General features: G+C 42.5%; 1 protein-coding gene and 1 long non-coding RNA gene across 5 annotated transcripts; one reads left to right on the top strand and one right to left on the bottom strand.

The window, feature by feature from the left end:
• Positions 1-2822: 2822 nt before the first annotated feature.
• Positions 2823-121285, bottom strand: LEF1 (lymphoid enhancer binding factor 1). Of its 4 annotated transcripts, XM_067735370.1 has the most exons (12): positions 119821-121274; positions 117319-117385; positions 115742-115875; positions 42221-42353; positions 35535-35625; positions 33834-33917; positions 31624-31746; positions 30450-30612; positions 24807-24914; positions 18720-18768; positions 18019-18059; positions 2823-4016 (listed from the first exon to the last, which is right to left on the bottom strand). In XM_067735370.1, the coding sequence occupies exons 1-11, from the start codon at positions 120031-120033 to the stop codon at positions 18025-18027; spliced, it is 1200 nt and encodes a 399-aa protein (XP_067591471.1). In that variant the 5' UTR covers positions 120034-121274; the 3' UTR covers positions 2823-4016; positions 18019-18024. The 4 variants fall into 4 exon arrangements, with proteins under 4 accessions (XP_067591471.1, XP_067591470.1, XP_067591473.1 ...); XM_067735369.1 differs by lacking the exon at positions 18019-18059 and having other exon boundaries at positions 119821-121285; XM_067735372.1 differs by lacking the exon at positions 33834-33917 and having other exon boundaries at positions 119821-121257.
• Positions 12530-19628, top strand: LOC137223508 (uncharacterized). The gene is made up of 3 exons (XR_010942902.1): positions 12530-14722; positions 15488-15648; positions 17051-19628. It is a non-coding gene; the product is annotated as an uncharacterized lncRNA (long non-coding RNA).
• Positions 121286-121896: the final 611 nt, after the last annotated feature.

Raw genomic sequence — 121896 nt, 5'->3', positions numbered from 1 at the left:
CTCGCCGTATGTTCGCGGAGGTCAGTGAGATCTTCTTCAGCCCGCGAGGGGGTGTGCGCAGAGGGATGAAGCACACAGCTCCTGGCAGCGGGCGCGGCAGACACTGTCCGGCTCCGTGCAACAAACCTGGGCTTTCCCCACCGTGTACCTCCTTCCATTATAAGCAACTGATTTTTAAAGTTTAAATTACTATTCAGGGAGAAGGATGCCTGTATATTATAACAAATGCAGGTGGTGAACAAGCTTACAAACAGCAGAAACATTTTCCTAGTGGACAGTTATTTCGGCAGAGCCCATGGGCAGGTGCTCACTCAGTAAATAGGTATTGAATGAGTGCATTGACCAATTCTGTTTAACGCCGCCTTACTGGCCTGCAGCACTGCCGACGGTAAACAAGGGGAGCATTTTTCTTCAGCTAGGCAAGTTCTAATTTAGGTTGATTCATGCTCGTGACGTTTATGTTAACTGGCTGTCTCAGTATACCCGATACATTCTCCAGTCTCCCTCAAAACCACTCCTAGCTGCAGAGTAAGACAATGTAGGTTTTCCGCATTTGAGAGCTGGAGAAGTTTTGGAGGTTTGCAGCTGCCAAGATGGTATCCACTAAGTAATAGCCAACAAAACCAGTCATCTTATTTTTTCCCGTAATACATACGTAGGCATTTAGAATCCCATTCTTCTATTCCTATTAAGATGCTTAACTTCAGACTATTCAGTGTCTGTTAAAAAGCGGTTCAGATTTTGTGCGCGTATACATGTACGTATCCCTGGAGGTCAGGCTTCACAGGGCAGCTCTTAAAATTTCTGCGTATGAAAGATAACATCCTGTGGCAGATGTAGCAACCTGTACAACTAGTACGTCGTGCGGAATTTAAGTTTCTCCTTTCTGTCGGGACCATGCGTCGCTCCCTCGTGACTTTGCTCCTTTAAAAAGAAAGCCACGCAGACATCTTGTTCTTGCTCGCGGGCCCCTGACCAGAAGTTTCCGTATTGTTTCAACCTTCTAGAGGAAAAGACATAGTTTCCTAACGTATAGAGGAAAAAATGGTTGTATTTAGGACAGCCATAGTTGTGAAGGTGTTCCAAGGCTCCTTCCAGCCGAACAGGTAGTTGCCAGCAACCAAACACACTAAAGCCACAAGGAAAGCGCCCCTTGCTTGGTAACGACCGGCGCATCCACTGTGACCTCCGAGAGAGGCTGGCCGTCCTCCTCTAGCAACACGCCCCAGCCTCGAGCTCGCCGCGGGGAAGGAAGCCGAAGCCGCTCTTCTGCAAGAGCAAACAGAAGCAGTGGCCGGAGGGGAGTCCCTCTGCCCCGTCGCCCCAGGAGACTGTGTCCCTTGGTCTGTGTGTGCCTCTCGGGACTCTTGGACTCTCCTTGCACCAAAACTGCTGCCTGCAGAAAGCAGGATTTGGGAAGAATGGGCCAGGAGTGAGCACCGTGCCACGACATCCAGGTTATCTAGGAAGAGTTATTCTGGAGGAAATATGAATAGAAAACTAGGAGGGACCAAGTTGTGGCCCGGAGGATTCAAACAACCCATTTCTTTCAATGTTGTTTACCCATTTTTTGCGTCATAAAAGCGTAGAGGAGGAGGAACCCAGGGAGAGGAGACTTGAGAAGGCTTTGGCTGAGGTGCAAGTCTCACAACTATCCTTGCTCTGTTCACTTGACGGACAGACTTTTATCACTAATCAGTTTCTTTCTGAGACTCAGAAGAACCAATGTGTTGCTATGACCTGTTTTTCCCCCCAAAAGTAACACCCTAGATTTTTCCTACACTTCCTTGGATCTTATAGTTAACTTCTGGAGAGAGCACGGTGGCAGCTTTAAACAGTTATAACTTCTTGGTTCATGTATGTTAAGAAAACAGAGAGAGAGAGAGAGAGTTTCAAATGAATAGGAAACCTTTAACAAGTAGGTCCCCTGAACGTAATAGACATTTTTCCCTGCTTCAAGTTTAGGACTAAATGAAGAGGAATTGGAGAGGTTCCAGAGGATACTAATGAAAATGATTAAAGGACCACTGATGAAAGGTTCAAGGAATTGGGATTACTTAGCCTGGAGAAGAGAAATTTGAGGGGTGATTTAATGGCAATCTTCAAGTACAGTATGTGGAGGGTTATTACAAGTATGGTAGCCAGCTGTTCTCCAGCTGTAGTGAAGGTTGTAAAAAGGAAACAGAACTAGAATTTCAGCAAGACATTGAAATGAGATCAGTGGTGTCGGTGGTTTGCAGACTAGCTCAATGGACTGTGGAAGCTTTGTCGAAGGCCATGAAATGCTGATGTTTTAAACTTAAAATATGGAGGTTCTAGTAAATCCGATACCAACCTATATATAGTATAACAAACGCTTAAGGGAGAATTATGGAGTTCAAACTCAGAATTGGGAAAATGTCGACTTTGGGAGATGAATGGGAGTTAAAGCACGGGGATACCTTGATTTGGGGAGCCCAGTTTTGAGAACCCATGGGCTCTGACCACGGGCTGCACCAGCACAACCTGCAGTGGTGCCGGCTGGAGCCCGTGAGGATGTCTGGGTTCTCAGGAAGGGAGAGAATCATTCCCATCTGAATCCTGTTGCCCGGATTTCCACCTACCCATGGGAGAGGAGGAGGTGGAGTTCCAGGCTGCAGGAGGACCCCTACGGACTGCATGGCCTGGAGACGGGGGGAGGGTGTGGGCCTGTCCCCGAGGCAGCCTCACGGGCAGCGCCCCCATCATGCGGACACACCAGCTCTGGCCTGGCCTATGGATTTAGGTCACCATTACACAACTGCAGGTTATCAGGAACTTCACTCTTTAAAAAAAAAAAAGACTTGTTTTTAAATGTTTTATTACAAAGCTTTTTTAAAAAATTGCTCAGCACGTTAACTCAAACTGGAATGACAAACGTTAGATGACAGTTTGGGGCAAAGGCTGTGCCTTGCTATTTAAAAAAAAAATGGGTACATCAATGCTCATTTTAACAACTGGCTTAAAATTCCACTAATTGGCTAATAAAAACAGATACAAATACAGAACATTTAAAGTAATAACAATTCAAGTGCTGGGCTTTTTACAACAAGGGGGTGAGAAGGAAAGAAATGAAAATTCACTGCAAACTGGTCTGCTGAAAGTATCTGTTAAGGTTTACCATTTAAAAAAAAGAGAAGAGATCATAAGAAAAATAAAATGAAAGAGGACTGCCAACTGCTACCCACAGAGTGGACTGGCTGTTACAGTTTACTTAGCTCTATCGGACACCTTACAAAGACAGGCTACTATTATTACAGGTAATTCACCGAGAAGCCCCTTAGCGGACAAGATATCCCTCAAAAGAAGAGGGCTTCTTTTCATTTCGTTTTTATTTCAAACTCTTCCAGATCTTTCGATTTTACTTAAAAAGCTCATCGCTAGCAAGATATACAAGAAGATTAAAACTAAAAAGTGTAAATTAAAAAAATTCAAGTTTAAAAAAAAAAGAAGCAAACAAGATTGATCCTTTTGCACTGTTAAATAAAAGCTTGAGGAAAAGAGAAACAAACATGAAGCCAGAAACAAAGAGGGAACTCTTCCACAAGTTCCCTCCGGGATGCTGACGGCTGTGCTGCGGCCGCTCCCAGGGCTCGGGGCAGGCAAAAGCAGCCAAGTTACTGTCCTTGCCAGGAGGTTACAGGTATGGAGGCGGGATGCTCTGGGAAGTGCACGGCGGAGACGGGGGAGGAAAGCTGCTCAGCTGACCCAGGGCCTGCTAGCATGCTCATGTGCTTTTTTTCTTTTGAAAAACCTTGTATGCTTTTTATTGTGGAACATGGCTCTCGCAGTAGATGAAAGGGGGTTTGGCAGTGATTGTCTTTATGGATCAGCGTCTCTAGCAGTGACCTCAGGGTGAAGTTGGTGTCATTTCTCCTTTGGGGTCGACTGGGCAAGCCGTGGAGACAGTCTGGGTGTTCAACAAGCTTCCATCTCCAGGAGAGGTCCCGGGGTCGCTGCCTTGGCTTTGCACGTGGGGAATGAGCTTCGTTTTCCACCTCAAGAAGGAACAAATAAAGTACTGTGAATGTGAATGTGCCACAGACCTTTACAGATTGTAACCTCCGTTTCATACAGCACATGTCTTAAGATCTCTGCATTTAATTAATCCACGTTGTTGATCTGGTGATGGCTAAAAGAGGTTGCCCTATGGTAGCCCTAAATCCTCAGACTATGTTAGAGAATAAGTGTACTTTACTGAAATGTTTACCCTGGTTCCATGTATATGTACATAAATGCACAGGGTTACGATGTGAAATACACATAATACTTTAGATCATGGTTAAAAAAAAAAAAATCTGTTGGAAAAACATCAGGAGGGAATGGCCAAACATGAATCGTAATGGCAGGCAATGGCCAAATCAGGGAAGACTTGTCATTCTAAAGTGTTTGGTCTTTTTAGTCCACTGTGGGGAGCCAGTGTAGGATTTTACATGAGACTAAACCACACGCAAGTTAGTCAGTGCCCCTCACACTCCTACAACAAGCCCCCTTGTGACCAGGATGGTCTATGTCCGCTCATATTCAGTCTTGAGGTGCATACGCTTCTCCAATCTTCGACTTTTCAATTCTCAAGAATTTTTTCCTTCCTAACAACCAGGATCTCTAACGTTAGCCTTGGAATGTACACTCAACAAGTATTTAAAGATACTGCTGATAAGAGCATTCAGAAAGGAGAATCCCTACATCCCAAAAGCTTTAATAATCTGAGTTTTAAAAAGTGATTAAAAATAAAATATAACATTGCAACAAGATGACACAAAGACAGAAGGAAAGTGAAAGCATCTCCAAGGTCAACTCCTTTCTGGAGAGCATCCGCCTCCCCTGCTTCACACCAGCTGCAGGGAAGCACCTACTCTACCTGGGTCTTTGGCACCTCAGACGCATCTCAACTCTGTGCTTGCAGTGTCCTTGTTATTAGCAGACATTTCCTTTAAAAAAAATTAATTCTAAAAAGTGGAGTGCATTCCCTTTAGGCTTCTTATTTGAGTGGAAAGACATCTTAGAGGAGAAATAAAAGGAAGCTTTGAGATAGTTTAATAATGAAAACTCAACTCAACTCTGGGTAGCCAGTTATAGTCTACACCGCGCTGTTCAGAGAAGATGGATCTGTAGCCCGGGAGCCGTGAGGACGGGCTCTGCCAATGCCTCTAAGGGGCTCAGAGAGTGCGGGGCGCAGAGTGAGCCCTGCCATTAGGGCTCTTACCAGCCACGTGTTAGCATCGTCAGAATCACGGCAACCACCACCGCTGCTGTCCCTCAAAATGACTTACCAGAGCTGAGAAGAAACTGTTTACCCGGGTGGCTAGTGAACAAACAAAACAAGCAAAAGCAAACTGGGAGGAAATCAGCCACAGAATGTTGCCTTCAACAGAATGAGGTCTTCAATGACAGTTTCAATTCCTATTCTCCTGCTTCCCCCATTTAACAGGAAAACCACACTACAGCTTTGTGGTTTTTAAACTTGACGCAGAGTAGAGATGCTTCACACAGGAAGATGGAAGAGCTGCGAAGGGCCCTGGCTTTCCAAGGAGACAGAAGCAGAGCCCGGGCGGGGGTGAAGGCAGCGCCCGCAGACTCCTATCCACACCGTGCTCGGGCTCACTGACTCTCAAAGGCCCGGTCCCGGTTGCTCTTGCTGGTGAGGAATGGCGAGCGGCCCCGGGCTGCTGGAGACCAGTGCTGTGGTTCAGGACAGACTGGAGACCAGTGCTGTGGTTCAGGACAGACTGGCCTCAGCCACCAGGAGCGCCTGTCTGCTCACGGAGACAAACTGTCCCTCTGCTGGGACCCGTGCCCACCCCAGCCTCAGGCTGACTCCGAAGTCAGACGGTCGGCGGCCTGCGTGGCCCTGCGGCGGCCTCCACTCTCCTGCACTGACCACTCGTTGAGTCGCCCTCTCTCCTCACGGCACCCAGAGTGCCTCCTCCTCCCACTTCTTGAGAGCATAACAACGTAATTACTAACCCGATCCTGGCTGGCCAGAGTGGCCATTTATCCCAAGGATGATACGCGCTTCCCTGGGAAGAATTTCAACATCTCCTAATAAAGCCAGTGCTTTTTACAGTCTCACGTTTCCCCACTGTTGTTTCATTATCTTAGTATCCTCTTATAAATCCTCCTGAAAAGCTGGTTTCAGAGGTGCTTGTACAACTGCCAACCAAAAAGCGACTCGTCCCCACCTGGGATGCTCTCCTTATAGTGTAGCTAGTATTTAAATAGGTGTGCAAGGAAACTGCCTATCAAATAAGCCGCCTTATTTGAACCTGGTTGCTCCTTTAAAATATCGGGTCACCAGGGCAGACCAGTCTTACCCCCAGATGGGAGAAATGGGGGTAAAAGGCCTTGCAGTGTTGCTTTACAGACATAAAACAGGTCAAATCAAGATTCTTTTCAAGAAACCACAGGCATGAGGCTCGGGAGACTGGCGACTTCCCACATCTAAGTCTTCACGGGGGGATGCAGCTGAAGCTGGGCTGGCCAGGCGAGCCCCGCGCAGCCCAGCCCGGCGGTGGAGTCGGTGTAATCAAAGCCGCAATTACCGCGCCCGCTTCAAAGGGAGCTCGGAGCCCGTCCTACCCGTCAGGCTTGGGCTCCCTCCACCAGCACTCACCACGCATGGGCCATTTGCTGAGTGGGTGTGAAGGAAGCACAGGAAAACACCCTCCCCCCACCGTCCCTCTGAAGCTCCTCTTCTGGACCAGACTCCAATCTGGACAAAACATCCCACTAACCAAATGGAAGCAGGAACCCAAACAGGCGGAGTCGCTTAGGAAGAGCCCAAGCCCATCCCAAGATTTCAAGAGGGACCTGCGTCTGGAAGACGACCAGCACTGACCGAGGCATTAGGGCCTTCTAGGCCTTGGCTCAAAAGATGTGATGAGAGGGAGAGGGGAAATTCCTTCTTCTTACGTGCAAACGTAAGCCTCCACTGGGAGCCAAGCGTGGGGTCAGCCCATATCCTTGAGGTCCTGCGGCCCAGCCCCCTTCCCAGGCTGTCCCCACAGCAGGAGGGGCTGCGGAAACAAGCCCATTAGAGGCCGAGGTGGGGGCGGGAGGAGGGGCGACGCGTGACCAGGACCCACCGGCTCAGCTGGAGCCGTGCCTGTAAGCTCACTTCCCCGTCCAGAAATGGTGAGTAACCCGAAAGGAAGCTGGTTGGAGTAAGAGCTCCTCCCTCTCCCTCCCCCTCCCACATGTTACTAGCAAGGAGTGGGAAACTTTCAAGTGTTTTTAGTTATGATGTGAAATTTGAGGGGAGAGTATCAGAGATCAGTCTGTGAGAGATGAAGAGAGGCGGGGGCTTTGCAAAGATTGCCCTCCTCACAGCAGCACACTCCTCCTCACAGCAGCACACTCCGCCTCACGCCTACTGCCTAAGTTCTTCTGCCCCACCTCGGGGCAATCGGACGCAAGCCTGCCATTTCAGGGCGTGAACTCTCGCGCTGCACAAAGCCGCCTGTGGACGCAGAGAGCAGACTTCCAGAGCAGGAAGCGAGTGCGACAGAGCTGGTCTGGCCCTGCTGTCCTAGAGGGAACTGAGGCATCTGGTTGTCAGCGGCTGGTGTGAGGGGCCCCTAGAGATTCCCCAGGCCTCCTGGTTCCCCATGGGTCACAGGAGCTGGTGAGGAGGAAGGAAGAAGAACAACATGCGCCGAGCGCTGCTGTGCCAGGCGCTGGGACACGACGTCATGCGATCACAACAGCTCCGCTGACTTCAGCGCGTTTACACACAAGGATCCCGCTGCAGGAGGGGCGAAAGGCCTTGCCTAAGGTCACCCAACCTACAGGTGGCAGGATTAGCTTTTGAGCCTTAAACCTACGTTCTCTCCAGCACACGTCGGGGCTAAATTTTCACTCATTTGCTGCTCCTTGCCTACCTGCCTGCCGTGCCCATCACTAGTGAGCATCACTGCGGAGGTGGAGGTGGTCTCCATCTGGACCACTGCCCACCCCAAGAGGCTATGCTCTGTTTGAAAGCAGGGTGAGAGAACAAAGGGCCTAAGAAAGTAACTTTGAAAATTAAATCTCTAAGATTGAAAGTATAACCTACAAAGGCCACCTTCAGGTCTTTGAAAGTAAGTACTACCCAGTATTTGAGAAAAAGAAGAGATGATAACGCGTGGTTAGGAAGGTTAGTGCTGACTCTTTCTGCAGCTGAGCTAGTCCTGAAGTCCCAGCATCAAGCCAGTCAGTCCCCCAGTCGCCAGCCACAGCTCTGACACCAGATGATTCCCAGAACGTGGAGGAGGGAGGGAGGGGTCAGCGAGACAAGGGGTCACTGGCCCCGGGCTTGGATCCAGGTTATACAGACCGAGGCAGGGTCACTGAATCTATGCGGTTCCTTTCCGTGCGGTTATTCAAAGCGTAACTGTGACCAGTGAAAGCAGACTTCTTCGGCAATGCCAAGATGACGCTGAGGCAGGCCTGGAACTATTGATAAATTGCTCGAGGGGGAAATTCTGGTTTCCGTCTGCAGCTGATGGTTTCTCTTCCTGATCAGCCCTTGGTGTCTCCCTGTGAGGACGTACACCACCATCGGTTGGCTGGGCCTCCCAGTGTAGGTCTCACCCACTAGACCTTCACCTCCGCTGGGAATACTACCGAAACATTCTCGAGGAAAGTTTTTAATAAGAGACCCTCAAAACCCATTTTAATTCTGTATATTAAAGTGCTTCAGGAGGACAGTAACTACGGAGACCCATCTACCCACCTCCAAATTCTTTATCCAGTTCACCTTTCTCTCTACAAGTTCTCCTGCACTAAAAATGCTAACTTCACCTTCTAAAAATGAGGCAACAGAGTGAGCACACACTTCTGTGTGTTTTTCCTTTCCGCCGTCATGTAGTACGAGTCTACGTGTCTAAGTATATGGGGCCTAGGGAGGTGACAATGTGTTGTGGGTTCTGAGCATGAGCTCTGAAGACAGAGCTATCCTGAGCAAGTTACTTGAACATGCCACGCCGGTTTCCTCGTCTGTGAAATGGAAATAGTTAAGTCGCGCTACCTCATAACGTGTGTTGAGGGGATGAAAGGAGATAATACACATGACAGGCTTGGTAAGTACCTGGCATCTGAAAGGGCACAATGAATGTTGGTTACTGCAGTGGGTGGAGACTTGAGTTAGAGAGAGACAGAGCCAGGTGTGAACCTGTCCCTGCTGCACACCAGCCACGTACGTGGCCCTGGACAAGTTACTGACGTCTTCTCATCCCTCAAACAGGGCAGAGATCCCTCCCCACACGGGGCTGCCTCGAGGACGGGAATGGAGAGGCTTCTGTTAGAGCACCCAGGACAGGATACGTGGTCCAGAAACGTTAGTTCCATTTCTGTTGTTCCGATCTCACACAGCATGTTCGGGGGTAAAAGCAAGATTTATACTACTTACAGAACTTCCGGTGGAAAATTACGACCAATAGAGAATTCTGGAAAATCTCTCATGAAATATTACAAAATATCTTATCAAATAGGATGTCTGCAGAAACACACCGATAGCTGGGAAAAGGAATCCCAAGAGGGCAGCAAAAAATTTGTCATTATATTTACAGAGACTGTATCTAAAAATTTAGAAAACTTCGGGTTAGATTTGACTTAGGACTTAAGCAGAAAAGCGGGCACTACTGGTTTGAGGTGCTTTCATTTTTTTTTCTCCTCGTTCTGTCAAATAGAATAGAGTGACTTTGCTAAGGCTCACAGACAGTTCTAGGCAGGATCACCCCACTCCTCTGGATCTGCTGACTGGCAGCTTCAGACCCAAAGGACACAGCTGAGGAAAAGGAAGTGAAAAGGCCTCAGGGCCTCACTGTAGTTATCAAGAAATTCAAGCAAAAAAAAAAAAAAAAAAAGCATATTTATCCTTCCTAATAAGAGCACCCTCCATGCGCCAACTCAGGCCCCATTTACTTTTAATGTATATATTATTCAAATAAGCTTTGTTTTCTGGTTCCCAAATCTACAAAATGGATCAGAAGGAAAATTACTTTAGGGGAGGGGTACACAGTCCTAGACAGAACAAGAAGACACAATAAATAGAGCAGATATTAAAAAAAAAAAACATTATTTGGGGTCATCTAGAAGGGTCAAATGGCATCAATTCCTTGTTACCATTTACCATATGGTACATTACACTGTAGAATAATGGCATGAGTATTAAGAAATATTTAATTGTCACATACTCTGGTGAAGAAAGAGATGCACTCACAAAAGTGAAAATTAAAAATTACATGTTTTGATACTTAAAGAGGTCAACCTAGAGTTCTCTGGGAAACTCCGTTATCCAGAAGGATGATTTCCCTCAAGTATCTGGATGGCTCAGTGAGAAAACATTCTATCAAACTCCATTTGTCCAAAATAATTTTTTTATTCTATGAAGTCTTAGAATAATAGCATGGATCTTCCTTTCATAGGGCTTTCACGAACAATACTAAATATTGCGTGTCTCGAGAGGGTTGGAATAATGAGCTTCATCCTTCTCTCCGTCTACTATTATTTTTTCATGGCACGTGATCACTCTTGCTAGCCCAGGGTCCAGTTTCCTGTTTGTTTCCCAAGGCAACTTAAACACAATTCTAGCTCTTCTGACCATTAAAGAAAGAGGGGGAAAGACTTGATGGGAAGAGCACTGTAGCACAACAGAGATTTTAAAAGCTTTCACCATACGTACGATCCTCTACCAGTTCCTTCACGAATGCACAGTTGCCTAGATAAAATCACCCTGTCTGCTGACCTAACAGGCCCAGCCACCAGCTTATTCGTGAGCTGTGGTGGACGTCTGCTGGGTTGCAGCCTGCCTCCCTCTTGATGATCCCAATGCCAACACAGCCCCGGTGGGAGCGGTGAGCCCCCGACAGCTGTCTTGTACTGTGTGGCCATCTGCTGTGGCCACAGTTGACTGCAGATGGGGGTAGGAGTTTGACCCAAGCTGGGCTAGCCAGAGTCCCTTCTCTGGAATTTGACTTTGTATTGGTTTATTTTTTGGCCACGCGGCACGTGGGATCTTAGTTCCCCGACCAGGGATCAAAAGCCTGTGTCCCCTGCAGTGGAAGCGCAGAGTCCTAACCACGGGACTGCCAGGGAAGCCCCCCTTCTCTGGAATTTCAAAGAGTTTTCTCTTTTGGAGACTGGTACTGTAAGAATATGTGAGCTCGAGGGGTTCTGGACACGTGGATCAAAGAACTGAGGAGGCCAATCTGCAGAAGGGGAGGATGTGATTTGGGGGAGGGGAAGATATAAGAGACAGCAGAAGCGTCTGGACAGTTTTCCAAGCCCACCTTCTAGTGCTCTCCTCGGCCTCCGCACGATGCTCCTGCACCCTTAAATAGAGGCGCTCAGCCTCGCGGGGGCTGTTTCTGCTCCTCGTGATGAAAAGGCTCGCGTCACATGAGCGCGCGTAAGGCACTCTGGAGAATGATTAGAACGTGAAGACCTGCGGTCCACGCACAGCTTGGTCTAGCCACATGGTGCCGTGAGGCAGCCACCTCCGTTTCAGACCGCGTGCCCAAGGCTGCCCTTGCTATCAGTGTCTGCATTTTCCTGCTGAACGGTCTTACTAGGGAGTCCCTAGTAAGAACACTGCAGTCCAGTGTCATTGCTGTGTGAATTCTCTGCAAGTGTTCCGCTAGCTCACGACACGTCTCGCAGGGGTTTGCAGCCAGACCTTAGAGGAGGGGAACGCGGGTAGGCTACCACCCCAGGCAGGGACAGACCTCCGTGTCCTAGGCACAGCACACCTGCGATCCTGACAAGACAAATGACGCGCCTGCGGTCGTTTCCATCAGGATCCAGACGCTTGGCCAACTGGCGGGCGAGGTCCTGCACTGGCTGGGCCACCACTCAGAGGGCGCTCAGGAGGAGCTTGGGGACAGCACTGAGCAGGGTGCAGGCGGCCGTGCTGGTCTCCCACCTCCGGATGTGAGGCTCCCTTCCCAAGAGCTCCTAACTCTGCCGTATCCTGTGTGGTTAGTGGCAATTCTAGGCTAAGTGCCTGACACGCTTAGTGCCTCATCGCGTGACAAAAAGACGAAGGATGGAAAACAGGGCATAGTTTTTTCACTTTCTCATTATCAAAGCCTTAATTTTTACTCTGAGACTTTGGACAAGCCTTACCGTTTCTCTAGCTGCTTCCAACTTTACTACTTTGTAAGCACTTGGCTTTGCTTTCTAAGTAGACATGCCAACCTAGGAACAAGTACCCAGAGGCTCACTGATACTTAATGGGGGTGACGACATACGTACTTAGGGAACAGAGTTCAGAGCAAAGATTAGGCAAAAGCATCAAGTTCCCCAGGGTGAGCTTCAAAAACTATACGAAATAAATGTTTTTCTCAAGGAGACCGCTGAAAATATTTAGACCTCTCCCCGACTCTTAAGAGGACAGGGCTAAGTCCCGAGCTTCAGACAACGCTCCTAGAAGACCTTCAGGGTCACAGTCCTCTCGCTAGTCCTGCACATGACTCCAGTCTATAATGGAAAGCTAGAGACAATTTTTTTTTTTTTTTTTTTTGTTGCGGTACGGGGGCCTCTCACTGTTGTGGCCTCTCCCGCTGCGGAGCACAGGCTCCGGACGCGCAGGCTCAGCGGCCATGGCTCACGGGCCCAGCCGCTCCGCGGCATGTGGGATCTTCCCGGACCGGGGCACGAACCCGTGTCCCCTGCATCGGCAGGTGGACTCTCAACCACTGTGCCACCAGGGAAGCCCTAGAGACAATTTTTTTAAAGATGTAAATCCAAGCACTGCACAATTAACTATTGCATTCTATACTGTACTAGAAATTACTTCTCCCACACACCTCTTGGTGCCAGGGAAATAAAGGCGAATGTTTTTATTTAGTAAAAAATATATACTAATTTCTCAGTTCAGCAAGTATACAAGCTGAAGATTATGCCAAGGCTAAAATCATAGTGTACAGAAGAAGTAGGTCTGTATGTGAGTGCCCGTATGTATCTCTGGGTGCGTTTAACCAGAGATTTTTTGCTTTTTAAAAAAAAGATAACTTGTTTCTACTTTTAAACTAGACCTTTGACGTTATATAATCAAATGAAATACACTGAAATATCATATGAATATCTTTTCCATCTATATAACTTTAAGATAGTGGACTTTTTATGTTTTGCTAAAGTAAATATTAGTAAACCAACCTGTAAAGTTAAGTTTTTAAGTTAGTAAACTCAGAATGATAATTCTCTCCAGCTTCTCAAAAATTCTAATTCTCTGCTTCTTTAATTCTTTATGAATCTTGATTAAGTCAGGAAGAAAGGGAAGTTCAGTATTTGATGATAATCTCTGACTTCTGACAAACTCTTGACGTTACATATTCCAAATGAAACGTGCACCAAAATACTGGAAACTCAAAGAAAGCAACTCGATCATTGTTCTGTCAAACTCAAGAATTCCCCCATGACTGGGCACGCAAGTGTTACCTACTGCAGGAGGCCTTCCTTGAGCTCGCTCTGATTTCCGTCACCTTTGTTTTTACACACTGCACTGTATGCACTTCCTTGGTAGCATAAAACGTATTATTTTATAATTATCCATTTGTACGTCTGCATCCTCTTAAACTGGGAGTGCCTCTGGTAACGGACAGGGTCCGTTTGGCAAGTAACCCCACTGCCTAGAGCAGTTCTTGCTTGCCGGAGCAGGCCTCACTGGATGTTGGCAGAATGAATAAACGAACAATTGGCATTTTATGATATTGGCCTGCACAGGAGAACGTGTGTAAGTCTCACTGCCTGAGGCCCTGGGCTCCCAGCTCCCACAAGCGGCAAGTTAGTTAAAAAAAGCTAAGGATGAATCTGGATTTCCTGAATGATCCCACAGCTTGGGGATCACCTCCAAGTTGGAGGAATGTCTTTTAAGGATCCCGTTTCCAATAATCCTAAAGTCTGCTGCAAGGTGTTAAGACTGGGTTAATGCTCATTTTTTTGTTTCAACTTGATTTCACCAGAGTGAATATTCTTATAGAATACACAAAAGTAGAAACTCACAGGGAGATGGGGACACAGCTGGGTGTATGAAGCAACTGCAATGGCATTTCCCACCATTGGGAAATGAGAAAGTATTAAGTGAAACTCATGTCTTTCAAGGAACAGAAACAAGTTTTCAGAGGGCTTTTGTGTTCACAGAGGAGTCTTTTCCTGATGGGTGGGGTCTTTTCCTTATAGTCCGCTGCCCCACTCTAGTTCAGGGTACTGAGAGTTCCCTAGCATTTGAGCTACACCATGGATTGTCTAAGCTCAGTGATCTAATAGGAATTTCCTTTAAGGGCAGCAGGCTAATGTTAAGTTTCGCTGTGCAGAAAGAAACCCTCTCAAAAGTCTCTTCACGTTGGAGTCAACGGCATCCTCCCTGTCTGGGCACTGCGCTCCGTTAGCTTTACCTTCCTGCAGGGAGGGCCGTGACTTTAGAACTTCCCTTCAGAACTGAAGGCAAGTCCTGCGCGCTTTCACAGACACTATGTGCAGGAGCAAGTCTAATCAAACATTTCATCTGTCTTCGGCTTTTTTATAAGGTGGAGCCAGCACTGGCGGGACTGAAGTCTGGCAAACAAGGAGCCACGTGACGGCATCCGTGGAGAAGCAAAGCCCCAGACTAGAGGCAGTGCTTCTGGGCACTCATCCTGTGGAGGGGGAGGGGAGGCAGGAAGCGATCTATACAGGAATTGAAGAGCAAGCACATCGTGGACAAGGCGTTTTCAAGATCATACAGGTGCCTTATAGTTATACAGAGCCACTCAGACCTAGAATGAGGACGACAAATTAGTAAACAAAAAAGAGACCCGAGTCCCTTGACTAACACTGGGAGGCAGTGCAGCCCGCGGAAGCACAAAGCAGACCAGGACGTTGGGACCTGATGCGGCCGGGAGCGTAGAGGCCAGCAAAGCACCCCTTTCACTTGTGCGGAGGAACCAGTCTCCAGCTTAAACCTACTGCCCCGGGCCATACAGCACAGGGAGGGCTAATGTGAGAGCCCAGTGTGGCCTCACTCCTAGTCTAGTCTAAGCTCTTTCTACAACAGGGTGCTCTGTTGGCCTGGTCTTTCATTTAGAACAATACACACAATACCCTCCAGGGAAAACAGCTGGTTATTACTGAGTGTCACTTCTCAGAAGGGCCTTTCATGATCGATCTTCAAGCCAAAGCCGACCCTCAAGTCACTCCCTGTCTTCTTTTTATTATAGCACTTACACTTTCCTGTTTGCTTTAAATCAGCTGCTCTCCCCGAGACGTAAGCAGTACAGAGCGGGGACCTTCTGAGCCTTGTTCGATACTGTATTTCCGGTATTATGGAGCTAACTGGCATTTATAAAGTGCTCAATAAATGCGGAATAATGACTAAACAAGTCAACGACTACACAGATAGAAGTTTCTGAATTCCTAAAACAAAGAAGGGGATGGGGAAACGGTAGGGATAGTATCATTCCTAATTTGCGGAAATCTTTATGAATGCAAATCTGACCTTCTCTCTGCTTAGTAATTCTTATCAGATGACTGCCAGTGCCGCTCTCTACAACAGGATAGTGGGGAGGACAGAACTTCAAAGGCTGCATGACTGATCCAGCAACGAGAGGGGAGAGGAAGACTGGAGACCCTGATTAAGTGCAGCCCAGCCGACGGGAGCCTCACTGGTTGCTGGTGAAAATATTTTTCTTGGGGGGAGGGGGGGAGACTTTGTTGTGTTTTTCTGGGACAGGGCAGAGGGGACACCCCTTGACCTTTAGAAAAACAAGTTAAGTGACAAGAAAACACCATGATCACTGTAACATTATTTTAAAAAGAGATATTTGGGATACATTCTAGGACAAAAATGCATTCAGCCTAATCGTCTAGTTTAAAATACTACATAAGGTTAATCATTAAGGATGCAAAACTAAATATCAAAGTATGAAGCAGAGAAATACATTTTTGCATGATTTTTAATAGAAATAGCATTAAAGATTTTGGTGCAAACAGAGGACACAGTAAAATCAGCGGATGTTGGTCCTTAGCACGGTATGCTTATCAGGGTTTTCTGTTTCGAGGCAGAGCATAAAAAGGGCTGCTGTCCATACCTAAGTGTTTGTTTAGTCATTAAAAGGACAATATTCTTCTAAAAAAATGCAAAGAAGAAGTACAAGAGCCTGTGCTTGCTACTAAAATTACTTCTGAACTATGATGCCATGAGCACCTGGGGGGCAGAGCCTGTGCTCCTATAACCAAGCTGGGGGGCCAGCTCAGAAGAGGTCCTCAATTAATAGCCGTTAAGTTGAATTAAATATGAACATCATCTGTGATATTATTTTTCTGATACCTTGTTTGGTCACCTGTATGAAGGGCTGATCTTCTTTTCAGCTGGAGAAAAGCCTACCACTCAGCGCTAGTTCAGAAGACTTTTGATATCATAAAACAATGATGACATTTTGAAGAACCTGGGGAACGTGAATAAACATGAGGAAAGTTTCACAGAGGAGAAGGCAGCTGCATTAGGTCTTTGGGGTGGCGTCTAGGGAGGGAGGGAGGCCACATACGATAAACAAAGAACCCTAGCGGGCGGCGGTTACTGTTCCCATTTTACAGCGGAGGAAAATGAAGATTAAAAAGCTCACGCAGATTGCCGGGGCAAACAGCTGATGTGAAATTCATACCTATTTGGTACCCAATCTCTGCAGATTCCCCTGGGAAAGTCCGCTGAAATTTGAGCACCAAAATTAAGTTCTGAAAGATTAAGCGGTCATCTGGTTCTAGTCAAGAATGAAGTGACCCGCAGGCTAATGCTCTTCTCCTAAGAAACACCACCCTCAGGCAGAGGAAACGGGCTTTCCAAGCACAGGGACAGCCCGTGCAGCGGCCTCCACCTGTCTCAGGGACGGCAAATAATTTTGTTTGGACTGAGCCCAAGACGCATGGTTGGAGGTGAGGCGGGTCAGAGAGTGGAACCCCCCAGGACAGGGGAGACGCAGATCCACCCTGACGTGGTCTGCACTGCGTCCCTCAGACAGTGGGGAGCACTGAGCGTTTTTAAGTCGGGAAGTGACACAATCCGTTTGTGTTTCAGCAGATCCCTCTGGGAGCAACACAGAGGATGAACTGGCAGAAAGGAAGTCTGGAAGCAGGAAAATTATCCAAAGGCTTATTACAATAATCCAGATGGGAAGTCTGAGCACCTGATCCGGGGCTGTGAAACTGCTGAGTGTGAGAGGAAAGACTCGAGACAGACCCAAACGATAGAGCTGACGGGACTGGGATGTGGGTTCCTAGAGAGAACAGAATCAAAGGGAGCGCCTCTGAGAAGAACTTTCACAGTGTAGACACACCGTGAACTCAAAGCCTAGCAAAGACTGAGGCAATTTACAAAGCCAGGTTCCCGCCAGGGATGGTGGTCAAGTGGTCAAAAGTCAAATAACTGCAATAAAAAGAAATGAGATAAATATCACCTATAAAGATGAGAGTGAGATCTAGCAATGGTTACCAATAAAGAACTTGATAGAATACAGTTAGTAAGTCCCCATGCCATATTTTTAAATAACAGATAAAACGAAGCATCCCTCTCTTTCTCACTGGAAACAAATACATTACTTTTTAAGCCTCTGTATATCATCTCAACTGAGAAAAAGTCTCTATACCACAAAACCTTCCAGGTCCTGGGCCAGCCTGAGCTCCTCCAACGCAGCCCTGGGTTTGCAGAGTAAGATGGCATTTTGCCGGGTTTCGTTACTTGTTTGTTTCTGAAGCAGGCAGATTTGCCACTGGTCAGTAAGGAATGGCTGACAAGAGTTAGGGGAAAGAGAACAGAGAAAGATTAAAGGGGCAAAAAGGGGAAGAAGAGAAGAGAGAGACACATACTATATTGCAAATCCACAGCCGGTATAAAAACCATCAGATGTTTTAAAGCACTGATTTGATTTTGGTGGCCTTTCCTCTTTAAAGGAGCAATGCTGAATGGCATCAGTACAAGCAAGAAGATTCACAAGCAAGTGCCTCTGTTTATAACTAATGTCAGCAGTAGGACCAGAGAGTCGTTCTTACCATGTTTCAGATGTAGGCAGCTGTCATTCTTGGACCTGTACCTGCAGAAAATTGTGTCTTTAACAAATTTTTACTGAAGAGGTTTTTGTACATTCCCAATACGTAGTAGCTACAATATAATGTGGACCTGTTTGCTTTATTTTTTATGGTTCTTATGCCAGCCAGTCTTATTTGTGCCGTACAAGTAGAGGCCTTATCTTTTATGAAAGAAAAGGGGAAATAAACTGGACCTCACTGATGGATGCCTTGAATTAACGTACACGAAAGATAAACCCTATCATCATGTTTTATATTTTTAAATAACCCCAAACCATAGAAAGGATTCTCAAGGGGATATAAGGTAGCATATCAGAGAGTCATCATAAAAAACTGTATTGTAAGGAGTTTTGCAAATAGAAGAACAGAAGTGTTAGAGAACACAGACAACAAAAGCAAAAACAAAACCTTAAAAACAACCACAGTTAGCAACCAGGAATCCAGGTGACAGGGTTTGCAAGAGCTTTTTAGGTGTACCTTCACACAGTCACATTTAAAAGAAAGGTCTTTCAAACATTTTGAAAGCATCTCAGGAAGAAAAGCAGAGTTCAAGGATCATATGTTATAGCTGAAGAAGAAAGCAGCGTGTAGAAAGATGCAGACTACTCTTTAAAAGGTGCTTGTCAGAAGCACGAGAATTGGCTGGAAAGTCACATGGTGCCTACCTGATGTAGATTCCTGTAGTTTCTCTCTCTTCCTCTTCTTTTTCTTACCCTGGAAGAAGACAGGCACATGTTCATGTTATAGACTGTACTGTGAACACACGGATGAACGTGATACAAAAGGACCAGCAGGTGGTCAACCAAGAGATCAAGATGCCTCATTTTCTCTCTCTCTTTACCATCTGTGCCTAGAAACAGGGCAAGAGAAAGAAATTCTCATCTGTGACCTCTGTCTCTATAGCTTCGCATTTAATGTCATCAGGACTGTACTGACGTAAGCAGTGGTCATACACACACACACACACACACACACACACACACAGAGGAGGATGATGTCCTAGGGCTGTGGCCACAGACCCCTTCGCCCCCCGCCCACCTTCAAGGAACGCCCGCTTAATAAGGAGACCCTCCTTTCACTGCTAAGCACCACACTTAGGACCCACTTCTGGTAGTGTCGATGACAAATCTTCCTCACTGTGAATTCCACCATCTAATTAAAAATCCACAATGTTAACTGAGGCCCCCTCAGCTCCCACGGCACAGACAAGATGTAACTGAAGACAGTAGTAGAAGGGTAAGATAGAACCTGAGAAAACTTAGAAGGTAATTTTAAAGACTGATTTATGGCAGTTAAGGACCCTGCTTCCTAAAACAAACACAATAACGTGAATATGCTTGCAATTTAAAATACATTTCAAAATCATCTTAATCACAAATTTATAACTTTAGGTCCCTCTGATAGTAGTTTAATTTTCTATTTTTCTTCATAATTACTTTCCCCTCAAAAAATAATTTTAATAGGGCATAGACACAGCATATATTTGATTTCTATGAATAGTAAATGACCAACCTAGATTAGGATGGTCTTTTCAAATAAGTGTCATAGGACACATATCACATCCAGTATCTCTATCTTATGTCTGCTGTAATAATCACATTCACAAAAAATAAAACCATAAGATTATATTGAGTATATTGTGTGAATATATAAAAGTCTCTACTTTTATGCACCTCAAGATAGTTTTTCTTCATGTCACATGACCTGACCACTGAGGCTTTATATCTTTGGAAAGCTGACTGAAACTATCCTCACAAACACTAAGGCAAACAACAGATATTAGTGACCTGGGGAAATGGTATATCAAAAATAATGGAGTCTTCTTTCAGAAGATTAAGGTGCTCCAGGAGGAGGGGCATCTGCTATCTCCCTTTCAAATGCAACGACTGTGGTTTCCAGAAGGTGCAATAAGGTCGTTTCCTGTGTCTGGAGCCTTCTTCCTCACCGTCTCCTAGCTCCCATTTGCCCTTTAAGACTCACCTCAGGTGTCATCTTGTCCAGGACCCTTCTCTCCCCCCCACCGCCCCCCGACGTCAGCCCCAGGCAGAGCTCACCACCATAACGTAACTCCGCACAGGTGTCATAAGGGGCTGTGGCCCTGGACCCCTCAGCCACATGGCTATCGGCTCACACGAGCACCGCCCGAGTCTCAGCACATCTCTGCCACCCAGCACATGCCTAGCACGTGCCTAGAACACGCGACCGTGCCCTGACATGTCGGACTGATGTTGCTTTGTGAAATAACCTGTACTATATCCTAGGTATACATCAGTGCTTCAAAGAACTTACATTTATGGTAGACAAAAGGACCTAAGGAGTTTGAATGTATTCATGTCAGCTTAACACAAAAAATTCATGTGTAGTAAACACATATAAAATTTTCATTAAAATCATATATAGTACTTGGGTTTTAAGCACCACATTTAAAAGCTCTAATAATATAAATAATACACCTAAGAAAATATGTGCACTGATTTATGAAAACCAGTTATAAAAAATGAAAGTTATAAAAACAAACTGAAGTTATAAAATCTACAATGCCATAGAATAGGACAACTTGATATTAAATCATTGAGATATATATTTAATATGATTGCAGTGAGCATCAGGATATCATTCTGACAATGAATTGCTAAGATATAGGGCATGCATCTTATTTAGACTGTACTCCTGTACTCTTATTTTAAGAATACTGTAATACCTTTAGCTAAAGTGATACCACGTGACTGACTTCTGTTTGCCTTAGTAATTAATAGGCTTATTTTGACTGTTACAAACATTTTAAGTAACAAAGCTGGGCTTCCCCTTCATTCAAAGAGATCCTAAAATCAAGTTACGCAAACAATTTCCTTTAAAAGTTGCGCAGAGGAAAATCTTTAAAGGTAAATTCACATAACACCGGTTTTCTTTAAAACTACTCTCTTCCCGTCTCTCCACATGGAGAAAAGGGGAGAGAGCAAGAGGGAGAGAACGTGTGTTTCTTTTATCTCTTTTTAAAAGTGGAAACTCACTCCTTAAGGATCAGAAACAGAAACTTCACTCAAAGACATGATATCATTCATATATGTGGAATCTAAAATACAACACACATAAATTAGGAGTTTGGGATTAACAATATACACACTACTCATATATAAAATAGATAAGCAACAAGGACCTACTGTATAGCACAAGGAACTCTACTCAGTACTGTGCAATAACCTATATGGGAAAAGAATCTGAAAAAGAATAGATATATGTATATGCATAAGTGAATCACTTTGCTGTACACCTGAAACTAACACAACATTGTAAATCAACTATACTCCAATATAAAACAAAAATGAATAAATAAATAAAAAGAAGGGTGAGTTTGAAAAAATACAACACAAATGAACATATATCTATGAAACGGAAACAGACTCACAGACGTAGACAACAGACTTTGGTTGCCAAGGGGGAGGGGGCGATGGGGAAGGGATGGACTGGGAGTTTGGGATGAGCAGATACAAACTATTATATATAGGATGGATAGACAACAAGGTCCTACTGTATAGCACAGGGAACCATATTCAGTATCCTGTGATAAACCGTAATGGAAAAGAATATGAAAAATAATATATATATATGTATAACTGAATCACTTTGCTGTACAGCAGAAATTAACACTGTAAGTCAACTATACTTCAAAAAAAAAAAAAAAAGAGAGATAGTCAACACACAACACTAAATCTATGCAAAGTCACAGCACAGCAAAGCTCTCCCAGAGGTCAATGAAGGAAGGCCACTCTTCCCTATAAGGCCAACCACATCCAAAAGAGATCCAGGACGGGGTTAGAGGAGGACACTTCTGAAACCCTTTAGGTGGGGGACTGATCTTCCCACTTAAAGGGCATCACGAAGGCTCTATCCAGAAAATACTAATTACGGCCCAGAGGATGGAAGCCCAGTTCAGGGAGAAAAGTCTTCAACTAAAGCAGACTTCCTAAAAAGGTCCCGGAAGACTGAGCTGGTCCACCTGGAGGAGGAGAGAAATGGCATAGACTGTGAAGTCTGGGGGACCTGGGTGTCCCCTGTAGCTTAGCCACTACATGGCCCTGGACCAATTGCCTAACCTCCTGACAATTTAACTTCCCTCATCTGTAAAATACAATAATACTGTTGATGCCACAGGATTATTAGAAGGACTAGAAAATAACACAAAAAGCATTTAAGACAGTTCTTGACCATTGGCATATAGTATTGCGCTGGCCAAAAAGTTCATTAGGGTTTTTCCATAGCATCTTACAGTACAACCCAAACGAACTTTTTGGCCAACCCAAGTAGTTATTTAAAACAATCAAGACAACAGTTCAGGAGAGATGATGAAGCTGCTGCTCCCAAGTCACGAAAGGAGGACTCTTACTTCCTGTGTCATAGTTGTATCCAATGTTCAAGCTCCAAACCCTGACCAGTAGTGACTTGGCCACACACTGGCCACACACTGATTTACATATTGATTCATGGCTTCACCCTCGCCCTATTTTTTTAATTAATTAATTTATTTATTTAACATCTTTATTGGAGCATAATTGCTTTACAATGGTGTGTTTCTGCTGTATAACAAAGTGAATCAGCTATATGCATACCTATATCCCCGTATCCCCTCCCTCTTGCATCTCCCTCCTGCCCTCCCAATCCCACCCTCTAGGTGGTCACACAGCACCGAGCTGATCTCCCTGTGCTATGCGGCTGCTTCCCACTAGCTATCTATTTTACGTTTGGTAGTGTACATATGTCCCTGCCACTCTCTCACTTCGTCCCAGCTTACCCTTCCCCCTCCCCGTGTCCTCAAGTCCATTCTCTACATTTGTGTCTTTATTCCTGTCCTGCCCCTAGGTTCTTCAGAACCATTTTTTTTTTTTAGGTTCCATATATACGTGTTAGCATACGGTATTTGTTTTTCTCTTTCTGACTTACTTCACTCTGTGTGACAGTCTCTAGGTCCATCCACCTCACTACAAATAACTCAATTTCGTTTCTTTTTATGGCGAGTAATATTCCATTGTATACATGTACCACATCTTCTTTATCCATTCATCTGTCCATGGACACTTAGGTTGCTTCCATCTCCTGGCTATTGTAAATAGAGCTGTAATGAACATTTTGGTACATGACTCTTTTTGAATGATGGTTTTCTCAGGGTATATGCCCAGTAGTGGGATTGCTGGGTCGTATGGTAGCTCTGTTTCTAGTTTTTTAAGGAACCTCCATCCTGTTCTCCATAGTGCCTCGCCCTTTTAAAAAAGGACAATTCCATTTAATGTGAAGTCTGTCCTAGCGGGCACTCTGAATGCTCGTCTCACAAGAAACATGAAAATGATCTTCAAATTTTTAAATTAAGAGCTTAAGTAATCAAAATCATTCCCCTCTATAAAATATGATACAACTAATATCACTTATAACAGTCTTTCTCAGTAGTTTTTGCTGTATCAAGACTACATGAGTAAGGTATTCAAACTCTGAAGTAATAAAATAATTGGCAATATAAATGAGGTATTTATAAATGAGGTATGCCCAATGAAATTAGTACAGCTTAAAAATATAATACCTACTCCATCTGAATAAAATATATAATAGGCATCAGGGTATGTTAATATGAAACGAACAAAAAAATGTTTTTTTTTACCCGGTTTTAATTAGTCTGTGCAAAACAGTCACTGGAATATATTGTTTGTAAGAATCCATTTTGGAAAGAAATCTAACAATATATATCAAGAGGCTTTAAAATATTTATAATCTGTACTCAGCAATTTCACTAGCGTTTCACTACAATTTCACTACTGTGAGTCTATCCTGTAGAAATAAGTCCTAAAAACTGTTACGCACAATCCACTGCAGGATAATTTCCAATTATTAACAAAAAAATAGCCAATGTCTAAAAAGCAGGGAAAAAATGGTTAAGTAAATTGTGACATTCACTCAGTGAAATACTGTATACCTGTTAAAAGTGATATACAGAAACGCTATGCCGTAACAGAAAAACGCTTATTATAGATAAGAGCAAGCAGCATGATACAAAGGCGTATGTAATACACAGCCACCCACCCACACATATCCAAGTAAAAGGTAAAAAGCTACGCACAACACACCGCTGTACAAAGCAATTATACTCCAATAAAGATGTTAAAAAAAAAAAAAGATATGCACAGAAAAAATACTGGAAGGTAGTGTAACTAGTTATTACTAATGCTGCCTTCACATGATGAGATTATATGCTTTAAAAAAAATCTTTTTCAGGCTTCCCTGGTGGCGCAGTGGTTGAGAGCCCGCCTGCCGATGCAGGGGACATGGGTTCGTGCCCCGGTCCGGGAAGATCCCACATGCCGCGGAGCGGCTGGGCCCGTAAGCCATGGCCACTGGGCCTGTGCGTCCGGAGCCTGTGCTCCGCAACGGGAGAGGCCACAACAGTGAGAGGCCCGAGTACCACACACACACAAAAAAAACCAAACCAAAACAAAAAAAATCTTTTTCACCAACATTTTAATGATAAGGTTTTCTTCGATTTAAAAAATTTTACTTAAAAATTTCATTAGCATATAGCCAAAAAGAAGTGACAGCACAAAGCTTTCAGACTGGAATATATCCATGAAATCTTTATTATGAAGTTCATTAACTTTCAAAAATAGAGAACGGTGCCAGCATTAGCTACACTCTACAACACATTTCCTTCACGAGAGCAACACAGAGGGAGAACGAGTGAGAGGAGAGAGCCGTGTGCATAAAGTGCTTACATAATTGTCTCTTGCAGACCAGCCTGGATAGAGCTGCATATGTAGCTGTCTTTCCTTCCGCGCTAATTCATAATATTTAGCCTGCTCTTCACGAGAGAGGGCATGCCACTGAAAAAGAAAGGGGAAGGGGGAAAATATCAAGTGAAAACAAAACAGCGACAGTATTGTATGTTTCATATTTCAGACACTAAAGAATGAAAACATTAAGCATTTAAACTTCGATTTATTTTTAAATGGCAGAAGACCACGTGTCGCAGAAATCCATCTAGAGTTCGGTGGCTGGAGTGAGACTCAAACTCTGATTTCTCTATTCTGTTCTCACGTGACATGAAACCTGTCAAAGTATCCAAAGTGAAATGGCCTGTCACCCAGCCTTTCTCTTCTCCAATACAAATTAAAGAGAACATTCACTGGTGAACCTCAACACCCACCTTAGCCCTTTTTCATAGCTTGCAGCACATTCTGACATCTGAGCCCAAGCACCATTTATTTATGCAAAATGAAGTAATTTCCACAGATATATCCTCACCTCCCATGCACTCTCCCACTCTGTCATGTGAGGAATCTGAAACCTTCATCGTATGATCCTGTCCATAAAGCAAGACATCAAAAGTCAGTCTGTCTCAGTCTCTTCACCCTCCCGTCACACTTATTTAAACACTAATTGTCCATAGGGAGAATACAGATAACGCTGTGTAATCAAACATGCACACTTTATGGCTGTGTTTTTTAGCTTCCTTCGGATGGAAAACAAGGAACCTGACTAAGTTTATTTTGCCATCTAGACTTTGAGACCGTAGGATCTAATCTGGGGAACGTAGCAGCTGACACCCTGCAAAATTTCCACTTCCCTTTAGGTAACATATATTTATTTATCATACAGAGCAGAAGAGTTTATGCAGGCAAGGTGCTGTTTGGGATTTTTAGCAGCCTGTACCGGCACTTTGTGTGTGTTTGCACACAACTTACCCCAGGCCCCCACGGAGCAGTTTCCAAGTTGGTCCCCCTACTTCCCAAATGCCAGGATCTGTTGCCAGAACATCCCAGGAGAACTGGCTGCACTTTGGGGAACCCACTGGCTGGAGGTGACGGCACAGAGGCGGTGGACCCGACGCCACACCACTGCGCAGCTACATACACGTGCACATGCACGCGCACACGCTCTGTGTGAGCCTGGCTCCCAGTCCAGGGCTCCCAGCTCTAGGGTGTGTCGCTTCCCATTTTGCTAACTTCCCCTTAAAGGCTGGGCGATTCTTTCTCATTCACCTCTACCCTGCATATTGATTTTAATTACCCTGTTCTTGTTTTTTTAAATGATAAGACAAAAAGAAAAGAAAGGTGTGACTGGATTGGGGCAAAGGAAGGAGGAGTGAGGGAGAGAGGCTGGTGAGCGAGAAAAGGCTGCCCTCCAGGACAGCGATCCAGTGGTTAGGATGCAGCCCCCAGAGCATGGCAGGGATGCTCTCCTCAAGAAAACGAACACCTGCTGCTCTTGCCTGTTAGAAGAACAAGAACCTGATCTCAAGGAGAGCACTAAAGCACCTTCGGCCTCCTTCCACCCTCCTGTCCAGAGGCTGTGGGGCTTACAGGCAAGGCAACCAATTCCATTTCCTTTGAAAAGCCCCCTGAAGGCCAGGGCCTCTGTGCTGGATAGAGCAGATGATTTCATTTTTAATTGCTTTATACGTGCGAAGTGTAAAGGTAAGATGCGTGACCCACAGCGGGACTTGGCCTGAGTCTAAAGGCAAATCAGGTAACATGCTCTTCTTTTTAAAAAAAAAAGGGCGGAGGGGGGAGAGGAGATGGGGAGGTGGCAGGAAACAACAACAACAACAAAAAACCCCAAACACCTGGGAAAAGTTACCTGAGACACAAGTCTTCGTACTAACAGAGTAATCACAATTAGTTAAGCGGAGCCTAAGGAGGCACGTCTGGGGAGCAGTGGAAGTTTAGGCAGGAAAAGTCACACTGCCTCTGTCAACTGACAGCTTTTCTAAACCTGAGGTACTGACCTAGAGACCTTCACAGGGAGAAAAGGCCGAACTGGGCACAGCGGAAAAGATCGGCCTACACTTTTTTTTAAAAAAAGACCGATCATTAGTGTTTAGACAGTTCTGGTGCTAACATGATCAACGAGAGGCAAAGTGTTATCCAAAAGGAACACCAACAAAAAAAGAGACTAAGAGAAAAAAGGTAAGGATAGAAGTCTTACTTTGTACATCTCTTTATTCATTTGATAAATAACCTCTCTCATCCTACTGCAGTATGTCAGTATAAAGATATCTTTTTTATAAACATAATTATTTGTAAATATATTTTATAGTATAAAAAAGCTTAAATAATTTAAGGTATAATTTTAGGTAATTTATGGCAGCTTTATAACTTGCTGAGAAAATCTGGCATTGCAAATAGAACTTACCTCCCAAATACGTATGGAGGTTGGGTCTTCTACCCAAAACAAGCAGTCAATGAACAAGCATGAATTTTTCAGTTACAGCAGGAAACTTAGGTTGACAAGACCCCAGCGAACAAAACAGCAAAGTTCAAGGAGAAAAAAAAGCAGACCACAGACTAAACTGTTTACTTGCTTACCTCAGATTGCTTTTAGTTCCTTGATATTATTTCGAATTCACAAACGAAACATCATTTACCAGAGTAAAACAGTAGGTGAAACTATGTATTAAAGTTTTGCACTGAAAACAAGAATAAAGTCTGATGCAGACAAGAAAGATGATCTTTCTTTACAGGAATTTCTGAAACACAATTGACCAGAAATGCTTTTCCATCTCTTCTGCTTACTGAAAGATTCACCAAGTTTTGGGGAAAATACCCATTTAATTTGAAGAGACATTCTGACAATAAATATGCAATAAGTGGACTTCCTTTAGTAGCCTGGAAGGTCTGAAAACGAAAGGCTTATTTTAAAGTAGTATTTGTGTTATTATTATTCAGAATACGAAGTAGAAAACTTTGATGCATTCATATGAACGAACATTTCTATGCTAGAAATACAGTAGAAGTGAATAAAAATCAGAAGATCAAATGTTCTAGGATGAATTTCAGGCCCACTATTAAGAATTCTAATTATCCCAATGTAAAACTTCATGATTTTAAAGCTGGGAACTTTAAAGAACCAGCAAGGACTACCCTGCCAGAGGCGGAGTTATGAAAGGATAGAAAACCTGATCTTAATCAAAGATCTCAGAGATCTATAAATAGAAACAGGTGTCCAAATTAAAACCAGAGAGAGACCTTAAATGAGAGCCATCCTTTAGGACACATGCTCTGATCTGGGGATTGTTAAGGGAGCTGAGAAAGTAGCAACTGTTGGAAATGTGCATTAAAAAGAGGAAGCATACATTCATATATTCTTAACTCTATAGAGCAGGAAAATAATTCCCACTGGAGGACCATGGACCTTTAACTCAAAAAAGAAACAAACAAACAAAAAAAAAAAATCTAAGAGTTTTACACAAGCGGAAATAAGAACCCGTCTTTTCCTCTGATTTCTTCTTTTAAAGGGTCAGGGAAAATCGTCATCAGCCTTTAAGCTTTCAAGGAGTAATTCTTCCAAAAATGATGGGAATCACTCATCTGCTATGATCTGGCTTTGGAAATCATTGTAATTATTGTTATTAAGTGTTTAAGAATCCACAGGGAGATAGAGTACTGTACACAGGGCACCGAAAGAGCTATAATCTACCACTGCATCCCACCCCTGAAACCCTGGTGTCTTGCAGATTGGAAATTGCTGCATTTTTATGCTCTCCAACAGGAATCGATAATACAAGAACGCCTGCTTTCCTCCATCTGCTTCCTCACGTGGACTGGTAATCTCCTAAATGTTTTCTGTTATGAATGCTGAAATGTATTAGGTTTGTAACAAACATGACAAAAATTATCAACAACAGCTAAAACATGATCTCTAGGTCTCACAAAGGTTGTCAAGACCCTCCTTCCCCTGAATGTTCATTTGCAAATCATGAATTTCTTGAGAGGTTGCAAAAACAAATACACAGGGTCATATTTTAAGAAGCTACCGGGACTTCCCTGGTGGTTCAGTGGTCAAGAATCCACCTGGCAACACAGGAGACACGGGTTCGATCCCAGATCCGGGAAGATCCTACGTGCCCCAGAGCAACTAAGCCCGTGCACCACAGCTAAAGAGCCTGCGCTCTAGAGCCCATGAGCCACAACTACTGAGCCCTCGTGCCACAACTACTGAAGCCCAGGCGCCTAGAGCCCGTGCTCCGCAACAAGAGAAGCCACTGCAATGAGAAGCCCCGCGCACCGCAACGAAGAGTAGCCCCTGCTCGCCACAACTGGAGAAAGCCCGCACGCAGCAATGAAGACCCAACGCAGCCAAAAATAAATAAATGAAAGAAAAAAAAGCTACCACACATATATGAAGAGCATCAACAAGTTAAGATGAAGCATTTCTAAAATTACAGTGTAATTACAGAAAAATGCAATTTGAATTAGAAAAATTCAAATGTTCTCCACCACCCATCAGATACCCAACTAAACCCATTTCAATCCTGAGAAAAGTACTGGGAAGGACTTGACTAGCCTCTGGGCTGGTGGCTGGACAAAGAAATCTAAGAGTGTCTGTCCTAGCTGTAAGTCCAGTTCCTGGTACATGACAGGTGCTCAGAAAAATATCTTCGCATGGGTGAAAGAAGCAACAACAAAAAGAGAGGCAGTCGAGAAACCTGGCCCATGTACACGTTAAGATTCAGAGAGCAATTTTCTAGAAAGACTTCTCAGGCCTGTGCCACTTCTTCCATTTAAAGCTTCGAGGTGGAACGATCTGCTTATGTCTTGCAAGGTGCAGCCGACGACATGTGCTTGACAGGGTTCACCCAGAAGCGTGGCTGGTCCCGCAGGCCTTTCTGTAGCCCCCTGGGTGGGCTAAGTGGTTTCCTGCTTCAGAGTGTGCACGCACACGCACGCAACGCACGCACACACAACACACGCAACGCACGCACACACGCACTCACACACGCACGCAATGCACGCACACACACGCAACACATGCACACACACTCGGACACACACACACACACACACACACACACACACAGCTTCACCTCACCCCGTTCATCACATGGCTAACCCCAGGCAGCTCTCAGGCCTCAACTACGTTCTCAGTGGGCCCTTCCCCAGCCACCCTGTGGTTCTTTCTCAGATCCTTGCTCTTCATACAATATTTATCACAATTTTAATTATATATATACTGGGTAATTATTTGTCTAATATCTGTATCCTGTCACAAAACTTCAAGCTCTACGAGGGCAAGCACTACATCTATATTATTCAGCAATAATTATCTAATGCCTACCACAGTGCCTGGTACCTAAAAGACACTCAAGATATATTTGTTTAAAGAATGATAATAGGACAAACAGTTATGATTTTCAGGAAGTTTTCTATGTGCCAGGTACCATCTCAGTTGCTTACAAGGCACTGTATCATTTACTCCTCCTAAAGGCTGTCGTGCTCTCTCTGTTACTCCCCGAATGGCGGTGGCTGGTGACTATACAATGATTCTATGACTACCTGGCATGTAAGTGCATTCGGGCAGATGTTACTGAAGAGGTTCCGTGGTTACCGTGAACATCTGCAGACCATCCCACTACTTACCCTTCTGCCTAGAATCTGGTTGATAGCGGCACTTTCCTTTAGGGTGCACTCCGCTACGACATTCGCTCTCATTTCTTTCATGTATAACATAAAGGCATTCAGAGGCTTCTTGATGTGAGGTCTCTTGGGCTCCTGCTCCTTCCTCTGTTCATGCTGAGGCTTCCTAAAGGGCGGGGGTGGGGAAGAGGTGAGCCCAGTAAGGAAGACATGGCAGGAGAGAAGCAGAGCATCTGCTTACGCCACGAGTCCAGCTCAGGCTGGTACCACCCTCTGGGCTCTCTGTAAGCCCCCAGAACACCAGCAACTGAGAAGAGCACCTCATCAACTCCTTGTGGATGAGGAAGTTTACCTATAGCTATAGAAGGGGTGAACACAACATGGAAATGGGCCTGTGAAGATGTTCCATCTAAGCTTTTAGATGCTCCTTGGTCACCTCGGGAAAAGCTGAACATACAGTGCGGGGGGTCAGTCCTCCTCCAGAACTGAGGTTCTTAACTTTTTGGGGGTCAACGGCCCCTCTGAGAAGCTAATGAAACCTTAGACTCTCTCCCCCAAACACACGCACACTGGTTTTGCCCGTATTTGCAGGGGTTTTATGGACGATCACGTCCTCCCTGCCACCCCATCCATCCTCCCATCCCAGTACAAACCCTAGATTAAGAAACTCAATTACTAATCTCTTCGGACAATCTAGCCCTGCTGTAGCAGCCTGGGATGACCCTGGCCCGACAGGAAATCCTGGGCTTGGTTTGCCCCTTTCCCTTGAATTCTGTGCTCTTGAAGCCTTGATGCAGGGTGACTGCCTTTCTAGAAGGAAATGCACTGAACCCTCCAATCTACTTCGCTCCCGTGCTCCTCAAGAATCGGAACCCAATTAAAGCCTTGGAGTAAATGGCTAAACCGCTCAAGTTACTCAGTCGCTATGCTCTGAAGGTCACCCCCCTTTGGTGAGTTTCCCTGGATCTTTTGAGGTCTGTGCTCCTCTTCAATCTCAGACCCAGAACCAGAGCAGTGAGAATCAAGCTTTTGAGGACAGAGCTTCTGAGGCGGGGCTACACTGATTTCCGTAATAACAGACAGGGGGCAGATTCAACAGCAGCGAAAGAGAAGAAACTGTGTGGTTTAAGTCCTTAGTACCATAAGGCACGCGCGGGTGAAGACGGGGCACACTTACACGTGCATTAGGTCGCTGTCAGTGTGCGGGTGTTCCTGTTTGACCTGAGGCGTTACGATAGCTGGATGTGGGATGCCAGTTGTGTGGGGACCGGGAGGACCAGGAATCATGTGATGAGAAAACCTAAAAGAAGGAAAGACAAGAAAACAAAATGTACCGCTGTAGCGAAAGCTAGACAGAATTTCCAAACAACCCACTGACTGCTATTGGCTGACAGTGAAAACACACCTTCACACGCAGAAGTATTAACTCTAAGTTAGAGCAGGCTGATGATTAATTTCTTTCCTTTCTGTATTCAGGTGGAAAATATTTATAATTACGTGCCACCTCACAGATTTTTTTTCAAGCTAATGGTACAATCTGGCATTTCTCCTGGGAGGGCTCTAGGCCATAGGATTTAAAAAAAAAAAAAAAAAAAAAGTGAGTCACTTTTCTTGCAAAGCAGTTTTCAGAGAAGAATTTCAAGAACAATTACTGGAAATATAACACTATATTAAGATTTAGCTTTTTAAATGATTAAAAAATTGAAAGACATCACATTTTCAATTCTCTGTCTACATTCCTAAGCAAACCTTCACATTAAGAGTCTTCTTCTCCTGTTGGCTTTTTTCCTAATACTAGGAGAGAACAATTGAGAAGACAGGGGACAGGAAGATTTGTTCAGTCCCCAATTTAATAAGGTCACCATCAACATCACCCCAAATAATTTTCTACACATAAAGAAAGTAGTGTTTGAGAGATCTGGCCTAATGGAAAACCGATAACAAAATTAAGGGGAAGGATCTAATTAAAGGGAAGGATACAGTTCTGCTTCAAGGTAAAAACTACGTATGCTAAAATGAAGGCTTTTTCCCAGAGTATACTTGTAGAGCATTAAACAAATCTTAAAATATCCAACTACCATCCAACACAAAGGAGGGAAACTGCCATGCAAGAAAAATAAAACAAATGAAGACAGTACTTTCAACAAGCTCTTTGGATAAATTTGGATACGCTTTAGAAATTTTTGTTTTTCAAGCTCTTTTAAAGTCAACAATTTAATTCAACAAAAACAACTTTCTCAGGTCTTTTCATCGCCGCCTGTACAGTTAATTCCTTCTTCTGGGAAGGAAAGAAGGGACTCTGCTTGGATATGTAATATTTCAGAAACAAATTTTTAAAAATTAAGGAGGCATGGGAAAAATACAAACATTTGATCAAATCATCATGCTCTGCTAACTGTACCATTTGCAAAAATACATGATGCTGGTTATTTGCCCGTGAGAAAATCCCGTCGTCACACAATTCTTACAATGTTAAAAAAAAGTGTACAGAGAGATTTGGGGGGAAGGATAATAATTTCATCCTCTCGCAATCAGCTAGATTTACAACCTACTGAAAAAATAACGTTTCTTAAAAAGCTGAAATTCGCCACAGAAAACTGCGAATTTCCTACCGATGTAAAAAGTAAAGATTCACAACCAGTTACTAACCCAACAGTTTGACTTCTAGCATGTTAATGCTAGCTCCCTTGAAAAAGCCACATTGAACACGCAGATGACACACCACAAATGTGTGTGTACATCAAAGCACAGGGCACAGAAGCCATCCTTTCCAGAGGCAAAAGCATTACACACAGCGGTGTGGCACAGCAGACCTCACAGAGCTTCGCTTGCACCAACGTGTCCACACGGGGCCTGATTCACACACTAGGACACGCAGCCCCGTATAGCCTGACAGCCTGTGAGCACCGTCCCTTCTCTTCCGACGGCCTTGGTCCCGAAGGCTCTAGACTGGGCGTTTTCAAACACTGGCACGTGAAACTGCTACAACTTTCCTCATAGAGAGCAAATTAGAAAACTCAGATCAAACCAGTCTCTATTCTCCCCCCCGACCCCACCCCCATCATATTTTGAATCGAACAAGCTCTTCTGATAATGTCCCCTCTGGGGACGTTTCCCGTCCCACAGTCAGGCGGCAGCGAAGTCTTCTGGAGGGAGACGCGGGTTCCCGGGGCGGCCGAGTCCATCCCCCTGGTGGGCGTGGCTGGCGCTGCTGGGGAAGGACCCTCCGGGACGCCTAGTGTGGGAGCCAGGCACCCTGCGCAGACAGACGCGCGGGCCGAGCCGTGCACCCGCCCGGCCAGGACCGAGAGGCAAGCAGAGGCGCGCGAGCTGCAAGCGCAGGAAGGGCAGCCTGTCCTGGAGCGCCCCGGTTCCACCTCCACCTACCTGGACATGGAAGTGTCGACTGACAGGGAGGATGGGTAGGGTTGCCTGAAGCCTCCCGTGACGGGATATACAGGCTGACCTTGCCTGAGGTCACAGAAGAAAGGAACCCATCAATGACAAAGCATGACTTACCAACCAGCAGTAAGAGTTTCAGGAGGGGAGGAACTCAACCAGAATTTGGGGGGAGTGTTACCAGGGCATTGCTTCAGTCACCCGGCTCCTTCCCTTCCTGGACACCCTCCGCCCAACCAAAGCATCGTCTGCCTTGAAGGAAATCTCCCACCGCAGTCCGTGAACGACCTGTCATCTATCCCTTCCCCTCTCCCATCCCCACGAATGCTCTGAACAACAGGTAAACAATGTTTTTACTGAATATAACAGAACCTGAGAATGGTGAGATACTCCTTTTAGGTTAGTAGATTCTTTATCAGAATCTTTGAGCATTTCAGGGAAGGGAAGAAAGAAGGAAATAAAAGTTTATATAAAAATGAACAAAGTTTTTAAAACGCTGCACTCCCCCCCCTTATATATCCATGCTACAGGGAAGAAATAAAAGATCGATTCATCGGAGTTATTTTCTCTCTCCTCTGAGAATTCCATCTCTCCCTCTGCTTTTCCTACATCTCACACTTTGCATTTACACGGTCTTTATTTCCAGATGCCACTGATGCAACTCGGCCCAGGATTATTGCCCCTGAGTAGCTAAGTTCAGAGAGAATAATTGATGGAGCTTTGAAAATATCTGCATAATCAATTAAATTCAGACAGAGTTATTGACTGAGAGATTTAATGCAAAGAGAAGAGAGAAAGCTGGAATTTCCATGGCAGGATGAGCCTCCTTATGAAGAAGAGATAATCTAAGGATGTCAAGGTAGGGAAACTGGGGCCTTGACGTGGGAGCTGTGGGGACTGAGAGCCAGATGAAGAAAGGAGAGAAAATATCTGCTGAAGTTGCAGCGCTCTGTCCATGGAGTGAGCGGTGGGGAGAGGAGAGGAAGGGAAGTGGGAACAGGGAAAGCCTCACGCTAACAATAAAATGACAAAAACAGGCTACATCACATGCAGTGATTCTTTCTTCCCTAAATACATTTCTTTTCCTTTACCTTTACAATTAAAAAAATTTGAAAGGAATGTTACGGATTTTTCAGAAATAACAAAATAGACAGCATTTGGATTCTGAAAAGAGAAGTCCAAACATCAGTTTTTCACGCCTCTGAACTCAAACTGGTGCTTATTTTATTAAAATTCAAAAGATGCTTTTGCACTTGCATTTCTCCCTAGTTATCTGTCATTTATCTCACTTGCCCATTTATAAGCAAAGATCGATATTCAATACATCTAAGGTTATGTTTCAAAAATATAAGTTGTTCATAAAGAACTAGAAAAGAAAAATCCACACTGAACACTTTGTACAGGCATAGCAAATGCCCAAAGCCACAAATTGAATCCATAAAACTATAAGCTTCAAAGCAAATGCTACACAGCCATTTTCTACACATATTAGCAAACGAATTCAATCCATTTCAAAGTCTGTATGTTTTTTAATCTTTTAAATTGAAATGAAATAAAGTTAGCACCTTGCTTGTTGATGTGAAGTTTCTTCAACTCCAGTGTTATCATTCATAAAGCTAATTTCCACGAATGGGAAGTAGAAGAACACGTGTTCAAACGCCTGGCTAAATGTTGCAGGAAGGATCTTACCAGCCAAGAGGTGGGGTAATCTGTCCAACACCACCCGGAGACAGGGGATAGAAGGTAGGGATCTCGGGAGCTGGAGGATGTCTGGACATGCCTGTTAAAAAGAACAACAGAGAGGTAGAGTTTTCAGATTCATAGGACATTCGACTTTAAGAGAAATAGAAAGGCAAGCAAATGCGTGATGTCATTAATACTTAAGCTCTAGAATGAAACAGTATTTATTTTTCAGATCCATTTAACAGAAGTCAGTTTGTTAACTTTTCTCAAGATTTCAGCATCTGAGAAAACAGGCAGTAAGGTAGTACATCTTGAGGAGCTCCTGAAAGAGTAAATATGCTGCTAGTAAAACGGGCATCAAAATAAGACTTTAAAATTATTTAGTTTGCCCTCATTATAATATCACTTTGGTCAGGAGAAGGGTAGACAATTGTTTCTGTGTAGAATGGAAAATGACAGCCCTTTATAAGTAGAAGGCCCGCCATGGTGTTCAAGGATTAGGTAAATTGCTACTTTCAGATTTTCACTGGCTCCCTTATGGACACGTAGATTTGGGAAATGTGATACCTCAGAGGATCAAAGATTAATTAGAAATCATCTTCAGCCCCATAATGGTCGTACTTGATATGATTCATTTGGTCTCTGCCACTTCAGCTCCAGCTAAGCTCTTCATCAAGTTGAGTCCTCTGGGCTCCAAGGTCAAGCTGTTCTGGATTAGTTGTATTCCACAGAAAATGAGAGTGCCACCAAATTGTTTCTTGAGCTCACACTCCCTGGAGCACACTGCCCTATAACTGTAAAAACCACCTGAAGCGGCTTCCCTGGTGGCGCAGTGGTTGAGAGTCCGCCTGCCGATGCAGGGGACATGGGTTCGTGCCCCGGTCCGGGAAGATCCCACATGCCGCGGAGCGGCTGGACCCGTGAGCCACGGCCGCTGAGCCTGCGCGTCCGGAGCCTGTGCTCCGCAACGGGAGAGGCCACAACAGTGAGAGGCCCGCGTACCGCAATAAAAAAAAAATTTAAAAAAAAACACCTGAAGATTGTACCTAATCCTAGTCCCAGATGACACCTCTTTGTTTATATCTTACCTTGGGTACAGAAAAGAAGGGCTAAGACGCACACATAAAAATGCAAAATAAAAACTTAGATTTAGATTTGGGGGAAAGTGCTTCGGAACAGAAAAGAGCCACATGAGTTTCTTTACATATCTAATCTGGCTTTAAAAGGCCATTACCACGTGCAAAGACACATTCCCAGGTTTAACACCCAGCATATGCATTCAGTGGCTGTAATTATATTAGCCGGTATGCAAATTAGGTGAGTATACAGAAGATGCCCTTTAAGTATGCTGCTTTTTTTTTACTATTTAAAATGTTTATGAATTTCATTTGGATCTTAAAAGATACTGAAGGCCTTGAGCATATGGGAATGGCTTAAGAAGTGTCGCCTTCAAAGTGGATGTTAATTTGACTTTGAAGTTAGGACACACTCTTTCTCAACTCTCAGAGAAAGGTCTTTAATCTTTCTCTTAACAGAGAGTTTACAGGAGATCATCTGAGGTTTTACTGTTTTAAAAAGAATAGTCTAAAATCTCCTTTTTTGATCTCTTATCACTTTCAAATTTAATGAGTATTCTTTTAACTCCTTTATATCATCAATTCACCAGGAGCACTGCGTACAATGGGACCCAGGGCATTCTGCGGATCCACTCTCTCCCACTGAAGCAGAACCACTGGCAGCTGGTTTTTGGAAGCTGGAAGTTCACCTTAGCAGAGTTACCATCAAATCTCCCTTTTTTTTAAAGCGAGAAATACTGCTTCTTTTGGTCACAGTAGACCCCAAGTTTCATACTCTGGGATTTTTTTTCTTGGGTCTGGGGAGGTAGGGGCAGCAGGGGTGCCTACAGTGGTGATTCTTGACGTATCAGAATCACAGGGAAGTTTCTCCAACTCGCTGCCTCCCTCACTCTGACACTCTGATACCTCTCCAAGCCTCAGGTTCTGCAGGGGGGCTGCTCCGTTTTGAAAAGAAAAACCAGGCCAACTCAGAAGAACTTGGAAAACTTTGCGGAAATTTGAACTTGAAAATCGTAATTAGAGATGGAATTGTCTGAATTGTCTCCTTTAATCCCTTTGTTGGAGAGGTGAAGTGACGGTTCAGGTACCTAAAAAATGCGATTTGTCCTGGGATCTTATCTCTGGGATGCAGAGAAGTAGCCTGCTTTCAATCTCATGTCTCTAAGCAGACAAGCTTGAAAGCTTGCTCTCCACTCTAGTCCATGTTCTGAGTACACTGAGAAGGCTGAACCAGTGATTCTGTGTGGGAGTAATCTGACAGAACAAAAAATACAAACTAGCTGCATTTGGTTTCACTGCTTAAGAAGAAAGGCGGGAACTACCATTTACTTAGCACCTGCTACATGCTAGTTCCTACGCTGGGTATTTAATTTGACTCTTCCTATTAAAAGTCTACTCATATTTCAGATACCTCTCTCTCATGGAATATTCTCTAACTTTTATTGCTCTGAGAAATCTTTCTTCTTTGAATTTACAACATTTCATTTGTACTTTTAACATGGTACTTAAGATAGTCTTCACTTGGCTTTATAGTGAGGTTGTACAAATGATTTCCTGCCTGAGCCTCGTACACTGCTTGGAAAAAAAGAGACCGTGTTTTCCCCATCTGTGCATCAAACTATGGCTGTCTCCGGACGAGGCTCTGAATATACTTCTGAGTGACTAAACAAATGAACAGGTGAAATAAATGGACCCATTCCCCATGCTGGGTCAGTAGGATAACCGTTTTGCACGTACGTACATGATGTGGCTTAGGTCATTACGTGAGTAGAAGAAAGTGGATCTGTGTTTTCTAAATAGCTTATTGTTGTTTTAAGATCCCGTTTCCAAAGATTCCTAGAAGTGTGCGCCCCTCTACCGACTCCTGCGGTACTTCAGACACATTTCACGTCATTCATTTAATGAGTATTTATTGAACACTTAACTATACTCTGGAGGCTCTATGCAGTATATCCTTAAAAAAATTTTAAACTTTTATAAATAACTTTTATAAACACAGCCAAAATGATTCTGGTGTCAGACTGCATGGATACAGTCATTCTGCCACTCACTAGCTATATGGTCTTGAGGAAGTTATTTAATTATTATTCTGTAAAATCAGAATGAAAATGAAATAAGTGTTGTTGTGAGGAATAAATGCATTCGTATGTAATACTGAGAAGTGCTTGGTATATAGTATAAGCACTATGTTGAGTGTTTGTTGTTATTTATAAGGATACAAAACATATAAACAGGTACATAAACCCAGTATTTCTTAAAAGCTCTTTCAACATTTTTATCAGACACAATGAGTGGAACAAAATGAGGGGTATTAGCTTCCCTTGCTTTTCCTACAACTAACTACACCTACACACCTGCACCCCGCACCCTATCCCAAAACACATACTGAGGGAAACGTAAAACCTAATACGCTTCCTAATAGGAAATTAACCTAAAGTTATTTTCCTACAAATGAGAATGGGTTCTGCTGACAAGCAGTTTATATTTATCGGATAATTCCATCTAGGGTTAGAGTAGGAACACGATATTCTTTTTTTTGGATTTGGGGGGGATAGAGCTAGCCAGCTTCCCAAGGAACTTTGAAATCAGCAACTCAGTACCACCTTTTGGTGGTACCAAAAGGCAGGCAGAAAGGAGAGAAAAGAGAGTAAATGCAAGAGATCCAGTAAGCCTTAGACTTTTTTTTCCCTCATACTTATTTTTTGGTGATCAAGGTACCCAAATATAATGATATGAACTCAAAATCATGTAAATTAGTACTTTTTAAAAAATTAGTTCTTTTTAAACCAAGGTTTTATATCCCCCTAACTACACGGTGATGAGGTACATGAAGTCCACGACAAAAAAAGTAATTAAAAACAGGATTTTTATATTAAAACAAATGTAGACTGTGTATGGAGTAGAATGCAAAAATCACACGAATTTTTAGGACAAGATACTTCAAAGAAACTGCAAGCAGACAATTTCTGTTCATGCCCACTAGTCCCTTCTCTAGTTCTAAAAAGTTTGTTTAAAATAAAAAAGTTTGAGGAGTAATGATATAAAGTACAATTAGCAAGGTAGGGTAGCCGTAAGATATGGAAACAGAAGAGAAAGTGTAATTGTAATTGGTAGCTAGTCAGAAAATTGTCTGTTTCAAAAATCTGAACTCTCCTAGGGACTTCCCTGGTGGTCCAGTGGGTAAGACTCCGCGCTGCCAATGCAGGGGGCCCAGGTTCCACCTCTGGTTGGGGAACTAGATCCCGCACGCATCCCGCAACTAAAGCCTGGCGCAGCCAAAATAAATAAATAAATATTTGTATAAACCAAAACAAAACAAAAAATTGAACTCTCCTAGAATTCCTGAAAGAACAACTTCTGAACCATCATGTGTTACTCCTTTAAAAATTTTTATAATGTTATTCTTTTAAACAAGTCCGTTTCAAAGTGCTCAGAACAGGGACTGGGATATAGTAAGTACTATGTAATTGTTAAGTAGATAAACGGTTTAAAACTAAATAAAACATGCTGTTGGATTATTTTTGCTAATAGCTTGTTCGGGGCTTTTATATCTATCTTTAACTGTCACCCGCATCTTTATGGTCCTCAGAGGCCAAGGTCATATTGATCATATGGTCCCCCTTGGCCACGGCCAAGGTCATATTGGTCATATGGTCCCCCTTGGCCACGGCCAAGGTCATATTCGTCATATGGTCCCCCTTGGCCACGGCCAAGGTCATATTCTTGAGCTTCCCTCTCAAACTCAGCCTTCTTCCTAAGATGCCTATTTTAATTCCCTTTCTCACTACATATTCACAGACCTGTCTCTGATGTTTCTTATTCTTTGGAGGTCCTTGACAAAAGGAAATAGAGGAGAGGAAGGACTGGAAATGAGGAATAAAACAGAGACAAACCCAGAAACATCGGCCTTGATGATTTCTGCCTTCTCTAAGTAAAGGTACCTGGGCTCCACTCAAGCGAAGTCCAACAGTAACTAAGTCCTCAAACAGTCGTCTTTTTAATAAAGGTGGGAAATGAACATGATACATATTTAACCTAGAAGTGTTCACAGCAGTGGGAAAAACACCCAGCCTCTGAACTCCACTTTTTTTTTTACATACTTACTATATTTTGTTGTTCACTATCGATCAAAGATAGGCCTGGACACACGGGTGAAGTGCTGGAGGTGGCACATTTGACCCTATATACATTCTCTGCCTTCATGTGGCTTTACAGGACCCTTTATTTTGAATGTCTAAAGAGCCCGTTGAGGTCCAAGTATGTATGTACGTGGGAAGAATAAGGGCTATGCTGTGAACAAACTCCCCCTCAAAGTCTGCTCTAAGCTGACATGACCAGAAGGCTTGGGGAACCCGAGCTTTGTGTCTGACAATGAACCCACACACACACCCATCAGGTTAGAAAACAGGTGTCTTGATTTTTCAGACTGCTTATGATGTGTGTTTCTCTGTAAATGATACAGAAGCAGAACTTGGTAATAATGTAGAGAAGCAAAATAAGACTCATGTTGCTTGACTTTAGACAGAGATGGTTTTGTATTTTAATTATATTTATATCTAAATTGGTGCTGGGAAACAACAAAGAGAGGAGAAAACACAACAGGGATATAAAGACCAAAAGAAATCACAAAAGGCTCAAAAAGGTAACATTTGAGGAAAAAACAATCTCCCACTTTGTCCCTTTTCTACCTTTTTTTTTTTTAAACACAATCATCAACACCTAGTACATGCTAAAATAAACAAATACGGCAGGGGGCACTGAGGACTGAATTTGTAATATATTTTCACAACATATTGGTTTACACTGTGATCATAGATCATCAGAGCTGTCACTTTGAAATGACCCTTCAATATTTTTGTTCTGTTTTCTTTTTTTTTAATCCTGAAAAGAAAAGAAGCCAACAACAAATTCTTGTATGCTTATTAGATGTGGCACACATATACAATGGAATATTACTCAGCCATAAAAAGAAACGAAATTGAGCTATTTGTAATGAGGTGGATAGACCTAGAGTCTGTCATACAGAGTGAAGTAAGTCAGAAAGAGAAAGACAAATACCGTATGCTAACACATATATATGGAATTTAAGAAAAAAAAATGTCATGAAGGACCTAGGGGTAAGACAGGAATAAAGACACAGACCTACTAGAGAATGGACTTGAGGATATGGGGAGGGGGAAGGGTAAGCTGTGTCAAAGCGAGAGAGAGGCATGGACATATATACACTACCAAACGTAAGGTAGATAGCTAGTGGGAAGCAGCCGCATAGCACAGGGAGATCAGCTCGGTGCTTTGTGACCACCTGGAGGGGTGGGATAGGGAGGGTGGGAGGGAGGGAGATGCAAGAGGGAGGAGATATGGGGATATATGTGTATGTATAACTGATTCACTTTGTTATAAAGCAGAAACTAACACACCATTGTAAAGCAATTATACTCCCATAAAGATGAAAAAAAAAAAAAGAAATTGCTATCAAATAAATTCCTCTCATCTCCTACAAATGTATTATGACCCACCCAGTGACATGTGCGGAGGCACTTGTGAGGTCGCTCAGACTGATGAGATGAGGCTCCTTGCTTATCCAAAGCGGCCTGGGGAGGGAGGCAGGGCTCTCACCTTGTTTGGAGCTGACATCCGACGGGATGTGTGACGGGTGTGATCCTGGAGAAAAGTGCTCGTCGCTGTAAGTGATGAGGGGGGTGAGAGGATGGACTGCGTGGGACGGCTGCACCACGGGCACTTTATTTGACTGCAAAGTAACCACAAGGACAGCCGTTAATATGGACGCCCAGCTCCTGTCTCCTCTCCCCGCAGAAGTCACACAACAGCGGTCACTGGGCACCAGCACAACCCGAGAATCCTCTCCAGACCTGGACGACTGAATCGTCTGCTCTACTCACTTAGATCGTCAGGATTTTCTCATGTTCGGGACTCAAGTACATGAATATCCCACCGAGAAACAACCAGTTATTTAACCAAGGCCCCTTTGGAGATTTAGGTTGGTCACTATTATTCCATATGACGTTAAGTTCTAAACGTACACATGTACACTCCCCTTTTGGATCATCTCCTCAGGTGAAAGTCAGCAAAGAGCTACTGGAGCAAAAGTTGTGAATGTTTTATAAACTCTTTATTCATTATATATGTTCGGCATAAAAAAGGCACTCAATAAATATTGTTCAAAGAATACATAAATGAATAAATATTGTCAACTTGAAGGGCAACTTTTAAAACAACCCAGTATATATAAATCTGCTGTATTGGTATCACCTTAGTTTATAAAATTCGTCATTCTAGAGTTGTACATCTTTAAGAACCACATTATACCATATAGTTTTATAGTTTGGTCAATCAAGCATGACCATCATTCATTAAGCTTTAGAGCTGCTCAGTTCATCTTCAGGTTCTTTAGTTTCTAGAAGTCTTAATTGATAAGAGCAAGTTCCCAATCTTGAGCTTAACTGCGTAATGTGAAATATGGCTTGTCAGAACACTCTAACTTGTTAGCCTTTATATTTTAACATATTTTATATGTCTTCTATGTGTTTAAAAGTAAACTTTATTACTTAATTTGGAATTCTAAAACAGTAACCCGTTTTAGAGGTTCAGGTTATTTATCTGGACCTCATCAATTTGAAATCTGGAATTCTTTTGTTTGGCTAAAGTTGACCCCGCCCCCCACCCCGCCCCCAAGAAAGTGCCTACAAAGCAAATCAGTAATATAAACAAGATTCAGGCAGTTTAACCTAATCAGGGGATTGTTTCAAAAGGAACTCTACCCACCCCCCTCCAAGAGAGTAAACTCGACACAATTATATACATGCAAAATACGTTCCTGATTTTAAATTCATCTCCTAGTTAAAGCAGTCTCGGGAAGATCTCTATTTAGAAACACTACCGTAACAAGTAACTTGTGAATTTAAGAGGAATAGACTGTAATGAATTGTAACTATTCTCTCATTCACTAGTTCAGACATGCCTTCACCACAGCCAGTTTGAAATAGTGAGACTGTTACTGTGCTACAGACTAAAATGCACACGAAATCACTTTCTCCGGAAACAAATATCTGTTTAAAACAAATATTAAAAAAATGTAAGTGCCTGAAAACTGCACAGTGTAAACTGCTTAAAATGTAGGGACATATCTGAATGGCTGAGGGCCCATAACACACTTGTGTGTGGTGGCTGCACCTATGATGTACTCTGATTATTTCATGTTTTTTTTTACAAATTAGGTATAAACGGTACGTGGCTCCAACAGGAAAAACCATCCTCTCAGGAAAATTAGGAATAATCATACTAGTAACACTTAATTCTCTTTACAGTTAGTAATAGTAATTCTCTACACCCTATCATTACAACCTGCGCCCAAAAGAAACTTACGAAGAAAAAAAAGCAAGGGGAAAAAAAATCACACTTTTTTAGACAATAACATAATATCCATACTAGACTTTCCCCTATTTTATAATTATCAGCTTCCCTCTAATGGCAGAACTTGCGTAGCTCACATAGCCCTTGGCATTTATTAAATAGAGCACCATTATCAAAGCCACATGCCTCTTCTCCCTACACTTCTGCACAGACATCTATGCACATAAATGTGTAAACGGTTAAAAAAAAATCTTTCAATGCTTTTCAAGGGTTAGTCATGCAGTTTGTCAAATACACAGAATGAGCTTCTTAAATACTTAGAATGCTAAAGGGATGCTTCTTAAATATTTAGGATGCTAGAGGAAGTGGGAGGCGGGTGGGTGTGACGATATTATTATTATAAACCCTTTTAAAGACAGCAAAAATCGCAACACCCAAATGCTAAAATGAATATATTTCAACTATAGTTTAGAATAACTGCTTTGAGTTTCATTTTTCAGAAGTTTCATAAGAAGCATAATCGCCGAACAATCTACTTAGATATTTTCTTGGGGTAGTTAAAAAAGCACTGCAGAAATCTTCTGGGGAAAAAAAAATATGTATTTATTTTGCATGCCTTTCTCATTTCCAGAGCACCACCTTAAGGGACCTGCATTAGCAGGCAGCATCTTCTTGACGTCTGACCTATCCCTCCAGCCATATAGCTCAGAATCCGGTGCCATGAATTTTTGTTAAATTATGCTATCCTTGCTCTCCTCTTAATTTTACGGCTTTCAAGACAGATTTGCTTTCCTGTGGGAAGGAGATAAGAAGCTGAGGATTTTCATTTAAGCTCTGGCCTTGTCTTATATTTTGCAAGATGGATAGCGGAAGCAGTACTAGTAGGTGTGCTAAAGCCAACAAGGATTATGTCTATTTTTGTGGCCAAATAATAAAAGCAATATGAAATCTCAATAACATGAGCGAGCCCAGTTCTAGGGTTTATATCTTGCCTCCTGCTGATCACCTCTGCTACGTACACAAAAGGGTCCAACCGACACCACGGAGGCTCGGCACGTCGCCCTCACAGTCAAGTGTCCTCAGCCCTGAACAGTGGGCTTCCTCTGACATCAGGAGCCGCTGCCCTCTGATGCCACACGCCCACACAAGGCGAGAAGCCACGCACTGCGACTTTGTGTTAAGTTTTACGACAGACAATATAACCACTCTTTTTTATCGCCCACCTTAGGGTTTTTTCTCTTTTTTTTGAACTTTTTATTTTATATTGGAGTACAGTTGATTAACAATGTTGTGTTGGTTTCAGGTGTACAGCCAAGTGATTCAGTTATACATATACATGTATCTATTGCTTTTCAAATTCTTTTCCCACTTAGGTTGTTACATAATATTGAGCAGAGTTCCCTGTGCTCTACAGTAGGTCCTTGTTGGTTATCTCTTTTAAATACAGCAGTGTGTGCATGTCAGTCCCAAACTCCCAACATAACCATTCTTAATTCTAGTCTTCTCATCTCCAAATAACAATGTGCTGTATATTGGGGAGGGGAGCGTGTGAGGAGAGAAATAACTAATCGACTACTTAGCTTCTATAGACACACTTACGTAACTACATTATAATGCCTAGTTACAGGTATATATGCGGGCACATGTGTATATTCATTAAGCACCTAAAATGTGCCAAGCACTGTTCTAGTGCGGATGGCCAATACAGACAAGGTCCCTGTTCTCACGCAGCTTCCTTCCTAGGGGCCTGGAAAATGGGGATGCGAGTACTGGAGACTAAATAAATAAATAAATAAATGTGTAAAAAACAAAACAAAAACCCCAAGCAAAATCTGAAAAGACGACATCAAGTGCTATGAAGAAGAGGAACCAGGTGATAGAAGAGACAGTGTATATCCCATCATATGCCTTCGTATCACATTAAAGCTGTAAGAAACCGAAAGTTCATTTCGTCCAAGATCCTTATTTTCTAAGACAGGAAGCTGAAAAACAGAGGTCACCAGGGAATGGGTGATCAAGCCATGACTACTGTCAACACTTACAGTAAGACAGCCTTACTCACTACACAACTCCAGTTAACACAGGGCCACTGTGAAGAAAATGGGAATGGAGACCCCCAGGCGCACTTAAGAGAGTGGAACCAAGCAGTAGAGAAATTACCATCTTTCTGGCTCCTACTCTGTGCTGGGAACTGTGCACCTAGTACTGTACCTAATGGGACCCCAGTCTCCCGACTCCCCCTCTGGTGCTTTTCCCAGCATACAGCTCCCTGTAAGGGAGGGAGGAAGGGCAAAAATCATTTCGATTCTTTTTCATTCACAGCTACAGTCAGGTAAGTCTTAGCTTCCAGAGGAGAGCCACCAGGTACTCCCAACGTGTGTCCTTTCCTTGATCATCTCAGGAAAACAGCATGCACAATTATCCACCTTTACAAGACACCTGGCAGCCTCAAGTCGTCCCAAATTCTCCACGCCTGCTCAGAGAGAGGTTCAGTAACGTGTCTACACTCATACAGCAGCAGGTGGCTGAGCCCGGCCACAGACCTTCATCTTCTGATTCCAGCTCTGCATCTCAGGCAGGTGATCAGTCAGGTGAGCAAAGGAAAAAGATGGAAAGAGCAGGTACTGGAAAAGGGGTAGAAGATATCAAGGGTGGATTCGAGAACACAGCTCTCCTGCCTACACTCAGCACGCATAAGTGGCCATTCAGGAGGAATCCCGCAATCTTTTCCCAAACTGGAAAAACCACCATCAGGCCACCCTACCCGTGAAGCACATAATGATTACAGTAACTAACACTTAGCCAAGGACTTCCTATGTACTAAGCACTTCATAAGTATCTTTGAGGCAGATACTATCATTATCCTCCTTTTCCAGAAGGGGAGGCTGAGGCACAGAGAAGGTAAGTAACTTTCCTGAGGACCCAGAGCTAGTAAGTGGCAGAGCCAGGTTCAAATGCAGGAAGTCTGGCTCTAGAGGCCACGTTCATTACCAGTAGACCATGCGGCCTCCCCGAAGAGCCCAGCTCATAAAATCCTGGACACCGAGTTGACCATCTGGGCCGTAGCTGACAGTACGTGACATCCATGAAATGCCCGTGTGGTCTCTGTACCCCGCACAGGAATCACATCAGACAAAGAGGCACCTTAGTAGAAGTGGTTAGAGCCGGAGACTCAACAGCCACCTTTCTCTCCAGGACTGGAAAACATTCCAAGGAAGCTAGCTTGGCTGCCACCCAGGCTGGTCCCTGCGCGTAAGGACTTCGGCATCACGGCCAAGAAGACCCACGCCTCCTGCGGACACGAAGTGGGTACCACTTAGGGACCCCGAGAGTCAGCCCCAAAGCAGCATTCCCAGAAACGACCCACTCACTGCTGGCAATAACTCGAGCTGTCGTGAATGTCGTCAGCCTCTGAGGATGTGGTCTGGGAAGGACTAAAACGTGGTTCAGCTCCCTCCTGGCTAAGGCCGTGGGCCTGTTGGTAAGTGGAGTAACTGGGGGGGAATCCTGCCGCCCTGCTGGCTAGTCCCCGCTGTGCACATCTCCACACCTCCACTAAAGCCCCAGTGCAGGATCTGGCTGTGCATAAAGGTCCTGAGCTCCATTTCAACTGGCTGTGCGTTTCATCAACAGTCCTCCCGGTAATGGCCGAATCCACGGGAATCTTGACACTCCACCAACTTACCGAGATGAGGAATTTCATCTGGCCTAAATCGTTATAGTGGCATTTTACTTTTTACTAAACTCTTAGTAAGTCTGGCGTTCGTGAAGTAGAAGCCGCGTAATTTCGTATCGTGCCTTCCCGTCCTCTTCTGAGAATCTGAGCTTCTCAAGCCTTCCCACAAAGAGCAGCAGATTGAATTTGCCCAAAAAGGATACAGTGACTCTTGCATTCGCGAGAACTCAAAAGTAACACTTGGTACTGGAAATCTTTCCTAAGAGCCACCAAAGCTAAACGCCTGATTCAGATCTGATGCGGCTGTCAAATCTCAGATGACTACCGGCTGAGAGGTAGCAGCTCTTCTCAGATAATGATGAGGTCCCAGACTTTGCAGACTTCCCGAGCAGGAACTGATAAAACTTCTAAGGTTCGCAAAGGACAAGTATTCCATGAGCCCAACTCTGGAGGCAAAGGGATGGTCTCTACTGGACACCTGGAATATCTTCCCTAAGAGAGGAAGGAACATGTTGTAGGGAAAGGAATTAATATGCACTGGACACCCAGTAAGCGCCCTAATTACGGCCATGCCTTTATATCTCTGGCTGGCACTCATGCACAGAGGTGGGCGGTATCATCTCTATATTTATAGATGAGAAGGCTGAGTCCTTTTGGACACAGCTAAGTAATAATCAGAGGAGAGAGAACTTGTGCTGGCACAACTGGGCACCCACGTCCCTGACTGTCCTGCCCCACATTGCTCACTACTCAGCTCCTCTCTCCACCGCTGCTCCAAACCACCCTGCCGGCTGAGCATGGCCCGCCCTGGGCTCAACTGTAATGAAGGGTCTGGGCAGAACAACGGGCCTCTTGCAAAAGACTGATGTCACCAGCGGGACTCCAAACAGACTGATGGAATTGCTGATAAAATGAAAAGGTGTGAAGCGCCCTCCGTGTTCCCACTTCTCTATAAGGTGATGATTTCTATAGGTTTCCTCATTGAAACCTAAAGTCACCCCTAAGTTAGGTGTTACAGTTTACGTTAACACAGAGAAGAAAGCCAAGGTTCTGAGAGGGTAAGCAGTTTATACAAGATCACACAGGATGTTAAGCGGCAGAGACAGGATTTGGACCCAAGTTAGAGACTCTGAAGTCCACAGCTTGTATCCCAAGGAACCAAAACCAGACAGTGCCAGCATCCTCTGGTTGCCAAGTGGATGAGATGAGTAATAATACAGTTTAATATTCGAGTACGTGGGAACTGGAGGCAGAGCGTTCAAACATTCAAATACCAGTTAGCTGCTATGCTTAGGTAACTCACTTAATTTTTCAGAATCTCGGTTTTCCCATATGTAAAATGGGTAGACTAATACCTCACAGGATGAAGGTGAGGATTAATGAACAATGCAAGTAAAATATCTATCGAGTCCTGGCATATAATATATGCTCAATGAATATCTGTGGAATGGATAAAGGGAAGAGGAAAGGGAAAAGAGGGCCAATAAATGAATTACTCTGCTCCCCAAAGTTCAAATCACTCATCTCTAAGACACAGTACATTTTAGAATTTAGAACTGTGCTTTCTTTCAGATGAATTACCCGCCAACTCTCCCTTCTGCAACTGGTTTAATAGGAAGACAACTGCATTCTCCTATCTGCTTTCACATTCAAATCTCCAATTTGATATGTTATTTTGGTTGAAACACAGGAAGAAAATCTGACCTCACACAGATACGTTGTTGAAAAGGGAAGGATGATTTTAATCATTTTTTCAGATCATTGTGGCTCTTCTTCTTTGATACTAAACCAAAACTCTACAAGTGGTAGTTGAAAGGCTTAGCTGCAATGTAGAATCGAAAAGCTTATCAATGTATTTTTCCTACTCTGACATCAAAATCCATTGCTCTGTCTTGCACTTTGAATTCACCCATGTATCATCTTGCATTGGGTCATTTGGAAAACAGCCTTCACTGAGTTGACATATTTTGTTACACAATATAAAAATCACATTCATTCATGTCATCACTCATCTCATCAGAAAAGCTTTAAGGATTTGGGAAGCTATCAGGCCTACAGCAGCGGTTCACAAGTTTTCTAAAATTCTCGTTTTTGCTTGAAAGCTCCGATTTTATCAGTGGCAACAAATGCTATCAAGTGTTTTCACTGAAGAGAGAGACTCACCTTACTCATCTGTGAGAAAGTATCAGCCAAATACCAGGGTCCAAAGAACCACAGTTTGTCTGTCAGTTATGCAGTCAAGGGGTCAAGATTTAAGAAAATTCCAAAATTTTCTACTGCTTCCTCAAGGATATTCTAAGTGACACCGGCATTTTTGCTCCCCTGGGAGGGTGTTGTGGTGCAGAATTCAGTGACTATTAGTACCTCTTGGTGCCAAGGCACCCATAGTTTTACCCACTGTTGCTCTTGGACCAATGATGCAAATGCCTACACACGGTGGAGAAGACAACTAATGTGCTGCCGTTATCACGACAGTAGTTTTGACCTCGTGGGCACCCTATCTCAGGGAGTCCTTTGAAAACGGCTGCCTGTAGGAAAGTAATGGTACAGAAATAGTTGTTGATTGTCGATGATCCAAAGCCAATAAGGTGAAAAGTATTATTTTTGCTCAGCTGAATTCAGAGAGAAATTGATTAATGTGTTACAAAGGTAGAATGCTTTCATGATGTACTAAGTTATCATTTTTTCCTTCCTATTTGCTAGTATCATACATCTGTAAATCAAGAGAAATTTGAAAAGCAAACAATCAAAAGTAATATATATCACATCCTTTTAAATAACATTAAAATTTTTTTACACTCCTTCAACTCTTTTAACTCGATATAGAACCCCAGAGACTTGTGTTCATTCATTCAATGTGAATCATTTTCTTGAAAGGAATTCTTGACACGTAATAGCTGGGAATAAGGATTTGCACCCTTTGGTGCTAAGAAGCCTTCTTCAGCTTCCTCAGGTACACCAGTCATCGCTGGCTCCATGCTTGCAGCCCCGGGACATGACATCATGCATTTACCACACTGCACTGTGACTACTTGTTTGTGCATCTGTTTCCTAGGTAGAGATCAGGTCTTGGTAACTCATCGCCAGTGTCTAGCATAGGTCCCAGTAACGTGGAGACAATCAGTACCTACTTCTTGTGACTAAAGGTCTGAATGAGGCTTTCAACACTAAGAAGTCGGCTCTGCTCAAGAAAGAATTCCTTCCCTTAAATTAAAAACAGGGATTGGTCCTCGTGTTTTCTATTGCTGCCTGAAAAATTATCGCAAATTTATCAGCGGCCTTAACACATCACAATGTACTGTCCCTCAGTTTCGGTGGGCAGGATCCTGGCACCGTGTGACCTGTTTCTTAGCTCAGGGTATCACAAGGGTTGGCCGGGCTGAGTTCCTGTCTGCAGACTCTTGCCAGCTCTCTCTTGCTGTTAGTCGGATTCATTTCCTGTGGTGATCCCCATTTCCCTGCTGCCTGTCACGGTGGGGGGCCACTCACATTCCTTGCCAAGCAGCCCCTACGCTGAGCATCAAACGTTTCTTGCTTTGAGTCTCTGATTTCTTCTTCTATGACCTCTGGAGAAACCTGCTTTCCAAGGGCCCCCCGTGTCAGGGGTATGTCAGGCCTACCCCATAACCACTCTTTCCTAAAGCCAACAGTGAGAGTAAGAGAGCAGAAGTGGGGGGCAGCTCTGATCAGCTCAGGATGCTGCAAGACCTGATGCCATCTGTTAAGACACAGATCACCCCCTTCACTCTCTCAGTGTTTCTCTGTTTGCAAAATGTTATCACCATTAATCTTCAGCAGATAAAAATGAAGTACCATTACAAACGTTATTTATCTGGTGTTATAGTTCTTCTGGCTACACTATAAAGTCCTGAGGTTTAGTTTTGTGTTTTCCTCCTCTCCTTTTCGCTCTTTTTAATCCAGGGACTACATCGTCAACAGCGTGTTACCTCACACGCATCAGAGTTGACGGCAGTGGCGGCTCAGAGGGGAAGGGATAAGAGAGGATTCAAACATCTTCCCCTCCCCTCCTCCCAACGTCAGGGAAGTCAGGGAGAGCTATGTGCAAGGAAAGTTCCAAGGTAACTACAGGGTCATGGCTTAAAGAATGGAAAAGGGCAATCACTAAGCAGGGCTGAGGCTCCAATAGATTTATCTCGAAGAAAACGTTAACAACCAACATATCAGATTTCAGCCAATTATCTGCCTTTTAAGAAAATTTTTAGAAAGATCATTATTTTATATTTAAGTGCAACTCTCTTATTACAAGGGTCTATCTAACCTGAAGCTTTTGGCTTAATGACCTGACCCTAAAGAGTCATATAACTGTCTTACCATTTATTAATCACTAATAATGCACTAAATGCTGTAAGAAATAAACATGGTAGAAGGGAAATATATCAAAGTTGTAGGTTAAAACCTGGATGCTTGAGTGAGAAAGACAAGAGAAGGGACATTCACGGAGTATTTACTCTATTCTAGGAACTACGAATGATACTTACACACTTGTGATCAAATTTATTTCCTCACTTTCAACTAAGGAAACAAACTGAGGCTCAGAACGGTTAAGTTCTGCCCAATGTCACATAGGTTAGCTTGTCAATGTTTGAACCTGGATTCAATACAGATCTGTTCTATCCCAAACAGAGGAACTGTTCCCTGTGAGCTGCTGAAAAGAATGGCAACGAGGGGAATAACTCCTTCTGGGAGCCTAAAGGGGACCCACACGTTTCAGTCACTGGAGTCTGTAACTCAACAGACTGGGGTTACGCCGAGAAAAGATCAGAGCAAAAGGGAAAATGACTTATAATTGGGTGAAGCAGCAACATCCTATTATTTGATTGATTTCACAACACCTTCACCACACCCCTAATCCTCTGAGTGCTGCGTTTATTTTTCATGTTAGAGGCTGTTCTTTGAAAATTACGAGAAAGAACTGGAATCATTCAAGATAAACAAACCAACCAAAGAACAAAGCAAACAGGTTTGAGATTTACTGTGCTAGTGGTGAGACATTACGAGATGAGGCCAGACAGTGGCTAATTCAGAAGCTGAATAAAGGGGTGAAGCATAGGTGAAAGGAAGGATCACTAGATTCTAAGCAAGAGGAGACTGCCTGGGCTACGGGCTGTAGGAGCGTGGGGTCCTGTGGGGTGCATAGGTAGGTGTAAGATTTTACAGCGGAAGGACATGGGGTAGAACAAGATGCCAATGGTTCGCAGCATCTTCTGGATCACAGACATCGTGATCTGATGAAAGGCGGCGTGTAAGTGTTTTTACATACAAACACAATCACACATTAACGGACCGGGCTGGGAGGTTTCAGTGTGTACGGGGGAGGACAGGGTACGGAGTAGCCCATGGACCCTAGATTAAAAACTGCTGCCCTATTCTAAGAGACAAGTGCTTTAGCAATCACTAAATCATAAAACTTTATTATTATTAATAAGCTGGAGTTTAATTAGCAGGTTGAAAGTAGTATTTGTGGGGGTCATTAGGAAATAATGAAAGGCAAGCAAGTCAGTGAAGGTGGGTGAGAAGTCAGGGCCGGGGCCGCCTTTGTCTACCCCAGAAAGCACTACGCACAGGTAGCAAGTGACAGTTTCCTCTGCAGCCCAGAGACAAGGCTGTGTAACGACAACAGGCCAACGGGAAAGGGCAGAATGAGGCAACTCCAGGAGCTCTAGAGCCAGAGAGGGAGTGTACTGCTTCGGGGTGAGTGGATCCCCAGAAGTTCTCCTCTGAATCTCATCGGCCATCAATCCTGAATAGACTCGGTCAGGTTTTCTGGTGCTGGTCTGAGCACAGGCTGGTTAAAAGAGACTATCTCCACCCACTGCCCAGGGATAGATATTCAAAGGGAAGGTTAAGTCTTCCTACTGCCACCACAGCAGAATCAATCTCTCATCCAGTTTCAGAGGGTTGGAAGATTTCCCCACGGCACTCAGAACGTCCAGTCTGAGAACTGGATGACCCCAGATCTCCTTGGGGGAGAGGGGAAGGGGGGAGCCTGCATGGGGTAGAGGGCAAGGAAGTCCCACAGCTACCCAGGAGAGTGGATGAGTTGTTTTTATGTCCGGGCTGCAAACGGATGGTACAAAATTCCGCAGGAGCAAAGGCCAACAGGCTTAAACCTGGTATTTTCGTATTGAAAAGGGATCCTTCACACTTAAAGTAACTAGGAAAAGCATGTGCCTTATTTTAGTTTAGATAAAATTGATTTCTGTCTTAAGATCAGGTGTGAAGCATTTATAGAACAGTAATAAGAAGGCTTATGTGCCCATTCTGTCCCTCAAGCGGTCTCTGATTTTAGTAAGTACCATACGTGTAAAATAATCTCTGCTTAAAACTGGGTGTTTTGAAAAGTGAAAAGAGTAACATTTATGTCTGTGAGGGACCCTCATTTTTCTACACTATTTGCTAAAGAGTCTTTCAGAAATCAAAGAAAGACATGCGAATTATTTGGGGTTCAGCTACTAACAATAACACTCTAATTGAGAGCTACAGCTTACTAGGAAAAGCAAATCATTTTCTGTGAATGTGTAAATGTGATATTTACACTGTCAGATACGCATGAAAGCTATTCTACAGAGCTGTGCTGTCCAATATGGTAGCCACTGGTCACCAGCTTTTGAGGGCTAGAAATGTGGCTAGTCCAAATGTAGACGTGCTGTTAAGTATAAAACGCACACCGGATTTCACACAGTTAATGTGGAAAAAAGAATGTAAAATATCTCAGTAATTCTTTACATCGATTACATGTTGAAATAACATTTTGGTTATACTGTGTTAAACAAAGTTATGACTAAAATTGATTTTACCTGTTTCTCTTTACTTTTCTGATGGGGCTACGAGAAAACTTTAAATTACATGTATGACTTGCAGTTGTGGACTCACATTATATTTCTAACAGACAGCTCTGCTTCACAGTTGGAAAATCTACAGGTAAGAATGCACCTTTCCCTATTATACTCCAATTTGACTTAAAACAAATAAACAAAAAAAGTCATATTTATTATTAACAAAAGGTCCTTTTATGGAAAAGGAAACTTACAGATAAAGAAACTGAAAATCAGAAAAGTTTAGTGGTAGAGCTGGAAATTAAACATTGGATTCCAATATCCCATACTGAGGGCCAAGTCAGTAAGTTTAAAACCAAATATTTGTATGACAAGTAGTATAAAACTATACATTTCATATTATAGCATGAAAGGAATTACTAAATGATATCTATCTTTTATAGGTCAGTGAGCCTTTTGAGTAAACGGTGTGTTGCACAGCGGTTATATGTAACTTCTTCCACTTGTCAGCACAGATTACTTTTAAAAACACCTAATACACATTTTCAGATTCATTACAAGTTAATGGTTAACTCACTCCCTGATGGGTAACCATCTTTCCATCTCACACCAGAATATATTGTCTGAAAAAAAACAAAACCCAACACACTAGAGTTTATCTTGAGTGAAAATGATGCTGCAGACATCACCATTTATAGGATATACTTTTATGAGTCAAGGAAGAAAAACTTTTGCTTGGGATTTGAAACCAAATTCTTGAAATGAGTTGAAACGGAGGCATAAAACCTGAGTGACAAATGAAGTAGACTACATAAACAGGATTTTATGTAATTTACTACATTTCAATCCATCTTAAAGCCCACAAATAAGTCAAACTAGAACAGCAAACTTTCCTTGAAAATGTTTGTCTCAATGGTATAAAAAGAGGAAGCAAAATGTAAAGACCCTTTAAAAACTCAGTTCTATTCATATATTATAAGAGAGAAATGCCCTATAGCCGGTGGAAAAGTATAGCAGCAAAAACGACAATAGCTATTCTCTGCCGGTGAAAAAGGATACTTCCACGAATATAAAATCAAAGATAAACTCTATTTTGTAGCATTTATTGTGAATAGGAAATTTCCTTTTTGAATTTTATTTTGCATCCTTTTTGGGAAAACTTGCTGACGAACTCAAGGCAGATACCCAATGCCTGATCTACAAACCTTTCCCAAGAGCAACCTAGGTTACTGTTTACTTACAACACTGGATTGGAGTTGGCTTCTACTAGCCCTCCAGAGCCGACTGCTACATTTTCAGGAATTTTGAGAACCTGTTAATATTATGTTGGTAGCCTGAAATTGGCCATGGTGGGATTATTTATACCATGAAAATTGGCAAATATGAAAAGTCACTGCCACTTCCCCCCAAACTGGTTGTTAAACATGAAACAGCACACCACTGGCAAACACTGAATCCCTTCCTAAATTACCGGGTGAAACAAACTTTTCTTTCCTTATTTCTCTTTGACAAGCAACAGGAACGTATTCTCGATCTTTGTCTGAAACCGTTCCAGAATAAGACGTTTCAAAGATCGTCATTTGATGCGATCTAGGATGACCTGAGCCACGTCCCCAGGCCCTGCTAACACTGGGAAAACGTGTGGCGGCTGGGCATGAACTACTCTGCCTGGTTCCCTGCCATTGGGCTTCAGCAGCACCGGGGTCTGAGTCAGCAGACAGGAGGAGCTCCACCACGTGGCACTGACAAGAGAGGTGTAGAAGATTTGCTGGCATTTTCTTCCCTCCTCTCCTGGAAATAGTTCATGCAGCCCCAAAAAAGGATAAAATGCTTAATGGAATTACTTTTGAAAGTTATCCGTAACAAATGAATTTTACACAGAAAAGCAAATAATTGAAACTATGTCATACATGCATTAAAGAAATCAGCTTCCAACATGAGGGCGGTATATCAAAGAGCAATTCTCCAGACAAACTGCACAGAACCGGGTACTGGACTCAATATTAAAAAAGAGGGAGATGAGAGGCTGCTGCCTTTACAGCACTTTTACTCAAGAAATAGGACATAAATACTCTGTAGAGAATATGAGAATCAACTTAGGGACCTCTGAAAGCAATTATGAATCTTAGGGAGAAGTGTAAAGGAGCAAAAAGAACTTAAGGGCTAATTAAGGAATATTCTTAAGACACTATACTCTTTGCTTTCACAAAGCTATTGCCTGGGTTTCTATACGAAGGCTGGGGGTAGTGGTCGGTTCTTGGGCAGATAATTGCATACTGGATTTGAAGTGGAAACACCTGGATACTATTCCTGGTCCTACCTGTTGTGTGGACTTAGGCAAATGACATACCCTTTTTGTGTTTCAGACTGCTCGTTCAATGAGGCTAATATTTCCCCAGCTAAGTGTGTATAAGGATCAAGTGAGACCATGCATGGAAACACTTTGCAAATGGTAAAACACTATGTAAATACAATAGTTAATTCCACTTTGGAAGAAAAAGAAGTCATTAATCTCATTTCCTACACTGAGAAAGTTATTACCTGAGTCCACATGCATGAGTCTGGTGAATACCAGATAAAGCTAACTTAGAAATTTGCTGAAACAGTTAATCATGGCCTCAAAGAATCCTCTCAATCACTGTTTCACTACTGATTTGCAGCCTTAAAGAAATCTCTACTCCCTATTCAGATAACTTCTTTGTGTAAGAATGTTTCTTTTCTGATGCAAATATGCTACACTATGGTCTATCTAAATGCACGAAGAATATTTCAATTTACCTCTTTAATATGTGTCACCTGCTCCATCTGAATACCACTATTTTAACGATGTTTGAAGGTAATGGTTGACTTGCTAATACAAAAAGTGGAAATATATGCATACTGGGGGGCCAAGAAAGCCCGAAGATGACCCATAAACCCAAGAGGGAGCAAGAAAGGTAAAGCCACGTGAGGAGCGTAAGGCAAGGCTCTCAGGTGCAACAACTTGAAGTTTTTGAGTCTGACGTTTTGGGATTGGATTCCCGCCATCAACAAATGATAAAAGTGTCGGCCCGAGTATCTTCCATGCCATCTCCAGTACCAACGACCCTGTGATCCCAAGGGTTTCTAAAGCTTTGAATTCCAATAGTTTAATATTCTGTAGTTCTGATTCTTCTAGTAGTAACTAGGAGGAAGGAAGAAGGTCAGGAAGGTGAAAGAAAGAACTGCATATAATCAGAGATGACTTACCTGAACATTTAAAAAATCAGTTTGAAGATGCATCAGTGTCACACTGCTGATGGGGCCCTGGCTTGCTGGCAGCATGTACTGGTGATCTGAAGGAACATCCATAAAGCTTACAGAACAGATGGAAGACAGAGGGCGAGAGCACTTTCACTGTCATGAAACCCGATTTCTCCCAGTGCAAGGACCTGGAAGATTGTGCTAATCGTGACAAGGGTCAGAACTTCCAGATGAGATGAGTCATCCTGCCAAGATTCCACTGAGGGCTTCTCCCTTTCTGCAGCAAAGACAGGAACCACTGTGTACTCCTGCACCCCAAGTCTACCTTGAATCTCCGCCGCTAAATTAACCTTCAAAGACAAACCCAGTTGGACTAGTCTGTGACTAAGAAGTGGCAATCCCCTGTCAGAAGGGCAGGGAGACGGCAGCCCCCTGAGTTAGGTGCACTTGCACCAAAAGGCCAGTCCAGAGTCTGCACTGACAGAGTGAGCTAACGGTCAGTACTTGTAAGTGCGATGAATTGTATGGCTACAGAGTTATGGTCCTACAGAATAACAAACATGGAAGAAGAGTCCTGCTTTATTTCAGGGGTCTAGGTTCCTGGTTTCCTCTAAGTACTTTACTGCAAAGAGGATTCGGCGTTGGCAGTTTGGTCTAGCTAGGAATAGGCCACTCCGAGGAAAGGCTGATGTCTTGTGGGGAAAAGCCAGAACTGAACTATGACAAAACAACCAATTTACATTAGTTTACAAAGTGTCTTCATGTCCCTTGTCTCATTCGGATCTTGGCATTGCCCTGGGAGAAAAGCATTATTAATTTCCCCATTTTTCAGACAAGGACAAGAAAGCTCAGGGAAGTCCAACACCACAAAGGAATAAGTAAGAAAGGCTGGACTAAATCCTATTTTCCTTCACGTAACCATGATGCAGCCCATTTTCTGATTATCCAGTGGCCGACAGCCTCTCTCACTAGGTTGGGAAAGTTGACCTGGAACAGGTCACAGGGCCTCAGAGGCAGGCGTGAGAAACGTCAAATTGTAAAGACGTAGCCAATCACCACAGACCGCCCCCCCCAAATGCTATCATCATCTGTGTTTATGCTTTAGAAATAGTTATGCAACCTACTAATGTATAGTATAATCAATCAATACATTATCCACAAGCCTTGCAATTCCCAAGCCAAGCTGATGAATGGAATGTCGAGAAAGAATATACGCTGTCATTCTATTTAGAAGATTCCTGCCTCATACAAGTAATCATTTTAAGGAACCTATGGGCCTCTGTTTTTCACCTTCCCTTTAACTTCCAGTTTATGTGAACAACGGTCATTTCTTCAGGCTCTCAAGTCTTTCAGCTAATTAGCAATGCTCAGGACACCTTCCCAACCTTGATTACTACCGCTGATTCTTGAAAATAATTAAACTTTATTTCACCAGAGTTTGAATATGTCTATTAAAAAATCCAAGGGAATTCATTTTCTCCACCAACCCTATTTAAGCCAGCTTAATGTGGCGATAACATAAATCACTGTAAGTAATAAAGTTTTCTTGTATTTAGCAGAACCTGAAATTTTCCAACTCAGATTATTATTGCAATACTAACTCAGTTATGTGTTCTCTAACCAAATATACTGACTTGTTGAACCCCTGCCTCCCTTAAAAATGTTTTAACTAGGTGATATTTAGGCCTTTAAAAATATTTCAAAGGAATAGACAGGAAAACAGTTTTTCAGTTCCTCAAAAAGTTAAACATAGAATTACCATATGACCTAGCAATTCCACTTCTAGGAATGTACCCAGGAGAACTGAATGCATGTGTTCACAGAAATGCTTGTACACAAATGTTCACAGCAGCATTGTTCATTAATAGCCAAAATGTGGAGCATTCCAAATGTCCATCAACTGATGAATGGATAAACAAATTGCAGTATATCCATACAGTGGAATATTATGCAGCTATAAAAAAGAATGAAGTTCTGATATATGCTAGAATATAGATGAACCTTAAAAACTATACAAAGTGAAATAAACCAGACACAAAAGGCCACATATTATATAATTCCATTTCTATGAAATGTCCAGGATAAGCAAATCCATAGAGACAGAAAGAAGAGTCGCTGCCAGGGGCTGAGGGGAGGGAAAAATAATTGGGAGTGACTGCTAATAGGTAGGGATTTCTTTTTAAAGTGATAGAAATATTCTGGAATTAGACAGTGGCAATAGTTCCACAACTTAGAGAATATACTAGAAACCACTAAACTGTACAATTTAAATGGTAAATCTTATGTTATGTGAATTATATCTCAATTTAAAAAAATAAACTAGAGGCGCAATAACTGATGTGGACTGAATGAAGCCTAATTGTACTGTATATGTAAGGCAAATCCAAGCGATATTTTACTGTGTATGTGAATTATATCTCTGAACCTTGTAATTTTACATACAGTGATGACAGGGCAATCTCAGAAGGCTAAACTTGGGATTATATATAACCAAAGCACAGCCCACAGCAAAAGCGTGACACGCTGTGTGTGTGTAGGGACACAGATGACACCCACATAATCAGACTGAGGACACATCTAGGAGCGAGTCTCCCCTTCCCTCACAGACACCTTCCTGGGCCTTGCTCACGTGCTGGCAGGAAGGCTGTTATTGGCCCTGTGGTGTCCCTGCCCTTCCAGGAGCTCTCTCTGGAGTCGTTCCATAAATGGCACCAGTCTGACTGTGGGCACTGCCGCAAATGGACAGAAGGGAACCGGAAAATTTTCCAGGTGTTCTCCAACCTACCATAGGCTGATTAGGGGCTTGCAAGCCTCCTGGGAAATGGCACTGACTTCTCAGCTTGCTCTCAGCTGTCAGGTAGACAGACGGGCATGCTTCACGGGAGCTGAAGAGAGCATACCTTGTAGACTCGGAGTCTGGGCACACACGGAAGGAAGGGCTCCAAGGGCTTTCTGCTGGCCTGGTCGGCAGGCCACGTTCACAGCAGAAACCTGGGAGGTCTCTATTTGTAACCTGGAGTTCTAAGTCCTAAGGTTGATATTTTATCCTATTCTTGAAAAGGCAGTGAGTTTTTAAAGTTACAAGTGTGTAAAGAATCCACTTCTTAAGAGGACTCCTGGGGTTGGAATAAAAAGTTTAAAGGCCACGCTCTAATTTTAAAACATTGTTTTCACTTCAAATATCTCCATTTTCCCAAGTGGTTTCAAAATTAACTTCAATCCTGTTCAAATCATGACTTTTACCATTATACGTGAAAATTGTAAGTTTTCTATCTTATTTCTCTACAGATGATTTGGCCAAAAGTCTTACAATAGAACAACGGAAACGATCCCATCTCTTCCAACATGGAGTCTCTGGCAGGGCTCTCATTAGCCGCCCTCACAGGATACGCGCAGAAGGACTCCTGGGCTTGAGATGAAACATTTTATCTCATACGAGACGGGGAAAGTTGCTACTTCAAAGTGATCAAGAGCAAAGCAGTTTACTGAAGTGGGATTCAAGAGCTGGAAGGGGCCTAAGGGCTCACACAAATCTGACTGCCCTCAGTTGGCCGGTTCGGGGAGCGCCGTCGCCTGGGGACGTGGTCGTCTGCAGCCAGGCCCCAGATCCAACGCTCCCCTGCAACAGCATGCCACGACCAGATCAGCCAAAATCGCTCCAAGGTGAGCCCAAATCTGGCTCAGAGATTAAACAATCCAATCAATTCAGTTCACTCCTACCCCATTCAATAAACTTTAAATCGGGTACCTACCATGTTAAAGTGCAGGGCCAGACAAGGAAGGGTGGCAAAGGGGCCAAAGATAAGAAAAATCTCACCTCTGTTCTCAAGGAACTTGGTATCTGCTCAAGGAGGTAAGACACATATGCAAGGAACTAGAAGGTGGAGTATTCGAAGCAAAGCTAGGCCAGTTGGGAGAGGAACGAGTCCAGCAGGAGGTAACAGGATGGAGGGGTGGCAGCGACAGAGGAATGGTCACAAATGCGAGCAGCAGAGGACAATGGGCTGGACGTGACGGCAGACTGGGTGTGCTGGTAAGGGGAATGGCCAGGACAGAGAGCCTTCTAGGTTTCCAAACTAGCAGCCTCAGAGAATGCAGAGGCTGCCTTTGTGGACTAGGTTGCGGGTAGGCAGGTGGGTGAGAAGTGATAATGGGCTTTGTTATCTCACACACGTTCTGAGAACATTTTAGGTCCACCGAGGGGAACAAAATTGGGTGTTACGGCCTTTGACTATCATGGAGTCCAACAGACCACTTTCACTCCCCCCTCCCCAACTCTGCTGCCTCTCACGGCCACTTCCCCTGTTATACATGACCGCACACTCATGGACCAGTTAGGGTATTCATGTTGTTTTCCTTTCATGAAACAAAATTAGCAAAGTGACTTTCATGAGGTCACTGGGCTAGGAAGAGGTAGAGCTGGCACCAGACTCCAAGGAAGGCCCACTATCTGAGTCCTTGCCCCGGGCCATCCCGTACCTCCAAAATGCTACGTCTATTGTGGACGAGTTTCAAAGACCAGTTGCAGAAATACAAATTCTTTTTCCAAACCCACTCATGTTAGTAAAAAGCATATAAGAAAAAGCACCCTCACAGGATCATCAAACAACACTTGATAATGAATGGCACTTTACATATTTATAGTCCCTTTCAACTTTCGTGGAGCGCTCAGAGAGAGGAAACCCAACTGACTGAGGAGGCAGACAGGTTGAAAACTGAGCAGTAACAGAGGGATGAGTAGAAATGAGACAGCAGGCTAGACACAGACAGTGTGTCCGCCGGAGTCCAACTTGAGCCTGATTGAAAAATATTTAAAAACCCCACACCTGGGCTTCCCTGGTGGCGCAGTGGTTGAGAGTCCGCCTGCCGATGCAGGGGACACGGGTTCGTGCCCCGGTCCGGGAAGATCCCACATGCCGCGGAGCGGCTGGGCCCGTGAGCCATGGCAGCTGAGCCTGCGTGCCCGGAGCCTGTGCTCTGCAGCGGGAGAGGCCACAACAGCGAGAGGCCCGCGTACCGCAAAAAACAAAACAAAGCAAAAAAACCCCACACCTCACGTGCCTCTTATCATAAAAAGGCCCGCCCATTGGTCTTGGTGGAAAGGCTGACTGGGCTTTTAAACAGTCCACTCTCTCTGTCCTCATTACGCCCCTCGTCATTTTTATCTGCATGAATGTACCGACTCATGCCTGGAAGAGGGGCTGAGGTCAGTGACCTCTGCAGGCAAACACGATGGTGCTTATGGGCACAGAGAGGGAAAAGGGTTTTTTGAAAATGTTCCCCATACTTAGCAGCCTTTGTTCTGGGAAAAGTGAAATTTCATACAGTACCTATGGACAGAAAAAAGACTGGAAATACATGCACTGAAATGGGAACCACAGTGTTAACTTGTCAGACTAGAGGTGATCTTGTCTCTGGTGCTCTTCTGTATGCTCCAAAATTTCCACCAAGATATTATGCATTAGCCTTATAATCAAAGAAGAAGACTTCCACAACAAAGTGAAATTTTAGTGTTAACTCGAGCTTTCTTGTATAGAAAAACTGTATACTATGAACTGTACTCTGGATAGCCACTGAAGTCAGCCTCATGTGTAAATTTTTTGGTTTTTCACAAAATTTTGCCCTGTTTCTGTCAAGTAAGTGATGATCTTCACGCAAACACACTGAGAACACTGAAAGAAAAAAACAACTGGGGTGTTACGTCCTTTGACTATCATGGAATCCAAGAGTCCACTTCCACTCCTCCCCGCCCAGCCCCCGCTGTCTCCCACTGCCATTTCCCCTTTTATTGATAGAAGAAAGAAAAAGATATAGAAAACCTAATACAGGTACACAAACCCGTGCGGACAGTTACCACATGAAGGTCTTATAAACGAGGATACCCTCAGAAAGCACAACTCTGAGGACTCAGAGCCAGACATCTACCTACAGCACGAAGCTGGCTAGAAAGGGACAGCTCCCTGGGCAGGGACGGCGTGAGATGGAGAGCCATGAAGGGAAACGCAACCGCACGGAACTCGAGAGAGAGGCGGAAGTATCGACGAGACCCAGTCATCTATCTATTCAATCGCTCTGCAAAGTGTACCGCTGCAGGGACCTCAACCTGGATACGTGGCTTTACAATAGTCTGCTTCAACTTTGACGTTTCCTCTCCAAATGGCTCAGATGTTCCACATCAACCTTCAGGCGCTTTGCCAGAGATGACAGTTGTGCAACCAGCCAAACATTGTGCTGGCAGTGAAAAGATCTCAGTTCATCATCTTATCTGCCATCAGTTCGTCACATCACCTCTTTCTTACTTTCGACTTCTTCTAGATTTGACTCACTCGTAGGACACCCTTTTCTCCTTGCAAGCTTATCTGGTTAAGAGGTCCTGCACTAATGTTCTACTGGGCTCGGTTTTTCCTACCCAAATTAAGGCAACAACACGCACAACAACTGGTTATCTGCCTTCTGAACGTGTACAATAACTCATATTACAGCACGGGGGATGTCTCACAGCCTCGGCACTGGGAACGGTTCCACCAAGATAAGAGCAGTCACATGGTCAGGAGAAAGGCCTCCCACCTCATCTCACCAGCTCCTTCCCATGAGGTAAACAGGATCTGCCAGGAAACCCGTACAAATCACTACCTTCTCAACTTATGTATAAGGCACACTTGCACGAGGTTAGGATTAACTGTTAAATATGAGGTTTAAAAATAAACAGAGGGCTTCCCTGGTGGCGCAGTGGTTGAGAGTACGCCTGCCGATGCAGGGGACACGGGTTCATGCCCCGGTCCGGGAAGATCCCAAATGCCGCGGAGCGGCTGGGCCCATGAGCCGTGGCCGCTGAGCCTGCGCGTCCGGAGCCTGTGCTCCGCAACGGGAGAGGCCACAACAGTGAGAGGCCTGCGTACCACAAAAATAAATAAATAAACAGAAAACAAGCAAACTAGTCCTTTCTGTTGAGCTGCAAGTTTTTCTCTCCTCTCTCGCATCCCTACCCCTATTAACTCTCTTAATTACATTAAAAGGATCTGGAGCAAAGATCTTACTAGTAATTAGGGGTGACTTATGTGTGTTTTTCATTCTCTATCTGTGAACCAGGAATATAGGATTGGATCCAGACCAAGTATGAAATTCAATAGGTCCCTCCTGTCCCCAGCTTAGCATGCAAACTTTGATGTGTAAAAACTTACATTTCTACCTAGGGATATAGTTTTGATAACAAAGGAGCTTGGCAGACAAAGGATAATTTGTTAAATCTGCTAGAAGCTACTTATCTGCTGTGGGCATGCGGATCTCTACGCATATTTGAGTTAGCACCTGTGTGGAAGAACTATTTAAATTGGAAGAAAGAAGAGAAATCCACTCCCTGTATGGCCATCAACTATTCCTCCTTAGTGTTTTTTAGCCTGTGCACTTTCTCAGTGCTCAATCTGTTTCAGTGATTAACAGACGAAAACTAAATGCTGTTCCCCTGCTGGAGGCTGTCATCTAGAAACGCCTCAGAGAAAAACGAGGAACAAGCTGTCTTCCAATATAGTAAGGGGCTGAGCTGTGGACTCTGGAGCCAGGCTGCCTGGGTTTGAATGTCACTTCTGCCCCATAACAGCTGAACGATCTCTGGCAAGTCACTCCATCCCCATGTGCCCAGTTTCTTCACATGGAAAGTGCGGAACAAGAACAGGAGCATGCCTGAAGGACTGCACGAGGAATACACGTGTTAATATCAAGCCCCTTAGAACAGCGCCTGGCTTACGGTAAGTACTATGTCAATGCTGAACAAAAATAAATGCATGTGAAGTGTTTGGAATGGTGACCAATGAGCACTAGATATTACTACCCCTTGTCTAATGTAAATTTTAAACCAGAAAACGGAAGACAAAACATTCAGGGTCCTGAACACTGAAGACATTCCCTGAGGTACTCAACTATGGCCTCCCACTGTATTAACAGGTTCTTAAAAATCCAGACAAGTTATTTTCCATCAAGTCCCAAGCTCTTGGGGTCGGAGTGGAGGGCAGGAACAGCAGGTCCACAGAAATACCCATCTGCCCAGCCCCATAATTAAAAACAAGTCACCGTTACAGAGCGCAGATGTGTTTGAAGTTCACCAGAGCTTTACAATACAGTACAAATTACTTTCTCCTGGTACTTCAAGCAATTATCACTTTTAAAGTCTACTGGGGGAGGGGTGTGAAAGGGAAAGTAATGGGATTTGTATCAGAACTGCTTTTCCCTTCAATTGTTTATATTCAGCAAGGGCGAGTCGCCTCTGGTGGGGAGGGGAGATGGGGAAGAAAGGCAGGTGGTAATAATGTTGGCTGAACAGTTTTCCGGGGAGAAAATTAACATCCTCCAAACGGTATGTAATTGTTAAATTTTTCTGTCTGCTTGTTTTGAGTACAATAACAGGGGTCACTAAGTATTATAATCATTTCCTTATGGGACATGTTTTCACGCTCTAAAATTAACACGTTTTCGTATTTTATACTAGAATTTCTCACAAGCATCCTACAGTATGGGTATTTACTATCTCTACAGTGTAATAGCTTCAATCGGCCCCTGGTGATACAGCCATTTGTCTGTTGCCTAGAAGGTTCCTAATAGGATGATTATAATTGTCTTTGAGATTGACACTTGTGTTACTGGCATTTAATAAAAAAAAGAAAGAAAGAAAACAACCCACAAAGGGGGTTATTTTCAATAAGGAAACAGACACATGAGCGTTCTTTATTTCTTCACCCTCCCAAGAATGCTCCCCTCTCCACTTCTCTCAGGAAATCATCCCAGCTAATCTCTGCCCCTCCCCTTGCATGGGCACTCCATGCAGGTCTCCTGGTGTGGTGTGAAGCTGACAGATCTGGGTTCAAATCTTGACTCTGCACCGTTGGTAATCCTTGTCTAAATACACCTCTCTGTTTCCTCCATTGTAAAATGGAAATGTTAACATCCAACATCTAGTGTTAATGTTAACACTAGATGTTAGTGTTATGAAAAGGATTAAGGAAAATGTAGAGAGAATTCACAGCCCTTAGTAGCTCTTCAGTAGTACACAGCAATCCTTCATGTTATTTGAAAACTTGGATGGGTCCTACAACCATAAGGTCTCTGAAACCTGTCCGTATTGAGCATTTATTAAATTGGAAGAAAGATGCATCTTCTTTCTATATGCTGAATTTCCTAAAAATTGGGCAAATCTCCTCTATGTTCTTCTAAGCAGAATATAGGGCTAATCAACAACTTACCTCCCCCTCACCCAATATTTCCATAGGATACACCAAAGAACACATGAGTCACAAAAGGAAGAAGAAAAGATCATTCATGTTGATGATATGAGAAGACGCCTACGAAGGTAAATGAAGGATGCCCATCTGTGAGATATACCCCTGCAGACTCAACTCTACTTTCTTTCCATTCCCATTGTTGTTTCCGAATGTAGCTATAGCTTTGATGACTTCACAAGAGCTGCGTTTTTATCTTGATTCCCAGCACACCGGCCTATAGCTGTTTTTTGAAAGCACCACCTGCTGAGCGTACCTGGGGATCCAGCTCATGAACTGCATTGTTGGCTAAGTCACCTTTCAGCAACCAGGCCATGCTACAGTCCCCACAAACTCCTGCTTGAGGGGAGGACAGGAGGGAAAAACAAGCGACGGCTACAAAGAAGAGGTTCTTTACCTTTTGCAGCTACCATATGAATTCCCAGCCCTGATTCTGACACTTATCTCCACCACTTAATAAGAGGGAGAGTTAAAAAAGAATGAGCTAGAGAAAGACAAGATGAGCAAGAAAGGTCCTGGCATATCAAAGAGTGGCGGACGAATTTAGGTTCTATGCTGAAGGTAGACTACTGGCACTATACCTTCTTACCCGTGATGGCAGTACCTAGTTCACAGGGTGGTTAAGGATTAAGTGAGCTACTATTAGTCAAGTTTCTGGATCAGTTCCTGGCTCATAATAATGACATACATATATGTTTGTTAAATAGGTAAAATGTAAAAATAATTCAACATCTGCTGCACAGTAACCAAACGTGACTCATACCTAGTACAAATGGTCTAACAGGAATGTGATTAGTACACGTGCCTCATTTTAAACCCAAGCCCTTTTACAGATACAGCCCTCTCAGAGAAGGCAGAATCAAGCCAAGGTCCACCTCCACATAGTAAAGTGTTATCTGTCCCTAAGACGTCCCCCAGAGATCCCAGAAGTACACCGTTAGGCAAAGTCAAAAAAAAGCACTGTCAGAAACTGCCCCGGTGGAGTGGAAACACCACTAGGAGAGGCAGGGGCCCAGGCATGGAAGCCGGGCGCTGCCATGAGTCCCACAAGCTGTAAGCTGGAGACTGCGCCGCAAAGGTGAGATATGTTACCGAAGTGAAAACCATGCCAGGTGTTTAATTAACAAGGCTGGTGGAAACCATTCTCTTGGTTTAAGGTCATACATGATCAAAGTGAGGAAGAAATACAGTAAGCCGGTAAAGCCACCAACCCCTAACTTTTAATTTGGAAATCAGAGAGCGCGCAAGGGACAGAAACTTTCTGATGAAGACAGAGAGGAGGCAGGTGGGAGGGGTCCACCCCGCCCCCGAGCGAAACGGGGGACCTGGGGAGCGCCAACTGAGTGCCTGTCCCTTGACAAGTCCTGAAACTAACCTGCACACAAAGAGACAGAATTGTTGTGGGTGTGGAAGGGGAAGTGGGGACCGTAGTCAGGGAGCACCCACCCTGCCACAAGCCTACCTCCTGTACAGTCAGGCTCACCTAAAACATCCTGTTTTTGCCGCAGATCACAAGCACCTGAAGCCAAGTCTGCATCTCATGCTGTCAAAATACCAAAACAGAAGAGATGCATCTACAAACCTGCTCTTCGAAGAATTCAACAAGATGCCCCCGGCACTCCTGAAAACGGGAGGAAGGGCAGATACACAACAGCAAGCGCAGGGTGGGGAGCTTGGGGCCCTGAACACACAGCCCGAACGTCCGCCGAAAGGAGGGGGACGTAGGGAGGATGAGGCAGCGAGTGGCTACTTCTCCCCTTGGGCCACCCGTTGTCACTACTGCTCAGAATAAGCATTTTGAATAAAAGACAAGGCAGGTTCAAGTTGAAAGTTGGTTTGTGCTACCTTCAGCTGTAAAAGAGTTCGCTCTGGACACAAAGCCCATGTTAAAAACCGCTGTGTGAAGACAAAGAATGAAAGAAAGGCAACAGAAGAGTTCCAAGCAATCTGGGCTTCCTTCTATTTTTGTCTTAAAAGGCAAGTATGTTAGGGCAACTTCAGGAAGTTTTAAATACTCAAAACTTCTTAACCTATTTTATTAAAATTTTTCAAAACTCCATTTTTTCATTGTAGAAATTCAGCATATTCAAGCCAACAGTTGCACGTATTCAAACTTGCCCAGAGTATTTACCATTCAAACACAACAAGAAACGTGAAGAAAAACTGTCCTTCGGAGATTTTCTTTCTCCTTTAGAGTTAACTTATTTGGTAAAAGAACCAACCTTAAAAATATTTTCTGAGTCAAGTAAAGGAATGTATAAGGACAAGCAGGGAGGAGGACCAAGCTTGCCTAAATGACAGACATAAAAAAAGCCATACAAACAATGGTATCACCATCGTCATCACTGTTGTTGTCGATACAGCAGGATAATTAAGAAATATGAACTGGGCCGTTCGAGAAAATGGTTTTCGCAGAAAGCAAGTTTTCATCACCCCTACCATTCCAAAGGTCCTATGTTAAAGGGGAAAGGTTAAAATGAGGAAAACACCAAAAGCACAGAGGTGAAAAGGTACACAGTTAGGGGAAATAGCACAAATTAATATGAAAACAAGGGTTCTCTAGGAAATATGGAGACAATTTTGGTGCATATGAGCAGACAAACTCCATTAGCTGAAGATACGAGATGATGCTGTTTAGGGAGAGACACTGACTAGGAATGAACAGCTGCTACAGGGCAAGGAAAACACCCTGTGCCCTGGAAAAGGGTTTACAGAGGGCAGTTAGGACCACTGTCAGAGGCACATGTCATACGTGATACATCATTTGTCCTTATCAGTGGAAGTGTCAGCTTCCTCTGTGAACACTGCCCCTCAGCGGCCCAGGACTGTGTTACCCCAGGCAGCAGCCCTGGGCATGGTGACGGCGGTGGGGGTTGCCTGCCTGGGGAGAAAGGGATGTGGGAGAACGGCATTTGAACTGGGTTCCCTCTGGCCTGCTACGGACAACCTATGCCCAAGAGGCTGCATTTAAAGCAACTGATTTATTATCCACTTTAGATTATAAGCCGTCAACTAAAGGTCCCCTTCCCTTTATATATACACTGGTATAACTGATATATTCTCCTCTGTTGAAGACAGAAGATTCTCTCCTGGCCATGCAAATACCCAACTTTATATATTGAAAATGAGCTGTCCAAATAACTCAGACCAACAGGCACACCTTAACATATGAGGCAACCTGAGGGTGAGAACGGGAGTAAGCAGAAACCGTACAAAGACCTGATGACGAGAAGTTAGATGTAATTTGGTAGAATGCTGGGAAGCTGCCTCCTCTCTCAGTGGCTACGGTGAGCCCAGGTCATTCCTCTGCTTTATAACCTTGAGAAAATTCCTACTTAAATGTTATTTTAAAGTGGTTCACTTTGAGAGATAATGGTCTATCCAGAAACAATTTTGCTAATAACCCCAAAATTGCTAACTCCGAGCTCTCCATCAAAAATAGATTAGTAACTGATGCTACAGTAAGAAAACTGCCATCAGAACAATAGGACAGGGCTTCCCTGGTGGCGCAGTGGTTGGGAGTCCGCCTGCCGATGCAGGGGACACGGGTTCGTGCCCCGGTCCGGGAAGATCCCACATGCCGCAGAGCGGCTGGGCCCGTGAGCCATGGCCGCTGAGCCTGCGCGTCCAGAGCCTGTTGCTCCGCGGCGGGAGAGGCCACGGCAGTGAGAAGCCCGCGAACCGCAAAAAAAAAAAAAACCAAAAAAACAATAGGACACAGCTGAGGTACTTATCAGACCTGATGAGGTTAAAGGAAGGAAAAGAGTTTTGCGGCTGTTGTAGAAATATACAATAAGACTCTAACCTCTTTCTGCTTCTGGAATATACTAGAAAAAAACAATATGTAACAGAAAATGTTGAAAGACTGCACCGAGTCTTTTTCAAAGAATCAGAGCAGTGAGAGACCTTGAAATTCATTTAATCCTGTCCTTGAATTTTTCCAATGAAGAAACTGAGGCCCAGAGAGGTTAAGAGGTCTGCCTGTAACACACACAGAGATGGCGTAGGTACACCTGTGGTTTGAAGCCCTCAGGCCAGGGGTACCCTTTCTCGTTACCTTGCTTTCCCTCCCTCTATGAGAAGCAGTTATGGAAGAGCTATTTTTATAGGGAGAATTGAAGCCACCGACTATGACAGAAGGAAAGGAAATGGTGGTTTTCATTTTGAGTGAAGCTATCGACTCATTGATATGCTCACACCCAGGTAAGATTTTTGAGCCTCAGGTAAAATAAGTAGCAGGCCTTGGTAGCCGAGGCTGTTGTGTGGGGTTAGGACTGGGGTCCAAACAGTGACGAGATCGGAGGACCACGGGCTGGACTCGGCTCACAGGACAGAGAATCGACAGGTTAAGAGAAAGGGTCCAAGCAGCCCTTTGCATCCACTTGTGACTGCATTTGGCCACGGCACCCCAGTTCACCTTGCCGTGGCTACACGTACAAAATCCACCTTGGAAATAGCTTGCCAGGAGCGCTGTTAGAGCTCAAGGCAACCCGGGACCGTGCGGCTGAAGCGCGGGCTCTGGGTCTGGGTCTCGGTTCTCCTGCTCGTGTCTGTGCGAGCCTGGCTGCGTTAACCTCCCTGTGCCCTGGTTTCCCATAGGGTACAGATAACAGGCTCTCCTCCGCGAAGTTAACAGATCCAGAGCACTGAGAACAGTGCTGAGCACGCGACGTGCACAAGTCGTTTGGGACTGGCTCCTTCCACGGCATCAAGGCCACAAGCCTCCCAGGGTGACGACACGTCGCTTCCAGGCACTGCGGCACACAGTTCACACTCACACATCCTCTTTTCTCTGAAAGGTTAACCTTTTTGTCTGAAAGACAATTTGGTTTCTTTCTTTAGAAAAAAAAAAAAAAAATCAGCTTTTGTTTCTCCTTACTAGAATTCTCAACTCATGTAAAACATTTAGAAAATCCAAATAACAGTTAACAAAAACTACCTGATATTGCCACCCAGAAAAAAAACACTTCAACACAGAGATAAACTTCTTTCCAATCCTTCTTCTCTATTAGTTTCACACACATACATTAATTTAAAAAACAGAACTGTGATGTTGTTTTGTGATCTGGTTTTTTTACTGAATACATTGTGAATATATCCCCTTATTGATTATGTTTCATGACACCACGTTTTAATGGTGGCGCTATCTGGGGCATAATTTACCACTTCTAACATCTTCGACAAGACTTGACCTCCACCGTCCTAGTCTCACCTTTTATATATCCCCAAAGAAAACAGAAACATAACAATTAAAGCTTTTTGATGGTGACCTCCGTACAAGAATTCTCCCTTTTGTTTCTCCCCAGCTCAGTCAGCCCTGGTGCTCAGAAAGTGGCTTCCAGAAAAGCTTCTCCATGTAGAGGCTAGAGCTCCTGCATTACTAGACTAGGGAAGGGCAGCTATTATAGCCAGCTGAGTGTCACAGTGCCAGGAATGCCTGACCTTTCCCAGGGCTTTGATCTAGCAACCTCCTGCTGGGAGCTAACTGGCCAGGGCTGCTGGGGAGGAGGGAAGTAAGATAGGGGGTGGGGAGGGGAGAGTGAAGGACCCTCCACTGGGCAGCGAGCCAACCTCCTGAACCAGACTCAAATGTCCAGCTGGAAGAATTACTTAGAGCTCACCTACCAACCCCACATTTTAGAGATAAGAGAACCAAGGCTCTGGAAGATAACAGGACTTAATTAGTACTTGAGAAATACAGCTTAATATTAGCAAGGATAACAGCCACAATTACTATTACTACTATTGGGAGCATTTACTTTGTACCAAGTACCGTGCTAAACAAATGTTTAATCCCAACGACAATCCTGTGAGACTGTATAATTATCCCCATTTAAGGAGGGGGGAGTGATGAGTCTTGGAAAGATGAAATGAGTTCCCTGAGATCCCACAGCAGGCACACAGTACAGGTAGGAGTCAAATCCAGATCTGACACCACAGTACGGGCTCCCTCCAAGCACACTGTAAGAGTGATTATTTTTATTTCCATTGCATTGGTTTTTTTTAAAAGATGAGCTTATTAGTACTCACTGTTAATTTAGAAGTTGGCAAAGAATCCACGCTTTCATCTCTCTAGTCATCTTTTTACAAATCCATCTTTCTGCATTTGCTAAACAGTGACATAAAAATATTCAACAGATCAATTTGCTGGCAGTCAACCTCCATATATTTCATATGATGGTTCTGGTAATAGCCTGACTGTAAAGTTTAGGCTAAATGTGAACTACCAGCTGCAATGATATAGCTGAACTAGCAAAGAAGGTGACAGACTTGACAAAACGCTTTGTCTCCAATGAATGACAAATACAAAGACATTTCTTCTACATTTCTCCTAGGCCACTGCAGGTTTGGAAAGGCCTCAGGCCGGGGACTGTCCCAAGTACATAATTACCATGCTTCTCTTAGATGATTATCAGGTAGAAGACAAAGATTTCAAATAGTTTGTTTACTTCCTTTTTTAAAGGCAGAGTCTCTTCTCAGAACGACTCATGTGAGCAATTTAAAACAAACAGCTGCGGCAGGAGATGGACAGCCACTGCCACCTGGTTTGGTGGGTAAATGTGCTGAATCTGTGTGCGTTAATTTGATCAGTCCTGACTCATTTTCTTTAATGAGACAGTATAACACAACATCCACCCAATCTGTTTTCTGGATTTTGTTTTACATACATTTGTTGTCATGGTCAAATCTGTTCTTGAGCTTCTTGTTGGTTGAAGCAAAAAGTTTACAACTATTTTTTTTCCAAACACGTATTTTAGGTGTGCGTATATGACAGCTATGCTCCCTTGTGAGGGAGCTGTACTTCACCGCATGTGGTCTGTGATCAAATAGATTCAAATAACTTACACCAAAGAAAGAAACATAAAAATAAAATTTAAAAAGGAGGATTTTATTCAATTTCTTTGCCTTCTCATTAGATCAGCTATGTAGACTACAGATGCAAATTCTGCAGGAAGGTGGGCTTCTCAGTCTTGATATTTTTTTCATTTTCTAGAATATCATACGGATACATGGGAAGATGATTGTTCTTTCTCACTCTCATCCCTCTTAACTGTGCTTGTGGAATTCTGAGGTCTAAAGGCCAAGAGGAAAGGTTGTGATCACAGCCCTGTCTGTAGAGGTGAAGGCCAACTCCCACATTCAGGATGAAAGCTCAAACACCAGGTTACTGAAAACCATGTGCTGAGGAAAAAAGCAAGTCTTTGGGTTCTGAATCATTTGTTTTTGTTTTCTGTTAAATGAGGAAATCTTTTTTACTTTCATTTAGAAAAGATCATTGCTATTCTTGATCTTTGAGTGAACACACTGAAATTTTATTTTAAGTAAGAAAGGACATGATAGATTCTCATACATTTTCACTCAAGAAATTTCTGAGCCCACTTTAAATACATAATAGGCTTCAGATTTATGGGGTTCAAAATGTCATTTAATACTATTACAGTCATGTACAAAATGACAGTGAGAATTACCCACACTTAAAAAATGCAAAAAAAAAATAGCTCAAAACACTCAATAACATGTCTTAGGTCTTGCCAATATGGCCTATTTGGGATTATTTTGAATGGTGTGGTTCATCACCAACAGCCTTTATTACAAAAAAAACAAAAAAAACCCTTGTATGTATCTGTGCATTTGGCAGCCTACAATCTTTCCCATGAAAAAGTTTAAAAGTTTGACTCACTAAACTAGTAGTTCTCAAACTTTTTGGCTTTAGGAGCCCTTTAACTCGTAAAAATTATTGAGGACCCCAAATAACTTTTGTCTATGTGGATTATATCTACCAATATTTACCACACAGAAATTAAAACTGAGAACATTTAAAAGTATTTACTTATTTATTAAAAACAATAGTAATAAATTCATTACATGTGACTATAACTGACATTTTTATGGAAAATAAGTGGTACTGTTTTACATTTTTGAAAATCCCTTTAACATCTGGCTTAATAGAAAAGAGCTGCCTTTTCATATCTGCTTCAGCACAAAATCTGTGGTGATATGTTGTTTTGGTTAAAATATATGTAGAAAATCTGGCCTCACACAGATATGTAGTTGGAAAAGAGAATTATTCTAATAGCCTTTTTAGATAATTCTGAATATTCTCCTTATACGTGCAGTATAATGGAGATATTATACTACATTGGACAAATGATGGTTTCTTAAAGGTTAGGTGCAAAATGAAATTTGAAACCATACCAGTGTACTTTTCCTACCCTGTCACATCAAAATCCATTAGTCTCCATTGAATGGATCTTTCATCCATGTATGATTTTGTAATAAGTACTGATCATTTTGAATATGTTGGTTTCCTGAGTTATTGCAGATCTTCCAAATATTGACACATTTCATTATACAATATCAAAATCACATTTGTCAATACCCCCAATGAGCTTATTAGAAGAGTCTTTAAGGATTCAGGCTTCAAGCTTATGGAGAGGGATACAAGACTTCCAAAATTCTAATTTTTGCTTGAAAGTCTGAATTTTATCATAGGTAACAAATATATTGTTTTCCTTGAAGTGACAGGCTTAGTTCTCATAAAAGGTCTACCACAAGGGTCCCCAACCTGCGGGCCGTGAACCGGTACCAGTCCATGGCCTGTTAGGAACCAGCCGCACAGCAGGAGGAAGCAGCAGGCAAGCGTGCGAAGCTTCACCTGGCACTCCCCATCACTCCCCATCGCTCGCATTACTGCCTGAACCACCCCCACCCCCTCCCCGCCGGTCCGTGGAAAACTCTCTTCCACGAAACTGGTCCCTGGTGCCAAAAAGGTTGGGGAGCACTGGTCTACCAAGCCTAAATAGCCATATTTGATCATCAATCACTCTGTAAAGTAAAAACTCAATCACACAAGTGTTTTCTTGAGACAGCCATGGCACGTCACTACACACGAAAAGTACCTTCTTATGTGTACTTCTCATTCATCACCAGAATATATTAAAACAAAAAAAAGACTCAAAGGGTTTAGGTTTAATAAAATAACTTTTACTGTTTTATCAAGGGGCACCAGCATTTTTTAATTGAATTCATGATAGGAAAGAATATAATCACTATTAATAGAGTTGGTGCTACAGCCTTGATCTGTGCTGTTGCCACTAGTTTAACTCATTGTTACTTTCATACTACTAGTGCAAATGTTAACACGGTGAAACAGCAAAAAGAAAAAAAGAATGAAAAAAAAGGACAATATTATATGTTATCATGAAAACAGTTTTGATCTCATGGACCCCCTCAAAAGTGTCTCAGGGACCCAGGGGTTCAGAGACTACACTTTGAGAACCTATCTAACTAAACCAAACCTGCTGATACTGATCCACTCAACTAAGGAAGTTGGTTTTATTTTTGCTCTGAGCGAAGAATAGAGATACCAAAGCACAAGCCAAGCATGCCCTTGTATTTTGAGTACTACAGCGTAACCACTTTCCTTTTGTTACCCTCTGGACCAGCTGTTCCCAAAAACTTGGACAACATTTTCTGGCCAAGACTTTGAAAGACTGATTTCTCAGAGTCATGAGTGACTGCTAGCAGCAAAGGAGGATAGTCCCTGGCCTGGACTCTGTTGCAATCACCCCTCATGCCTCAATCATTTTCTTTGATTCATCACATATTCACCACACCTTTAATCTTTCCTGTTTTGCTCTTATGAGCATTTAAGGCTATAAATTTCCCTCTAAGTATCACTTTGGCTGAATACCACTGGTTTGATATGCCAACTTTTAATTACCATTCAGTCCTAAATAATTTCTTTGACCTTTGTGGCATTTAGAAGAGTTATCCTTATTAATAAAAAAGTTTTTCTGGTTTCCTTCTAAATTAATAGCTTTATGACAAGAGAATACAGTTGTATAATAACTAATCCTTTGAAGTTTGGTAATACTTGATTCCTGGCCTAATATTTTATATCCCAAAGCAGCTGGATATAGCAATCCACATAATCCATTTGAACAAGCTGTGTTGTTCAAATATTTTATAGCTTAATTATTTTGAGGAGGAGGAGGAACATCTGGTGATTTATCAATTATTGAGATATGCTGAAATCCCTTATTGGAATGTAGATTTGTCCATACTTCCTTATGTTTCTGTCAATTTTTCCTTTATAGATTTTGAAGTTGTATTATTATAAGCATGACAGTTTAGCATTTTATTTTCCTTTGTCTGATAGTATCATAGTTCTATCAGCTTTTTCTGGGTTGGTCTTTGCATGTAATACCTTTTACCTTAACTTACATAATTTTCCTTTTTTTGTTTGGTCTCTCCATATGAATTCTGGAAAATTTCTTCAGATTTCTCTTCCATTTCATTAATTCTCCCTTCAGCTAAGTCCAATCTGCTCTTAAACCCATCCATTTTAGTTTTTAGCTTTAAATGCTCCATTTTTTCCTTTCTAAAAATTCTGTTTCTTTCTTAAAACTGTATCATATTTCTATAGTCTCTTGATCTTTACTCATATATTTTTCAATTCCCTTTTCTATTTCTTAAGTATATTAAACTAAGTGTATAATAATTCTACTTTCTAAAGCTGTACTATCCCATACAGTAGTCACAAGCTGTATGGCTACCTAAATTAAACATTCAGTTTCTCAGTTGTACTAGTTAAGTGCTCAAGAGCCACATACATTATGACTACCATATTGGATAATACATATGACAACACTGATTTAAAGACTCTGGTGTTTGACTCAACTGAATCTGTTGAGTATGGGGCCGTGTTTTCTTGTGTGCTGTGACTTTCTTTCTTTCTTTTTTTCTTTACTGTAAGTGCCTATTTCTTTTAAGTTTATCTATGGACATTCTTTGAGACCTATTTTAAAGGTAGGACTTCCAGAGGGAACTTGTCTCTGCTTCTGCTATGTGTTGAGAAACATTACCAAACTAGGATTCCTTTAAAGAAAATTCTCAGTTTGAGGTCTTTAGTCCACCTGGGTAATATGAACTTGGGTTGCAAACCTCAGTGAAAGCCAGCTGTGTTTACAATTCTCATGAGAGTATTTTTCCAACCTTCTAGTCAGCGCCAATATTTGAGACAAGAAATTTTCCTTGCATTTTCCTGGGAAGGTGGGTTTATTGCTAGTTCACCTTTATACTGAAGATACAGCTTTTGGCATCCAGCTTTCTGCTGGGATTGGTGTTTTTCTTTTACTAGACTCTATCTACTTTTATTCCTGTGTACTCTGCAAGATGTAAACTGAAGCTTGATTCACTACATTCAACAAAAGCCAGCTTCTGTGGGCCATTTACATCACTGGGTTCCTACTTTTACTTGTTGATTGGCCTCTGAGTATCCCTTACTTTCTAGTTAGCTGACAGATGCATTCAAAATGTATATTTTGACAGTAAGTTTTTTATAGATTGGGTATGTGTATGCATGTTTGTGTATGCATCATTAATGTGCATATATTTGTGCATATATGAGTGTGTGTGTAAGTAAAATAGATCTCCATAATTTTGGCTCATTTCAGCAGAAGGGTTGGTGAGAGTATCTCATTTACCATGATGCCAGAATTAGAAGACCACATCAATTTTCAAGATGCCTGTTGCCAATTTTAAATCTGAAGTTAATAATCAAAGCTACTACTTAGGGAGTATTTTGACTTATCACCTATCAAACATGGTATTTTAGAAACTTTCAAAACAAATAACCCTATAATCTAAGAATTATTCTTTCAGAGGTTAAACAACCTGTCCCTGGTCTCATGGTAAAAGGCAAAGGCAGATTTAAATCCAGATCTGTCTGACATCGAAAACTTTTCTCTTGCAAAATGGTATGGTATTATCAATCTAATTTACATGAAATAACTAAGGTTCTGGTCTACAACGTACGTGTTACATGAAACCTGAGGGGACGTGTTTTTCAGTTTTCAGAATTTTCATATGTATGTAAAGTAATACAGGATGTAGACTGTATGTATATGTAATACCCCCAGCAGAGTCAGGGGCAGCACCCCTTAATCAGTTAGATGAACATTCCTTCAGCAAAATTCAACAAGAGTCACACTAAGTGGGTTAGATATAGGCTATAAAAAGTCTCACGTCAATTTTGGTCAGCTCTGGTGACCAATTAACTTATGAAAACACTTTCAGATTTCAGACTGTTTTTGGATTTCCACACTCCTTTATCTGCAAGCAATCTGTCCAAAGTTCATCTTGGACCTAGGATTAGAGCTTAGCTTTTCTAACACTTCCTTCTAGGTATCACCAGAATTGTTTCATACATTTTAATGTAGCAATATTGGTACCAAGCTGTGGGAGAAACATTACTTTTGACTCATTAAATCTGAAATGAATTCTCTGCTGAAAGGCTAATCATATAGAATTTATCTCCTTCCAACTTAGAATTTTAACTTACCAACATCTTTTCCCATTAGAGACTAGCAATTATTCTTCTCTGGACTAATGCACTGAGCTTATTAGTATTCATTGCACTTACTAATTCAATATAATTCAGTCATTATTATATCAATATTACTTACAGTGGTAGGATGCCAGCTCTTTTAAATATATCTCACTATCGGTTTTTAAATTTCCCACTGCTACAGATAAAATGTTTAGTGTTTTAGAATTTCCTTGATGCACTAGTGAAAATCTGTGAAAGTCCAGCAGATATGGGTATATTATTGATAGCTTATATGTTATTAGTGGGATTTTGCAACTTTGAGGTCTCCCAGAAAAATCATTTGTTTGCTGCGTAACACTACCTTAGAATCTTTTTTTAAATACATTTTTAAAGCACGTGAGTTTGAAAGATACTTCAGTAATCAGACTTTGGAAACAGCTAACCCTCAACAGATGGTTTAAGCACAGTAGTGTGAATGTACAGTCTTACCACCAGAGAAGAGAGGTCAAGGCTTGCCTGAGACTTCAATTCAATGTAATCCATAAATGCTGATTAAATCCACTATTATACTCGTACGAGGTAATCCTAAATGTATTATGTTGTATTATTTAGAACTCTAAGTTCAAAAAGTTACTAATCATAACAGTGTGAACACTAATCATATCTTTTACCACCAAAACCCACAAAACTACCCAAAATCTCCAGTTCTTAATATTTAAGTTCTTAGATGGACATGAGACAACTTTACTGGAGTGGGGTAGTTTCTTGTTGTTTGTTTCTGGAAATGGTCCTAGTCCAGAGTCCCGTGCTCTTAATTATGTTCTGAAATGCTCTTTTTCTACTAAGGACTTAAAGCTCCAATTATAAGTCCCTTAAGTTGCAAAAACTTTCACATACACATGCATAAAAAAGCCAATTCTAGATTTCTGATACTAATGAAAACAGATATCATGGATATTTTTAGTAAATGTTCAGCAGTTTTTTTAGTCAACTATGTCAACTTTCTCAATCAAATTTTTTCATCTAATCAGGACTTAAACTGATTAGTTTGAATTTGACCTTTTTGTGCCTTTTGATATAGGTGTGATAGGGACAAAAGAAAAATGGGTAAAAGAATCAGTCAGGGGCTTCCCTGGTGGCGCAGTGGTTGAGAGTCCGCCTGCCGAGGCAGGGGACGCGGGTTCGTGCCCCGGTCCAGGGGGACCCCACATGCCGCGGAGCGGCTGGGCCCGTGAGCGATGGCCGTTGAGCCTGTGCGTCCGGAGCCTGTGCTCCGCAACGGGAGGGGCCACAGCGGTGAGAGACCCGCGTACCGCAAAAAAAAAAAAAAAGGATCAGTCAGGATAAATGACAATTGGAATAATTAATCAAGACTGCAATTGAATAGTTTCTCAACATATTCATCTCCTTATTTTTTATCCTTAGGAAAAAAAATGAAGTTCCATTCATTTACTTCACCATTCGTTGGTTTGTGTACACATGGCTCTATTTTAGGGGCTAATCATATAAAGGTGGTCTCTGTCCTGAAGAATCTGTGCACAGTCTAGTGAGAGGAATGGGATGTAAATTAATAACCTTCAATACAATGTGGAAAATGCTGTAAGTGAGGCATGAATAAAAAAAAATATTCTACATGAGTGATTAAGGCCAACTAGGGCTCAACTAGAGCTTCTGAGGAGAGGTGACATGTGAGCCGATAGGAGTTTTCCCTGCGGAGCGAGCACTCAGGCACACTGAAACCTGGGAGAGGCCCGAGATGGCACCTGGGACTTCCCATCTGACGAGTCAATTCTTTGGATTATTCTTCAGGAGGGCTCCTAAGGTTGTTTCAGAGCCTTCCAAATTTGGGGGACTAGTAAAGGAATGAAAGAAATCTAAAAGTTACTTATTTCATTTATGAAGTTGTGTACCTAAGGAAATGCTGAGGACGTGATGACTGCTATATAAATCGCTGACGCCAAATCTCGTGACCCTCCAGAGAGAGGCTGAAGAGAGCTGGAGGGAGTGGGGGCAGAAAGAAGCAAGCACAGGGGTTCACTGACGTAAATAATTATTTACGATTACCACTGTGTTGTCATCAATTTTATGTTCTCTCTTTTCTCCATGCATTTGAAAACCATCCATCATCAAACTACCTCAGGGACTACAGGCAGTCTCCTGAACTTGTCTACAGTACATCTCACTTACAGAGCAGGTACTGTAGCTGCTTCTCACTTATTGAAGCAGAAAATGTACTGTAGCAGTCTTGCCACTGTGAGGAATCAGAGATTTTAGGAATGTAAATACATAGTGGGAAAAAGGAAGTTATAGAGAACTTATGGATGTAGGGAGTATAACACGTCAAGATAGTAAAGGCTGAACTGTGGGAAACAGGAATTTAAACAGGTCTCAAATTGTTTGGGGCCAGGCAAAGAGAAGGAGATCAAGGGCTGGGTCTCTGTCCTTGCATCCTCTTTTATGGGGCTTTTGACCATGGCCCTGAATCTTCTCCGTAAGGTCTGGTGCTGGACATTTCAATCCCACAAGTCCTATTTCTTTATCTTTCCAGCTGTTGGAGGTTTGCTAATGCAACACATGCAGAGTATATTTTCGTAATATATGATTTGCTGGGGAAAAAACAGCAAATGAATTATGTACGGTTCTTAAGAGAGAGTAGTACTCTCAAAAAGAAATATGCACGCAAACCCCAGTATAAAAGTGACAATATTCACCTGTTGTGGAGTTCCCACAAAAGGACCTCTTACTAACGGAGGGAGTCTAGCAGTCAGGACCTCCACAAGGACCTTCAGTCTTGCCCTCCAAAGACACGTTAGGCATTCAAGAAAAACAACAAAAAAGATGAATAAAACTGCAACAAGAGCTCCTAAACATCAATGTTTACAACATAAGCAAAATTATTTAGCTGTCATTAAAAAAACCTGTATCCGTAAAAGCTTGACAAGAAATCAGTCACTGGTAGAAAAGCAAAGTGGGATTAAAATCTCAAGGAAAAGAAAAACAAAAAGACGATGTATTTTTCTTTAAGGATAAATTGATCACTGAAAGTAAGGAGTTAGGGCTTTTTTTTTGCCCTTTGGAAAGACGTTACTTATTTTATTTTTTAAAATTGAAGTATCGTTGATTTACAATATTGTGTTAGTTTCAGGTGTACAGCATAAAGAATCAGTTTTTTTGCAGATTATATTCCATTATGGGTTATTACAAGATATTGTGTGTAATTCTCTGTGCTATATAGTAAATCCTTATTGCTTATCTATTTTATGTAGTTTGTATTTGTTAATTCCATATTCCTAATTCGTCCCCTTTAGTAACCACAAATTTGTTTTCTAAGGATATATCTTATTTTAAAGTTGACTTGAAACTGTTCTTTTCTAAATTGTGAAATATATTCATTTTAACTAGAAAATAAATATATAGTTAAGATACAGCACCCATTCTTATTGCAAGGATATAAATATCTAAACAGATAAGATTACAAAAATGCCAAAAATACATATGTATATGGGAAAGGACTAGAAAATAGAAAAAATCGTGAATAATCAAAAGAGGTATTTATTAGGGCAGTAAGGCTGTGTATGGATTAGCTCATCTGATTTCCTTTGTTGTTGCCTTAAGACAGATTAAAACTAAGAGGAAAAGAGCTCCTAAAAATGCCTATTATAAATGGATGTTTGTAGCAATCAAATAAATATCACAGATAAAATAAATGAACACTTCCCACACTATTAAATCACAGGCACCATTTTCACTTCAGAAAAGAAGGCCAGGTAAAATCCCAGAGCGCGTCCACTGGGCACCATCTTCACCACTCCCTGTGCCCCACACCCCATGCTGAATCAGGACATCTCTTCTGTTTGTGTTCTTTCTCAGATTCCTGACAGAACCAAACCTGCTGCTCCCAAGGGAAGAAGAAAGAACTCAGAAAACCAAGTTTCTCTGAACATCTTGCAGGATTTGTGCCACTTCACAGTCTTTCTGATTATATGCAACTCTGGTCAGTTCCAACCGGCTCACTAGAGAGAGACAGAAAAACACAAACCCCTTCCATTCCCAAGAACCAGTGGTCAATTAGAATGCTCCCTTTGCCTCTAGCATTACAAGAGCACTAGAATTCCAAAGAAAATTATAATTTTGGAGGAAAAAATATCTCTGAATCATAGATTCTCTAAGCTTCAAGTCATAATTTTTTTTTTTTTTTTTGGTAAGGAGTAAGTTAGAAGCTCAAACCATGTATAGATTGCATGAATTCTGAATGCTTTGTTCTCAGAAACATGGTCATTCATGAATAATGGAGAGGCAGAAGGAGAGAGAACAATCCAAGTAAAATAACACTTTTCAGATTCTGAGAAAATCCCAGATACAGAACAAAAATCCTGCCCTGGGCATTCCACTTAAAAATATATATGGAATCTTAAAAAAAAAAAAAAGGTTCTGAAGAACCTAGGGGCAGGACAGGAATAAAGACGCAGACATAGAGAATGGACTTGAGGACAAGGGGAGGGGGAAGGGTAAGCTGGGACGAAGTGAGAGAGTAGCACTGACATATACACACTACCAAATGTAAAATAGATAGCTAGTGGGAAGCAGCCGCATAGCACAGGGAGATCAGCTCGGTGCTTTGTGACCACCTAGAGGGGTGGGATAGGGAGGGTGGCAGGGAGACGCAAGAGGGAGGGGATATGGGGATATACGTACGCATATAGCTGATTCACTCTGCTATACAGCAGAAACTAACACAACACTGTAAAGCAATTATACTCCAGTAAAGATGTTAAAAAACAAACAACAAAACTATCTTTGGTTGTTCTCCTCATTCTTCATAAGTCTATCCAACAACAAAATGTTCCCAGTTAATTCAGGTCATATCTTGGCATTCAAATTGTTTAATAAAGTTAGAAATATACTTAGTTTATCTTATGTTAGTTATAGCTAGTTGCAAATCCTAGGTACAAAAACATGATATCAATATTGGGTACTTACTTACTAGGGTATAACCCTAGGAAGCACGTTGTATATTCTTTGAACAATTTTCTTAGCCTGTCTGAAGTACCAGTAATAAATGGTATCAACTTAGGAGAGAAACACTGTCCTCTTAAACCACGTTATGGGTAGCAGCGCCATTCACAGAGTGAACAGTCATTGAGGCAGTTGGTAGTGATCCCATTTTTCATTTCTTTTTTCCATAACATCATCAGTCCCAAGATCACTTTAAAAAAGTACTTGATTCACGTCCCTTTGAGTTTCAGGACGAGTTAAAATAGTCCTTCAAATCTCTCCCTTCATACAAGAACTTTCAGAGCAGCAGCTGGAATTGAGGTTAAAAAAAGAGGAATGACAGCCTGTAACACAGGTGACCAGAACCGATTATTAAGTCTGCTTATATGATTCTCTTTAAATGAAGCCATTAAGAGCTTGACAGATAACTATCCACCTGGATAATAATGTTGATGAGATCCTTAAAGACACAAGAAGGCTCTCTTATGTTGACAGTCCTATGATGCAGTGTTATCAGCCTATGGTTACATTAACTGTTTACAGTTCATCAAAAGGCTTTCTAGTTAATTTGCTATGAAGTGAAAATAACATGTTCTCTTCCCTGCCTTCCCAAGTTGCTTCCTGGAGCTTAGGCTTGTCCTTAACCAACAAAGAAAGAAAATGAATAAGCGCACGTATTTTTTTTTTTTTTTTTTTTTGTCTTAAACAGCATCTGACTGTCACATGGTGGCGGGGGTGCCACATAGAAATCGTTTTTTCTAACGTAAACCACTCGAAAGTGCCTCCACAATGCCCACACGACTATGCAAGCGGCCCTCACAGAAACATGCTTCCATGTGTTATTAGACAGAATTTTGGTCAAAAGAAAGACATCTGGAAACACTGTCAACTCCTGAGCAACTGCATCCGAGTCAGTCCCCACAAACTGCCCAAGTGGTCTGAGAGGGGGCTGCAGAGGACCAGCTCGTGCGCCTGTGCCTTGGGTAGTATCTGGCACAAGCCAATACGTGCTACTAGTCACCAGTCCGGCTTCCGTGAGGCACGGGCTCTTTGGGAACATACAATAAAAATTTTAAGTTTCTGGCAGGCTAAAAATCAGACAAAATTCTGCCCTTGGGCAGCTTACCATATAGTATAAAGCATATCTTATAAGAAAAAGCTTAAAATGTAAAAAGTTCCCAGTAAAAAATTTAGTGGTGTGCTGTATAGGGTTTGATGAGAAAACAAAAGAGACTTTTGTTTGCTTTGCAAACAACACAAGAAATCAAGGTTATTTCTTTGTAGTTCAGCAAGTGCACTGACACGACGTTAGGATCCAGGTCAACCTAGAGGGAGATGTCAAACGCAAGTTCAAAGTGTCTATCGATGACTTGGATGAGGATCTAATTAGGCAATGCGGTTCAGGAATCCAAAACATTATGGGACTCAACTGATGTGCCTATTTGAGCAAGATGAAATTTAACAAGGATAAATAAGGTAAGGCACTTGGGTCCAAAGAGAATTGATTTCACATCCAAAAGCATGTGAAAAATGTAACCCAGTAGTCTGGCTGATATATTTCTTTAGTCCTCCCTTGCTACTGCTGTATCCCCACTGACATTCTAGAGACAACAGATCTCCCAGTGGGGAGAGAACTGTTCTTCCTCCTGAGCCAGGAATGCTATTCCATCTGTAGCCCAAAGTCTTACCCATCGTAAAGCACCCTCTTCTCAATGAGCCTCTTCTCGTTGTCCCAGTTAGAATTCCTTCACTCCTCCCCTACTCTCCTTCTGTATTTTGAGTTTCATTTACAGTCCTTTCAAAATAGTCACTTGGCACAGAATAACCTGGGCCTAGACGGCAGGCACCATGGGCCTCTCCAGGTGTTTTCTTCATGGCAAGTACTCAGTACTGCTTACTGAATTAGCATGCCTCAGAATCACCTGGAGGACTTAAATCAAGCACAGGTTTCAGGACCTCGCCTTACAGAGTTCTCCGTAGATCTGGGATGGGAACAGAAATATGCTTTTCTAAGAAATTCCCAGGTGATGCTGATTCTGCTGACCCCTGGACCACACTTCGAGAACCTCTGACCTCTGGTCAGATCAAGCTCATGAAACAGAAGTTTACCACACAACTTTTATTTATAATTTAAACTCTACAATGACTATAGCATTCTGTGTAATCGTGAGACATAAGTAATAAATGTGAAGCAAGCACGGGCTTCTCCGTCGGTAGGTGCCTGCACTCTGGCGTGGAGGGTTGGAAGAGACTTCATAGGTCCAGTTTCCTACTCAATGAACTCCTCGACAACATCTTAAAGAGGGGGTTGCATGCCACCTCTCCACCTCTCCCCACCCCAAAGAGTGATCTCAGTGTTAGAGATGTCATCACGTTGGAAAATGATCCCACTTTATTGCCAAGTATGTGAGAAAGTCTTCCCTAAACTAGGCTGGTATGTGTCTTTCTGAGATTTCTATTTACCCACCGGTACAGGCCTACAATCTAATCTCTTATCTAAAGTCCTTGGGATCATAGGTTTCGTAACTTAATTTTTCAGATTTTAAAAAAGTAATATGGTACCCATACTACATATCATATGCTGTCCTCAGTGGAGTCCAGGGTAGTACTCTATAATCAAACATGTTTTTATTTTTGCAGTGAGGCATCTGAATATTCACACTTAGTGGAATAAAGATTATAAATAACTTCACATTGATGAGAGTCAGATTTTGCCACCAAATTTACCAAAACGCTCAATTTTCAGGTATTTTTCAATTCCAAATTTATAAATAAAGGACTGTGGACCTGTATCAGTTTGTCCTTTGTGATTACACGAGGTAAGTCTACTTCCTCTTCCACCCTAGCTAGCAGTCCTTCAACCATCTGAAGACTGCTATCACACCCCTCCCTCTTATCCACTGTGTCTCCTCCTACATGTCACCGTTCTTCCAAATTATCAACTGATAGATTGATCCAGTGTAATGAAAGAGGACTAGGTAAAAGGTCAACTACTCATCCTAAGCAACCTGAGTTCTTTACTTAAAGTTCAAATGTGCAGAAATGTAGAGCACAGAAGGAATAGTCAAAAGTGGCACTCAGTCCTCGAAAAGAGAAGACTTGTGAAGCTGATGAGGAGACAGTGATTCAGTTAATCCAAGACATATGGATGAAGTATTAAACTTTATGATTCCAAAGCACAGGAAAAAAAGAGAATGAATCTTTGTTGACAACGACTCTGTGCCAAGCACTGTTTGATGACTGACATACGTGATCTCCAATCTTTACAACTGCTCTATGAAGTAGGTGGTATCGTCATTTTATATATGAGGAAATTAACACTTTGAGAAGTTAACTGCTCAAGGTCATACTGCAAGCCAAAGGCAAAACGAGGATTCTTATTACCTGATTCCAAAGTCTAAGCAAGATCCTTCCAAAGTACCCAAAGGGTACTGATGAATGGCTCAGTAAGTCCGTTCTTAGTCCTGCCTCTATACGCATTTTAATCAATGAGTTTAAAGGAAATGAAGATGCCTGCCTTCCAAATTCTGATAGGACAAGAAAATGGCAAGAATAAAAAACACTATCACTGGATCCAAAATGACCCCACATGGCTAAAAATGACAAAGTAACACTGAGAAGGGCGGTTTTAATATGGCTTAGTATGAAATTTTACAAGTTGATGGGTCCATCCACCACCATGTTGGAGGAAGACAGGAATTTTAGTTGCCGCAAATTAACTTTAAGCCCACATGCCAAGAAGTGATGAAGACTTTAAAACCTATGGTTGCATTAATAGAACTCTAATGCTTAGAATGAGAGACCCCACAGACCCAACATGAAGTACTGAGGAGTTCAAACCTCAAGGCTTTACTGAACCAAAACAAACGTAATGGGGCGGGGGGGGCGGGCCGACCAGAACAGCAAAATTTCTGAAAGCAGAGACTTGGAAGAACTAAGAACGTTTAGCCTGAAACAGGGGGAAAGAGTGAGAGGAAGGCAAATGACAGCAGTCTCAAAAACACATGAAAGAGTGATTCCATTTACTTTCAGTGATGGCCCTGAAAGGCAGCTACCTCTCCCCATGGGGGTGGGAGATGGTGGGAGCGTGAGAGATGAGGGAGTTACTCTCGCAGAGGGCTGGCCTCACCTGGGGAGAGGCGCAATGCCGTGTCTACCAGCCAGAATGTTAGACAAGCCCACCTCTAAGGCACTCCCCATCCCCAGCATTAGGGTTAAGGGCACTGAACAGGGGCCTTTGGCAGCAACGCCCCTGCTTTGTCTGTAGAGAACCTCTAACAGTGGGAATTGGGAGCAAGTAGGCCAGCTGAGTGACATTTCCATGGACTGCCAGCAGGGAAGAGATTTTTAGGCAAGCAGAGACTTGCAGGCCTCCTCAAGCCCTATAGTGTAGGTAATTATCCACTCTGAATCCTTCAGGGGCTAACCCCACTTGGAGCCTGCAATCCCTTCTCCCCTTCTCCCCCTCACCCCGTGGGCTGGCTCCAACGAAGCTTTTCTTTTCGGCTTCATCACTCCCCTCCACCCCCCATGCAAAAGTACATCAAACAGTATGTGTGATTAAGTATATCCTTTTAAAATTCCTTAGGCTGACTTATTCCTTACCCATTCATAAAGAAAATCAGTTACAAAGTTATTAGACAAACAGGCCAACTGAACAAAAACCGGTCTCATTTTACCTGGAAGCAGTATAACCGCTCATAGGAAGGGGATGATGGGGGGTGAAAAGCAAATCTTTCAAAGGTTCAAATTCAGGTAGAAAAACAAAACAAAACATGGCAGACAAGAACAAAAAACCTCTGAACTTAAATGCAAATGATTTCCAGAAGATTATATTAAAAACTTTAAAATTCTAAGGCATGGTTCATTTTTTCTAAGACGCACAAGCAAACACTGTGTGTTTGAGTTCTATGAAGAACTCTTACCTTTAAAATTTCCGTGTGGTGTTGGTCGAGCATTTTATACAATTTATATCTTTCTATCATGTCTGCTTTGTCCTTCTACTATATATATTCCCCCAAACCTTCAATACTTCAGTTGCATGGGCTATTCAACCAAATATTCCAAAAATCAAAGCATTAATCTTCATAGAAATGTGTGTGCTAAATTGCCAGGTCAAATACTTCTAATGAAATAATGTTTCTAATGAAACATCTCCTTAATTTCCTTTTTTTTAAAAAAAAACAACAACAACAACTTTAGATGCTTGTGCTGCATAGTAACATTCCGGTTTGGAAAACCCACTCAAATCTGGAAAGCAACACAGAGGATCAAATACCAGAAGTTTGCCTTTTAGGAGGTCTTATAACTGCAAAGCTAGAGGCAACATTTACATGTTTTACAAAGCATGCTGTTTAATTCTTAGTGTGCCTGAAGAGTTAAATAAAATCATTTAGGGTCATGTGCCCTCCAATAAGATTTGCATTTTTTTTTTCAAAAGCGTAAATGGTTGAGATTGTTTACCCTGTTATGCTTGTAAGATTTTGAAAGCATGTTCTAACTCCAAATAGCCAAGAGTAAAATGGGAGATACCGGCCAAAAACTTTTATAAGTTACTATATAGGTTACGTAATCACTGAAATTTTTTTTTTTTAAATAAATTTATTTATTTATTTTTGGCTGCACTGGGTCTTCGTTGCTGTGCACGGGCCTCCTCTAGTTGCGGTGAGTGGGGGCTACCCTGAATTGCGGTGGCTTCTCTTGTTGCAGAGCACGGGCTCTAGGTGCATGGGCTTCAGCAGCTGTGGCATGCAGGCTCAGTAGTTGTGGCTCACGGGCTCTAGAGCACAGGCTCAGTAGTTGTGGCGCAGGGGCTCAGCTGCTCTGCAGCACGTGGGATCTTCCCGGACCAGGGCCCGAACCCGTGTCTCCTGCATTGGCAGGCGGATTCTTAACCACTGTGCTACCAGGGAAGCCCTGTAATCACTGAAAATTAAATAGCTACAACTAAGAGCTCTAGAGTGTTCCTTTAAAATTCTGAGAAGTTGATCAAAACATCATTTTTTGTACACCTTTAGTATGTACAATTTTTGTCTGTCAATTACACCTCAAAAAAATTGGAAAAAAAATCTGAGAGATTGTCTGGTCCTTTCTGCTAAGGATATAGCTATTTACCCAGACTAAGTTTCTTTTGGCTTGTCAAAATTTCAGAGGTTTTATTTTAAATATTTTTAAATGGATGTTAATTAACCTCAATTAAAATGTACATTGGTGCCCCTCTCCTAAATAATTCTTCTTCAAACAGTACAGAATTTTGAAGTTAAGAGGAGTAAAACTGTTAAGTAAGTTATCTTCAGTAGTTTTTACAAAAACAACACAAATCACCAAAATTGGAGATTTCCTATTAAAACAGACGGTCCAAGTACTATTTTAAATTCCACATGGTTATCTCCCCACTGCAACTTAGATTTTAAATTTTGGAGTTCGTATGTGATAAAACTGCCCTCAAAGGCCTGAGAAGAGGAAGGTAAAGCAGCACTGACGACTGTCCACACGATGGTGAGAGGCCGTGAGTGCTGGTAGGCAAGAGGCGCAGTCTGGACGCAGGAAGGACAGATACTAGTCACTGTGCTGCCCAGAGTCTGCTTTTATCCTGGAGGATTTACAATAATCCAGTAACCTGAATCTTGTTTGTCTCATCCACCCTGAATATTATCTTATTATATTATAAATTTTAGATCCTTAACCAATATTTTATTTGTAACTCAAAATATCTGAATATGGCTCTCCTTTTCACCATTCCAAATGCTAGTGAATTACACATGGATAGACTCTGTAAAAAGAACTTAATACCGTCCTATGGAATGTATCCAACTAACAAATACAATATGTGAAAATATAATACTCATGTAATTAAAATTTTTTCCTTTGAAAGAGATAAGCTATTTCCTTTAGTATATTAAAAAGGCTAGAAAAAAATGTGAATTATGGTTGTTTTCCTCAATTCCAAATTACGAAACCTAAGAGTTAAACAAATTACTGACCATGTATTTTCTCCCATGATTATGCAGCCCTTAGGATCATTACAACAAAACCCCTTATTATTGCATCTTCAATAGACATTCAGGCTTAGACGAGACATGCTGGACTCAACGTTTCCCTCCAGAGCCTGGGCTCTACTCTGGGAATGGGTCATGAAGAAATTCAAATACCAAAAAATGCATAAACAGATAGTACATCTCAAAAACTTAGTAGCAAAATGCAAATTATCTTTTGAGTGCAGAAGAGATGTGTTCTTTTCTAACATGAACCCAAGAAGAGCTAACATTAGTACCTAAAAACATCATCTATGTTTGCATCTGCATTACCTTTACACAGAGTCCCCACAGTAGTCACTACTATTACTTCCATTATACAGATAAGGAAATGGAGGATTAAAATACTTAAAGTGGCTTGCTTAAGGTCCCACAGCCATTAAGCGGTGGAGCTGGGATTCAAGTACAGGCCATCTAACTGATCAGCTCTAAACACTGCATTAGATGTACATGTATGTCCATATATATACACTCACACACAGGGGAATATGCCTGACAATTTACCTAGCATGTACATTTCTACATAAAAGGAGCCTAGGGACGGCAATCTAGGTGGAAGAAGGGATTAGAGGTTCCATCTCGAAGAATGCTTTTACTTGGCATAGGTGTTTATTTGGGGCAGCTGCTGGAGGCAGTTTATTCAGGATATTGCTGGAGATCATGGAGGCTAGCCCGCCCTCACACCCCACCCCCCAACCCCTTGGAGCTTCTACTGCCTGTGTGACAGTAAACGCCCTGAGCTCAGAATTTAGGGCTGGGATGACAGGTTCTTCCACCTGGGCCAGAGCAGAGCTTGCTTAGGGCATGGTACCTATGTGCTGCACGTACACCCTGCCCCATTTTCCTCCTCTGTCTTCTTTCCTTCCTTGCATGTAAATGTGAAGACACTTATAACAACATCTGCTAAGTAGCCTGGAAGGATGACAAAACGGGATTAAGGATAGGAAATGGAAGAGGGAGACTGGAGTAGAAATGCAAGCCGAACCCAGCCTGAAGGAGAGTCAGAGGACAAAGCCCTAAAAATACTGACTGCAATTCTCGACCGTAGCTTAATTATAAGAAACTAGAAAGAATCCTCACTTCTTGTCTCAAGGCCTACAGCACACCCTTGCAAGCTTCAACGTATAATAAAGTACATTCATGAAATAGTTCAAACAAAATGCAAGTCTTTTAGATTTGTGGAAATGGCTCTACCATTTTTCTGCTCATTAACTCTGTACTAGGAAATAAAAGTTGCAACCCACAGTGTGTGGTTGTTTTCCATTTGGGTTTATTTCGTTTTCAAAACAGTGAGTCATCTGAACTTATGCAAATGAAAGTTATGATGATTTTACTCAAGTGATTAACTCCAGTTTATAAGTAGAACAAGTTTCTTTAAATAGCAGGGCATCCAGTTCTATAAAGCCAAGCTATCTTGTTCTCCCTTAAAATCTGGAGACTTATTACCCAGCAAGGGGCAAATCAGGCTCCACAGTGGTTGTGGAGGTGGATGCGGGTGGCTCCCTGGGCAGCAGCTCAGGTACACTACTCTATCAGTGAGGAAGGTAAAAAGAAACCAAGGGAAAGGTAAAAGTGTAATCTGTGCTGCTACCTTATGAAAGACCTTTAGGGAAGCTAATGAAGGAACTGTATCTTGGGTAATTTCAGAAATGTTTACAGCTGTAAAATGAGTGAGCAAACAGGTTCACTTTTCTATAAGAATATCTAAAAATACAAGCCTTTTAAACTCTAACTTGGGTTCATAAAAATACATACTGGCTCACATAGCAACGTGCTGGCCAAACTGCTTCAGATAGATAGTTAATCTCCAAAACTATCTGCCATTACCCACAAGAAACAGAGGAAAGACACAGATTTCTTACCTCAAAAAAGAATTCATGGGGGCTTTCCAGCTCTCCTTAATAATTTGGCTTGGGGAAAGAATACACACGGTAGAGATTTGCCTTACTTTTCATATAAATCAATGGCTTTCAATAAACATTAAGGAAAACCTCTCCTCAACTTATATTCAAAATATCAAGGGATTATTGAAACCCCTAATTTGCTGTAAAGTCTGTGGCAAGTGTTATACCTTGAGTGAAATGCAATCTAATTCCTATGTGGTTATATTTAAAAAGGGTCGGTGGGCGGGGGGGAGGGGGTGGTGGTGGTGGCGGGGAGAAGCAACGTTATTAAAGCCAATGCTCCAGGCAGCCCTGGAGCAGACTGGATCCAGTTTGAAAAGAACTGGCAACCCCAAAACTTTTTGATAAGATAAAAATTCATTGATGTTGGCTCACACGAGGCCCACTTCAACCCTGCACTTGTCCTCCGAGTTTCCTTGGCATATCTGCTCCTTTCCTCTATGTGCTTTAGCATAACTTTATTTTTCTCTTTTATCTTTCGATAACTGCACCCAGGGACCGGAGGGGATTGATTTTTTGTTTTGACTTATTGTTTGAAGATCTGTAACTCAAAGCAGCTCTCACGCCTCTGATGTCTAAGCTGGAGCGGCATAAAAGGTAAACCCGGGCCTGGGTAGCAAGCTGAGCAGCAGCAATACCATTTTATAATCAGCCATCTAGGTTTTCATCTTCTTCTGCCTTCCCTCCCACCCCCTTTAGCTGGGCTAGCTGGCAAAGTGCGAGGTTACTCCTACGCCTTTGTTAGGTGACAAGAGCAAGTTAAAATAAAAATAAATGCCTCGACATCTTTGCGTGCCAGAGCTCTGAGACTAAATATACTTCTACTTACAGCAAAAAGTTATTTCCTACCTAGAAGAAAGGCCTTGCTTTTATTCACAATGAAAGGAAACTTGAACGCATTTCAGAAGGCTGCATTAGAAAAATATAACCTGTGAAAACAAGGGACGACAGAACAACTGACAAAATCATTTTCCCAAAGGGCTTAAGTTAAGATGAAAAAACGTAAGGCTGTTTTGAGGCAGATTAACAAATTCAAAACAAAAATGTGACTCTTGAACCGGAAGATGTTTAAAGACAGACTCACATATGTTAGGTCAGAAACTCAGTTGTGTTTTCAGGGTTCCGTGTCAGCGGTATAAATTCCAAATTAGCAAATGTAATAACCCAGAGCTCTCTTTCTCTCTTCCAGTCTAATCCTCAAATTATTAGGATTATTTCTGCCTTAATTAAGCTAACTTCACATTCACACGCTAGTATACATACACATAAATACCCACACAAGAGTATCTAAGGGTCTGTTCCCTGAAGTTGTTCAGCCTGATGAAATATGGTTACATATGCAAACATTACCGCCCAATTGTAACCTCATTTTCTGCTCTGCTGGACAGCGTGACCAGCATTTGTCATCGTGCCTCCCCCGCCCGCCACGTCATTCGTATGTCTGTAATTGTCATCGAGATGTGGCATGTCAGCAGGACTCCAGTGTTCTCTGCACCCTGTCTCCACAGTCACTCAGGTAACAAACCCGTAATCTCGTCCTGTTTTCATGATGGTTGAATTACACATAATTGTTTCTGCACAGTGATTGATTTCTGCCTGAATAGAGACCTCTGCCTTTTTTCAATGCAAGCGAGTGGCAGCCAAGTCTCTCCATCTAGGAGGAGGCAGCAGCCTTTGAAGAGATCAAAGCCAAGGCCGCAAGCAGTTGTGCGCCCTGGGAATATGGAAAGCCTTTATGCTCTCAACCCCATTTCCAGCATCATGTTGGACTGCAGCTGCATTACATTCTGCCAGCATTCTTAATGCTTTTAGTATTGACTCTGACATCACCAATAGCTGTTTTAAAGTAACAAAAGCCGAAAGATGACTTATTTTCACAACTCTGTAATTGGAACATGCAAAGATGGGGGTGGGGAATCAAGAATGAAGGGGAGGGAAGTACATTTGCTTTTAATTTAAAGCAGCACAAAAGAAAGCCCAGCCAAAGAAAAAAAATTATATAAGTTTTCACAAATGAAAAACATGTTTTTCATATGGAAAAACCAGCAGGGGCATTTTTATAACTCAGACCACACAAAATGAACCGATGGCTAAACACACGCTTTTTCAAGCCTGAAGGGTAAAATGAAAACGATGGGGTAAGTGACTCCAATTGGGAAAGGGACTTTAACATGCACTGGGTCTGAAGACACCTGATGCAAGGTGAACCTTGCAGCTCAAGAACTGCCCCCTCCCCACTCCTTTTTCTATTAAGGAGAGCTGAAATTTGCATCTGTAATACATCACAGGTTCACTCGGGAAATTGTAAATGCATAATTCCTTACTAATAAGAGAAGAAAAACAGGAAAGTCAGAGGAGCTTTTCAGTTCTGGCTCCAGATACACAGACACACAGTCTGCCATGATTACACCTTGGCATCTGAATCAAAACCGGAAGCCACCAAACAGCAGAAAAATTCTTAAGGATACGATAACCAAAACATATCAACATCAGTGTCCTACTCTTTCTTAAAATCGCAAGTAACAGTGAAGGTATTTCTGATTGTTTAAAAGTTAAGGCATTTTGGCCACTTTTATTAAGCACACTGTGTAAATAATCCATTACTGCCTTTAAAATCAACACAGAAAACAAGCAGGTCAACCATGAGTCATTATACTGTGTCTCCAGGGTTACGTATAGTGCTATCTATGTCCAGTAATCTCCACTCCCTAGCTACCAGAAAACCCTCTCATATTCCAATTCCAATACTTAAATTTCTGCTTTTGAAAATATCTGCCCCAATGAATATATGTAGCTTTATAAAGAAGCTACAAATGTAATATAGGACAAGACTTTAGGGCAGAAAAAGTAGAAAAGCAGAACTTTTTAAGAACTTACAGAATTGAATGCATCTCATTTATTAAAGCCCCCTTTTCAAAAAGATTTAATATCGTTTATGTAGCTATTAATCAATGAACCACAAGTCTTTTACTTTTTCAAGTCTACGAAGTTCTAAAACTTACTGACATCGAAGAAATGCATCCTTTCCCTCTGCACAAAATCTTAGTTTTGAAACACCAAGTAACTGGTGAACAAAAGCTGCCTTTGTGTTTCTGACAGGATTTTGAATCAACAGGCCTGGTTGTAAGGTCCCCAACTGTAAATTTTCTCTGAAAAATTTGTCTGAAACTCTGCTGAACTGGAAAGTTCTACCTCAGTTTACTTTGATGCCTGTTTTATTTGGGGTTTATTTTTTGGTTTTGTTTTGGAAAAAGGAGTGCAAACTACATGAATTTAGACTTGCAACAACAAAATTCAGCAAGGAAATATGAATAACAACATTTCAAAGTCTAGATCTTCTTCTCTTGGAAAAATGCTGTCTTTCCTGAATTTTACCATTTTACAGAAATTGCCAGAAATAAGTTCCAGTTATTTTCTCTGTGTTGCATTCCTAATAAGCTTATCACATTTTCTGTACCCCAAGGCCCCAATCTAATTTCAGATTATCAGGCAAAACCCATTTCTTTATGATTCTATCATGAGCGCTCTCCAGCAAAGTAACAAGCAAAATGGCCACTGGGAGCATCCCCTGCTTCTCATTCACACCTGAGGGACAGTCACTACAGGCTAACCGAACCCAGGCCCCCGCTCACAACCAAGCGTCCCACTCTTCCTAGACTCTCTCTTGAGTCCAATACTCTTCAAGGCTCTCTTCAGAGAAACCTGAATTTAGAATTTTAGTCACCTGGACAGGATGTGAAGTGATACAGCACCCTTTGCTCAGCCACCAGCCTTGAGAGCAACACCACGGCGGCTAAGCAGAGACACGCTGAAAGCCCGGGGAATCTCAGGTGCCGCGGGCTCCCCAACTCCTAAGACTGCCCCTCGGCCAAAATTGCCATAATTGAGAACTGAGGTGACAGCACTGTAATAATACACAGGAGACTCGTTATATAGCATAATCTATACGCTGGTCTCTTTATCTTTCCCTTCAGGAAGGACTATAATCTCTTAGAGGACCTGGAGGGCTTGCATGCTGCTGACTGAAAAGAAAATACAACTGCCTCCGAGGTGAAGGGTGGGCGAGGCAAGGCGGGTGAAGCACAGGGTGAAGCACAGGGTGAAGCACAGGACGAACAGGCACAGCCCACGCCTGGGGTCGCTCCAGGTGAGGCATTTTCATCACTTCTCACTTCCTACAAGCGTTTCTCCTTAAAACCTTTAAAGAATCAGACTCCATGCTTCTCCTTTGGTAAACCATTCTAATGTTTATTAATCCCTCCCTCTGAAGTAATTCTTCCAACCTCAATTCTTTCAACAATTGAAGCCCGTTTTCTTTGGATATTCCTTCAGCGAAAACAAAGCTGGTCACCAACTCATTTCTGAAGAAACAGTCTTACACTTAGGGATGATTTCAAACTGCTCTTCTGCCTTGTCCAAGTCAGATGACCAGCTTCTTATCAGGCAGGTTCCTCTGGGGACATCGACAGCCACAAGAATATGTCAAGATTTGGATGGTGTCCAATTTCCAATGTGCTCGTGAAAGACTGAGAACTGTCTCAGATAGCAGAGGGCTTTCTTTTCAAGCGGTTTCATCACTTGCACACACACTGTACAGTTTTGGTTGAAAATAGCAAACACCCCAGCGCAGACATCTAATCTAGGGGAAGGAAGGCAGCAGAATTCTCACACAGCTGCTGGAGGGCAGGGCCACAAGAAGGGCACACAGGAGATACCGCAAGGTCGGCATAAAGCGCAACCTCCGATGATGTAACTTAGCTGGGCCATAGCAGGGTCACACATGGCCAACAGCCCAGCGTGCGGCAAACCCAGGCGACTCTGAGCCATCCGCAAGTAACCTACATGCAAAGAACCTACTTAACCGGACAAAAAGAGGAGTATTTTCACGAGTGTTGCAGAATCTGCTGGTCTCATAAGAAAACCCTCACAGGAAACACACAGCAGCCAGCTTGTCAGAAGTATCTTATTGGATCAAATAGCAATACAGCTTCCCTTTACTTTCTCCATCAATCTAGAGCGGTGGGCTATAATGTAGTATAGGAAGAGTACACAGCATCATCCGCTGGGGTGCAGGAAGAAAACATTACAATGTCCATACTTATTTTTATGTTAAATCACTTAAGCTTTGCAAAATATTTCTAATATACAGATTGTCACTGGGCAAACGCCCCCATTTACTCTGTATGTCAGATGGTCAAGAAGGCAAGTGGATTGAAGACAATGCTAACAATGAAAACACAAGTAAAATCAAGAAAATGGCAAAGCTAACAGCTATCCTACTTCTAATAACAACTCTTTAAGCGCCTGTCTTAGAGCTAAAATCTAGGATGAGATCTGACAAGAAGCTAACTGAAATAATTAGAAATTATTTATTTTATTTGAAAGAAGAATTTGCAGCTTCCATCAATGACCATACACAGTGCCCTAAGTGTATACTCTAATTTGAGTTATTAGATAAATGTGTAATTCAGCTATATAATTCATAAATAATTACACAGTGGTCAAAGGTTTTAACTGGTAGGGATCTGCAATCAGAAGTATTCTCATCACTAAGTTATGTATCTGAAATATCAACTGACTTTAACTTTCCTCCCTCCCGAAAAAGACTAAATCAACTCATTTTCTCACTGCACTAATGCTTATACCGACATCAGAGAGGGTATCCAACCTCTGGAAGGTGAGATTCAGCCATGAAGAAGCAGAGGAAGAAATGAATGAAGTAGTGATAACATGCTACAACATGAAGGAACCTCAAAGATACTATGCTAAGTCAAAGAAGCAAGTCACAAAGGACCACCTATTATGATTCCATTCTTACAAGATGTCCCAAACGGGGAAATCTATTGAGACAAAAAAAAAAAAAAATAGATTAGTGGTTGCTTAAACCTGGGGTGGGGTGGTGAGGGAACAGGGAGATGGTGGGGTGACAGTTGAAGGGTACAGGGTTACTTTCTGAGGTGATGAAAATGTTCCAAAACTGACTGTGGCGATGATTCCTCACATCTGTGAACACGTTAAAAACCATTAAACTATACCCTTTGAATGAGTGAACCATATGCAACGTGAATTACATCTCAATAAAGCTATTTAAAAATAAGTAATCACTGAATAAATGCTAAATAAATGAATACATTCCTCCTCCCCAATTAAAAAAAAAGGCAAAGTTTCGAGAAAACCCTCCCAGACATGATCCCCCTGAGTCAAACTACTGTGGGACTTAATCCTTGTCCACAGGGCTACCCTGTGACTTTAAAACGACCAAATGGTTGCTTGTGGCAATGCAGCATCTGGATGACAACTGTGGGCAAGGAATTCTAGGAACATATTGGGGTGTGAGAAAAAGAGGAAAAGCGGAAATAGTTATGGGTTGGTTCCCTGAAGCAGACCTTTATTGGTCAGCAAGCCCACTGCATGGAACTATTCAAATTAGATGTCCAGATCTCACTTGCATGGGTTAGTCTGCAATTGGGGCGCCCCCAGAGGTGACTAATGGGCAACAAGATGCCGTCCCAGAGCCAGGCAGAAGCAGTACTGGGTTCATTTTCTTTGCTTCTCAAACCATCAGACCTTGCTCTGCTCTAAGAGCAGAAACACTCCTTTGCCAAAGCACTGAGGTCAATTCTGATGTTTTCAGTGCCGATAAAACAGCTCAACGGAAACGCACATCTCATGCAGCTCAGCAGTCTGGCGTCCAAAAGCCCAGGGACTGTGCTTCTCAGTCCCTGCAACCACTTGTTCCCACTGTGAGACAAGAATGCCAAGGCTTGAGGGTTAGGAACCCCTTCAGAGACAAACAGCCGGTCAACGACTTGCCTAACTTCTTGTCAGTATTTTTTCCCCACCACGAAATTAGCAACAACAGAACTTAAAGAAAAAATTAAAAGCCTTTTAAAATTTATTTTTCCAATCCTAAGGAAAGAAAATTAATTTTTCTGCAGGTAGACAACCATTTTCAAACTTCACATTGCATACACATCATTGAATTCATTCATTAACTATTTAGACAACCAACAAGCATAAAATAAACACCTCAGATGTCCCTGAATTACAAACCGTTTTCTCAATTGTAGGCTAAATGTCAAATTTCTCTTGCTCTTTCCATCTTGGGAGGAACTATTTCCTTTTGAAAAATTTCATCTCTGACTAATTTCCCCAATGAGATACATGAGAACCCCTCAAAAATCTAGTTGATTTGATCTTACATTATTTAAATTTGGCTTTAGCTTAGAATTATTCAATAAATGGTATAGAAGGCATGAAAGCGAAGATCCTCAGGCCTGTGATTCACAGATCTATCTTGATACCTATTCCAAGGAGGTAGTCATTCCCTGCCATGGATTTTGACCAAATATTTCCTATATGCGGTAACTAAGTAACATCGTTTTCAAAGCAGTCGTTTCCTGCTGTATTTCCAACTCTCAGGAAAATTTTCAGACTGTGAGTAAAGAAACAGAAACAGAGAGGTAAAAGTAATGTTCCCCTTGGACAGCTACCAAGTGGCTGATTCTGCATTTGGGCTTAGCCATTCAAGATCCAGGGCATGTGTTCTTAGCCCTACATGACATAAGCCAAAGGAAACTTGTCTACCTTCCTGAGCCTCTGTTTGCCTAATTCTAATTGTGGTCAAGTCTGACAATAACTCTTAATGTGGTTAAAGAGTACACAGAGCAAATGTCTCACAAGTTAAGGTTTCTGGTGGTGGTGCTAATGAAAGTGACACAGTACCAACAACTAAGCAGAGGAGGGTCTGACGCCTAGCCTTCGTTCTTACCATCAATCAACTTGGCAGTGATGTTGATAAACTCGCCCCTTTAAAATGCTTTATGATGGGTGTGTTAACTTACTTTAAAAATAAATAAATAGGGCTTCCCCGGTGGCGCAGTGGTTGAGAGTCCGCCTGCCGATGCAGGGGACACGGGTTCATGCCCCGGTCCGGGAGGATCCCACATGCCATGGAGCGGCTGGGCCCATTAGCCATGGTCGCTGACCCTATGCGTCCAGAGCCTGTGCTCTGCAATGGGAGAGGCCACGGCGGTGAGAGGCCCGCGTACCGCAAAATAAATAAATAAATAAATAAATAAATAAATAAAACAAAATGCTCTATAAATTATTGAGTTCTTTTCTTAAATAGTCTTAGGTTACTTACTATGCGTAACTTTTAATTTTAAAAAGTGTTTATTTATTAAAACAACTCTCCTGGCCCAACCCAAACAGAACTATCTACACAAGCATTTTAAAATAACTAAACCAAAAACTCTCTATCATATATCAAATGGTCCATACTGAACTGAAAGCAGGTAAAGAAAGGTTGGCACATATGAAAACTACAACCCTCAGGAACTGTTCAGTAGGCTGCACCACTGCAGGAAGACCTGCCCACTCCTGTTCCCTGGGTCCTGCTCACTCTGCGTTCAGCCGTGGGTGTCTGCACAAGCGTCTCTCCCTTCCTAAACCGTAAGCTCCTTGAGGGTGGTGACCCTGTCTTCACTGTCACGTATGTTAACAATGGGGCTCAGCACAATGACTTTCAAAATAAGTGCCTTCAATGAACGTTTATGAGATGAATGATAAGTCACACCTGAAATAAACATTCTTTGGTGTTTGCCTTCGTTCTACCAGGAAACCTGTTTTAACCCTAAACTTGAGGGTTAATTCAGAAACTGCTACAACAACAGGTATCTTCTTCTGATAGTGAAATGAAATAAAATGTTTTTTCCTGGTTACTGTACCATCCTACAAGAGTCAAAAGAGTATCTTCTCTTCTGAAATAAATTATAAAAAATGAGCCAAGCTAATGCTGGAAAGCATTTTCTTGGAATCAAAATGGTTAATGTGCTTTATATATAAAAACCTCTTATAAATCAAGAAAGGTATGATCAAGTGATTCACATAAACATGTAAAAACACATATTTAATCTGAAATCTGCATAGACTTATTTCTATAAACTATTTAATTCTACATAACCTAAAAAAATAGATTATGAATAAATACGCATTTTTAACAGGGTTTCATTTAGCATTGTTTCAAACAAGTAAAAACAAAAAAATAACACCCATAATTGAGGATAAAATCAATAAACTGAAATACTCTTATAACTGGATGGTATCCAGCCGTGACAATTGATGATACAGACCTTTACTTATTCACATTGAAAGATGAGCAACAATATCTTTTTAATGAAAAAGTTATAATAAAATAATAACCTTATGAACCACCTTATAAAAGTACTTGTATTATAGGTACAGTGGAGAAAGAACATCTTAAAAAAATATATAAATGAAACCATTATATCTGAGTGACAAATACAGGCAGTTTTATTTTTTTCTATTCTTTAATGAGTTTTCCCCTGACTTTTTAAAAACAATATTACTTTAAAACGACAACAAAAATCTCCTTTTGAGAGAAAGAAAATTGTTTCTAATAATTATTTTCTTAACAAAAAAAGTTTCTTCATTTTTTTAAGGAAACCCACTGTTGCAACTTCTCAGGAATGATCACAATTCCAGTTAATCCTAAACTAATTTCTTTTACTTAACCTAACATCACGATACCACAAAAATCACCACAAACAGCTCCTAGAAACGAAGCACAAACCACATTTTAATTGCTTATTGTGCAAAGAACACTCTTTGGCAGTAGATTTTTGCCTGTAAATACTCAGTTCTTATGGAAGGAGGCAACATCATTCACCAAAGTGATTCCAAGATTTACAAAACCTTTGGCCACACAGCTGTTTGATTAAGCTATTTAGTCCTTAAGACTTGAGGACACTGGGACCCTAGAAGTGAGCAATAGGAAATCCTATACAAGTCAGACATTTGTCACCTAAGAAACAAACATTTCCTGGGAATTTTCAAGAACACATTGAGCAATCACATGGTTATGTGCTGAATGAACCAGAAGACAAATTTCAAGTATTCTTAGAGCTTGCTAATCAAGCCACCACTAAAGCTGAACCGTTTACATTGTTTAATAAAACACAAGCATAACAGACACTTTTAATCCTCAAAGTGATTTATCGACATTGACTAAGGATTATTCTTTAGGGGGGGAACTAGTTTATAAAACGGGTCCCAGTTCCTAAATCAAGGCTATCTGACTTTGAATCCAAGTTCTACCGCTTACTAAGCTTTGGAACTACAGCAATCAATATAACCTCTCTGTGCCTCAGTTTCTTGAATGGAAAGATGGGAAGACTAGGTAGTGTTCACTTCATAGTGTTACACTGAGTATTTAATAAGAAAAATGCAGGTAAAGTGAACTCATTAAATATTACATGCTAGTATATTAATACTATTCCTCTCCTCACCTATAGGCAATATGCAGTTCTGTTTTTCATAACCACACAGAGGCTTCTAATCAAGGTCCAGGCAGCTCCAGAGGTAAGTGATTTTGTAAGGCACAAAAAATTAAATAAATTAGATAAATTATGGACCGAAATGATGTCCATAATGTAAAATGTTTGGTTGCAGATACTGGTTAATTTTTTGTTTTCTTAACATAAAAGAGAAAACACAGGATAGTCCTTAAGCCAAACTCATGTATGTCTGTCCTAAAACTTGCTCCTCTTTCTAAATTCATTATTTCCACTAATACTGCCCCCTCATCATCAGGCTAGAACTTTCACCATCTTTTTTGCATCTCCCCTAATTTTCCCTCCCTTCGCTACATCTAACTTGTAATTTGCTCTTTCTAAATTCATTATTTCCACTAATACTGCCCCCTCATCATCAGGCTAGTACTTCCACCACCTTTTTTGCATCTCCCCCGATTTCCCCTCACTTCGCTGCATCTAACTTGTTGCCTTTGAACTCTGTGTTCTCTATTAGCACCACAGCTATTACTACCAAACATAATGTTAAAGACATTTATAATTCCATATACTATTTTATTTTATGCTTGCAAATACCATATAGATTAAGAATCATTTACATCTTCCTGATGAGAAATTCACTGATTCAACAATCATCTAGCATCTTCTGAGTACCAGTGGCAGTGATGGCAATGAAAACTGAAGTTGCAGAAAGCACCCTGCAGTGAGAGTCAAGGCCTGGTCCAAGCATGGTACCACTACTTACTAGCTGTATATCCTGGCAAATTAACTACTTTATCTGACCAAGCATTTCTTGGTCTGGTCTTACAGTGGTCCTTAACCACTTCCATGGCCCCTATGCCTCAGTTGCTCAAACCTCCTCATGCCTCAGTCTTCTCATCTGTAAAATGGGCATACTGGGGATATCACTGGGTTATTGTGAGGATTAAATGAGCTAATATACATAAAGTGCTCAGAACAGGTCCTGGCACTTACTAAATACTCAAAACTAATAGCTAATTCTATCCCATGGATTATACTTAATGCTCAGATAATTTCTAAGCTCAATTCAGGTCTGTGATTCTGTATTAGCTTATATTTTATTAAAGTGTCTCCATTTAAATATAGATTGATATCTGGTGTCACTGCCCTATATTAATGAATTTTAAAATTTTCTGCTCTATTTATTCCACAAATATCCGTGGAGTAACCTGCTCTATGCCAGGTAGTATAACAGGCTGTGAGCAACAGAGATGAGTAAGACAAGCTCCTTATCCTAAAGGAACTAACAGTGAGACAGAAAGACACGGAGACAACCAATGATTATAAGATGTGGTAACGGTTATGAAGAAGGTCCTGTGGGAACCCACAGCAGAGAGCACTTAGTCTTAACTGGTGGTGCAATCAGAACTTCATGAGGTACCATTTAGCCTGGATCTTTCAGGAGGAACAAGACTGTGCTGGCAGGGAAGAGGGAGCAGGGCATTTCAGGGAGACCAAGCTGTAATTACCTGAAGACAGGGATTTGGGAAAGCGTTTAGGATGCAGGTCTGGAAATGTCACTGAATCGTAGGCTGCAGGGTCTGGTGGTAAGGAGGCAAGGCTTGCAAGGTGGATGATTCCAGATTGCATAAAGCTTTGAAAATAATGCCAAAGAATGTGGGTTATGGGAAACCCCCTGAGGTCTGACTAGAAGTGAGCAGGGTGCCAGTGGTCTCCATGAGGCATAGCGCTGAACTGAGCTGAGTGGAGAGAAAGTAAGCTTTGGGGCCAAAGTGCCTGACTGCTTTCTAGGTGTGCGAGTCACTTGGGATATCTAAGCCCAAGTGAATTAAATTATTGAATGTCTACTTGATCAGTGTTTTTTCAAACCTTACTGTAGGTAAGAATCGCTAAAGTACCTGGTTAAAAGTGTACGTGGTACGTGTTATGTCCTGCTTGTCGCTTCTGGTTCAGGACATTTGCAGAAGGGCCTACATATTTGCCTTTTGAATAAGAATACCAGTAAATTCGGATGCAGTTGGTCCGCCTTCCACAGACACTACTACTAATGCAGAGTGCCAGGTACTTTCATAAGTAGACGAGGTGGCAGTCTATGTTGCAGGTGAAGAAATCAAGGTCCAGAGAGGAGGTAGCTGGCTGCAGCCGGTCACTAGCAGACCCCGACATCTAGATCTTCAGACCCCAAACGCAGTGCTCCGCTGTAGCTCCCGTCGTGTACGCACGCGCGTCTCACCACTGTCCCGGCTCTCGGTCTGATCAGGGATTATGACTAAGGAGATAAACACACTCTCCTTCGCCCCTCCTCCCTAGCCTGGCAGCGGCTGCAGCCTTTGTCCCTCCCACCCCCTCACTCACTTTCCACAAAGGAAAGCGACTCATCTCTGGTGATCTGGAGAAAGAACTGGGCAAGGACGGACTGACCCTTTGTTCTCCCTCTGGGGGCCAGCTTGCCCGAGCGTGGGTTTGTTCTCGTCTCCAGTTCTATAGGACGTAAGCTCCCTGCCCCTGTTAGGGAGGCCTGTGACTTAGTGGTGTGTTCCATCTGGGCAAGTCAAAGGAAGTCCAAATTCGTGTCACGGTTCAAGCCACGTTCTCCAATCCAGCCTTATTAATAATGAAGTTGACATTCTGCTCCCCGTCTGTCCAGCTTCTTGTCTATTGCTGGACTGACTCTTGACTAGGAGAAGGCATGACACCAACCATAACCAAATATGAATGTAGTCAAGTGATACTTCTAAATACTGACTTCAAATGTTTTTTTAAGGTTAAATTGCAATGTTGGGTTACCCCCAAATTAAAAAGGTGCATTCATTGCCTTTGACTCTACAATTCCACTTCTAGCAATTCATTCCAAGGAAACAGAATTTGCGCAAAGATGTAGTTAGAAAATATGCATTGCATCACAATGTTGCTTAAGAGAGAGGAAAAAAAAGTGACACCACCTAAATGTCTTACCAACAAAACTGATTAAATAAATTAGGCAATAAATCAGGCATTAAAAATGATGTTACAGAAGATATCCACTGTATACTGGTGGGAAAAAAGCAAGTACAAAATGGTATATTATGTTTCCATTACCATGCATGTATAACATATACTTACGTGTGTTTATGTGTATTTCTAAATGTGCGTAGGAAGAGGTCTAAAATGCTGCATGGCGAGTTTCGAGATCATCTCTGACGGCAGGACCCTAAGAATTTAATATTTGCTATTCCTTTTGCTCATCTGAGTTTTCTAGTGTATTGCTTTTTAAATGAAAGTATTTTCTTTTTATTTTCATAAAAAATAGCTAAGCATTACTGAAAAGAAGTTGCCAACAAAATCTTCAAAATAATAACTTTTTGCTTTACATTTAATCAACATTATGATTCATTTAATAAGTGTTTTATGTTCTGAAAGGCAAATTTGGTCATTTTTTATGAAAATAAACAAGTCTTCAGACCTTAAGAAGGGAAGGGCAGTGACTCTGTCGCTTACTAAACTGAAGCAGGTTCCTGCTGCCCCTGAGGATGGGCCCTTCTTTTCAGCATGGAGATTACTACACCCAACCACAGTTTCCATTCGCGTAAATTGCCTAGCACAGCACCTGGCGCATGACAGTAGTTAAAAAAGAAAAAAAAAAAAAGTTAATCGTTTTCCCTTTCAAAAGAATTTCTTGAGTTTTAATTTTAAACTTTTAACATATACCAAAAAAAAAAAAAAAAAGAGTAAAAACCAATTCAAGCAATGTCTGGGAGACTTGATTCTTTTCCTAACCCTGCCAGATACTTAACTGGTTAGCCCATTTGTAGTAAACGGTAAACAGTTTTTACTTTGGTACTCCTGGTTTTGTTTCAGACTTTATTGGGGTCTAAGACAATGTTTAACACACTTGAGATAAGACCACAATACCTTTTTCCTTTGGTCCAAGTCATATGAACTAGTGTGCCAAGATGATACGTGTCCATAATTATTACAAGGTATAATACATGATGTTTAAAACTGAAGAAGTCTACCAAGAAAGCTAACTCCACACTGAAATATATTTAACATTCACTGAGTTTTACTGAAAGAAAAAGAAAAGTCTTGAAAGGATGAAGGCTGTAATTTTCCAACGAGACTAGAAAAACACTGATTTCTCTCTGCTGCCTGGCCAACATATCCCCCCTTGGACCTGATTTTTTTTAGATGCCACGAAAGCTCGAAAGACTTAAGTCAGAAGAAAATTTGAAGGGGGAAAAGAATAACTCTCCTGTCATCCTCTACATTCACGCGGCTCTTAAATCTCCTCTCTATATAATGTTTGCAGTGGAGAAAAGAAACCCAGCTGCTAAAGGATTAAGGAAAAAAAGGTTTCCTAAATAAAAATCAATTACTACCCCCATCCAAGGAGTTAAGTTATCTGTCAATTTCATATCAAATGTTAGAAGGATATGAGATTTTTAAACAAATCTTAAATTTAGAAATCCATTCCCTCACACATCTCATTCCCTTAGTAGAAGAAAATCAGGTGCTCTCCTAACAGCTGCGAGAGAAAAAAGAGCCCAAGAGGAGAAAGCTGTCTCTGTAAAGAATATAATGACAATTCCCCAAACTTTTATTTTATGCTAATATTTTCTAAAAGTTAATGTAAGGCCTTGACCCAGTGTCCAATTTCCAGGCCTGCATGGGGCCATGGTAAGAACCAAAAATGTCTCCCCTTTCTCAGGAGCTTCTTGGATACAGTCAAACACCTCTTGTGACAGAATTCCTACCAGGTGGGCATGAGGGCGTACGCCATCTGAGACTTCTGCTTTGCTCCCATAGCTAAAAAACCAAATGCTTTCACAGGCTTTGTGCCATCTGAACTGTACATCCACCATATAAGGTAGGCAACCAGATATTAACATGCCTCACGATAAACAAGGAAACAAACTCTGATAGAGGTCAGGTACCTTCCCAAGGCTTTGGGGGAGAGTGATGGACGTGGGTCTAGACCCCAGACCTTTTGATATCTTGCCTAGGACTTCCCTCCTCCACAGGCCCAGGCTTCACAGGAGGATCCCTACCTCTGCCTGATACAGACTCAAAAGTTCTGCTCTCCACATTGCTGAAGAATATAATCAATTTACAACACACACTGGCCTAGAAGAGTCAGCGCTGATGCTACCATACGTATTTAAAAAGAACATGCAGAATTTTTTAATATCTCAAAATACCTCAAGTGTTACTGAAAAAAGAAATGTCCTTTCTACCTGGGAAAGAATAAAAATGAATTGAGAAGCATTAACCGTACGATACAGAAACAAAATTGAAGATGGTGTGCTTCTTTATTACTTTATTTCCATCTCAAGCACCCTTCTGAAAAAAGCGTTTCTATCACCTCTTCTTCTTCAATCAGGTTTCTAGGACATAAGTAAGAGATAAGTACTTCTTATGATCAGTCCTCAAATGAGGACCAAATCCCATTCTTTTTCACTCTAGCAGCGAGCTCTCCAGCTGACTGTTTTCAGCTGTTACTCGGAAACAACATTCTGAAGGACTCTGACTTCCTCATTAAAGACAATGGTCTAATGCTCTTTTTTTTTCCCCACTGAAGCAACAAATCAGAGAAAACGTAAAATAATAAAATACTAAGGATTTATTTAGCAGACACTTTCAGATTTTGCTTTTCATATAGCGTTTGGTTGAATAAAGACAGATCCTTTGGAAATATCCCCAGAAATACATGAAAAATTTCTACAACATTATTTATTCAGCAAATCTACTGAAGTGTCTATCCTGTGCTAGGCTACTCATGACATATAACTATCTCCTAGTTCATCAGTCGTCCCCGATCAACTATCATTCACAGTTAATAGGCTTTATTGCAAAACTTTTCAGGATTTAAAAAAAAAGGATTTATAAAAATATTTTTCTGTGTCAGCTTTTAACAGTTTTGGTAACTGTTCCATTCAGCTGACAATAATAAGAGAAAATGAAAACTACACTAGAGCCATCCCTCTTTTTACGTTACCGTACCTTCCCTTTGTCCGCCCCTCATTCAACCTCTCTCTATATTGAGTAAAGTAGTAACAGGCTTCCTTTTTAAAGCGAACATAACAGCAACAGTAAATTACCATGACTAAGATCAAAACTTGATTCTGCAGAACTGTCACCAAGTTCCATACAGTATTGTACGTGGGCATAGCTAGAAACAACGGTCAATAATCAAAAGGTTTTTTTAGAGTCTACTTGCCTCCGGTTAGCTGCAAAATTACAACACATTTCTAGACCCTCTGTGATGCAACATCTCTGCCAGTCCTATTTCTCCTACAGACGCGGGAAAGAGGACAGGTAACCTAAACTCTTGTTCGCGCTGTAATGCCCTTGCAGTTTTCCCTGTACGGATTGAAGGCAAGCAAGTAACGTTCTTCAGTGAGCTTTATACTGATCTACATAGAGCAAGTGGATAATTTCAGCAGGCTTAGAGATTTGGCTAGAATGGGTATTGTGTATAAATGTACTGCTTTACAGAGACTTTACAGTCCTCTGAACAGCCTCTGATAATAGTCTGCAAATAGTCCCAGCTAGATTGGCTAGATTATCAGAACCTGGGAGTTAGCAATCCCTGTTCCCTATCCATCCTCTGCTCAACTCCTGACTCTCCTTTTTGGTGCATTCAATCTCTCCCCTTGCTCATCTTTGTTGTTGGTCTCCAGGCCATTTTCGGGCTTTGTGCCTCCAAATCTTATAGACTGATAATTTATACGCTTAAAGTGACTTCAAAGCTTACAGCAGAGTCTACAGTTCCTACAGGAACTTCACGAGGTCACAATTAATATTTAAAAAGTGATCACCAATCTAAAATATATTTTAAAAATTATTTAAATAAAGTCCAATGGCTGCCTTTTCCAAATGAGTAAGGACCTGCTGGGACAGTACAAAGCAGTACTAAGTCCCTTGATTGCCACAGTATTAGCTTTCTACAAACTGGCTCAGTTTGGCATAATGACTGAAGTAATAACTTTAAAGATACAAAGTTTAAATGAATACCCTCTTTTTAAAAAACTTCAGTCCCATGACAGTGGCACCTATATAATGCTGAGCTCTACCTTTGCCTGGGAATAAAACATATGTGCCTTTCTGCCGGCCCATGGAAGTGCTGACACATTTTCTCTTTAAACTTCAAGTTTATCTTGAAATCACAGGGAAACCAGTTTTATAAAATTCCGATTTTGTCTATAATACGTAAACAAGGAACGAGGGGAGTCAGAGAGGAATGGAATGGTCTAACTGCTTAAAAAAATGTCAGTCACATAAACCACAAACAGTTCTGCCTAAAGAACTAACAGGATTAGTTAAAAACAAAACAAGACTCAAAAAGTTGCAAAAATCTCTCAGTTGATACTGTGGAAGAATACTTGTGAGGTAACAAGTTCGAGTCCAGATAGACCCATTTATGAGGCCCTTACTCTGTCCTGTTGGAATTACAAGAGTCAGTCTGCAAGACAGAAATGGATCAAAACAGTTGGGTTGATGAGAGCCAAGTCCAGGACCTGTAAGGGGGCAGGGGAAGGGGGTATTTCAAAGAGCAAGATTTTCTGCAGGTTGGCTTAATGGTCTTGTTGTAATGAAACTGGGTTGTTCTCATATCTTTATGAATGAACAAGAAATTTCTAGGGTCATTTCAGAAAAATCTATCAACGAAGGCTCACACTTGTGCAGTACCAGTCATGCAAGGGCAGTATTAGCTCCCGAAGGGTCACAGGTAGCATGGGCTCCCAGGACACTTGAATTAGCATGCCATTCGGTCATAAGATTTCTAAATTATCTGAAGGGGAAATGGCAATCACTCCCAGTTATTCTGACTGTGGTCCTTTCCCAACTTTGTAGCAGTACAATTAAGATGAATCAAACAAGGATTTCCCCGGCAGTCCAGTGGTCAACACTCTGCACTCCCAATTCAAGGGGTGCAGGTTCGATCCCTGGTTGGGGAAGTAAGATTCCACATGCCATGTGGTGTGGCAAAAAATAAATAAATAAAAGATGAATCAGACAGAAGAGTTTGGGGCCCTGAGGAACTTTCCCACATTCTCCTGACATCACAGTCAAATCTGAGATAGAATATACTTTCTAAAACTTAACTTCTCCTGAACTTGAGGTAAAAGGAAAATTTAATATACTTAGCTTCAAAAAGTACACAACTTAGATTAGAAAATTTAAAATAATTTATTAGTAAGTCAAATGAAGTAGCTCCTTGCAGTAAAGTGAAAAAACACTTAAAATTTTTGCTCAAAACATAAGCTATAGTCTCCCTGTACCCTTGAATTAAGAAGCCATAGTCTCCCTATTGATTATGGTTTCTGTGATTATTTTCACAGCCAAGTAGCAGTGTGATGGACAGCTGGATAAGTGTAAGCTTACTGATTAGACATGTCCACCTACTTCCTTAATTCCAGATGTGAACAATGGCAAAAATCTAATTTTAACTGTAAGCAAATACAAACATGGGCGGGGGAGGTTAAGACAAAGTTATAATAGGTAAATTCTGTTCATCAAAAATCAAAACGTTGATTCCCTTCAGGTAAAAACCATACAATAGAACTGAGTTGCTCAAAATAACAACAACAACAAAAAAAACCCTGAAACATTTTAATAGCAATGTCTACTAAAAATAAGAAAGATGAAATTCAAACAGAAACATCTTCCTTTCCCACCTAAAAATCCATCCTCAGATCACAAAGAAACAAACGATGCAGTCTGCAGTACTATCCTGGCCAGGTGTTACTGTGGTTGGTGTGACCCGAGCTGCAACGTTTGCTGACGCTTCCTGAGCTAAGTCTGCTGCTTTTCCCTTGAGCAGCTAAAGAGAAATGAGATGTTTCTCTTCAGAGAGAGGTGCTAAACATTTGGGTTGCATGAGGGACAAATGGAAGTTTGACACCTAAGATGAATAACCACAGTGCATGAGGCCAATGGGAACTTTCACTATGTAACGCCAGCCGAGCTCACTGTCACACAGTATTCAGGCACACAAGTGCCAGGACCCAGCGCAGGAGGCAAAGAACTATTTTTTCCTTTTAATACGTTTCCATTGGCCTCCAAGGATTTTCATAAATAAGACTCGGAGAAAGTGTTCGGAGTATGCTTTTAATAAACTCTCCAGGGCCCTTGCTCTGAAATATTTCAAAGGCTCCTGCATCCTCTCACACTCGATGAAGGCGACCACCTCAAGCCAAGGTTTACTGTGCTTTAAGAACTCATGACACCAAAAGTGTCATTATTACAGGTGCTTTCTTGCTAGGCCCAATTTATCTGAACCAAGAAGTCTTATTTAAAATTCTATGAAACACCCTCACAAGATTTCTGGTATAGACACACCTCTAAGAATTTCTGTTCTAGAAGGATGTAATTAGCCGATTAAAATTTCCCTTCAGATGGAAAAAAAGAAAAAAAGCTCGATTGGCAAAGGTGGTTCTCCTGTGTAGGTAATACTATATTTAGGCCATGGGTAAAAGCTGTGCGAGCATACATGTGCCAGTGTTTGCCTAAAAAAGAGCAGACACATAATAGAATTGTTCAAATGAGCCACCAGCAGAAACATTTCTGTGCGTGCCAGTTGGATCATCTGCAGTTACATGTGAACAGAAGATTCTGTGTGGGGAAGGGCTGGTCAGGGCCCTCCCTCACCCCCAGATGTTTTTCTAATCCTAACACCTGAGGGCAGCAGATACAGTAAACAAGCAGTTGTTTGTAATGCAAATCCAAGTAACAGGGCTGACAGGGGACTGCTCCCAGGCAAAGCCCAAACCCAAATGGTCACCCTGCTCCTGACTCCTGACACCCTAGATGCAAACCTATCACTGTGGATGTCAGTTGCACAAACACTCAGTCCTACTAAGGACAGAGTTAAAGAGAAAGAGGCAGAAGTGTGGTTACGGGTAAAGAGGAGGGGCTGCCTTCCGGTTAAAGTGTTTTGGGTCTCAGACACACTAAAAACAGCTGTTAATTATTAAAAACCAAAGATTTCAACTCACTTCGGTCAGACCCTAAAAGAAAAAAATTGAACATTGTCTCGTGGTTAAACCTGAAAAGCTTCTCAAATTGTGCAAACTGCAGAATATCCCAAGAAAGGTGCCTAAAATAAATGTGTTCTAAAATGTAACAGAATAAAGCAACGCAGCAGATAGGAGGGTAAGGTAACTGTTTCCTGACCACACCCCTTTCCTCCACTCTACACCCACCAACATTTATTCTGGCCACAAATCTTTCCCAAACAATGAATGACTGTTCAATTCACTGACCTCAGAATTTTAATACATACACTAACAATAAATACTTTCCATTCTAACAATTTAAAATGATTAGTATACTGAGGGGGTAAAAATGCTGGTTTAAAGAGGAAGAGAAGCTTAATTTTCAGTATTCTTAGGAATAATTTATAAATATCAATAGACTTTAATTATACTGACTTTTTAAAAATTATTGCTTTGAAAGGAGAAGTGGCTAAAGAATAAATTCCACAAATACTTATTAAGCATTAACTGTGTACACAGCCTAAAAGTATAAGATTATTTTGGTAGCTATTTTCTATTGTTACCAAGTCAGAGACTATAATTTGATTTGTTGTTCTAAAAAGGCTTCAGCAGAAATCTTCAATTATTCCCTATCTAAAACATAGTCTCCTCCCCCTCCCCTCCAAAACATCAACAAAAGAAAAACAGCCCAACTTTAAAATATCTGAATGTACGCATATTTAATTCAACAATATAAAGTCTCCTACAAATTTTAAGACTCAGAAGCATTTATTTGGGTGGTCTCTGAACGTTAAAAACCATATTTGCTTTTATTAGTTCATTCACCTTTTAGATAAGAGATTTATATGTACCACACACACATTTCTATCATTAAGTATTAGAAAAGCCTTTTAAAATGTGAAATCGCTCTTTCCTATAACAACCATCACAAGATTTCCAAGATCTCCATTTTAGCTGCTATATGCAAATTAGAAAAATCTCATTCCCTGCTTAAAAGGTCACATATCTTTTTGGAACTTGTGGGAAAAAATTATAACTTCTAAATCACAGTGCCCGCATAAAGTGGTTGTATTTCATAGATCTATCGCTTCAATAGTTGAGGGCCACAGGTAATCAAGATAACCATAAATACTCTTGTTTGTTGATGACTGATTAGGAGGTATTCCTCTCTCCTACTCTGTAGTATCTCATGGCTCCCAGATTCTGTCCACTGAGGTATCAGTGATAGTACTTGCCCCCAGATGTCTGTGACTGATTTTTTTTTTTTCACTTGGTGAAAGCACTGGGCTAATAAGGCAAAGACTACAGGTTCCATTTTATAATCCTAGATTGACTCGCGGGAGGGCCAGTTAGACTGAAACCCTCATCCTCAACACCCAAATATACATGTTTTTCATTGGGGTTTGGGTGGTTGAGGGAGAGTGAGGCCAGAAAGAAGGTATATATATTGACGGAGCAATAAAAACCCATCACTACCTACGAAGAGACAAATCTCAGGGAGAACTCCATCACCAGCACATTTCACATTCATGTACTACAGAGGTAACCCTTTAGCTGTTTTCTTACTATATAAATGAGGTCTCCATGTTATGCATAATGTGTAAAGCAGCTATAATGCCACTGGATTTTTAAAACTTGAAAGTTAACTGAACCCCGAGATAAAAAAGAACAATTTTCATTAGAATTATCTTCAAGTGATATTTTCTTAACAATTGACAATAACGCAAAAAATAGCTCATTCCTCCCCACCCCCAAACTGATTTTAAAGAAACGTTAGCTAACACAATAAAATGAGACACTGCTTTAAAAGCTGACGTAACATTTCCAATATTCAGCTCCAAATAAGCCAAAGGAGTTCTGATTCTACATAGCTTATGGGCAATGAAAGACATACAGCACTTAGTTAATTGAAAGATTAAATCAATTTCTCTCATCAGAGTAGAAAGCAAAATACTCATAAAATCATGAATTTGCTGATTTAAATTCAATGATTCCACGATAGCTCGTGATCTGTTTTTTATTATCTTAACCAATACCCCCAAAGCTAAAATTCCAAGTGCAAAACATCAAAAGTAGCAATATTGTATGTGAGGCAGCCATTCCTCATAGCAGGTCTTATTTAGCAACGACTGGTCACACATAATGAAAGCATTTCCAGTGTCTTTAAAAAAACAAACATTTTGCCAAAATACAAATTAATTTACACTTCTGAAATAATCTGCAACATCAGCATGTTACTCACTGTTCTCGGGATGGGCGGAGAAAGAGATCCATTGGACATGTATGGGTCATTATTCATGTTTGGCATCATTATGTACCCGGAATAACTCGAGTAAGAGGGTCCCTTGTTGTAGAGTCCTCCATCTGGATGCTTTCCTGAGAGAATGCAAGGAACAATCAAATGTGCTTTGACTTCCTTTTTATATCACTGTATTTTTCATTGAAAAGTTAATAGTACTGCTTCAAATCACACCTTACATAAGAGATTTGTTTACGAAGTATTGTAACTGGATTATTATGCTCTATTTTAGATTGACAGTATTTATTCCCTTAAATGGCTTAGCAGTGAACCAGATGTTTGAAAAACATGTGGTTCAATTTATTGCCACTACTGACTGGTTTGTTACTGGTGTTTTTACAAAAATAAGTGTTATCCATCTAACTTAATTTGTTCTAATACTAACAAACTGGACTAAGAAATACAGACACATGAAAGAAGACACAAAGCTGTAATATAAATATACTAGGCCATTCAGCTATACCCACACGTATATATTTATACACTTGAAGTTATGCTCCATCTTACTGGCAAACTCAAAAATTCTACCTGTGCTTCTAGATTTCTGGAAAATTTCTAGATTTTTACTGAGGGAGCAAGCTGTATCTAGCATATGGGCAACTACCCAAATTTATGAAGGATTAACTACAGGAGACTTAATTTTATGTGCTATACTTACATCACTCTGGTAAAGAAATGTGTGTTTGTTCACTGTATACATTTCTTCTCTTTAATCTGTGTGACTACTTTGTAGCTCAGAAGGAAGCCTGATATTATAGTTCTCTTCTCTTCTTCCCCTAGCTGACATATTGTATATGCGAACACCTCATTCTGGTCAGGCCAATTGTAAGTAATTAAAGGAGAACAGAAATGTAGACTGTTCAACAAGGGAACCCTAAAGATTACAGATTCTTTTAAAGTCACACGGAGTTCTCCTTAAATCTTAAAAAATATGTAGAATTTTTACAGTTTTGAGCAAGAATCGGCAATGGGGAGAAAGTCTATCACGTTCCATATGCATAGTTCTTAATTTTAAGAATAACGTTTTATATTTTTACAAGTTAGAGTCTTCTTTACTGAGCCATATTTAGTCTGCGCATACAGTGCCTGCCTTCTCACTATAACAAGAAACAGCAATTTCACAAATGAAAGCCCATTTGAAACTATTCTTGTTGGAAAATAAATTGGTGTAGACTGTCACTCTTTATAACAATGCAGGAAAAAATAGCAAAGATCTACAATTAGAACTTCAGGTAAAATGAGAAAACTAATTATAGACATTTCTCTTCCACAAAGAATCTGGAAGCCAACAGAAATTCAAAAGCCCCTAAATCATTCAGTTTTTAAATTATGTAACTATACATTAGTGATAAGCAATAAGTTTCCCGGGTTTTCTTTCCCATTTTGTTAAAACACAGGCACAGTCTTATCACATATGATTCGAGTTTCTTGGATGCAAACAAAAATAGCAAAACATACCTACATTCACAAATTGCACACGTTAAATGTTAAGGTTGGGAGAGATAGAATTAGCGTCTTACCGTCATCAGGGTGTTCTCTGGCCTTGTCGTGGTAGGAGTCCTGAGAGGTTTGTGCTTGTCTGGCCACCTAACAAGACGAATCCCCACCCCCAAAAGAAAGATCACTTTAGAGTTTGTGACAATAATGATATAAGTGTGTATCCACTGGTAACGCAAAAGAGGAGAATCAGGTGCAACTCAATCTACTTGTTTATTAATCTAAGAGGATAGGCTAAGGCTGAGTACTGGGAAATCTTTCTCTTTTCAACATGTGTTTTTGAAAATTATCTACCCAGGACTACCAGCTATAAATGATAATAACAACAGAAACAAACTTGCGAACAATCCATATGCTGTTCTGACCACTGTTTACTAAAACACAACAAGGCTACTTGGATACCTAATATGACAAGAATTTGAGTTAACGGCGGCGTTAATCATTTTGATGGCTTCTTCAACCACTGTTTACTTCAATCAGAGCTGATTAACAGTGGGCTGAAATATTTTGCAACTGAAAATGACATTTAACTAAAAACAAGTCCATCACTCACAAATGGAGATCTTAGGCAACTGTCCCAAACCAATCCCAGCAGGAGCTCTTCTCCTCATAAGCTACCATGGCTGGCTCAGTGCAAGCTTACGAGAGAAAAGTAAACTGTTTTGTGGTTAAAGGGAGGAAAACTTGAAAATTGGGCTATAGACTTCTAAAAGGTAGCCCAGCTAATGTCAGTTTGGGTAACCGTCATCCACCCAGACTCAACCACCTGCAAATCAGCGGTATTACCCCTTCACTGTCTTCCTTGGGTCTGCCCCATGCCCACTTACCACTGGTAAAGATTAACAGAGCCCTAATAGGAGTTCTGGACTTCAAATGCAGCACCCTTCTCCCCAAGGCAGAAACGTTTAGAAAATGTGAAGTGCGTAGCAACTTTACTTATTGAAAAAGAAAGGACGAGGAAAAGGGGTAGAAATTTTAAAAGGCTGCTCTACAAATATGAGTTTGGCCTCGAATGTTTTGGATGTCATTTGGTTCCTCGGACATCTGTCCTCCCACTGGCCTCCTTCCCCCCATACACACATAGTCACAAATCTTTTAAGTGGAGCTGGGTGTGCCCTGGCCACCCCTAGGTTCCCCCCTAATTGGCATATTGGGATGAAAGACTCAGGGTATGGAGAACACCCCTATGCTCCCCTTAGAACCCAGGCCCCCGGGCTTCCAAAATGCGTACTCACCCCTGCCATTGGGATAAAGAAGGCAACTCTGAGGTGTTCTTAAACTTACTGTTTAAAACCCAAAATGTCCCCGCCCCCAAACCACACGCTTTCTTTTTGGGGGCAGAAGGATGCCATTTAAGGAAAAAGAATATACCCTCCAAATTTCTTTGGAGGGAAAAAGCGTTGGTGAAATCATCTGAGTGTCAGGACTTTTCTACCGGATTTCCTCCAAAGAGTTTCCCAGTTGTTGAACAAGGGTGGCCAGTGGAGTGTCGGGTATCAGGGTCCATCCGCCCCCCTCCCCCCACTTCTGAAGCTCTCCGCGAGGCCTGAAATAGCCCTTCCGCGAGGTCCTGCTCACTGGCTTTCTCTCGCCAGCACCCACGTGTCTCTATTTACTCTACTCGGGTTACCATTGCTATCGCCCGCAGCCGGCCAGGAGATCTGATAAAGCGCTTTCCACCCTCCCCTGAGTGAGTGCACCGGTTTCCGCTGCATCTCTCCGACTCGCCCTTCTTCTGCAAAGATTTAAAGGCCTGATTCGGGCCCAAACTAACCCCAAATATAAGCGTACTTTTTTTCTTTACGTGGCGATGATTGGAGCAAGCTAGCGTTGCGGGCGGTACTGCGAGCCCCCCCCGCCCTGGGGTGGCTCGGCTCGCCCACGGCTGCTGGCAGCCGGCCCCAGCGGCCCAAAGGACCCGCGCCCGAACCGCCCCCGCCGCCCGGGCGCGCGCCCCCTCGGCCGGCCGGCTCCGCAGCGGTTGGGACCGCCCCGCCTGTCCCCAGCCCACGCCCGCCTCCCCTTCCTCGGGCCTGTGCCTCTGCTCGCCTTTACCTAAGCCTTTGGTGGTTTAACGCACTTTTGCAGAGACATCTACCGAGAAAGATAGCGGGTACACTCTGTTTTCCGTCCTACGGAAGAACTTCTCAGTAGTGTTGTTCAGACATACTCGCTTTAATCGCACTCCCTAAACCCCACTAAAAAGTCCGAAGGCCAAACATGATGGGTTAAGGGCAGGTTCTCCTGGCCGCAAACCAACGGTTTAAGTCACCAAACCCCAAAACTGATCCACTTGGAATGTTTCCCAGCACACCACACACACACACACACACACACACACACACACACAAAGAAAGAAAGAACACTAACCAGGAGCCCAGCCACCCGCCCCCATCCCCCCACCCTGCAGACCTAATCGGGACCCTTCAGCCAAGGCTCTCCAGCGCCTTCCCTCCCTTCTTCCCTCTCTGCTCTTCCCCCGGACCCGCCACGCCTCTCAAAGCTCGGGGCAGCAGCCCGCTCACCTCGTGGCCGTTGCTCGCCGGGATGATTTCGGATTCGTTAACCAAGGAAGACTTGATGTCGGCTAAGTCACCTTCCTCTTCAGGGTGACTGATCTCGGCGAAAATCTTCTCCTTCTGGGGATCGCCCTCGTCTTTGAAGGGGATCATCTCGTCCGTGGCGCAGAGTTCCGGGTCCCCCCCACCGCCGCCGCCTGCCCCGGAGAGTTGGGGCATCCCGACCACTCTGTAATCTCCGCTCCGCTGGGGGAGCACCCCAGGCGACAGCAGAAAAGAGAAGGGGTCAACGAAAAGGGGAGGAGGAGAAGGAGAATTGAAAGGATGCGTGAGGAAGGAGAGCAGGCGGAAGCCGGGCTGGAGAGCGCCGGGCTGGCGGCCGGCAGCCGGAGCTGCTGCAGCGGCGCCCGCGCCCCAGTGGCCGCCCGTGCCTTCCCACTCCGCAAAGACCTACGCCCGCGCCCGTCCCCGACGCCGAAAGACACAGGGATGCGAGGGCCGCAGCAGCTGGCGCCTCTGGGGGCGTCTGTGCTGCGCGCTAGGCTAGGCTGCCCGGGCGGCCGCCCCACGCCCCCAGCGTCTCCGGGGTCTGCGCGCGGAGGACGCCAGTTCCGGAGGAGTTTTGACTCTCAAAAGGCCAGTGGAGAGTCCGTCGGCGCGTCTCTACGCAAATCTCTCCACCTTTGCTTTCCCAGATGCCGATCTGGGAGTCTGTTTTCCAAGAAAAGAAGGGAGCTAGGCAAAACGGCTCCGTTTGTCCCAGTAGAGGCGGTGCAAAGAGAATCAGAAGATAACGAAATGTCCACTTCCTGGAGGATAAAAAAAAAAAAAGAGCCACCCGGATTGGAGATGTCCGTTTTAAAGCTTCTTATTTCCTTCCCTTTCGCTTCGGTTTTCCGTCTCCAGGAGCATTTAATCTGCCAGAGGAAAAGGTGGGGGCGGAGGAGGAGGGAAAGAGAAAGAGAAGAAGTTTGCCAAGAATAAAGTTTGTGTCGGCGAGTGCAGGGAGTCGGCAGTGGAGGGCACGGCTGGGTCTCGAGGAGTCACAGCAGGGGCCTCGGACCCAAAAGATTCTGCCGGGAGCTGGAGCCGACACACACACACACACACGCACACGCACACGCACACACACACACACACAAAACCCGATCCCTCTTTGTTCCCGTCTCGAGTTTCCTCAGTCTGGCTCGCTCGCTCTTTTGCTCGCCGCTCTCCACGCCTCCGCCGCACCGCTTGTCAAAGCAAAGAGCTTCACCCCTCGGGTTCGCCAGGCCCGGGGGAGGGGGACGCCCCGAGCTTGGCCGCGTGCGGGGCTGCGGGCGCGTCCCAGCTCCTCAGCCGGAGAGCGCGCAGCCTGGTCCCTCCTCCGCGCCCTGCCCCGCAGGTGAGCGGCAGCGCCTCCTCGCCGCTTCTCCTCCTCCCGCGCCTCGGCGGCGCTGAAAAGCTACCCTCTTGCGTCGCTTCTCCTCCCCTTCCCCTCCCCCGCCTCCAGCTCTCCTTGGCTGCCCGCTGGGGGGTGCGGAGGGGGGGAGGTGGGGGACGACGAGAAGGAGGAGGTGATTGAGGACTTTTTTTTTTCCCCCCAGAGCCTGTAGGACGAGTCCTAGGTTTTGGGGTGTGTGTTTGGGTGTGTGTGTGTGTGTGTGTGTGTGTGTGTGTGTGCGCGCGCGCGCGCGCCTAGAGGAAAGATTCAGGCAACTTGGCGAGCGCAGGAAGGACCCGGCGCTTCTTGTAACCCACGAGAGAGACGCTTTGCCCGCGTGAAATTGACAAGAAACTCTGCCCCAACGGTTTAACTTCATCATCTAAGTGTCTCTTCCTTGTTCCCTTCCCACCCACCCCCCTCCTTCCTCTGCCAGTCTCTCCCCCACCTCCTTTCCTCCTCCCTCTCTCCCTCCCTTGCTCTACCAGTGGGAAGAAGATGAAAGAGAAGCCGCCGCAGCTGTGATCGACACCACATTGATAGATGCTCTGACAGAGGGGATGAGGCGGGAATCGGGGACACAGAGAAGGAAAAGGGGAAAACATAACACATTGCTCAACTAATAAGACAGAAAGGAAGCAAGAAGAACAAGAAAGAGT

This window comes from Pseudorca crassidens, chromosome 4, assembly GCF_039906515.1.
Source record: "Pseudorca crassidens isolate mPseCra1 chromosome 4, mPseCra1.hap1, whole genome shotgun sequence".
Taxonomy (NCBI): Eukaryota; Metazoa; Chordata; class Mammalia; order Artiodactyla; family Delphinidae; genus Pseudorca; species Pseudorca crassidens.
This window is presented reverse-complemented; position numbering and strand designations above follow the sequence as displayed.

Excerpts from the sequence above, each read along its gene's own strand:
- LEF1 (XM_067735369.1), bottom strand. The coding sequence starts at position 120,033 with ATGCCCCAACTCTCCGGGGCAGGCGGCGGCGGTGGGGGGGACCCGGAA. Across the intron at positions 33,918-35,534 it reads ATTACCCCACCTCTTGGCTG|GCAAGGTCAGCCTGTATATC; the intron begins GTAAGATCCTTC and ends CTGTGACCTCAG. Across the intron at positions 18,769-24,806 it reads GGTCTGCAAGAGACAATTAT|GGTAAGAAAAAGAAGAGGAA; the intron begins GTAAGCACTTTA and ends GTCTTCTTCCAG.